The sequence below is a fragment of the Podarcis erhardii genome (assembly GCF_964252035.2).
Source record: "Podarcis erhardii genome assembly, chromosome: 7".
NCBI lineage: Eukaryota > Metazoa > Chordata > Lepidosauria > Squamata > Lacertidae > Podarcis > Podarcis erhardii.
The window spans coordinates 12,688,935-12,810,373 of record NC_138511.1 but is presented as its reverse complement, the minus strand read 5'-3'; the positions used below and the strand labels follow the sequence as shown (position 1 = coordinate 12,810,373).

Below are 121,439 nucleotides of genomic sequence, written 5' to 3'. Positions count from 1 at the left end.
CGATTTCTGTTCTCATCCTGAAGCAAAGTTCTTAACCCGAGGTACTATTTCTGGGTTAGTGAGTGGAGTCTGTAACCTAAAGCGTCTCGGGTTAAGAACTTTGCTTCAGGAGGAGAACAGAAATCGTGCTCCAGCGGCACAGCAGCAGCAGGAGGCCCCATTGGCTAAAGTGGTGCTTCAGGTTAAGATCAGACCTCCAGAACGAATTAAGTTCTTAACCTGAGGTGCCAATGTATTACAATAGTCTACTTTTGTCCCCCAATACACCAGAGCTCAGTGGTGGTTAGGCCCCTGCCATCACCTCCCACACCACAGCTGCTGCCGCCTCTACTGCATTATGGGAAGTAGCGGCCTGAACCACATGCACCTCACGTGCAGACATCAGTTTGGGGAGGTGGTGGCATCAGCAGGTTCAAGCTGCCGTGTTGTTTCAAAATGGTGTCCAAACAGAGCCCCAAACTCACTCCTTGATCTTGGTTAAAAAAAAAAAAAACCCCACACAAAATAGGGCAATGATATTCCTACGTTGCAGGGGGGTTGGACTAGATGACCCTCCGAATCCCTTCTGATCCTACAATTCTATGAGAACTGCCAAAATCCCCTCATCTACAGAGCCCTGGCTGTGAGATAGTAGAGGATGCAAAAAGGACGGTAGAAAAACAGAAGAGCTGCTCCTGCTAGCACTGAAGGCTATAATAGCTCTGCTCGCTGCTTAGACTGCTCTATTAATGCAGCTAAAGATCACCCTGAACTCCCTCTGGAAGAACTCAGTGGGTACATGAAAAGTCTAGTAACAGAATTCAAAGTATGACAGAGCCTTGGCAGTAGTTAGTTACAGATCTTTGCGCACTCTGTAATTATTTTCAGTAGCCAAATGACAAAAGGCAGCCCAGCTCTAGTCTCCGCTCTCAGCAACTAGCTTGCCATTTTGGCACATATTATGTGTTGCAATGGGCTTCAAGGTGGATTTGGCAAATGCCCGGCCTCTCCTTTCTTGACTTCATAGGGACTGGTCCAGTTAAGTTTGTACAGATACATAAACAGTTATCACAATCAACAATGCTGCTTTGAAAGCCTGCACAAAAGAACTGGGTGGGAAGTTTGTCGTTCTGCCCCTTGAGGCATTCTGGTTCTAGTGATTCCTAGTGCCTGGTGAAGGTCAATGGAAGCCTGTGTCACACAGACATGCTCTAGGCCCAGCTGATCAAATATAAAGCAGCTTTAAGGACACTTCCACCAAAAGTAAGCATTTATTAAATACAAGAAAAGCCAAAGAGACTTCTGAAAAACAAGTGGCAACTAACCTTGCAATGTTATTTCCAGGGGCAAAGCACTGTGGTGGGTTTACGGAGGAAAGCTAAGGTTTGTATCTGATATAGTTGAGAAGGGACAACAGTTCTAAGGGGAGACCTTCGCAGTAGAATCGAGGTGTGGAAAGCAGAGAATAAATTAACAAAAAAAAAAAAAAGGGGCAAACAAAACACACTTGTCAGCTTGGTAGCTCATCTCCCTTGGGCAGAAGAAGGAACTTGGGAGCCCCTACTGCACAAGAGGAATGGCATCCCTTGGCTCACTTTTCCCTTTTGTACAAAATATTTACACTTTTGCTGTAATTAAATACAAATTAAAAACTACAGTGCTTTAAACCCATCTCCAAATGAGCCAGAGATCAGGCAGCCTGCAATTCGTCATCTCAAGTAGTTTTAACTTTCCGTAGGTGAATGCAGCTTGGAGGTCACAGGGTTGCTGTTTCCAGGCAAAAGATTAAGGAGCAGACAAGTAGTAAGATTTCCCTTTTAGCCTGGATATTTCATACCTGACCAAGAGCACTTAAAACAGGTTAACAGTGTGTAATAAATAGCAAAACAGATGCCTCAACATAAGCTTAAATGCCTCAACATCCATATTCTCTGCTGTTGTTAGGACAGCTTTACATTCGGAATGAATATTCAAGTTAAAAATAAAAAGTCACAACCCAGAGTATTTAGTGAGAGACACTCTTACTGCAGAGTATATAGTCAATGTTCATACAGTGAACAAGAACCAATTTGATGGGTTCAGGAAGTCCAGGGCAGATTTCTTTGCCACTTGCTCAGTCTTAGCAGCACCCTTTAACTTGTCCCTACCTGCTCTTCCAAAATAGGAATCCACAACGCAGATGAAGGGCTTAAGATTTGGATACAAAATGTTCCCAAACAGAAACTCCATTTACGCCGGGCGGGGTGTAAACACCATGGAGGACATTTTGTTTTGTTAAATGCAACCATAAATAGTTGGAATAAATATACATCAAGTCACTTTACAGCACACATGCTTCTGGGCCGAGGGGTGGAGACTCCCAACATCCCTACGTCAGGAAGCAGCAGGAACGGCAGCAGCAACAGCTTCCTCATATTCACAGCTGGCAACAGAAAGGCCTGTGAGGTATTTGACTGAGCGAGAAGTTCCCTTAAGAGAAAGCTGGGCAATTCCAAAACAAAACAAAACCAGCCAGATTTTGGTGAAGCTCAGCCCAGCATGTCCTTCACGCGACACTTGTTTTTCATCTGAACGCATTGTGCCCACTTTGGCCAGAAAATGGGCAAGGCTCAAGAGCTGAGAGTGATACCTAAACAGGTGTGAGTTCTTCTTCTCTGATCTGACAATGGAAGTTGGAAGCCAAGATCTAACTCTAAAAACAGTCACACTCTTCCTTTCACACTCTTTCCCGAGCTCCTTCCACACACCATGCAGCCCAAATAATTACCAGTATTCACAGTTATATACAATAAATACAGCTGTTCCGTTGCTACAGGCAAGCAAAACAATTCTGACTCTTGTCTCCCGCCAGGCCCTAGCTTACAGCTTGCAAAACTGTGGGCGAGGCTTTCGCAGGCCAAAAAAACAAGATTTAGAACCAAGTACTGGCACTTAAATTCCTACATAGCACTGCATCTTGGGTTTGAAGGCAACCCGGAAATGGATCAATCCAGCAACACTACCTTCTTCAGGACCCACAACACTTCATATTAGTAAAGGGGGTGGGGAAATGTGTCTGCTTGATGGGTCTTGAGGCAGGGTGCACCTTGCAACAGGCCCATTCCACCCAGCTCTGCTCTTGTGTAGCTCCCTTTGTGTAGGAACCCAGTGGAAAGCCCAATGAAGCAAAAAAGAAAGCCACAAAACAGCAAGACAGAGCAGATCGTGCCTGTAGCTTTCCCAAAAAAGAGTAAAACATCACCGCGGAAGTCAGACGCTTTTCATCTCCCCCACTTTCTGGATGCAACATTTTAGTAATAATAATTTCCGAGTGATCATTTCTGAGTACAGAAACGTTGCAGTGTGTCCACCGGCTTTGCTAACTGTAGAAAGCCAAGAGGCAGGGCCGGTGGATTTTAGCCACTGAACCATGTCCGTGTATGTGCAAAAGAGTATTTCATACTTGTAGTGTGGTGGAACCCAGAAACTTGTTTCTACAGAGCCTCTCTTTAATGAAACGTGTGAATTGACAGGATCCTTGCCACCAAAACCTGGAGGTGTGGAATGCTGTGAAGTGGCCACCCGCATACCTGGCAGGAAGGGAAAATTTTCAGTCATTGCCCCAGTGAGGATTCTGTTATGTGTCAATGGCTTCTGTGTGGCAGCCGCTCCATTTTTGCACTCAGAAATGATTGCGGGGAGCACTCGGCGTTGAAAGCTTCATTAACTTCCCATTCAGTGATTAGCACTCTTCTAATTATGAAAGAAAGGTAAAGATCTCAAGGTTTGTGAACATCAGTCTGTGTACTAAACTTACCCTAGAAATATTTCACAAACAAGACAACCCATCCACCACAAAAGCCTACAAGTATGAAATGGAAGCCTCACTGGAAGTGCCATTGCAGAGGCAAAGGTTTGGAGGAAAGAATCAGCCTTCAACTCTCGCCTTGTCGCTGTTCGGTGTCAATTTTCAGCTGGGCAGGAGCCTCTTCCAAGGACTTCTGCAGAGACGTCCGTTGCCTAAAGATGTGCAGCAGCTCAGCCGCTGAGAGGGTCTTCACGGTAGTGGATGGCGTACCGGAGTTTATCCAGCATTATCTCCAGGGAGGAGTATTGAGGAAGTTTGATCATGAACATGCAGGTTTCAACACGAATGTAGCGCGAGTCTGGGGAACCTACAAAGAACCGCAGAAAAGAAGAGGCAGTTAAATCTGCTCCATAGGCAAGAGCTTTTTTCATTTTTGGTACCTTTAAGACATTGATTCTAAACTCTGAAACCAGAAAACAAAGAGATCTGGAGGGAAACTAGGGCAAATATATGGCAACTCCCATATATAAATGATGCTTCAACACCTGAGCTGGAGAAGCTTTGTGTATTTGCTTTTTCTCATCTTCCCTCCCTCTGCCCCTTTCTTCTCTTGCATTGTGTGTCTTGCCTTTCTGTCAATTTATATACCACTTTCCTGATGAAACATCAAGGAAGTTTACAAACACGGCAAAGCAAATCAATGCCCCCAAAAGTCAAGAAGAGTTTCACTCCCATTTGGTTCCGTTGCTTTGAAAGTCAAAGTGATGTCAGAAACATAATCTGATCTCATCGCAACATTTCGGGATGTTCGCTTGTCTGTCAACTTAGTCCTCAGCTTGGTGAGATTCGGTAAAAATACTCATTTCCCCAAAGGTGCAGACAAAGCTCTTTCAGAGCCCAGTGGCCCATTCACCTGCAGTGCCATCGGGAGGTGCAATTTTCATGGGGTACGGAGGGACATGCGCAGTGTCTGGTCCGCCATCTTTGCAGGGACAGGTGAAGGGGATACGCTCCTGGTTGCAGGCAAATTTGATGAACTTGCAGAGCTCCTCCTGTGTGAACATCTCTAGCGCCCCCCAGAAAAACTCAATGTGCTGGTCGGTCTCCATCAGTCCCACTTGGTACATGGTATGTGCCTGCCCACCGAAAGAGACAAAGGGGGAGAGGGAGAACAGTTACGACCCAAGGGGGAGAAGTTCCTGAGGACCCCAAACCTTATGGCTCTTTCCGCCCCCCCCCCCAAGCTTTCGGGATGGTTCTGGCTCACTTTCCCCCGCTGCTACTGGAATCATAGCACTGTATTGTTGGACTTGAGTCATGTTTTAAACTGGATCCGATATCTAATAAATAAAGGCTCCATGCTACCGGATTCTTCCAACCCTCTGGATGCAGCTACATGGTTTGCATAACCTTTGGCTGGGGAAGGTTCCACTCTGCAGCCTGGGAAGCAGCAACACACCTTGAGGAACTCCAGGTTGATGTAGGGGAGGCCGCAGGTCCTCAGCTCCATCTCCAGGGGAGTCAACATGGTCAGAAGCTGCAAAGGGATAATGGAGCCCAGGCCAGCCCTCACGGCCGTCGCACACTCTGGATTGTGCAGCTCGCGTAACCTCAGGTTCCGGATGGCTGTTGCATAGACGTCCTTGTTCTCCCACCTGAGGGGAAAGAGGCAGACAGTCAGGTCTCCGGGGTGAAACTCTCGCCACACTCCCATGATGCAGCCTCCCCCCCTACTGCCCACACGTGAATCCTTTTGTCCCAAAGACCCCTGCTACTCACACAACCGGGATGTGCCTGCCTCTGGTGCACAGCTCCACTTCTTCCCCCGTCATTGTCAGGTATGTGAACTTGCAGCTTGGTTTGTTGGGGCAGTCGGGACTCTCCATCGCAAGGTGCTGGGAAGCAATTTCAGCACACAGGGCCTCCAGCTCCGACTCGTCGTTCAGCTAGGACAACACCAATAATAATGATAATTTTTTATTTATACCCCGCCCTTCGCGGTTCAGAAAACCAGGTTCAGGGTGGCTAACAACAAATTTAAAACACTTAATTGTAAAAGCAGCATAAAATACAGTATAAAAACATGAATAACAATAACATTCAAGTTCAGAAATCAATTTGGGGGAAATCCATCTAATAAGCATTAGATAGTCACCAGGGCTAGCTGGCTGAATTGGTCCTACTTGGGCCAGTGAGGCGGCCAGGGGAGAATTTGCTGTGGGGTCTCAGAGTGGGTAATCTTCATAAAAGGGGAGGGGGAGGGAAGGGAAGGGAAATAAAAGATCAGGCTGAATTCAAATTAAAGGCCAGGTGGAATAGCTCTGTCTTACAGGCCCGACGGAAGGAGGTTACATCCTGGAGGGCCCTAGTCTCATGGGAAAGAGCATTCCACCAGGTTGGAGCCATCACTGAAAAGGCCCTGGCCCTGATGGAGGATAGTCTGACTTCCTTAGGGCCCGGAACCTCTAAACTATGGTTATTCATGGAGCTTAAGGTCCTCTGCGGGGCATACCAGGAGAGGCGGTCCCGTAGATACGAGGGCCCTAAGCCACAAAGGGCTTTAAAGGTCAAGACCAGCACCTTGAACATGACCCTATACTCCACCGGGAGCCAGTGCAACTGGTAAAACATTGGGTGAATATGCTCCCATGGCAGGGACCCCGTGAGGAGCCTCACTGCAGCATTCTGCACCCGCTGGAGTTTGTGGGACAGTTTCAAGGGCAGCCCCACGTAGAGCAAATTACAGTACCAGAGAGGAACGTGACAGGATCTGGCTTGGCTCAGCCTTCCCAGGCAAAGCCTCAATGCCCTGGCCTACGTGATCTGCAGAGTGCAGCTGGAGTGCCGATGGACGGGGCTCCCAATTCACATAAACGGGAGGAGCAGGTTCATGTTACACAGGAGTATATGCAGAAGGACAACAGCCACCAGGCACTGTGGGAGGACAGCTGGCCTTGGCTCACTGAAGGAAGGCTTGCAGAAATGAGAAAATTGCTAGGGCCTTGTGAAGACTGGAAAAGGTGCTGAGAAGAAGGGCAAGAGGATTTCTGGAGCAGGCAGGAGAATCAGGCAGCTACTAGCTAGGGGAGGCCAAGGCCCCGATGAGTGGCACCTCCAGAGTACTGGAGCCAGAAGGGACAGACAACAGGGTCCACCCATTTTTCCTAAACCTGTTCTGGGCCTTTCCAGAAACACAGAGGTAGCCAGTAAGAGTTATACAGATCTCTTCCTGCCCCACTTGCCTTGGGCCCGTGAGGATGGGCAGGCATTAAGGACACCTGGGACACCTCACATTCAGGAGCACTCATTCTCTTTCAGACACACTAGCTCCAATACTTTGGCCACCTCATGAGAAGAGAAGACTCCCTGGAAAAGACCCTGATGTTGGGAAAGATGGAGGGCACAAGGAGAAGGGGACGACAGAGGACGAGATGGTTGGACAGTGTTCTCGAAGCTACCAGCATGAGTTTGACCAAACTGCGGGAGGCAGTGGAAGACAGGAGTGCCTGGCATGCTCTGGTCCATGAAGGGGTCACGAAGAGTCGGACAAGACTAAACGACTAAACAACAGACATAACTTTGGCATGTATCTATCTGTGATGTCATTGAGAAGGTGCGCCTCAATTGCTGAGTCAGAACTATGACACATGTTGTAAGAAATAACTGCTCCTTTAAGACACAGCACTCTGCCTAAGTTGTGAGCTAAGAGACAGGTGCTTTTTGGAAATGCTGCGAAATGGAGCAGCAATCTTGATTTTGGCATTTCTGAGAGAGACATAACAAATAGCTGGTTAAAACCGAGCGGAACTTTTGACAGTACAGTTCCCTGGAAGCCTCTCTCACCCAAGTCCCACCAACATTGCAGGAGTTCTTGCCAAAGTTCCATTCTTTACAGAGAGGCTTTTGCAGACATTCCTGGTGGATTCTGCTTTGACGGTTGGGAGTTCTTTGCTGTCTACTGGTCAAGCATATTGCGCATATATTTGGAAATGTATTATTTATACAACTTTCTGCCCATATAAAGCACTCCAAGCATTGTAAAACAATAAAATATTAAATTGCAAATTAAAAACTCTAAAGACAAACAGACAAATGGGGCATGTCTATCATTTGGGTGCATGCACTTTCTGATCTGAGCACTTAGAGGTCATGAGATTCACACTGTAAATCTATGGATTATTTAAAAGGGTGGTTAACACAAGAGGGGCTGTACATGCACAGAGACTTTTGGTGGGGGAAACTGTCAGATAGTAGATTTATTGCTCAGATAAGTCCTGGCATCCAGCCCACTTCGGCTACGCAGCTCTGCTGCACTTCAAAGGCCACATTCCAAAGGCTCTGAGCAAAAACGCAGAGTTTACGCAGCAGCAAGAGAAAGCTGCAAAAGCTTCTTCAGAGCTTTCTTCAGTGTGCCCAAACAAAGTCCACTCAGGATATTAGCAGCTAGAAGCAGTTTATTTACAGCAGACTATCCATTATCTATCACAGCGAACAGCATCGTGAAAACACGTCCTCTCTCCTCAAAAGCGAAAGTAGAGAAAAAGAACAAAGACTGGAGACTCTCGGACAGGACATGACGCAGGGTCTCCCTCCTCCCAACAGTGGGCAGTGCGTACACTCTGAGCTGTTTAACCCTGTAAGCTCAGGTTCTCCTCACAGAAACCCGTAATAAAAGAATGTTGAAAATTTCTAGCCTCACTTTTTGGTGCACTGTAAAGCACAACATCTCCACGCTGCTTGGCTCTCCTGATTCTCAACCTGCAATCTGACCCACACTCAGCCCCACTGAATTTCCCCAGGATGCCACCAAAGTAGACAGAGTGATGAAAGGAGACCCACAATCAGTGCAAGATATATCTTGGCCGAAACAATCAGGACTCCCTTTTATAGTCTGTCATCCAGCAGCTTCTACAGGTGACTGGAAATCAGGGGAAGAGGAGGAAGCATCACTTACATTTTCAAATTTCTTGATGTAGTTGTAGGTCAGTATGTCAGCCTCCTGGAGGTCAACATCTGGGTCTAGTGATTCTCCAACTAAAGTCTTCCAGAAGGAGGGCAAGAGATCCAGGGGCAAGGGGACGTCTGCCCGGATGGCAATGCCCAGCAGTTGCCCGAAGAAATGCAGCAGCTGCTCCTCCCCATAGCTAATGGGGCTGGGTGTCAGGATGTATTTGCCCTGATGGTGGAGAACAGCATTAGCCAGGAAGGCAGAATCTGCCCAAGAATAGTATTTATTCATTAAAGATGTACAGTGGTATCTCGGCTGTCAAACGTAAGACCGTTGGACTTTTGAAATGTTCAACAACCGAGACTCAATGGATGGTCTGTGGAATCAACTGAAAAAATGGAGAAAGACGCCTTGGAAGTCGTTCAACTTCTGAGGTGTGTCTGAAAACAGAAGCAATTACTTCCTTGTTTTTGGCGTTTGAAAGCCGAAACGTTTGGCTTCCGGGACGCTCAAAAACCGAGGTTCCACTGTATTCCTCTTTTCCACTAAAAAAGGAAGGGTTTCAATTATGTCCTATCCAGGGCCGGCCCAAGACATTTTGGCATCGGAGGCAAACCACAAAATGGAGGCTTCCACCACCAGGGAAGAAGGGGTGAGCAAAGAGCCACACTGGAAACCAACCTTATCCAACAGTTGAAATAGGAATCCAAGGCTATCGTGGGGCAGGGGATGGGCAGGGGCCCACTCTGAACCATGCTGAGCAGGTGCAGAGCCCAGGAGATGCCATTTCCTCCCTAGACATGGAAGGAGACCAACAGTGCCTCCTATTCACTGCGAGGCCGCTGCAGAGGCGGGGCATGGAGGGGGTGGACCGTCCACAGAGATGGAAGATCCAGCCTCCAAGAAGTGTGCTGCAGCCATTGATGCCACTGCAGCGGCACTAGAAGCGATGTATTCCTTGGAGTCCGGATCTGCTGCCCCTGTGATCCTGCTGCATGAGGTGGTCGCCTCACCTTGCCTCATGAGTGGGCCAGCCCTGGCCGTATCACAACAAAACATATGGCGCCTCCCTGTGGCCAGCAGCAGCGGCAGCAAGAGCGCTAATCAGCTATAGCTTCACAAGGGTGGTGGTAGGCAGCTTCCCCTTCTTCTGCACTGGCTTAGCATACCTTGTTCTTATTGACTGCTGAGCTGGGGCAGAGCAAGAGGAGGGAGAGCAGTGAACTCTGGAGCTCCTTGCAGACCTGCCACAAGAAGTGACGGAAGGAACCACCTGGAAGGAAGGAAGATGAAACTTTGAGAGCTGCGCAGCCACAGCCAGTCATGGTGCTTGGGGTAACAGCCCCCCCAAAAAGGAGTCCTCTTAAGCAGCCAACTCAACTTGTGCTGCTGGAGCCAACAGCCATTTGTTAGAGAGAGAGAAAAAACCCTGTACAAAATTTAAAAAACAGGGTTCAAAGCCATCACCTTACAAGATAACGTTCATTCTCAAGAGATTACACAACAAATTAGATGTTGCAACAAAAAACAAACTGATGCAGAGATAACACAAAGCAAATGTCCTGAATGCAAATCAGTTTTCCAAAGGCTGCCAAATGAAGGCAAAATCCATAGGTTTAGCTGCACGCCCAGCAACTCTTAATTTATGAGTCAGTTTCTTAGAAATTAAACAAACTAATTTATTGAACCAAGTGTTTAAAGAAAAAAACCCTCCTTCCAGCCCTGTGATATGATTGAATGGGCAACTACTATGGTTTACATGTTAGGTCTGTATTTGACCCATCAAAAAGTGATAGAAGACACAGTTTGGGGTATAAAGGCACTGGTGCCAACTAATATTTTAGAAATTTCTTTCATTGCCTCTTCCCAAAATGTGTGCACATTTGCAAGGCCTGCGCCAACAGGTCTTCTTTTGCTATATCCCCTCCAATGCACAGGGGTGCCTATTCTAGTTATATGTGTAAGGTGGACTGGGGTCAAGAACAATCAATAGATTCTTTTTAAGGTGTCTTCCCAGATATTTGTGGGGACGGATCTAAAAGGGGGAGTAAGGCACCATTTTCCTGAGTGGGCTGTATTTGAGGCAGGAGATATACCCTGATACCTTCTTGCTGAAAAAGATCTGGATGAATTTTCATATTAAATACTCCCCACTAGCTTACTTAAGTGCTGGTGGCTTGTTACTTCTGAAAATAGTTGCTGCAAGTAAAATTTCTGGCAGCCCATGATGAAAAGTAGAAGCTGCTTACTGGTGCCATGGACCTCCTCGCCTGTGAAGCGAATGTTGAAGGCATAAGTTGGGTCTCCCCCGCTGGCCAGTTTCACACAGAGTTGTGAGGATGGCACACACGCCAGCTGCCGGGCGGCTTGGCAGAAGTAGGAGTTCTCTGAAGAACGAATCTCTCCTGTGCAAAAGCAGGGAGAGGAAAAGAAATGAGCTTGGTGTGGGCAGGAATTTGAATTCCATCAGCTCCAAAGGCATGTTTCCTTCCTCTTCCTCCTTTGCTTATTACTACAGATATAAGCAAAGAAGGACTACCATACCTCCAACAATTTCAAGCGGGTCCAGGGTGATCTCGGGGGCTGCATGATCCGCCGTCCTTTGCACAGTGGCATTTAGCACTCTGTTCATGACAGCCACTTTTGTATCATAAAAGATGAATCCTAAAGGAATAGACACAACAGTTCTTTGTTTGTTAACCTTGGCTGGGTGGGGTGGGGTGGGGTGGGGGAGAGAAGCAGACACTGACCAAGATGGCAGTTTAGGTCCTTAGCTTCTGTTCCAGCAGAGTAATGAAACAAAACCACCTTAACCAAAAGAAAACAGAACAAAAACAAGCAGTACTCATTTAAATGTTAAAGAAAGGAGCCCTGGATATGTATTTTGAAGAATAGATAGGCTCTGACTGATTCTCGTTAAGATTTCACAGCAACCTAACAAGGGCACCGAAAACAGAGAAAACAGTCAAAAGCTTCTAAGATCACATCTCAAAAGGAAAATTAAACATGAGTCCTCTGAAGCACCAAAACCCTGTGATGAAAAAGTGGCAGAACTGACAGGAAAAATGGGAGTAACTAAAGCAGTTTCTGAAAAGTTTGATATGTGAATGACTTCTTCACATCGGTCTTTGTAGTGGTGGGAACGACATGATTTTAGTTTCCTGCGTTAGCAATAGGATTATTATTATAACCCTCCAAGGATCACCCGGCCACCTAGTCCATGAGAAGCCCTGACCTTTGGCCTCTTGGAGAAGCGCTGCAATGCTGTTGGTGTACATTTCCGTTTGCCGGAGCTCCACTAGCGGTAGGAAGAAGGTCTCCAAAGTGGTGTTGAGGGACTGGAGTAGAGCAAAGCGCAGGCGGAGGCTTTCAATTGGGACGTCTGCAATTGAACAGAGATGTCAGGAACTGAGAGGAAGGGGATGAGACAAAGGATAAAGGCATTCCCAGCCGGGCCATGAGCTCCTCAGCACACCTGCCCCCAAAACTGGTCCAGGCACCCAGTATCTGGGAGGAAGAAGGTCCCACAGCTCAGAACTTCACACATACTCAGCAGGCAGGAAACGCGCGGGTCAGCAGTGTCAGCAGGGTCCAAGTACACTTCATGTGGGTGGAGCCGAGCCGGTGTAATTGCCAGATGGCGGCAGAGCCGGTTAATGTACTGAACCAGGGCGACGTCCATTTCCAAGGACCACTTGCGGGATGCTTTCTGGGCATGTCTGGCATCGATGCAGGCACACCTGGAGGAACAGGGGCAGACTGAACCCTGCACAGTCGTTGGGCACGTGCATCATAACAAATGTTTTCAACCAGCCACTTGCCAAAATTCACCTCTTGATGGGGCAGGTGTGAGTTGAGTGGCATTCAGCTCCTCTTTTGGAAAAGAAACTTTTTTTGGGGGGGGGTGACGTTAACATATATGAGAGAGTGCTGGAGGTGAAATAGTTAAACAGGTTGCCCAGTCAGGACCCAGGGGGGTGGAGTCAGTGGGACTATAAAACCAGCTCTGGGAGGAGTAAAGGAAGGAGTTGGTGGAGGAGTTTGTTGGGAGGTTGGGTGGTTGGTTGGAGTGGGAGTGAGTTGGGATAGAGTCTGTGGGTAGGTTGAGTTAAAGGTAAAGGTAAAGGGACCCCTGATCATTAGGTCCAGTCGTGGCCAACTCTGGGGTTGCGGCACTCATCTCGCTTTATTGGACGAGGGAGCCGGCGTACAGCTTCTGGGTCATGTGGCCAGCATGACTAAGCCGCTTCTGGCGAACCAGAGCAGCGCATGTAGCAAAATAAGCTGAGTCAGGAACAGTTAGGGGCTAGGAAGACAAGTAAATATCTGAGAGATGGTTTAGTGAGTGAGAGCAGGTAGTGGAAGTTATAGGTCTGGATAGGAACCCCATGAATGTAATTGACCAATACCGTTTATGAAACCATACGCTCGTTAAACTACAATAAATAAATTGAAGTTTATGTTTCAATTTAACCCTGACTGGACTCAGTATTGTCCCAGGTAGGGCCTGGGTGATGGCAGCGAGAAATAAAGTGGTGGCACAGGGATCAATAGACGGTGAAACGTCCAGGGACCCTGTGTGATCGCCACAGGGGGAGTGTGGAGAAGAAAGCCAATTTTTACCTTTCAAAATGAAGGTCATAACCACATGACAAAATGGCTCGCCACACGCTACGGATGTCCTGTTTTGCCCGGTCAATGACAAATCTGTGAAATCCATCTAGTGTCAGGTACTTCTCTTCAGGAACTGAAATGGGCGTGAAAGGGAAAGAAAGTATTCAGTGGGGGGGGGAGAGATGCAGACTCCCCACTGCTCTAACATGTCATTTCCCCCACTCAGTATCTAGTTATTCAAGTTAAAACACCTCTCCTTCTATTCTAGCTTGTAACAAAAGCTCTCAAATGGCATTCATGTGAGATTTTTAAAATATGCAATGAAATAATTTCAAGGCAGTAAAGCATAAGGGCCACACCAAAGCTGAAGGAATAAATCTAGTCCAGATGTTGAAAATAAAGATAACAGAACATGCTATGCTGCAAAGGCTCTCCAGGCAACTGCAAGTGACATGGCTTATTAGACAATTTTATACAGAGAGGCCCACTCAAACTGGTGGTGAGAATACGCAAAGCAAGACCTTTTCTGACCATCTTAGGGCGTTGAGGCAACCCTGTGCAGTAGACAATAGAAGGTGTGACTTTTCAAGATTCTTGGACCCAGGTCACACCACAGCAACAGCCTCTCTTAGCTATTTTTGTATTTAAAAAACAAACAAACTCCTAAAAAGACGTCCAAAGGGAAGGTTTATACTGGCAGCCTTTCTCAACCTGTGGGTCCCCAGATGTTGTTGAACTACAACTCCCACCACCCCTAGCTAGCAAGGCCAGAGCTCAGGGATGATGGGAGTTGTAGTCCAACAACATCTGGGGACCCACAGATTGAAAACCACTGGGTTAAAGGGACCTTGCCTATGATCAAACTAACACTTGATTCCTGCGTACATTTTACTCCTCCTTTTCCTTTAATTTGCAATCATTACCGTTTTGTGATAATGTATTTAAAAATATGTAAATAAAAAACAAACAAACGTTTATGGGTTGTGAAATAAGACCAGGCACAACCTGCTTAAAACCCTGCTCCTAAGGTGCTCAGCAGTGGAGCATTCTGGCCCCTCTATGACAGGGCCAGCAAACAGAACCAACTCATGGCTCAGCCACCAGTTCCTTGGCTTGGCCTTGAGCAAACCACTTGCTCTCACCCTGGAAAATGGGGAATGGCTATTTTGTTGTTGTAAAGCCATCCGAGATAAGGACTGGGACGTTACATGCTTCCTAAGTCCTAAGTACACCCACTTGTTGCAAATATACAGTGGTGCTGCAGGAACTCTCTACTGAATGAACGTGTATGAACCCAGATGAGCTTATAGCACCCAGAATGTAAGCCAGTGCTGGCTGACATTTCCATCTTTTGCACAAAGGGGCACTTTAGATGCTGCAGATGTGTTGCCTGGAAAGTATTTTTCACTTATCTCGCCTAGAGAAGCAACTGGGCAGAGTGTTTCTGCAGAGGCCTAAAAGAGAAAACGGGCAGCTACCCTCCTGTTTCTTTGTGGGAGACTTGTCAGGGTCCTTTTCCTCAGGCTTGCTTTTCTCTGGGGATTTGGGCTTCACAGTCGGCTTCTTCTCACTCAAAGCAGTCCTGCTAATGTGAGGAAAACCTTCATGTCAGATAGTATGTTTGCACTGTACTTCTGCAAAGCAGTTGTATATAGAAGACAGAGATAATTCAAAGCATTTTGTAAGTCCCAGAAAATACCCAGAATGATGAATTATTGTTGTTGTTGTTAAAGTACAGTGGTACCTGAATGCCCCCACTGCTGTACGTTTCGGTTCTTGAACGCCAAAAACCTGAAGTAAATGCTTCCGTTTTTGAACGTTTTTCAGAACCCGAACGTGTGATGCAGCTTCCGCTGAGTGCAAGAAGCTCTCGCAACCAATGGGAAGCCGCACCTCGGTTTTCAAACGTTTCGGAAGGGATTCCATTCGAAAACCGAGGTACCAACTTATTACTCGCCGGTCTCTAGCAGGTCCCAGGGAGGGTTATGACAATTTAAGATTCAGGATTAAAAACAGTGAAAACCATCACAGGGATAGGGTGGGTCCTGAAAACACACACCTCAGGGGTCAAAGGCCAGGATAAAGACGTGAACCTTCAGCATTCACCAAATTGTAAACAAAAGCCCTCAAAGCAGTTTACAAAAACCCTACTAGAAAAATTAACCAATAAACTGAAACTGACACAAGGACAAACAGAAGAAGACGCCTTTACCCCGGTACAGCTCCCCTTTATCACATACACAGCACAACAAGACAATGACAATAATCCACCAACAGCATACAAATGAATATAGCTTACCTGATCCAAAACACCCACCCACCCACCCCACTCACACACGAAAACAATGATCACCACAGCCAATCACGAACAAACAACCATCCCCTAGGCCAACCCCAACCTCTCTCACCACCAAAGGAACACAAGTGAACAGCAGAGAACCTGCACAAGCAACGCTGACACCAAACCCTACATACAGTGGTGCCCCGCAAGACGGAAAACCCGCTAGACGAAAGGGTTTTCCGTTTTGGAGGCACTTTGCAAAACGAATTTCCCTATGGGCTTGCTTCGCAAGACGAAAATGTCTTGCGAGTTCCTGCGGGTTTCCCCCCCTTTCCCCCCCTTTTCCTAAGCCACTAAGCCACTTATCAGCTGATCCGCTAAAAGCCGCTAAACCGCTAATAGTGCTAATCCGCTGTCAATGGGCTTGCTTCGCAAGACGAAAAAACCGCTATACGAAGAGCCTCACGGAACGGATTAATTTCGTCTTGCGAGGCACCACTGTACATTAAGCAAAATAGAAACATTGCCACCCGACCCCACCCCCCTTCCCCCTCCCCCCCTTTTCTTCCTACTGTCTCAACAAATGAAACTGATTTGTAAAAATGTTACATGGAATAAATATGAGAGACATTACACATACCTCTGTAAATCAAGAAAATCTTTAATAAAACAAAGCAGTTTACAAAAAGAGATGAACCGGATGCCCACTGCAAGGAGTGCCGGACCAAATCCAGAAAGAGGCTTTGACTCAGTGGATGGCTTTCACACCATGCATGACTGTTAGTCCGTCCCCCCCATGCCTGCTCCCCTTTAAGCCACTTCCTGCATTTCCAGTTGGGGACTGAAGTGCCAAACCAAGAGGCGCTTCAAAGGGCAGCCGTGTGAAAAGCGTTGGGAGCGGAGCCGGAGTGGTTAAAGGATCTCACCTGACACTGTTGAGCACTGCCTTCTCCTTGGCGGGGGGTTTTGTGACGGGCCGCTTGGTGCTCACAACTTTCACCGGGTGCTGCTCTTTGCCAGCCTTGTTATACTTGCTCTTGTCAAACTTTGGCTTGGGAGCCCCGTATTTTCTCAGGATCTTCAAAGCACAGAAAGAAAGAAAGAACGAACGAACGGTGAGGGCTGCAACTTATAAGGCAAGGCTGAATACATTTGCCAAAAAGAAGCCCCCACAAGTGGGCTCCTGAGAGCAGGAGGAAAAGGGTTCACACAAGGAAACACAAAAGAAATATTTCCCCCAGTCGCAGAGCTTCTCTTTTGGGCATGACTGCCACTATCTTTAGCACAGAGTAGAGCAATGAAACATTTAATGCCAACCTGGGTGAGCTGATCCTCAAGAACTTTCTTTGGGGGGCGGACATTGGTGAAGAAGGTGTGCAGCAGGTTTCCTGGTGTCTGGGCGTTAATCTGCTCTTTGCTGAGGTAAATCTCTGCCACTTTGGTCGGTTTTGCAGGTGTCAAGCTCAGCATTTGCTCAGAATGGAGGCAGCTTTTAAATATTTCCGTGAGGACTTCACGGGCCCCTGGCACAAGTTTGTCACCTGAGGGAAGTCAAAATATTAAGAACAGCCATGGGACAAAGCCAGTACAAGACCAAACCCATGGAAACTTGTGGAAAGACCCACTGCATTAAGGACTCAAGTTACTCTTGTGTCAGTTTTTCACATTTTTGTGCAGAGGCCAGGCTGTCTATTATAATTTTCTCAACAAAATGCTTTTGTATTGCATTATGGTTCATGTTTATTTGTTGATACACAAGTTTGTAACGTGCTGCAATAAATATTGTTCTTAACAAAATAAAACAAAAGCCAGTACAAAACAGCTTTCTTCTTGTTTATCCAACACTTAAACCCATCTTTTTAGAACTAGGCCTGAAGACTATGGGTGTTCAATTTGTTAATCGCTGCCAGAAAACGTGTGCTTCTTGTGAAAGGCTGTGGCACTGGACTTCAACTCCCATCAGTCTTGGCCTGCGTAGGCAAAGGTTAGGGAAGAGGAGGACTTGTAGCCTAACATCGGGCCGCAGCTTAACGGTCTTAACAGTTGAACTCTGGCAGTGCCGTGAATGTGGCTCACCTCACAATGGCAACAAAACCTCTTGGCATCTTCTCTTGCACAAACCCCAATGAAATGAAATGAAGGTCTGTTTCTCAAACACTCATAAGACACTCTTAGCATGAGTACAAAGTGCTCTCAAAACATAATTGATCACACACCTTTGATGGTCTTGTCATTGAAATAGTCTTCCAGTGCAGGACTCCCTTGTGTATCAAACAAACTCTGATTCACAGTTGAGACAGTTAAAATCTCCTCCGTCGACATTTCCATGAGCTCATCCTCTCCATCCAGACTCGACAAGCCAATCAAATCGCTGCTGTTAAATAAGCTGGCTCGGATCTTTTCTATCTTGGCCCGGGATCGTATCTATTTTCAACAAACACACACATCTAGGTAAATTTATGAAGATAAATTAGTTCTTTTCAATCAATGGCTAATGCTTCTTTTGATCTTATGACTCTGAATTCTTGACCTGCTGTACATTCTCCCCTACCCTTTCCCACTCACTTCTGATATAATCAATCTGTTCTGCCTCCTCCAAATCCCAAATTCTGCAAACAAAACAAAACAAAACAAAAACACCAAAACAAGATGAAGAACCTATTATATATTTTAGGTCTCACCCAACTGCAAATTGTTTTAATCTAATTTAATGTTGTATTTTTACAGTGCTGTAATCTGCACTTTGACTATATGGTAAAGTGCTGGTAAGAAATTTGTTAATAATAAATAAGAATAAGAATAGTATCCAAATGAAATTAAACTGCTGCATCACCACAGTCCATTTTAAGATGGCTGGGTACCAATATAGTAATATCTTTTGCATTGAAATACAGTGGTACCTATGGTTACGTACTTAATTTGTTCCAGAGGTCCTTTCTTAACTTGAAACTGTTCTTAACCTGAAGCACCACTTTAGCTAATGGGGCCTCCTGCTGCCACCGCGCCACCGGAGCACGATTTCTGTTCTCATTCTGAAGCAAAGTTCTTAACCCAAGGTACTATTTCTGGGTTAGCAGAGTCTGTAACCTGAAGCGTACGTAACCTGAAGCGTATGTAACCCGAGGTACCACTGTATACCTCTTCTTATAAGCCAGGAGAGCTACCATTATTACTTTTTAGCCAGGCCTAGGATCCACTGAGATGAACCAAAGTCTGGCCATGGCCCATCCTCACATCATGTTAGGTGGCTGCATGAAAACACAGCAAAGAGTTCTGTGGCACCTTATAGGCTAATTCATAGCCTGAGCTGCTTTCGTAAGGCAGAAGCTTAGTTCAACAGATACACTCATGAACTGCAGGCTCTTCCATCCTCAACTTTTCCATAGTACAACAAATTAATCTTTACGGAATCATAGAGTCTCTTTGCTGACATACATGCAAAGCCTCCAAATGCTATGCAGCTTGTTGTGACTCAAGAGAAATGGATATATGTCTTCTTTCCCTCCCTGCTGCATGGAACAATCTTGACAAATGCAGAGCGCAGGAAGCAGGTTCGTCATAGGAAGCAAACAGATTTACCAACAATCTTTTAATTCAAGCTGCCTCAAGCACATACTTGTCAGCTCTCCACACTAAGAGGTGACTTGCACTCCACACTAAGAGGTACCAAAGTTAAAACTAATTGTACAATCTGGGCCAATAGCGTCAGCTTGTCCTATCCAGATCAACCTGCTGTGGTGCAATTATGCTATCCCTTGTCTGTCATGTTAAGATTACCCAGGCCCCCCATCATGTATAAGCAGAGGAGACACATCCTTCTTGCCAAGATCGATCTTGCAGTGACAGAAGAAGAAGAAGAGGAGTTTGGATTTGATATCCCGCTTTATCACTACCCGAAGGAGTCTCAAAGCGGCTAACATTCTCCTTTCCCTTCCTCCCCCACAACAAACACTCTGTGAGGTGTGTGGGGCTGAGAGACTTCAAAGAAGTGTGACTGGCTCAAGGTCACCCACCAGCTGCATGTGGAGGAGCAGAGACGCGAACCCGGTTCACCAGATTACGAGTCTGCCGCTCTTAACCACTACACCACACTGGCACCACACAGGAAAACCTGGTGATAACACCAATATATATGGTATTCAGCTGGCTGTTTCCTCACTCTCATGCAGACCACCTTAAAAAAAGTGGGAATCCTTGCCCTAGGTGACTCATAAGAGGGTGGTGGAAGCTGATAAAGAGGAACAGGGCAGGTCCCCCAGAGCTAGTAAGGCTTCCCTAAAGTGTTGGCTCCCCCACCGCTACACCTTCTTCTGTGGAAAACAATTACCTCCACAACTGCAAAGCCCTTGATGGGCCTCGAGGGGACCGGCTGGCTGTCCAGAGATGTAACAGTGTACATAGACCCGACATCTGACACCGATGCTGTTTCCACATTGTCGAGCTGCTCCCCGAGACTCCCCAGGCTGCCCAGACTCCCAGTGCTGCAGAGTGAAAGGTCTAAACTCTCCTGGCTGGAAACCACATGTGGCTCCAGCAACCCAGGTGGAATGACCATCTCCAGGCCAGCTTGAAACTGGTCTACCGAGATATCGCTAATGGTCCGCGAGATCCCCTGGGAGCTACAAAGAGAGGCCTGGCTGGTGGAAGCAGAGGCACTGATGCTCATGGCAGGCGTGACGCTGCTGGAGCTGCTGATGTCCAAGCTGTCCACGCTGCTGGAGACCACAGGCTTGTCCATCTCGGTCTTACATTCCCCTCCCTCCGCTTTGTCCTTGGTTTTCTTAGGCTCCTCCTCCTGGACTGGAATGTAGATCTCATCTTTGAAGACACCGCCGTGGGCGTTGCAGGCCTTGCGGATGGCGCTCCGCACAGTGCCTTCCTCCAAGTGGGTGGGGATCCCCGAAATCACCAGCAAGCGGCTGTGAGAAGTTGTCCCAACCAAGGCCTGGCAAGCATCGGCCACGGCATCATTGGTCACGCCCAGCCCCTGGGGATCCTTCTTTGTTAGATGCCTGAGGATTATCAGCAAGGTGAGCGCCCGATGGAACCACAACATGTCCTCTGGCTTGCTCCCACCGATGCTCAACAGAGCGGTGTCCGTTTCGGCAGCTCGGGATGACGTCCGCTTCCCTGAAGACGTTGTCTTCTCTCGCTTCATTTTAACCTTTTTCCTCTTTGACAGGAGGCTTGGGCTCTGCGGGGTCTGCCCAGGAGACGATGAAGAGGAGGAGGAAGAATCGCTTAGATTTGGGCCGCTGGTCGAGGACATCACATTGGCTGTGATGCTCATGTTGATCGGCAAGGTTACTTCTGCTACGGCTAGGCAGACCTCCATCAGAGCATGAAAATAAGTGGAAAATCTCCCCTGGTCAGCTCCTCCAACACCAGACCCGCCACAAGCATTTCCAGATGCCCAGTTTTGGGTTTCTTCATCGTACAGCCTGTGCAGTTCTGACTGGAGAGCCATCAGCATGGCCAGGCAAGGGTTGAGTTGAAGCGCAATGGAGGAGGACAACCCTGCTGGGTTCTTCTTCTGCTCTAGCCCATGAATTTTGCGAAGCAATTCGGCTAGGAGATGAAAGAGCAGTTCTTTCACACAGGCTGCCATGTTGATTGTCCACAGGAAATTCCCTAGAAATGTGCAAACAGAATGGGGGGGCGGTCAGGTTTTTTATTTATTGACTTATTTCATAAAATTTATACACAGCTTGATTGTAAAAGAAGAAAACTCAAGGGGGGTTACGGCATTTGCAGCAGAATGTACTCCTATTTATAAGTAAGTTTAGAGATTAGCAGCCTAAAATGGAATATGCTCTTTTGCTCCAGCTTATGCGGAAGCTGTGAAGACAGCACCCCATCCTTGGCTAGCCATGTCAAGAGTGCTCGCCTCCAACCTGCATGCGTAGAAAAACCAAAAATCTTATTGTTACCAAGGAAAAGCAGGAGCAGAGACTCTAGGCCTCCCCAGAGCTCAAAAGATGCCATGTTAGCAGTGGCGTAGCGTGGGGGGCGCGGGGGGGGGGGGCCGGCCGCACCGGGCGCAACATCTGGGGGTTAGGGTTAGGGGGCGCAAATCCACGGGTTAGGGGGCACAAATCCACGGGTTAGGGGGCGCAAATCCACGGGTTAGGGGGCGCAAATTACTTGCCTTGCCCCGGGTGCTGACAACCCACGCTACGCCACTGCATGTCAGAACACATACTGGTGTTGTGCCTCCCCAGAACCATGGATTTCTGTTGCATAGTGTAGGTTTCTGGGTGGCAGGAATTGGGTCTCTTTAACAGGGCACTGAAATTGACCAAAGCCTATTCACCAGAACTGGAATCCTACATCCTACGAGCCGCTAATTCTCCTTTTTCTCCTTATTCACCATTCTTCATTATCATTACAAAAAAGCAGGCAAGGGGATGGGAGAAGAGAGAAAGAGGGAGGGAGGGAGGGAGGGAGGGGGGAAGGAAGGAAGGAAGGAAGGAAGGAAGGAAGGAAGGAAGGAAATCCACCAGCAACGGACCTATCAGATCTCTGTTGCATCCAGCTGGGGCTTTTAACTCTGGGCAGCCCAGCAGGGAGGTGGCAACAGGGTGGCTCATTGGAAGAGCTGTCTTAATGTTTTTTTAAGCTCATGGCATTGGGGCCGTTTTGTCACTGTAGTTTCCAAAACATTATTATATTTCCCCACCCATGGTTGTTTGTGTACAACAAGGAGCTCCATTCTCACCAAGGATTTCCACCACTTGCAAGAGAACTGAGGCAGGGATTGTGTCCAGCTCCTCTTCAGATTTCCCGTCGCCATTCTCGAGTTTCCAGGTCAGCAGCTGCTCTGCAAATGCCATCGCCAGGGGAAATTCCAGGGGAAGGGAGTGCAGGATGAGCACAGCTCCGGGAGGCGGTGACACTCCTTGAATGAGACCCACAGATATAAGAGTAGCCGCTGAAGTTCGCTTTCAGCAATGGTGTTATATGCATTATTAAAAAGGAGACTTGTGGTAAAGAAAAATCAGCCCCCACCCCTTTAGCTTCCCCAAGGAAAAATCCTCGAGCAATGTGTACCTCCACAATTCTCAAAGGCAAGGTTTAAAGAGGGGGGTTTAAAAAATCAATTATAACATGATGAGAATAGCTCTTGGGTAAATTAAGATCTATTCTCATCAAGGGACGCGGGTGGCACTGTGGGTTAAACCACAGAGCCTAGGACTTGTCGATCAGAAGGTTGGCGGTTCGAATCCCCGCGATGGGGTGAGCTCCCGTTGTTTGGTCCCAGCTCCTGCCAACCTAGCAATTCGAAAGCATGTCAAAGCGCAAGTAGATAAATAGCAGTGGGAAGGTAAACGGCGTTTCCGTGCGCTACTTTGGTTCGCCAGAAGCGGCTTAGTCCTGCTGGCCACATGACCTGGAAGCTGTCTGCAGACAAACGCCGGCTCCCTCGGCCAATAAAGCGAGATGAGCGCCGCAACCCCAGAGTCGGTCGTGACTGGACCTAATGGTCAGGGGTCCCTTTACCTTTACTTTTACCTAAATTAAGATCTCTCAAGCTAGTATCTCAGATCCTGAACAATAGTGCTCCAGCCTCTATTCATGACATGCAGTTATGATCTACTGCTGCAGTTATCAATCCCTATTCCAAAGATGTTTTTGTGTGTGCATTTTAAATCTTACCAAGTTTGATGTGGACCTTGTCTGTGGATATGATGACGGAAGGATACTGATTGGTTGTGGGGGGTGGTGTCAAGCCTGTGTTGGTTGGAGAAGCATCTCGAGGGTAACACACAGCCTCAATGAGGTTCAACTGGCCACTCCTCTTCACTTTGTGACCAAGGCCATAAACAAGAATCCGAGCCCAGGGAGCCTTATAAAGCGAGGAGCTACAAAACAATTGTGACATTATACAAGTTAACTATCATTATCATGACATACGCTTCTCCCTTTCTGTAACCATGGTGTGGCTTGGGGGAGGGAAAATCAGTATTTTGGAATCTTTGGTGGGCAGGTAGATTTTTAAAGCCGGTTTCCCTCCACCCTCATTCTCTTTGCTCGCAGCGACTTACTCTTTGCGGAATCCAGACTGACTTTCCTTACAGGACACTACTATAAAGGCTGCACCAGGGAAGTTCACGTCCATGTTGACTTTGGATTCAGAAATGGGAAACTCTTCAGATGGGAACTGTTCGGGAGCATTCTGAAAAGCAGAGTTTTTAAAACAGTTATAAACCAGAGGTTGGAGACACAGCCATCCATTCTACCATTTCTAAATTAAATTGATGCTGAGCTAGGCTAGCTAGCTTGATCTGGAGAGCCCCTACATCTCAAAAACTTATGGAGTCAGAAGATGCCACCTTCTTAAACTACAAAGGAGCTGAAAAGGAAGTCCCTTCCTTATAGTTCACCAACAAGGGGACCAAGCAAGAGCCAGAAAGCACAATCCTGCCAGGACTCCAGCATCACCCGACCTTTTGTCAAAGGGAAGGGGCTGGCTTTCTTTTGAACAGGGGCTGGATGAAGGTGTTTTCCTCTCCAGCAGCTCTTTTCTCCTCTGGACAAGGAAGGAAAGCCCTTCTAGTCCAGCACCTTGTTCTCACAGTGGCCAAACAGTACTGCTCTCCTCATTTGTGATGTCCAGCAGCTGGTATTCAGACACACTATGCCTCCAGCACTGGAGGGAGAGCATAGCTAGCAGTCATTTGTGCTCTGACCTACTTCAGAGCCTCCTCTGATCTACTATAAATACAACATATAATTTATTTCAAGGTGGCAAATGGGCATGTTAATCAAAGAAAGAAAAGCCTGAATAGATTTGAGAGTGCTTTTTATGAAACTATAATTCAGACGTACCTTGGAAGTCGATCAGAATCTGTTCCGGAAGTCCATCCAACTTCCAAAACATTCAGAAACCAAAGCGCGGCTTCTGATTGGCTGCAGGAAGCTCCTGCAGCCAATCAAAAGCTGCAGAAGCCACACTGGACGTTCAGCTTCCAAAAATCGTTCGGAAACCGAAACACTCACTTTCAGGTTTCGATTGTTCGGGAGTCTATTTGTTTGGGAGCCAAGGCGTTCGAGATCCAAGGTATGACTGTAAATAAAAATGTGATATGGCGGGGTGGGAACTTACCTGCAAGAAGGAACAGATCTGTTTTGTCAGATCGAGCAGACTCTCCTCTCCCTGATGGAGGGTCCGAGCAATAGCAACTGTGAGCCACTCCTGGACTGTTTGGGAACTGCCTTGGTAGAAGAGGTCTGTGGCTGAGCAGTTCTGGGAATGTATGCAGTGCTGGAGGGACTGGGCCAGCAGGATAGAGCTGGAGCTGATCGTTCCATCTGTCAAGTGAAAAGGGAGACATGGCTCAACTCACTCATCTTTGGATATCCATCTTCTCTTCATCATATTAAAAGAACAAACTGATCTCAACAGCTACAAAGACTGAATTGATTAAACAAATGTGCACACTATCTCATTTATGGATATGGTTAAAACTACTGTATTATTTGCTTTTAAAAGTCCCATTTTACCAGGAAGAGGTGGTGCAAGAAGCTGATTGGATAGCAGCTGGAGGTGTTCTAGAGTGATGTCCCGAATGGCAGGGATGTGAAACAGGTGAGTAAACATGTGAGGAGATTTAGGGGCAAAAATATTTAGAAGAGCCATGCGGCAGTACAGCCTAGCGAGTGCAGCTTCACATCGTAAAAGTTCTCTGTAAAAAGAGAGATAAAGAAAACACATATTTCAAGGGTCTTTAAAAAATACACCTCTGTATACACACAATATTTTGTCACTGAACCTTCTGAACCAAAGTAAGATTTTTTTCCAGTTTAGTTGGGTCCTATTTGTAAAATTGCAGTGCTTAAGTTCCTATAGTAGCTTTGCAAGGGAAGAATGGGGGAAAACAGTACTTGGCCACCCCCGTGGGGTTCATTGGGCCCCTGACACCCAGCAGTCCCATCAAGTCTAGTGGTCACCAGCTGTTGCTGCCCCTCTCTGTGTCTGATCAGCTGTATTAGGGCATTAGCAATCCCTTAGGATTGAAAAATGTGTGTACTTTCCCCCTCTTCCCTTGAACTCTATTCTAAATATGTGTGGTACTGCTTATATTCTTTCACTAGATGGCACTGCAACACAGCTTGCTTTGGCATGCACCAAGAGACAGCAAACAGCTCTACAGCAGCATCTAGGGACAAAGTACAGCATTCATTCCTGAGAAATAGTTGTTCCTTTACTATCTGTGGCAGTGAAGGGCAAACCTCTCCAGCTGAATAGGACAGGTTACAGGAAGACTTGTGAGTAAAACTACCAATTAACCCTGAATTAATAAAAGAATGAACAGAAATTGACAACTGTTAAGTGGCGAAATTAAAAAAGAATCACATAGATTCTATAAAAATTGAAAATAACCATTATCAGAACGTTAGTTGAACTTTGGTGGAGAAGGCCCTTCATAAACACTGTCAGGTTTCCTTTTAGATGTCAGAAAATATTTTATTACACAAAGCTACACTTCTTGGACCGCAGCAGAGAGATCCTGGATGTAGCTGCAAGGATAACGGTCTCAGGCGCACGCTCCCTCCCCAATGCTTTAATCTTAATTTACCTGTGAATCTGAATGTTTGTATTGTCCAGAGAGACCAGGCCATTTGTTGCAGTCCTCCTATAGCCAGCAGGTGGTCGTTCAAGCATATCAATAGGGTACCAGTATCTGACCAAGACACCTTCGCTCCTTAGATAAGTCTCTACCTGGACCAGCTCATTCACCTGGAATGACAAAAGGTTTTTCACCTGACAACTCTGCACCTTTGTGATGGGCTACAGTAGCCCAAACACCAGAGCCACCCCACCCAAGCTTAAACATAGCTTCCACTTGCCGAATCAACGTCCAGAACAACTCCGTGGAGCCCAAATGTCTTCAACATCCCACGGATAGCAAACTTAGGCAGGGCTGTTCCTACGGCATTGGTGGCCACGTTGTTACTATCTGGGCAGCGGGTGACGACGGTGAGACCTGAAACCAAGAGAAAGGTGGTCTTAACTTTGTGATCTTTGGTAAGTTGAAGCTAGGCCTTCTCAAGAAGGAGGTCCCCTTGCTAAAGCTAGCAGCTGCTCCTAAGTCCAGCCTATATAGACCATCCCAAGCTAGAAATGTGTGAGGAGTAGATAAGGACTTGTACATCCCCCAATCTGTGGCCTGTTGTTTACGGTTATCATAAAGCAAGTCAGCTCTGGCTGCCATGTCTTCTTGTCATATTGTGTTTGTAAGGCATCAAGGCCTACAGGAAAGCAACACGGGATCACGGTGATAAGAAGCAGGGCCTCTGACTTAGCTCCAACTATGATGGCAGCTAAATTCCTTCTGCTTCATTAGCCTATAGGAACAGAGTGTGGGTGTTCACACATCCACGCCCAACATTTCATGGCTGCAGCCTCAAAATGGTGGTTGTGCTGATGCGGGTGGGTGAATGAGTAACTGCAGCACACCCATCCCAAGGAGACCATTGCCTGCTTCTCAGCGGAGGTGGCTCACTCATTCTGTTTGGAGCCATCCAAGGCGAGGCCCTGAATCCACCCTTAATCTAACCCAGGGAGAAGTGAGGTCAAAGACCAACCCCTTCCCAAAACGTACCTTTCCGAACTTTATCAATGGTGAACTTATTGGCTTCGTCTTTGATATCCTCAATTGTGGGAAGGTACAGGTCTCGAGGGATGCCCCCGTTTTCCTCATAGAGGAATTCCACTGTTTGCCGGGCTATATCAACCATTCCTGAAACAAAGACAATCCTTCAATTATGCAAGCCTATGGAACAGCTTGAAGGCTAGCAGTTTGGATCACTGGGAGCGAGACCTCTCAGGCAATGGCTGAATGAGCAGGTCAGAATCTCTAGCAAACGTGGAAAACCTTTTATGAGTATCTAGCTCTATATTGAAGCAGAGGAATAAGCACAAGAGCAAAGGTTTGCCAGTGTGGGTATTAACAAAGGGGCCTGGAAATTGGTGCTAAATTCAGAAGAGAAATGCTTCTGGTGGACTTACCCAGCTGCAAAGCTCCTTTAATTTGATCCAAGCCAGACTTCCTCTCTGCTTCATTGCGGAACCGCCTTCTAATTGTAGGGAATACTTTGGTCTCCCAGGCTTTCACTAGCAAGGCATAGTGATCCTCCTGCGAAGGGAAGCCAAGCACGCCCATGTCAGATCGAGTGAGAGACATCAGTCCATCCAGCCACGGAATATTTATCCCGACAAGCAGCAGCTCTCAAGAGGTCTAAAGAAGACTGAGAGCTTCTAAATGCAAAACATCTTCATTAAGCCAGAGGTATGCCTCCCACCTCAACGCACACACATAAAAATCCAAGAAAATGCACATTATGCAAACTGCAGTGTTGAAAAACAAGAGTATCTACAGTACAGTGGTGCCTCGCAAGACGAAATTAATCTGTTCCGTGAGGCTCTTCGTATAGCGGTTTTTTCGTCTTGCGAAGCAAGCCCATTGACAGCTTAGCGGATTAGCGCTATTAGCGGTTTTTAGCGATCAGCTGTTAAGCGGCTTATCAGCGGATCAGCTGATAAGCGGCTTAGCAGCTTAGGAAAAGGGGGGGGAGGGGAAAAAACCTGCAGGAACTCGCAAGACATTTTCATCTTGCGAAGCAAGCCCATAGGGAAATTCTTTCTGCGAAGCGCCTCCAAAACGGAAAACCCTTTCGTCTAGCGGGTTTTCCGTCTTGCGAGGCGTTCGACTTGTGGGGCACCACTGTATATCCAAGTTTTGATCTGATCCCTCCTTGTGTGAATCATGGCATTTAGATAAGGGCAGGGGTCTATAGATTTGCAGAAAAATACAGAATTCTGTTATGGGGTGAGTGCAGGAAGCATCTATAAGAAGGCAAGCGAAGAAAGAAAGGCGATGCTAATTGAAGCTGAGGAGTTGAGGGAATCCACTTAGTGAGGATTCAGCTGGCAGCTACACTGATGATAATCTGTAAATGTGGGAACTGGTGGGCAGACAGACAAAGTACCAGGTGGAGACTGCCCTGACAAACTCTTCCTTCATAAAGCTACTACGTTTGTTCATGTTATTTTCAATCTATCATTTGGGTAGAATCTGGAACCTGCTTAGCATAGAACCGTGTGATGCTGTCAAGGAGATGCACATATGAGATCCAGTACGGGTTGCATGGATATGGACAACCAGCTTGAGAGGTCTACAAAAGAGGCAATGTAGAAGCTCTGTGATGCCAGAACACCCAGAAGCAAGCATTTGAAGTGAGTTGAAATTTGTTATTGTTAATGTTGAAAGTCTGAAACAAAAAGCAACTGAGCATGTAAGAACCCCAGCATGGAGGTGCCTCATTCTGCTTACCCTTGGGATGTCATCATCGTCTTCGTCATCGCTTTCATCATCTGCAATGGGAGGAGGGTGAGGCTCAGGGCCCGATGTGATGAAGTTTTCATAGCTGAGTTCCATCTTATAATGGCAAGAAGTGTCACTGTCATATTCTGTAATCAAGCAAGAAGTTGGGGGCGGGGAGAGAGAGAGAGAGAGAGAGAGAGAGAGAGAGAGAGAGAGAGTTGTGCTAACCAACTAATTTAATGAATGCAACATGACCCTTAGTTTGGAGGAAAGCTTCCCGATAGTGCTTTCGTCACAACAATGGGAGGCTGCAAATGGGTACATACATATGAAGCTGCCCTACATGGAATCAGGCTAATTGGCCTATCTGCCCCAGTGTTGCTGACTCTGGCTGACAGCATCTCTCCAGGGTCTTGGGGAAGGAAAAGACTTCCCAGTCTTGCTAAGGCATCTCCTTTGGAAAATAGGATGATGGACAAAATGGGCCTTTGGTCTGATCCAACTAGTCTCTTTTCTTACCTAGGGTTGCCATATTTCAAAAAGTAAAAACACCCCAAAAGTTGTTGAGCTTTTTTTTAAGAAAACACCTCCCAAAATGTGACTTTTCGATGACAAAGCACCACATTTTGGAAATTTCCCCCCAGTCGTCATTACTGCCTTTGAAATCCAGACCTATGGCAGCCCTATTTTACCAGAAATCTGAGACATTCTGCATGCATAGTGTGTGCTCTGTCACTGAACTACAGCTTCTCCCTACTGGCTAAGGGGGAAATATCATTTTGATTGACATTTTGACTAACAAGAAAAAGTTTCTGATTCCTTTCCAAATTCAAGAAGGTATTCAAGAAGTAATAGTAATAATAATACAGTGGTACCTCGGGTTAAGTACTTAATTCAATCCGGAAGTCCGTTCTTAACCTGAAACTGTTCTTAACCTGAGGTACCACTCTAGCTAATGGGGCCTCCTGCTGCCACCGCCGCACGATTTCTGTTCTCATCCTGAAGCAAAGTTCTTAACCCGAGGTACTATTTCTGGGTTAGCAGAGTCTGTAACCTGAAGCGTATGTAACCCAAGGTACCACTGTACTAGAGTTGAATGCACTTAAATGTCAGTTGCTGTCAGAGCTCCAGTCACCCTCCACTGGCACGCCTAGTCTGTTTTGCTACTAGAGGGGAGCTGCTCTCCTTACGTTGCTGAGCTGTGGCCACAGCGGCAATCCGGCAAGGCGGCCCATGAGTCCCTGGGTCGGAGGCGGTGCTGGTGCCTGCATCGTTATCGCTATCGGAAGCCATGGCGAAAGGCAATGCTTCAAAGTTGGCACTTATCTCTTCTGCGAGGTCGATGCAGAGGTCGGCGGCGTTTCGGTGAGCTTGGCCTTCTGCGTAGGCAAACTGACGAGACCCAAAATTGGCTCGGACTTTGGTGTTCTGCAAGGGGACGGAAGCAAAGCAGAAGGGGTCAACTTGTGACCTCTTTCAGTCTTACGCTCTTTGCTGTACTCTGGCAACAGAGGGTTGTGTTTGGTTACTAAATACTTCTGAGAACTACGGTTTCTGTTGCACAATAACCCAAGAAGCATTTTTTAAAAATGATATTACTAATAATGCAGTTGTTGTCCAAAGAGGAAATTAGTATTAGAAAAAGGAAACATGAAAAGATACTCCACTGTGCTATTAATAATATTGAATATTGAACTCTATATCTAATTATTTGGGTTATTTTCAGCTAGCTTCTCAATTCTGCTGGACCCCTAAATCAGGATACAATTAAATAATTTTAATAATGCATATAAAGTAACAAGAAGAGATTCAGATGAAGCCAAGAGAGGGCATTAAAGCTAGCTACTAAAGCAGTAGTCTGTCTAAGAAAGGAAGATCTGAACAGCCAGGTTAAAAGGGGCAAGCTCCTGAATCTGTTGCTGGGAATCCAACGCCAAGCCTTATGGAAACTTATTTATAGATCTCTCTAACCACAAAAAGAATTTTTCTCTACAGAACAAACACATCCGTGCCAGGATAGGGGTAGCCAATGTGGTGCCATTCAGACGTTATCTGACTCCAACTCCCATCAACCCCAGCAAACATGAGTAATTGTCAGAGAGTATGGGGAATTGGATTATTTTTCATTATTGCTTTTGTTATTGTATTATTATTATTATTATTATTATTTATTATTATTATATTTTTTCAAAACAGAACTAAAAACAACTTTCAAAAGTGAACATCAAAAACAAGGTGAAAACAACCTAAAATACAACAAGATGTATAAAAACATTTCATTTCTTCCCTTAGATGTGTGTGGGCTGGTTATGATTACATAATAGAGAAACAGAGAGAGGTACTCTGCACAAGAACAGGGGTTTTTGCCATAATTTTTGCTCCACATGTTCAAATGCCTGAATTTAAGAATAGGATCTGGGGCCAAGCTCTGGTGAACTCTAGGTGGGAGATACAGAGGGTGTTTAACCTGCCTTCTTCTGGATATGGACGACAGGCCACATTCCCCCAGACACATCCTCCAGATATGGCCCCAACCGCAGTCCACAGTACGTAAAATACACCCGGCCTTTGGCTGGCTGCCCTGGAGGAGGAGGCGTGCCTTCTGCCCTTTCCCAGCCAATGCCTGCAACATCACCTAGGGGAAAAGAAAAGGGTTAAAAGGAAAAAGGTTGTATCTATCCCTCTGCCACTCCTGATGTGGCTCTCATAAGATGCTTGCAGGTTAAGCATAGCCGACATACCAGGAGAGAGGGTCACATCCAGTCTCACACTTTTCCACTGCAGCAAACTGGAACCGTTGTAATGAACAGCCCTTCCATTGCTGAAACCATGTGAAGAAAGGGGTGAAGCATTAGCTGGAGAAACAATTCACTTAATATTTCACTTGAGCTCTAGGAGTATTAAGTCCCTAAAAGTAAACTTCAACAAGCCCATGCTCAATTGTTACCATAAAGGTAAAGGGACCCCTGACCATTAGGTGCAGTCGTGACCGACTCTAGGGTTGTAGTGCTCATCTCGCTTTATTGGCCAAGGGAGCCAGCGTACAGCTTCCGGGTCATGTGGCCAGCATAACGAAGCTGCTTCTGGCGAACCAGAGCAGTGCACGGAAACACTGTTTACCTTCCCGCCGGAGCAGTACCTATTTATCTACTTGTACTTTGACATGCTTTTGAACTGCTAGGTTGGCAGGAGCAGGGACCGAGCAACGGGAGCTCACCCCGTCGCGGGGATTCGAACCGTGACCTTCTGATCAGCAAGCCCTAGGCTCTGTGGTTTAACCCACAGAGCCACCCACGTCCCAATTGTTACCATACTGAGATAGCAAAAAACAATCAGACCTTTTGCGGAGCACCAAAGGGAATACAAATGTAAATGGATGTAAATGGGCTTAAGCTCAATACCTGGGGCAGATTACGGAAGGAAATTACACAGAACACCAACACCCACCTCACTGGTCTCATTCTGGGACCCTCATAACAGAAATAAAGGTTGCCTGATCATGACTTCCTTAAGATTTCCTACACCAGATACTGATACAGCTTCACAGTAGATTTGTTTGCAACCTACTTGTGGAAGAGGCAGGTGCCCACGGGGTTGGTCCACGCTCCGTCACGCTTTTCTGCTTCCGTGGCAAAGCCAAACGAAACAATCGGCCCTGTGTCATCATCTGTATCTCCGTAGGACACTATCTCAATCTCCCAATAGAAGGATGGTGCCTGGAGAAAGGAACAAAGCACACACACGACCATCCACGGATTAACCCAGAATAAAAGGCACTTCCCAGCACCTTCTGAACCAGTATTTGTGCATGCTTGAACACAGGTGAAGAGGCAACTATACTCATCACGAATTCTCACCTGTACTGGAACTGGTGATGTGGCGTAAATGAAGGTGCCACGAGGCAGCCCTCCACCGGCACTGGGATCCGCAAGGAAAGTCACGGCTGTAAGATGTGAGGAGAACATACAGGCTCGCACAGGTGGGAAGACCCTAGAAGGATTCCAGGTGACTTCCTTGGGCTGAACCAAGAAGAGAAGGGCCTGCATTTAATTATACATAACTGCAATGTGTAAACTGGTTTTTTTGCCTGCAAACTCCAAAGCACACTTAGCAGGAGACATTCATGAACAGATATACAACTGGACATTTTATGCTGTAATACTAGCTCATCATCTGCCTTCTTCAGGCACCAAAACAGTTCAAGGAGGAGGCAGGCTAAGCCTCTGCTTATATATTTACCTGCCTTCGGTCTGCCTGGAGAGGTGGCGGTGGGGGGCGAGCGCTGTCACGATACAGCATCCTTAACCTTTCACACTGCACTTCTACCACAAGGAGCCGCTCCCCTAGAAGATCACAAACAAACAATGTGCCAGTCAGACCTTAAGATGAGAATGGGGCCATTCACTTCACGGAGTCCTCCTAAACCATATTTTTAACCTCTGAGTGTGAACTCAAAGACCTCCAAGGCAGAATTAGCAAAAGACTTGCTAACTAGCGAAGTCAGATTGTGACATGTTGTTTCAGCTGTTTATTCATACAGTGGTACCTCGGTTTAAGAACAGCCCTGTTTACAAACTATTCGGTTTACAAGCTCCGCAAAACCGGAAGTAGTGTCTCGGTTTGTGAACTTTACCTTGATCAAAGTACAGAAGTCAAACAGTGGAAGGGCACCGGCGGCAGGAGGCCTCATCAAGGAAAGTGTGCCTCAGTTTAAGAACGGTTTCGGTTTAAGAACCGACTTCCAGAACTGATTAAGTTCGTAAACTGAGATACCACTGTATTAGTTTAATCCTGCCCTTCCTTCAAGGAGCTCAGGATGGCAAACGTGGGTTGTACCAAAAACTCGATTTCACCTTCACAACCTCTCAGTAAGAAACTGAGCCAAGACCATCCAGTGAGCTTCAAGGCTGATACTCTAGCAATATACAACATGGACTCCCCAGTTAGATTATACTTCTGCCCCTTTCAAAGTAGATGGTAAAGGTAAAGGGACCCCTGACCATTAGGTCCAGTCGTGGCCGACTCTGGGGTTGCAGCACTCATCTCGCTTTATTGGCCGAGGGAGCCGGCGTACAGCTTCCGGGTCATGTGGCCAGCATGACTAAGCCGCTTCTGGCGAACCAGAGCAGCACACGGAAACACTGTTTACCTTCCTGCCAGAGCAGTACCTATTTATCTACTTGCACTTTGATGTGCTTTCGAACTGCTAGGTGGGCAGGAGCAGGGACCAAGCAACAGGACCTCACCCCGTCGAGGGATTCAAACCGTCGAGCTTCTGATCAGCAAGTCCTAGGCTCTGTGGTTTAACCCACAGTGCCACCCGCGTCCCAGTCGCAGTAGATGACTGATAGCTTATTTCAGCAGTGAGCTACTGGTAGCTTATGGACTCAAACTGGCTTCCAGATGGCAGCTGGTTGGGCTATCATGCTCTTCAGGGGGGTAAAGTGAACCCTTTAAGCTCCATCTGGCTGTAGAAAGGAGAAACTGAGAAATGCTTGCTGTCTGGCATCCTTTTTTTCTCCCTTCAGAACAGACCGCACAGCTGTCAGATGTAAGTAAGTAAGTAGGAGCACTTCTAGGGTGAGGATGTAGCCACTTGCCCTGCTCCAGACTGGTCAAACCTAGTTGCCAACCTTATTTCAATCAAACTGCGGGCGCAAGCCACAGCAAAAACACACACTGTATCTTAAATATGGGCCAAGCTCATTTCTGCATTAAGTAAGACGGAGTTCCTACCAGGGCTGCATTCCTGGGCAACGAGGTTAAGGACTTCCACAGCAGCTGGACACTGCTGGATGAATTCTTCACAGAAGGAGCTATCCTCCAGCAACTGTGCCATCACCAGGCATGCTCTTGGGAGACAGGGCAGAGGAGGAGACAAAAAGGACAACAAGGATTGAAAAATCCTGCCAGAACAAGCACGAGATTACACAGATTGCATTGCTGGCAGGTCCCTTCTGTGTTGCTGGCAGAAACAAGCGTCTTGTGGAAAATAATCCCTTGCCTGCTAGTTAGGATTACTGGTTTTCGTTGTTCATTAGGTCTCACTGGGCTTTTTGTGATAAAGAAAGTGATGGGAAAAGGCAATAGAAAGCATGAGATAACAATAGTTGACGCAACGTAACAAAACCTTCCTGCAAACAAATCAAAACAAATGCTCAACACAGGCAACAACTGATTAGGCTGGGGAAAATATTCCTGACCCCCGCGTACATCAGCAGAGGGAGCATAAGCCTACCCCACCCTGATATGCCCTGCCTCCTTTTCCAGCAGCCTCCAGGTTGCCACGTTGCGAGCGTGCGCTGTTGAACGTCAATCGGACGCATGTAAATGAGTCGTTGCCTGTATCATATACCCTCCTTGCAAACTTTATGGAAACAAATCAGGATAAATGTTCAATGAACAGGTTGTCTGAAAGTGCCACAAGTCCTTTCAGTATAGCCACATATCCAGTGGATATGTTTGCTGTTTGCTGAATAAAGGGTAAAGACAGACTTAACGTAGAGCAGTGAGTGATCTGGAAGTGCACTTGCAGTGCACAGCTGAGATGCACTTTTCCTCCCTAGGCCAGAGCTCAAAAAAATCTGTTTCTACAAGTTTGAAGCGGAAGCCTTCTATCCATGATACTGACGGGCTGCCCTCTGCAATGTCGCCAAAGATTTCTCTTGAATGGAGCAGTTTTGCCCTTCTTTGCTATAATATTCGATATAAAATTTAAAATATTTTAGGCTGCTTTGTCTATCCCAAGGAACTTACAATTAATAAAGTAATGAATCAATTACTAAGTGTTCATTTTACACTTTTAATAATAAACAGGCAGAGAGAAGCCTATCATCAGATTCACCATGAGCTCTGCCTTCTCTATCTGTCTTCACCCTGTATCCACTTCACTTCTGAGGTGCCATAAGCCCTCTTTTTCCAGGACATGTCCTCTTTTTCGTGGGTAGAGGCGCCATAGCGATCCATAGTTAAAAGCAGAAGTCGGCATTTGTGTCCTCTTTTCTGCTCTTCAAAATATGGCAACCCTACAGTTCCAACCCACCTAGCAAAGCACCCAGCTGCCTCCCAGCCATAGCTCAACCACTGCCAGAACCGCCACCACTCACCTGGTTCTAATTTCAGCAAGGAGTCGGACCACTGCCATTACTGGAGTTGAGCCATCTCCTGTTGCAGGAAGTGAGGTATGAATAGAGAGACTTCCCTCCTGCGGAAGCAACATGGACTGGATTGCCTGTACTACCTTCTCAGTAATGGACAGTTTATGGAGAGGCAATGCCTGGTGGTGGTGGAGGAGGGGGCACGGTAAAAAGTTAAATTCAAGTTGTTAGTTTCTGGGAAATGAGGGAATTACCCTGGAGTTATATAGCCTCATTATTACATCATCACAAAAACACACTGCACGGTTTAAAAAGTAACAAACCAAGAAGAAAATGGCAAGATAGCCCCAAAATCTCAATGATTTACATTATATATCACTGGAACAAAACTTTCAAACTGCCTTCTTTACAGAATGCCCAAATTGTCCCATGTCAGCTTTTCAAAACAACAACAACAACCCGCTCATGAAGTGCCCCCTCTAAAAAGCTGCTCAGATTTTAAACTGCAGCTTGAATTTGACAATTCAGTCCTATAGCAACAACTCACCCAGTAGCTATATGTGACAAATAATCTCATGCAGGGAAGTAAGAGGGCTAGCAGAAAATGAATGTGTCTCTGTCCCATCTCCAGCATCCCACACAGGTTCTGTGCTGGCCACAGAGGAAGGGAATCATATCCTTTCTCCCCCAGCCCACTTGGTATGAGGCAATTACAAAACTAAGGCTAGTTTCCTATGTTCCCATGGTGACCAGAGATGAGAAGGCTTCTCTTGAAGCTACTGGTCTCTATAGCAGGGTAGTAAAATAAAACTGCAGGCCAGCAACTTTTGTTGGCTTATTTACACGGTTGAAGTATTACGCTCAGCGTTGGATTTTAAAATGACCTTACCTCTGATCTTGGAACACAGAGCCTAGATAATGGAATAGTTAAAATGTCTGATGCTTGGGAGGTCTTTCTACAGTCTATACTGGTAGGCGGAAATTTGACCGTTGCTATACCTTCCTGTTCATTAATAGATGCCACCACTCCAATGCTTCCTGCTATTCCCCTACCCAAAACCTATTGAAAAGAGAAAGAGGGAACAGTCAGGAATGAAGGTTAGATTTATCTGGGGCTATAAATAATTCACTGCTATGGATGAAGTAATAATCCTAGCACACGGCACAGAGAAACATGGCAGCCATAACAGAAAGAATGGCAGTGTTTTATATCCTCAAACAGAAGCTTTGCCACTGATTTGCAGAACAGAGGGCGGGGTGAGGAATTAAAGGGCGCACGGCCAGTTACCTGCACTTCAGAGCCAATTTTGATCGTCTCTTTGAAGCCACCAAGAGCGCAAAGAGCAGCGACTGCCTGGCGAGCGATCCTTTGAAGCTTGGCGAGTTTCCTTCCGCTGCTGCTGCCATTCTCCAGGATGCTCTCTGCATATTTTCCCAGCTGAGGGATATACATCAGAGCACGCGAAAGGACCTGAGGGAGTATGGGGGAAATACACACAAACTTTATTTTTTAATATATATATAAAATAAAAAAATGTCCAGTAGCACCTTAGAGACCAACTAAGTTTGTATAAGCTTTTGTGTATAAGTTTTTATTTTTCTATAAAGGGGCTTGGCTAGGAAAAGCAAATGGAAAACAAGGACAGGGGTAGGGGTGTGGAGAACTGGTCAATTTCAGCCTTTGACAACTTGTAGTATCCTTGATACTGGATTCATTCCAATATTTTGCCGTAGGCCCTACCTTTGCATAATTGCTTTCTTCTGACTGAATTCTAGGTGACTTTTTATGCTTACAGAAGAAGCTCGTGTTTCAGTTTGGGCAAGTGACTTCCCAACTTTCATGTTCACACCCAAGAAGCTAAGGATCCTTCCCTGACTTACTTTTTCAGCTGTGGTTGTCCATATCTGAGCTGCATTGGATTCTGGTGCCATGAGCAAGCTGTGAAGCAAAGCAATCACCTCTGCCGCCATACTGTTTGCTACATGGCCACTGATGAAGGGCCTCACAGGGTCAGTTCTGTTGAGAAAAATCAATGGTGGGCTGTGAGTTGCTAATCTGCCCCTGCCAGGCCCAGATAACTCTTTGATGAGCAACTGTGGGTAAAACCAAGTGGATGACAGTAGTGGAAAGATCTGGCTCCATGTCATCTTTGCCTGCAGCAGAACCTCAAGCAGAACCTCAAGCAGAACCCTCAAGGCCTCTCTGCCTGGCCCCACATTTTACCAGCCCTACTCCATTAGCCCCTCTGTTGCCTTTTTCTGGCAGGAAAGTGTCCTTGAACTGTGGTAATGCTTGCCTGGATAAAGGATGGAGACATGGGTGTGAATGTCAAAACATAAAGCAAATCAGAAACCTTCAACTTTTGCGTGGATAGAATATGATGCACTGTACAAAGGTAAGACCATCGAGTTTTGCCTGTGGCCCCCGACCACCACTGGGATGCAACCTCTGGAAGGTTGCCCCCAACCGATTGTGGCCCACACAGCCTGAAAGAGGTTTCCTACCTCTGGTCTAGTAAAGTAAAGGTACCCCTGACCATTAGGTCCAGTCATGACCGACTCTGGGGTTGCGGCACTCATCTCGCTTTATTGGCCGAGGGAGCCAGCGTACAGCTTCCGGGTCATGTGGCCAGCATGACTAAGCCGCTTCTGGCGAACCAGAGCAGCGCACGGAAACACCGTTTACCTTCCCGCCGGAGCGGTACCTATTTATCTACTTGCACTTTGACGTGCTTTCGAACTGCTAGGTTGGCAGGAGCAGGGACCGAGCAACGGGAGCTCACCCCGTCGCGGGGATTGGAACCGCCGACCTTCTGATCAGCAAGCCCTAGGCTCTGTGGTTTAACCCACAGTGCCACCCGCTTCCCATACCTCTGGTCTACAGGGAAGCTAACTAGGGGTCAGAGTGACCTTTGATTAGACAAACCAATTGTGTGGCCGAGATTATGGCTGTTAAGACCTTTGACTTACAAAGAAGATGACTGTGTATGAGACCTTGGTGCTTGGAAAAAAAATGAAGTGGAGTAAAGCCTTGGAAGTCGATAAAAAGGATGGGATAGGTCTCATTAGTGGATAAAGAAGTGAGAAATACCTTGTTTAGTGACTCAGCAGCTGATAAAGCCATAAGAAGAAAGCAGCAACAGCATGCACTTTTGAGAAAATGCTGAAATGGGATGTGCTTACAACCAGTTTGGAGAACTTACAAGAACATTTAAGTTTCTCCCCAGCAGAGTTTGAGCAAACAGGGAGAGTAGAAAAGTCCTATGCCCACCTTTTTGTGATCATCTCTAAGCATAGCTGTCAACTTTCAGATTTGAAAATAAGGGATCAGGAGCCTCGAAAATAAGGGATCAGCAGCCTCACCCGTCCCGGGGACAGTCTACGGAATATCTAACAATCTGGGATAGCAGTGGGAAGCAGTGGGAAATGGCACTGGAATAAGGGAATAAGGGAATTCCCGCAAAAAAAGGGAAGGTTGACAGCTATGTCTCTAAGCAACATAGATCTATGCCTGTCCCCTCTTAAGCCTAGGGTGGAAGAGTACAGTCCACTTCCACTCTACATCAGGGTATTCTGGACACCAGCAGAGATTCTGTACCTGGCAAGCTCTGAGTTCCGCTCCCTGCAAATGGAGATTTGTGCTGTTTTCTTTTTGTCCCCAGTTGACAGGCCACTAGTGCTTTCGGGACTGACCGTTTCTACCGGTGGCCCCACGCTCACAATCAATCCGGACTGTGCCCACTTGGTGGCCTTCCGCAAAGCAGCAGCTGCTTCCTCCGTGATCACTTCGCAGCAACCACTCTGAAAAAGAAAGAAGCTCTTTTGCAACTCACACAGTATTTGGAATGCACAGGCAAATGCCATTTACCCTAAGGCTAACTATCACTAGAAATCCCTCTTTTTCTAGTCCTGCAGGCTAACTACAAAAGCATCAATTGGCAAGCCACATCTTCTTGCTGGGGGAAAAATTGCAATTATTATTTTCACTCTTGCAAAGCAGATTAAGCTATTCACACAATTAATTTATTTTGCCCTTACTTTGGTCATATCTCGATCCATCTTAACCACCTTCTCCATATTGGCTCCTGTTCCAAGGCGAAATGGCCGACCTTCTGAGCTACTACAAAGGGAAGGATAAAACACAGAATAAATGTTGGCTGAGGCATCCAGATTTCTTAACTGCGTTTCACAGAGTTCAAATTACCTCAGCAATGGCTGAAGCACTTCATGAGATGACTGGTCTTCCCGCTTATGTATAAAAATGGAAAGTTTGCCATCCACAGCCTCACTCTCTTCTCCTGGATCTTTGTCTCCTTTAAGGGAACCTTTTGGGCTGGCTTTTGTCAATGAAGTATCAGGTTCAGAAGCAGTTGGAGAAAGAACTGTCTGACATCCTGCAAGCGAGGAAAACAAGCTTTAAGCAAGAGCTGTAAACACATTCTATACCTTTTCTGGTAGTATGCAAATACTAAAGAAATTTACTTCAATTCATAGTTTGCCCTATACCAAGCTACAGGAATGGGCAAGCTAATCACATAACTCCTAGCTACAATGATGAGACCATCTATTGTCCTAATCCCGAAGTATCTCAGGCTTCCAAAGGTCAGTTTGAAAAAAAATGTCTCACACTGATTCCAATGGGTGTAGGCTTGGTCTATAGATATGCATATGCAGCAAAATGGGATGGTAGAGTCCTGCTTGGACTGTAATACTTTAAACTGCAAACGGGAATATTGAGACACTAACGGGTTAACACTACCTCCCCACAATCGCCTAGGTGAGACAAAAAGATCTAAGTTTTGAGAAGTTTAGCTAGCTCCTGAAACTCCTTTCCCAGTTCTGATCTTTTGCTAAGTTAAGCCACAGAGGAATGGAAGAGGAAAAAGAAAGCCTTGCTAGTTTTTCCTGGCACATGGTTTTTACTTCAAGGAACATTAAAAAATGGCATTTCTGTCTGCAGGAAAACCATTTCATGGTAGCGTCTTAAGATCCACTGCAATGGAGAACAAACTTACAGCATGAAATGGTCCTGTCCTGTCCTAAGGATATTGCATGTGCAGACTGAGACTTAGAAATTTGAGCAATAGAGGTTCTCTGGGGAGGAAAAGCCCAGACTTGTGGTCCAGCTACTGGGAGCTTCTCTCCGAAAAGCCTTGAGGTCCCGGCTAAGCACATATACAGGAGGCTTGAGACAAGACTCCAAGCCAACCTTAAAGGCTGAGCTGGAACACAGGGGTGGAAGTGGCCTGTAGCATCTGTTTGTCTGGAAACCCTCAAAGGCTACGGGGGGGGGGGGATCAGGGCAGACAATGGAAGCACTGAGGCAATGTGCTTCTGTGACCCAGCCCTGTAACGTTTTGTGGAGGTTTCCAAGCTGTTATAAAAGGAGGATCACAAAAGTGAACGATGCTCCCTGAATTCTCATGCAGCAATGATTAGTTTCTCAAGATCTTGAACATTCCCTACCTGGTACCACGTAATCAGCCAGTTTTGCTAAGAGCAGGGAGGCAATTTTAGAAGCTGGGTCACTGGGGTCATCCTGCTCACTGTTTAGGGAGGGCACAGAGTAACTCCAGGGTGGCAATTCGACATTCCCACAGTCCTCAACACTCATGAGTGGAAGAGCAGCACGGCAGAGTTGAAGGATGATGAGGACCAGCTTTGGAGAGGGGCGCTGGTCCAAGAGCAGAGAGAGAAGTTTGGATACACAGGCTGGTTGGCTTAGGATTGCTTTGCCAATGTGGCTCCTGAAAGACGACAAACACCAACAGCTTTGAATGCGTTTTTTAAAAAAGAGATGGCAGTAACAAATTGGTGGCACGTGCCCTTCTGGCTTGCACTCTTTATAAAGACTTGAGGAATGAGGTTATCACCCCTCTTTTATTGTCCATTCTGGGTTGCCCAGTCACTGCCACAGTGTCCTTTCTCTTGGCAGATCAAGATGAGCAGGTGACAGCAAAGGTTGCAAGGTTTTTAGCTGGGGCAAATAGAATAAGATCCACTATTTGACTATTGATTCAAATCCCTAAAATGTATTTTATATTCCTGACTTTTTATTTCTATTCTTTGTATGTCGTGTTGTTGTTTTATTGTTATGGCCAATGGCTGACGCAAATAAAGATTCATATATATATAGAGAGAGAGTCTTTAAACAAAATCAGGTGAAAACAGGATGTTCTATACAACTTGGGTTCCAAGCCTGGCAAAATTGTTCTAAGTGATTTCTCAACTGGAGAGTAGAAACAGAGCTAAAAAGACTAGAAGCAATGCATCTTCAATCAGGGAACCATTGTGAACTGTAACCATTTATTTGGGATGTGTTTCAGCTATTGCTGGGATTAACAGTGGGTTTGTCTTTTTGTTTAAAATGACCCTTTGGGGGCCAAATTACAAGGCAACCTTTTCCATTTTCCATGGAAAAAGGCAGGAGGACAGCTCTCACAACAACACAGCTTTGGACAAAATAAAAGGCATTGAAATTGGCTGAGTCATTTTAAGCAACAAAACCTTCCCTTGGACTTTGCACAAAATTCAAGGGTCACAACAAGATTGCAGAGTCAACTCAAATTAATCTTCCTATTTACATTAATGACACAACATAATAAGAAGAAAATGTGCTACAGGAAACTGTGGGTGTTCTGCCACCCAAATGGCTTTTGGTCCAGTACCATGGCATATCAAACTGCTCAAATATTTATGATTCACTCAAAAATGTAAATAGTTTTTTGTTGTTGTTTTTACTCCAAAGCTCTGCCACCAACATTACTAAAATGAGTTCATTCTAGTCTAAAGTGTGATCTAGAGACCAAGAATTCGGCAGTACCTAGACAGATCATTCAGGAGACTGAGCACATCTTGCAGGGCATCATTCCCAGCTGCCTGGTTGCCACAGCACTCTGTGGCACGTGCCAGATGGTTGGTTAAGAGACTGGAGACCTGGCGAGCCAAACCTGAGTGCACAGCCTCAGTTGATCCACCTGCAAAAGGAATATAAATGGGATCATAGTTGATGAGATCCAACTAAAACACACTGAAAAGCTATTAGAAAAAAGGAGAACACCTATAATGAAAAATGTAGATTGGAGGTTGTAGAAACATTTATTGATTTATAAAAGTATTTAAATACCACCCACTCATAAAATATCAGGTGGTATACAGCAACATAAAAAAACACACCATTAAAAGCAGTATAGTCCTGAGTGGGCCTTTTAGACATTTTTGTTAGGGTTGTAAAACTTGAGTTAGAAGATGGTTGCTTTTGATTTAGATGCTCTCCTGCATAGGAAAGTCAAAAGTCCACAAGAGAATTAGAAGTATAATAGGATGTTTTGCTCAGGAAGTTGTGCACAGGAGTGTCAAAAGTTCAGAGTCTGGCAGCCAAGGAGAAAAATAAGAATCTCCGAGAGTCTATCTCCTGATTAGCTAAAAGGGGATGAGGTGGGAAGTGATAATGCTGTACACAAGCCAGTCTAGAAACTAGTCTGAAAAATTCGAGGAGTCAGAAACTTGAAAAAGTGAAGAGCTGCAAAAAGGGATCAGATGCTTTCCAGGCATGGCCAAACTTGGCCCTCCAGCTGTTTTGGGACTACAACTTCCATCATTCCTAGCTAAGAGGACCAGTGGTCAGGGATGATGGGAACTGTAGTCCCAAAACAGCTGGAGGGCTAAGTCTGGCCATGCCTGCTTTAAGAGAGCTGCAACGTTGGAAAATGAGAGTGTAGATGGACAGTGAAGCAAAAAGAAGCCAGGGGAGTTTTACACTAAGTTATTGCCACTGAACAATCAGTTCAACCAAAAGCTTCCATATCTCTTTACTGCACAAATATGTTGCCAAGCATCTTAGTTCACATAACCAGGGCCAGGCCTGCAAGCCCCTCCTACCTTCCTCTTTTTCCCATTCGACACAACGGTTGGCTAGCACTTGGAATGCAGCCCAAGCCATGGTGGCCACTTTCTGCTTCTTTGTTTGCTTCTCATTGGAGCTGGATTCGGTCTGGCTGCTTAAACTGCACAAGCGATCCATCAGCTGGACGAGGCCACTCCGCACCAGGCACTTCTCTTCACTCCTGCCCAGAAACATGAACCACGACAGTGGGGTGACAGTAACATTTTAGCCCTCTTCATATACGCCCAAGGTGAAACCACACAACAAATATACAGCGTTTGTCAATCTCATTTCCTGTTTTGCTGCTGTATATAATACTATGTTGTCTTGTGCTTAACTATTTTCATTGTTCTAATTATATTCTGAATGTTGAGTCCCATGGTGAAGCTATGGCCAAAAAGAAGAGCAAGATCTTTAACTATCTATAGGCAAATTTGGACATAAAAACTGATACGGGCTGCCTTGGCATTCTCAATACAATGTGGAGTTAATCTATCCCTTTTCACACTAGGGCTCTTTAGAGCTACTAAGGCATTGCTCTTCCACAAGCATCTAGAAACTGAATTACTGCTACAGTTCTACATAGCATTTAATGTATGCTCCCATATTCCCCATAATAATCCCAGCATGCCTATTCTCACAAGCAAGATTCGAATATGTTTATTCAGAGGTAAATTCCTTTCAGTTCAGTGGGACTTGGTGCTTTTAAAAAGTGTCAGTGTCTCCCTGTTTTGTGTGGTTTAAAGCAGTTTCTATTTCTCCCAGTCCCCCTTGATTAGTTTCTTCTTCAACCAGGTCAGAAAAGAACTAGTTTAGGGGGTAAAGAACTAAAGGGCTGGTATCTGGAAGAATCAGGAACTGCTCTAAACTGCATCAAAATGGGGAGACCTTTATGCCATATACCAGTAGTCAGACAATTGTTCCGTCCAGCTCAGTTACATCGACACTGATTGGAAACCTGGAGAACTACTTCGAAACAGGACTCTTTCCCATCCCTACCTGAATACGTTGGTGATTGAATCTGGGAACTTTTGCATGCGAAGCATGTGTTCTACCACTGAATTATATGCCCTTCCCATAATAACCAATTAAAGGGCTGATTTCAGAGAGACATTACTGAAATTGGCCCTTTAAGCATTTCCTATACAGTGGTACCTAGGATTAAGTACTTAATTCGTTCCGGAGGTCCGTTCTTAAGCTGAAACTGTTGTTAACCTGAAGCACCACTTTAGCTAATGGGGCCTCCTGCTGCCGCTGCACCGCCAGAGCCCGATTTCTGTTCTTATCCTGAAGCAAAGTTCTTAACCTGAAGCACTATTTCTGGGTTAGTGGAGTGTGTAACCTGAAGCATATGTAACCCGAGGTACCACTGTAATCATTCCCTCCTGCTCAGCAGAACTGATGAAATCAATTTGTATTTACTTATCTAACTTTTTATTAGCACAACCGCACCTGATAAAAATACTACCAGTAATTCAAAATGAGATTGGGGGGGAAACTCAGTTTGTGAAGACAAAATTCCAGCGGTGGGGGAAGGGGTGGCATAACAAAACAGCAGCAGTGCAACCAGAAAACAAACACAGAAAGGTGAGGGAGGCATCACCAACCATTTTTAAAAACGCTTCCCATGAACAATTGCAGGTTATTGGTAAAGCTTAATTTTGGACAGGTTTCCTCATGTAACAGATTACTCTGCTCACAAGCTCTCCCACGGTGGGACATGCCTACCTGGTGTATGGTATCGTGCACAGCAGGCCAATGCTGTTTGCACATGCAATGGGGTACCGAGCGCAGAGTGCCACCACAGAGGTCATGGTCTCCCCAAAGGCTTCCTGAACTTGCTCCACCATACCACCGCAGGTGAGTTCTTCAATTCTGTGGGAAGTTAAACAGTCAGGCCCTATTAAAACAGACTTTTTGAAAACATAAACTGCCCCCAAATCCCTGGAGGATGCAAGTGTGAGGTGCGATGTAAGAAAGAAGGGACTTTTTCGCCTCGAGCCAGCCATGCATTTTAGCAGCTTGCTGCAATTAATACCCACACCCTTGAAAAGAGCAAAACAAAATCCAATCTGAGAGATGGAAGAAGAAAAAAAAAGGCAGGGAGTCAGAGGCCTGTTAAATTACAGACTTATGCTGGTTTTTAAACAGCAATGGTCTTTCCTCAGGGAACCCCGCAGATTGGCAAGTTGGACTTACTGTGACATGTTGTTCTGGTCAATGCATTCAATAAGGGGGTGCCAATTATTACACAGTTGCCTAAAGAATTTGTTCAGCTTTCAAATTTGTCGGAACCTTGGCTTTAGCAATCAATTTCAAGGCGGTCTAACCAACCCCCACTCAAAGGTGTCCCTGTGATATGGTCCCATGCCACGAGCAGTGCCATTTGGGCCATCTCCAGAGTTCCTTCAATAAGTCTGTTTTTGAAGATAAGGCTGACTCCCTCACCGCCTCTGCCAACAATCCACATTCCCCTCCAGATGTGAATCTCTGAAGGGAACTTACCGGGGGCCTCCTTGAAGCACCATTGTGACTGGACCCACAAGATGCGTCACACCACCAACACGAACAGCTGCTGTCAGGAGCTCTCGCATGTGCACCAGGGCCTGTTTTCTGGTGTTTCCACGGCGCCACCGAGTCTGAGCAGCTAATAGGAAACTGCTGCTCGATACCTATGAGAAAGGGATGGGTGAATCCTGTGACGTTGCCACTGGGGACATCAGCAATGTTTCTGTTTGTGATGGCTGGCTGGCTCAGAGCGTACCATCTTCCTTGAAGCATGCAAAGTGAGGGTTACTAATAAAAAGTTGCATGTAGTGCAGGGCTTGCCAATGAAGTGCTGTGGATGCCAGTGTGCTCATCAGTGTCCCCTATGGTGCCCACAAGTCTCATTAAATATCCCTTCAAAAAGCCACAATGCACAAGTGGCCGTTTACTTTTCATGCTCAATTCCTGGCTTGCACTATGTCCCCTTAAACATGCCCACAGTTCACTGGGTGCCAAAACTAGACCCCTGCTGCTCCTTCCATTCTGAACAGGATTTAGGGTTAATAGCTATATATTGTAGTTCTACACACTTTTGAAATCAGGTCTCAGCCTCTGGCATCTCCAGCTAAGAGGATCTCAGACAGCAGATCTGAGACATTCCCAGTTAAAGGTAGACCAATGGCATTAGTATAATGCAGCTTCAGACAGATAATGACTTTCGACAATGTGAGCCTTTCTACAAGGTTTCTACAAACCCCGTCACCTGAAGTTCAGCAGGTGGTGGATGAGGAAAGGGGTCTCTTGGTCATATGTCCCATTTATGGAATAGTCTTCCCTAGAAAAGTTCATCTGGTGATAATGCTGGTATCTTTTTGGTGCCAGGCAAATACTTTTTAAATCTGTTTGGTCATCCCAGTACATTATGTAGCTGGTCAAGCATGCTTTTCATGGCTTGCTGGATTTTGAAGATTTGTTGATTCTTCGCTGGTATTGCTTTTACCTAGTGTTCTATTGTAATGTGTTTGTTGCTTTTATTCTATACAGCCCTGGGAGACATTGTTTTGTTGCAGAGCATGCACAGGTATGAGAATTAATGCTCTCTGACTGCAACAGTCTGATAGGCACACTAACTTCTGTCACTGGCATGACTTACTGCTTGATCAGGATTGGTCCCGATGAAAGCAAACAGCTGCCCCAGCAAGACACTATAGGTGGGCTTGTCTCGGCTGTCCTCAATGGTGAGAGACTGAAGAAGAGTAAAAGAGCTGCTTCTGTGGCTAGTCACATGGCGCCGCCTACAGAGAGGAAAAACAGATCTTATTAGGGAGATTCAGTCACTTCCAATTACACTGAGAGGGTAACGAAACACTGGCTGAACTTAAAGGAAGTGAGAGACAACATATACCTCTGGCTTGACCGCGTGAACTCTAGGTCATCATTTGCAATCATTTCAAGATCAGATGGTGCTGACATACTGCGGAGGAAAACAGGCTGGCGAACAGCATGGGATATCACCTTTGTTTCTGATGCTGATTTGCAAGCTGTAGTGTTAAGGGCACAGAAAGAAGCTTTGGTTTATTATTATTATTATTATTATTATTATTATTATTATTACTACTACTACTACTATTGCTGCTACTACTATTTCTATACCTCTCTTTATCCAAAGATCCCAGGGCTGTGTACACTAAGAACATAATTTATGCAGCATAATAATAAAATAATCATAATAACAGTCCCTACGCCATCCCCACATTTAAAGAGAAATGCTTTTGCCTGGCACCTAAAGAGATGTAATAATGGTGCCACCACAGAATAGTCCCGATCCTGTGCTGTTACCCTCTAAACCTCTATGGAGACATAGAGAAGAGCCTCGGATGACAAACACAGGTTTTGTGTCAGTTTATATGCAGAGAGGTAAGGTTTTATAGGTCAGCACCAGCACCGTTGAATTGGCAGCTGGGCCAGGATCGGCGTTATACGGTATACTAAAACAGTTTTATTCTGGTGAGCAACCTGGCTGTCAAATTTTGCACCAGCCCCATGTATAACAATTGCAGTAAGCCAACATAGAGGTTGCCAGAAAGTTAGGCTATCCCTGTCCAGATAGGGGCATAGCCGGGCCACCAGCTGAAGCTGATGGAAGGCACTCTGCGCCACTGAGACCACCTGGGTCTCAAGCGACAGTAATGGATCCAGGAGCACCCACAAGCTATGTACCTACTGCATACAATCTCCCCAACCCCAACCCCGCTCCAAATGAAGTGACATATGATTAGCAGAAACAAAGACAGGTTGATTAATAAAAGCTTATATCGGCTGGGACTACTGTTAATATGTTATACTTCTCTTTGTCCTTTGTAAATTCAATTTTCTTTTTATTGTGGCATGTTATATTTACATTTAGGAGATGAAGCAGAATTAAATGGAGTAAGAAAAGGGAGAACCCACAACACTTTCCTCCTGTCCCTTAAAAACATTGCTGCTGCTTTCTTCTTGCTTCCTACTTTCATTGCTGAGTTTCTACTCTTAAGCAGCTTGTAAATTGCAGGAAACACTGCACTGAGAGCATCTTTCACTTTAAGACATCAGATTCTTTTCTTTCCTTACCTGGTGTCTCTGCAGGTGTGCCAGATATACTCCTGGTAAGCCCAGACTGTGCAGCAATGGTGACATGCAAGAGCAGCTCAGCTCGGTTCATCAGGCTCTTGACCAGTGTTTTTGTTTTACCCATGGGATGCAAAGGCTTCTGAAGCAGTGAGTTCACTTCTTGGAAGAATTTCTCCCTAAAAAGCAGTGAAGTTAAATCCCACACAGGTTAGATGTCCATTAGATCTTCAGAAACACATTGGAAGAGAACATCCAATGGTATTCAAATCTGAGGTTGCATTAGGAAAAAACCTGGATATTGGGAACCTCAGACTGGAACTTACAAATGTACCAGCCCACACGTACCAATCAAATAAACCACCCAAATAAAGAGAACAGAATCTCTACTGAATTCAGCAGCCACACTAACCTGAGTGAGAGAACCATATTCTCGAGATCGCTTCCATCAAAAGAAATCTCTTTCATTGAACACAAAAGTTCCAATTCTTTCATTTTGCTCTAGAGAGAAGGGGAAAATATATTGAAAAGGGAGGCCAGATATTGCATTTTTAGGTCGTATAGTACCTCACGATATTTTATAGGGAAGCATGGTTATTATTTTTTAATGAATAAATAGAGTAGAATAGAATATATCTGATTCAGGAGATAATGTAGAGTTTTTGTTGATTACGTGGACAGGAAATGTCCACTTTCATCTGTGAAATAAAATCCACCTTTCCTCTTCAGTGGTCAGATCCAGCACAGCATTGGTGCTCTGAGTTAGTTGTACCGGATGCATTAGGAAGCAAAGAACACATAAAGATTCAGTTCCTTTCATTTCCAAACTAAGAATCAACCTGACCGATTAGCACAGCCTCCCCCAACTGGTGGCCTTCAAATAGGGATGGACAATTCAGTCAATTCCTGTTTCTCATATTTTTAGTCTTAAATTCAGTTTGCCACTTACTGCATCAGTTTACAATTTTAAAAATCGCAAAAATTCACCAGCATTTTAGTGTGAATTTCTCCTAATATACACATTTCCCAAAATATACTGTATTTTGAATGCTATTTTCACTAATATATGCATTTTAATGCATATTTTCTTTTAAATCACATATTTTTGTACACATTCTTTGGTTGGAGAACTCCATCACAAAATGTGAAGAAGTGTGAATTTTGAAAGACAGCTGCACTATGGTTCAAAATATTGTTCCAGGAAGTATGAATTAGGAAGGTTCACTTTAAAAGTGGACCAACACAATTTTCTCCTCTGCCCCTTCCTCCAGCTGTTTCGGACCACATCTCCCATCGTGGCTGGGGCCAATGGGAGCTGGTGTCCACAACATCTAAAGGGCGACAGGTTGGGGAAGGCTAGATCAGCACATATCAGGAAGAGAATCTGGTTCCAAAAGGGTAAAGACGCTTCAGGTAGCTGAAGGCAGGAAACTCCCACCAAATATTAGCTGGAAAGGAAATACATATCTGCAGACATTAGTTAGGCCCTAAATGCACAGACAATGCCTTTGCAGAGCACCTTCTCCTTACCACCAAATCGCTAATTGACTTCAACATCCCTCTACATTAGGGTTACAAGACATCCCCGGTTCCTAGGGACAGTCCCCGGATTTGCAAATCTGTCCCAGGACAAATTCCGTCCGTGGAATGTCCCCAGATTTGCAAATCTGTCTCTGGGAAACGTGGCAGCGGCAGCCTCAGCAGCCCGGAGCCAGCCTGGTAGCGCAGTTGGCTCTGGCTGGCTTCAGGAGCTGCTTGCTGCTTGTTGCCACTGCCGAGGGGGAACCGGGGACGTCCGGGGATATAGATTTCCTGCCACCTTCCCCCTTTGTTTTGACAGATCGGGGGAGACTCGCGAGTTGCGGGTGGGCGGCCGTTGCCCAGGAGGGGTGCAAGGCGTGCGGTCTCTCTGCCAGGCAAGGTGCAAAGCCTTTCTTTCGCACCCTGTGAAACATAAATGTGCAGAGTTTTTTAAAAAACTGGGCAACGGCCAGCTGCTCGCGACTCCTGAGCCTCCCCCGATCAGACAAAACAAGGGCCCCTTGGTGCTACATAGGAGACCCTAGCTCTACTGTTTCAGGCAGGAGACTTTTCCCAGCCTTTCTAAAGATACCCAGGCCTTTTGTATGCAAGGCAAATGTTCTGCCTTCACCAAACCTCCAGGTTCCCTTTCCCCTTCAGTCTAAAGAATTTGAATTATACTGAAACAATTACCCAGAACCAGACCCATTTTCTAAATTGTCTGGCAGGAGTAGAACACTGGCAACTATTTTTACAATTCCCCTCAAACTGCTCGCTTCCAGTTGCTCCATTTTATTACCCTGACATACTGAGGAAACCCTCGGATCCTTTGGAGACGCCTTTCCCTTACCTCTATGCCTGCAAAACCCAGCTGTTCCTGGAAGAAACAGCAATCAGCATTTGCAGCTTAATTTCCAGCGCAGGGTCGATCAGTCAGTCTGCTTCAAAGTGCCCATGATTTGTTCTTGGGCACTAATAAAGCCAGCACAACGTTTTATAAGAAGAGGGAAAGAGTACAGCAATTCAGAGAAAGCGTTGCCTGAGTACCTCCGTTCTTACCAGCACTGAAGGGGATCAACATATGATACTCACCTCGTTAAAATGATAATCATAAAAGAAGGGCACATTGTTCTCCAATTTCCCATGCATGGCATCTTCCACTTCACTTTGCCATTTCTGTTCTAATTCGGCGACACTCTGGGCAAAAAGAGAAAAGAAAAAGTGGGGGGATGTGAAAGTGTTGGAGCATCATTAGCCTACCCAAAGGTAAGGGGATATGTGCTCAGTGTGCTAAGAATATAAGGGTCCCCGAAATAATATGGAGTTATGTACAAATAAGTATTAAGTTTTAAGCTTTAAGGTATTTTATGGTAAGATAAGGTTAAAATAAATTAAGGCAAATTGAATGACAGAATATTCTAGTGAAATATGGAAGGATTTGCTGACTTAATTAACAGGTTAGGTTTTTTAAGATAAATTATTTAATTGAAAATTGAGTGTTATTAGGTGAAAATGCAAAGTTATAATATATTAAGATGAATTATCAAGATAAAAGAAAAAATGGAAAGGATTTGCTGAAATTACTAATTGAACTAGAATACAAAAAAGGGAGGTGTGAGGAAGTCAGGGAAACAAGTAAATGAAAGTTAAGATATGGAAAGGATGACGTGTGTTTTTTTTCTAAATTGTTTTTATATTATTTTTATTTCTTTTTGTGTGTATTTTGTATTTTTTTTTCTTATTCTCTTTTATATTTTTGTAACCTTTTTGAAACTTCAATAAATATTATTTTTTAAAAAAAGAATATAAGGGTCCCCCTGGAGATATACATCTTAATTATAAAGGGCCCGCCATCTTCTTTTTCTGCACCAGAAATTTATTTTTTTGTAGCATTTTTACCTGCAATTGTCTTTCCATGGCATTTAGTTTCTTAAACGTTTCTCCCATAATTTTACAAAGCAAGTCATATTCTTCTGCATGCTCCTCTTGATACTGGAAGTTTATGAGGGACTGGAGTGCATCAACCAGGTTCAAATGTTTGATCACACACGAAACTACCATTTCTTCCATTATGTCTGGCTGGATGACCTCTCTGTTGAAGGTAAGAATAAAAAACGAAAATGAGTTGGTAAGAAGGTTTTTTGGCAAATGGGCATGACAATTCTGTAGATTCGTTTTAAGAATACTAGTGTGTGGTGGAGGAAGGGGATGGTTCACACCTAAAACTGTCTCAAGTAGCATCTACCTACATATCAAAACCATTTATTTAAAACTCAGAAATCCAACTACTAAACTTGCTTAATATCATAGACATATTATGAAATGACAGCTATTTAAGAATTAAATAAACCCACCCTTCAGTTTACTTAAAATGAGATTATTTTAAACATATGCATTTGTTGAAGCTACAAGTGCACATGTCCCAAAATGAACAAGAAAAAAAAAGTTCTAGGTAGGTAGCTGTGTTGATCTGCCATAGTCGAAACAAAATAAAAGAATTCCTTCCAGTAGCACCTTAGAGACCTACTAAATTTGTTATTAGTATAACCTTTTGTGTGCATGGGTATCTGAAGTAGTGTGTCTGCACACAAAAGCTCATACCAATAACAAACTTAGTAGGTCTCTAAGGTGCTACTGGAAGAAGAAAAAAAGGAAGAAAAGCTGTTACACACCTGATGCTGGGTCTGAACTGAGGCCGAGCTCGACCAGATATTTCCCTGAGTTTGATCATGATTCCAGGAGGGAGCCTGATCCTTGGCAAGTCAAAGTAGTGACCAACAGGAGGCACAAGAATATCGGAGGGATAAGTGAACTCTCGGTCTTCATCAATGGTGAGAGGCAGTGGGGAGGGGCTTGGGGTGAGGGCTGGAGAAATGACGCCATTGGCTTCCACTTGCCACTGGCACCTGGAAAAGGAAAGAGAGGGAGGAAGTCTTCTGTTCCTTTCAGGCCTCAAAACAAGATCTATCATTTCCAAAGTAAAGCAGATTAGAAGACAGTGTACCTGAAGTGTGCATTCCTAGCAGAGAAACATACTTATTCCTCAAAACAACTCTAAAGACCTTAAAACAGCTTCACCATGAAGCTGTCTGACAAACACCAACTGGGCCTTCAGTTTAAGAGTTTTTCTGGCATTTCTTATGAGGGCCCTCTCGCACACTGTGGAATCTCTTTGTTGTTACTCCCATTTTGTTTGCAATTCAGCTATTCATCCGATTGATGAATTTAGGAAAAACAACCATCTTCCACAAATTTCAACAACCTTGCTGTAACTCAGAGCCAATCTGGATGTGATTTGGGAGGTCTCTCACCCAATTTCCCAATGCCTTTTTCTTTGGTTGCACTGAAAGGGTGCGTGTATGTTAACCCTTTCCTGCTGGACTGGTCCTGACACAATCAGCCACACACCGAAACTGCCATTAGGTGTGATTTCACTTGGGTAAAAGGTGCAGGGGAGAAATGTTAACTTTCCAACTCTACAATTGTATGATTTTATTCTTCTTCACCCAAAATCCCCCTCCCCAGCAGCTGCTTTTCAACAGAGAAGAAGACATGGGAGATTCCTAAGCATGAGAGGACCATTTCATATGGGCTTTGGTCCTAAGCTACCTGCACACAAGGGAAAAAGGCTTAGAAGGCTTCTGGCATCTGACAAGGAATTAACATCCTGTCTCCTTGCATTCAGCCATATATTATTTACCTCTGTAAAAGTTTAGATCTCAGAAGATCTTGGCACGTTTCCTCCTCTTTGGTTATTTCTGGTCCATTGTACAGAATCCTCAGCATAGAGCAAGCCAGCACAGACAAGCCTAAAGCAAGGTCTACCAAGAATGGCAACCCCCCCGACACATCTTCCGATGACTCCTTCAGCACAGAAAGGCAAAAATGCACACACAACAATTAACGCTATTGGTTTTTATATACTTATAAGTGTTAAAGTTGAGTGACATATGAATGTGTTGTCAAGGTAATTGGGGCCCACAATATGTTAGGCAGTACCGTTACACACCTGTCCTCCTTCCTCTCGCCTCAAATCCAGCATATTTAGACTTATTGTAGCAAATTCCCATTAATGTCCCATATGCAAACCTAACACAAGCCTACCTGAAGGAGCATCTCCACCCCCATCGTTCTGCCCAGACACTGAGATCCAGCGCCGAGGGCCTTCTGGCGGTTCCCTCGCTGCGAGAAGCCAAGTTACAGGGAACCAGGCAGAGGGCCTTCTCGGTAGTGGCACCCACCCTGTGGAATGCCCTCCCACCAGATGTCAAAGAGAAAAACTACCAGACTTTTAGAAGACATCTGAAGGCAGCCTTGTTTAGGGAAGCTTTTAATGTTTAACAATTGTATTTTAATATTTTGTTGGAAGCCGCCCAGAGTGGCTGGGGAAACCCAGATGGGTGGAGTATAAATAACAAATTATTATTAATATTATTATACCTGTGCTCGAACTGTACAAGCAAAGCCCCACATTGCTTTGTCTGGGGTGTTGTGTTCTCGGCCACTCCGCATTTCAAAGGAGAAGGTAACGGTGTCCCCTTCCACCTTATGTTTTGAAAGGGCAAAGGAGAAACAGTTAAACAAGCAGCTAAAGATAGGGTGCAATCCCTCTTTCATGCATTGCTGTCTTCACAGACTTTCCATGGGGGTCTCAGGAGTATGATGGGGTAGCAAGGCGTTACAACAACTGAAATGGCTCTAAAAATCACAGAAAGTCACATTGGACAGACTCCGGTTCAAATCCCCACTCAGTCATGGAGCTCACTGGTAACATTTGGCTAGTCTTCCCACCCAGCACTGCAAACGGAGCCTATCTAACAGGATTGTGAAAATATAATTGGGAGGGAGGGTAGGGAAAAGAAGAATTGATGCTATTCAGAAAGGTAGGGGGCAAATGCAGAACATTAAATAAATGGATGTGTGTTTTAAGAGACTTTGCCGAAGCACTTGGACATTCTTGGGCAAGAATTGGCTTTGGATATAAAAGCCAACCACCCTTCTTCTGGTTGACCAGACATGAGATGGAAAACCCAAATAATACTCGCATACATAATCTGATTTCAGAGGTTGCATCTGGCAGAGGTCCTTGACCATGGAACCGTGACAAATGTGGAAAACACAAGGACTGGAGGTGACAAGGAAGTAACCACGATTGTTCCAGGTCCATGAATCCATATCTCTTATAAGGGATTACCCTTAAGCCTAACTACAATGGCACTATTATTTCATAATTTTGTTTTTAAAAATGACCACTAGCTTTTTTAAAACAACAACAACAACAACAACAACAACAACAACAATAGCACAGAGCCAATAGCCAGCCTTTCTCTGTACATTTCAAGTTATAACTGTATCAGAAGATCAGATCAGCAACAATTATAGTCCTGGAGCTGTTCCTTTGCTTTTCCCTTCTCCTCCTACCCCTCCTCATTAAACATTACAAAATAAATACTAAACTCAGCTGCTACAGTCCTCCTTGCATGGTTTTTTTATGGGTCTACAACAAAACACAAACCATTTTTCTATAAAGTAGTTCCCAAACAACAACTCAGCCAGATGGGCAGGGTATAAATAATAAATTATTATTATAATCAAATTTGGTTGAAATCTTGTTGCTGTTATTTTTAAAAAGAGAAATCTTTACTCTGTACCTTTACTAAGTCTTTGGGCCAACCAGTTCCTAAGACACTCCGGCTCCCATATCCTAGGGTGTTGCCCCCATATTCAGCAACCTTCCGGCTATTTGTGTTGGGGCCTGCGTAGATCACCAACTTCAAGAACATGAAATAAACTGTTAGGTGGGATAAAGACAAATGCAACGTGCAGACTTACGGCAGTTTGAATATTTAAAGTTAATTCCAAATTGTTGTGGAGGAGACAAGCAGGTGGCTTCCTGGTTTTACACACAAATCACTGAAGCGATAATACAAATGGCTTTTTAGACGTAAATAGCAGGTGCAGGGCCTCTGATCTGGATCAGGAGCCTGGCAGGAAAGGCCACTTTCCTTTTTGAACCCCACTCCCCATTATCCTGATCAGAATCAGAGCTCCTGGCCTGCTGTCTGTATGCAAGAGAAAGAGCTGATCCTTGGCAATTGAAGTTTTCCTTCCAATGCAAACATCAGGTGCAGGCACTTCGGTCCCAATCAGGGTCACAGCAAGAGACAACCTGCCATACCCAGTACAGATTTTGATCCAGATCACAGCCCACTCCATCTTATCTTTGCAGGTGTTTACAGGTTTTTTAATGACATGTATGGTGCCACATCTAGTTTGGCCCTCAACTAGCGGTCAACATTCAGCAATGAATAAATTAATTGCGAGGGATCTCCTCTTCACACATACACCCAGCTTCTGTGATCCACACAGAGGCTGGGATCAAAACCTTCCCCGTTTTTTTCTTCCTGGCAAAAAACGGTGCTATAGATATGTCTGATAGGCATGATCTGCACTTTCTGGAAACAACTGAAGCCATTTTCTTCCTTAAAAAAAAAAGCTTTTCCAGCTGGATAAATAGGTCTCGGCCATGGGTGTCCATTTTGTATTGTTTTAAAATTCATTTGTTTTCTGTGCTGCTTTCAACTGTTGTTGTTTTTTTAAGCTGCTTTTATTATATTTTGGACATATGTGGAAGCCAATTAATAAATAACAATAATCATATTGTCCATGATAAAGATAGGGACAGAAGCTTCTTCTGTGCAAACTCTACTGAAAAAAATGGAAATTGCACCACAGTACTGACTTGTTGTGTTCCACTGGGAAGATCTTTCCAGCATTCTACTAACCTTATCATAATCATACTGTGAAGAGCAGCGGCTATCAAACCTCAGGTACAAACAACGGGCTCCTGGAATATGCACCGTCTCCTTAAATTTGTAATTGTCTCTGACAGGATGGACTGTCTCTACTGTCTTCCCAGCAGCCCAAGGAGCTGGAATCTTTAAGCCCGTAAGGAAACCTGGCTCTTCTTTTTCTTCTAGCATTCTAGCGTTTAAGAAAAGAGTGAAAAGGGACAAGCTTTAGCAGAGAAAACATAGAGTTTGTACAACAAACCTATCACAACAGCAAACACATGGTATGTGAAGAAGGGCCTTGTGCTGAAGACAATTGTGACAACTGAAGGCAGTTTGAAAGAGGAATCGCTGCTCATGTGGGTTACATTCATCTGACTTTCAGCTCTGCTCAAGAGGCTTGGTTGGCAGGTTTTTTGACATACTGAATTCCCATCTAGTGGAGGTATGGACCCAAGAAAGACCTCAAAGCCTGTGGGTACAAATAAAATGCCACTTCCAGTGATGAGGAAGGCAGTTCGAACAATGCACCCTTAAGATCAGGCATTGCTGAAATCTACTTCCAAGCTGATATTTACCATGCAGAGGAACCACACACGTTTCATACAAGCACATACAAGTTTTTCCTCAGAACAAAGAGCACATTTGAGGGTGCTTACCATTGGAAAAATAGGGAAAGTGGGGAGAGTTAACCCCCTTACCCCAGTGCTGCAGTGTAATAGGGACCCCCATGGCTGCTGTTCAGTTTTACAAAACCACACAAGATTCAGTAACAGATCTCACAACATCCCATCTACTTGTGACATAAGTTGTTAAAAGCAGGATCAGGTAATATACACTGTGCTCATTATGAATTAAAACATAAAGCTCTTGAAACCATCTCAACCTTTTCTAATTTTGCTGCTGTTCCTCTAGAACCCCCTTTTTTTTAAATAAAGTTTTTTATTTATACAACAAGAAAAAAGAAAAAAAACAACCTCCCGTCTATTCCATATTTCAAATTCATATTACTTTTTGCCAATACACACTTTTATCATAATTAAACTTATTCTCAATAAATCTAATTTCTTATATCTACCTTGCAACTATTACTGAAGTTCCTCGAATGCTGCAACAGAATTTAAACTACTATATTTATTTTTCAGATAATCTCTGAAAACCTCCCATTTTGAAACAAATTCCTGTTTTGATTTATTCTTTATTTTTTCTGATATACCATCTAATTCGGCATATTCTGTCAGCTTTTAGAACCCTTAAGGTGGCAGGGAAAGGGAGGAGAAATAAAAGCTATAACTTGCTCTCCAGAAACACCTTCAGTTGGATCTATAACTTTCAGCTCTTTATGAGAAATTCCCCCCCCCCATGAGCCTACAAAGCAATTTTACAGAGCAATGCAACGCAGACCCTGTGGGGTTCCTTGCCTCTGAATCATTCTTCCATAATGATTTATGTCCAGAAGCAACATTGCCAGCAAGCATATGAGAGAGTGCCTTCAACATATTAAAGTAGTGAAGGATGAGGGTCAAAGGGCAGTTGGATGATGTTACATTGATTACCTCTCATCAGGGAATAGCTTGCTCCTCTGCTCTGATGCCCCTCCAGGAGAACTGCCCGCTTCAGAGAAAACAGGAGACTGGGTTTTCAGCAGCAAGGCTGTCTGTAGCAAAATGAATGTGGTTTGCTTGTGATTAGTAAAGTAGTATATAATGCTATCTCTCAAATAGGGAAGGGGGGAAACTGGAGAGGCAGGGAGGGAAGTGAGAAAGAGAGAGACTGTCTTTGCAAGGGGTTGGACTAAAGACTCCCTGAGTCCCTTGCAACTCTACAATTCTATGACTTGCTATTGCTACTGATGCCCTGTCAATCCTCTCTATTGCCCTCATAGATAGCACAGCTCCCCTGGTCCAGATTATTGCCTGGAAGGAGAATGAGGATGTTTCCTCGATAGGCATTTAGCATGACATCAACACGATTCCTTCACTCACTTTTTACAGGGCACCCACACAACTCTTATCACCTAAACATTGTCATCCTGTAGTTGCCCTGTGGTTCTTCCATCTTTTCTTAGACCACAAAAACTCCAACTTTTAGGAAGAACAAAGCAACAGTGCAGTCTCACAGCTCAACATACATTCATTATAAGACTTGTGGGGAATGTTGTTTTATGACCCTTTTTAATAGCTATTTTTGTACTTATTTAAATGTTTTTCCATCTATATTGTTTTAATGAAAGATGCAAAGCACTACAACACTCCACAGCTAAAGCATTATTTTAGTATAGTGTTATTATACTACTACACCATAGCATCATTATAAATTATATTATAGCTTACAGTGTTATAATGCTTTAGCTATGTTTCGTTTAAAAATAGTCAGAAAAGTGATAACTAAAATATTTATTTCAAAAGGAAATAAATAGGGGGTCAGAAAACAAGCAGTGGTTATAACATACCACAAGGGGTTTAGTGAAGGTGTGGTATGGACAGAACACAGTGGAATGTACACACAGAAAATGCACAACACACTCAACAGGGTGGAAAGTCAGCTGCAATTTCACTTATATCTTACAACGGAAAAGCAATAATTGGGTCATGCTAGGAACCACCCATCTAGATGCAGCCTGAAGTTCTGCTTATTGGCAGATTTTGAACTGTGCTCCATATAGCAACGTATTATGGCTATGTGTAAGTCTTTGTAACGAGGCAATTCAGTATCCTCAATGCATTGTGGGAGCTCAAATTTTACAGGGATGAACATTAAGAAAATAATGTGATACTGTTTGCCATAAAAGGATGAATGCAACCCCCTATGGCAAACCCAGTGGGACAATAAGCATTATAAAAAGTTTGTTACAAGGTAGAATGTAACAATATCGCTATTCCGCACAAGGGTTTCAGTAGCAAAGATCATTCCAAGGGAAGGAAAAGAAACATAAAACCATTTGGAAGGGTGGAGGAGGGGGAAACCACCAGCAGAGGAAAAGGAGGCCATACCTGACTTGTGTAGAGGACCAGCTGCACCAGCTGAGGCATCAGAGCATCGGCCATGGTCAATGTTTGGAGATTGGGGTGCATCAGAGAGGTCAGCAAAACCGGAAGCAAATGGCCCAGCATTGTGGCTTTGGTCACCTGCTCCAGGCCTTTTAACCTGCAATGAGAGGCCCTCTGGATTTAGAGCATCTTGCTGCCATGCTCACTTACCAGTCCTGCTTCGGCACACCCAACTGGCTTACTGTGAATGTCCCGCCCCAGGTTGTCTTAACCCAGGCACTGGCAAACTCAGCCCTCCAACTGTTTTGGGACTACAACTCCCATCATCCCTGGCCACTGGTCCTGATAGCTGGGGATGATGGAAGTTGTAGCCCCAAAAACATCTGGAGGGCCGAGTTTGCCTATGCCTGCCTTAACCTCCCAAATACATCCTATCTCCTCCATCTTCAACAGTGCAATAAGCTCTCTTAGGTGCTGTTTCCCAGATCCCTGACACCTCCCCAACTTTCCATCATCTCTTCTGGACCTCCTGAAGCTTGCCCTTGTTGCTGCTGTTGTCAAACATCTCCTTCTCACACAGCTCATATTTAGACCTCTCCCACCCTCTGAAGGATGAACCCTTGCTCACAATGCCCCTGGTTCAGACTTTTCTTATGCCCTGCACATTTTAGTTTGAGACTCAGACCCTGCCTTAACTTGCATCCTGCCAACCAAATAGCCTCCAGTACACACAAAAACTGCATGACAGTTCCCCAAATCTCCTGATTTTGGCAACAATAAAGAGAGAGACAGCAAAATGGTGCAAGTTCTGGTGAATGCCCTTTGCCAAGGAAGCAAACAGAAACCTGCAGAACTGAAAGGAAGCACATTCTAGTGCCATCTATTAGGCAGAGTATCAAGGGCCATTGGACACCTCCCTCTCTCATCCAGGAAAAGGGAATAGCAGCATGGCCACTTCTCTCATCCAGAGAAAGGACAGCTGCAGATGGCTTGCTTCCCTCCCTCCCTCCCCCAGAAAGATCACTCTGCACCAACTGTCAGCGTCCTGGGACTACAGACCAGAATGGAAGCACATATCGATCCCATCCTTCATCCAGACAGCTGAGGGATATCAGGTTGTGTGTCTTTTTATTTTATGCGTTGCAGTCTGTTGCAAACTGCCTTGAGGACCTTTCAAAATCAAGGTGGGGCGTGAATCTCCAAAGCAAATGAAGTACATAAACTTACCGCTGCTCCCTGTCTGGAATATCGCTGTTTATCAGAGCAGTGGTGACTTGCTGCAGCATTTCTAGAACTTCATCGCATCCCGTAAGGATCTGAGTAGCCAGAGCCAAGATACTAGCTTTAAGCTCCTAGGGACAAAAACGTTAAGAAGAAACTTGTGTTTACGTGACCAAGAGAACAGCTGATCTTAAAAACAAACAAGCAAGCAAACAGAACAAAAAAATAAGCATGGGCTTCCGAAGTTTATGCAATGATCATGACAATGAAGCCAGCACCAACAGATCTCTCCAGGACTGAGACTGGAGACAGACAATAGTTTCCTTCAAACAATGGAAGGTGGTCAGAGAGGCCCCACTGCCTGTGGCAGATATGTTCATTTGGTCCCCATCTCCCTCCAGAGGTCTTTTGCTGTGCTTTAGAATCCCCACTCATCCACCTTGATCAGAGATGTAACTGGGACACAAGAAATGGGTGGACACACCATGAAAACAGAAGCTGCTATGGCTCCACTTTTGACTCTGCATGGAAACAATCTCTCTTTTCCTGTGTCAGCTGGAAGTTTAAAATGTTAAACTCCAAAGTACTAGGAAACATTTAATTAATTAGAATTCAAGATGCACTATGCAGGAAATGAAGGACATATTTTGACCAGGAGGGTTCCCTGTCAATAAGGCCTGATAAAAACAATATGGAAGCCCTATGGGGTCATTTCTGAAGTAGGGAAGGTTCCTTCTCAGACACACAACATGTCTTCCAATGTCTACGTATGAAGGTGAGCACAAGGGCCACAATTTCTAGTGAGGAATCAAGTTTGATTAACTGATTTTTTTGAAGTGCCAAAGTCATTCGGCAGCAGACTGTGGAAAAAAATGTTAACTTTTTTCTTTAAGTACTAAAAAAATACAAGTAGTAGGCACCCATAACAGAAGGATTATATTTGTATCTCTCTCTCTGTCTCTGTCTCACACTCTCACACACAGGGGTGGTGGAATTCCTCTTCTAAGATGCTGTTTACTTCCAAAACCAAATAAAATAATACCCCCCTCAGAATGATCGCTCTTCCTCCTATGCAAAATGACACAGATTTAAGCCATTAAACCTTTTACAACAACTAGATAGGTTTTTTTTCTTTTTGCAGCAACCTTAGTGGGCAAAGGAGCGCGCGCGCGCGCGCGCACACACACACACACACACATTTCCCCTTCTTCTGTCCTCACCATCCTGTCCAATTGGCAAATCTTCTGCAGATCTGATGATGCTATTTATACTGCAGGGGGGAAAAGGTTGTTTGATATTTTCCTATGGCTGACTGAAACAGTCATTTCCCTGTCTAGATTCTTTTTTTAAGTGGGCGGGGGGGAGGAGGAATAAAACATGCATGTTGCATTTGGGAAACTCCAGCTAGTTAACTGCAGACAAGGGACTCTAGTGGGCTAGGCCCCGACTGCATACAGTACTTATCAGAATGGTTTATCCAGCCCTGTCTGCTGGCCAGACAAGGAACGAAACAGACAGTCTTAGAAGGGAAGAGAGGATGATACGAACTGCAGAGAAGAACTGGAAAAAATAAAAACGTGTTTGTAGGATGAAAGATGGCATGGACACAGTCAGCATTTACTTCATACAAGTACACAAGTACGCCAAAGGATAGCAAAAAGGAGACTGACAGAATTGAAAATAAAGGGGCAAAACTAAACATGGGCCTCCTGTGAGGGCCCTGTAGAAAGAAGTAGAAGATGCTCTTATCTACCAGCCCAAGGGCTCAGCCTTGAGTAGTGGGCTGGGGCTGCCTTTCCTTCACTGCTCCTCCCTTAAGCAGCTGAGATAATAAATGCAAAGCCAACTGGAAAAGTAGCACAGGCCCTGCATAAAAGCATATTTTGCCCCATTTATTCAGATAAGCAAGTAATATTCCCTAGAGAGTGGCGGTGAAGTTGATGGGGCGATTATGTTTTCAGAAATTCTACAGCACTGCTTTGCTGAACACAGATCCCCCTGAGTGGTACAGCTAGCAACATGTTTAAATTTCAAAGTACTTGAAAGTGTAGGGATAGCTTTCCCTTATCAGGAATACTCAGTGGTTCAGTTAAAGCAATAGATCTAGGACAGTCACCAGTCCTGTGCAACATGTTTGCAAAGAGGTCCATCTAGAATGGCATTGAGGCAGCAACCACTTAGGATCAAAGTTTTTAGAGGTTATCACACTGACTTAGAGTAAGTCAAAAGGCGAAAGAGTTGCTGATGGGGGCATCCATACCACAGACATAAACAGGTTTGAAACCTACTTAAGGGCCAAACCATATGCTAGGGTAAACATACTTCTAGGGAAAGGGTGCTTAAATTGACCTCCCTCACATTTTTACTTTTGTTTTGAGAAAAAGGGTCTCAATTTGGATCACACTATCTACAAGTGCTCAGAGTCCTGTGCAGGTTTCCTGTCAAAAATCCCCCCAGCTTCTTTGCTCCTCAGGGGTCAGCAGGACACCAGTATGGAGTGGGAGCAAATTCCAGACCCGAACCCCACAGCTGCTGTTTCTTCAAACTTAAATGAGGCTTGCTTAAGGGCATTTTTTAAAAAGAGTATTTTATCAGAATGTGTGGCCCTAGGCAGCACAGCTTCTTTCAGGAAACCCTGAGCATTTCTGAAGCTGCAGAGAATTCTCCATTTAGAGGTTCTTAGCTCCCTCACCAAACTGTAACCACCAAGGTCTGAGGTGTGAGAAAAGTCATGACCTTTAGTGAGATAAACCTGTTTAGGTCTGTGTAGAACCGTCCAAGACAAAGGCTCCCTCTGGGGTTCCATGGAGGGGGTAGGGCAGCTCCAGGAATAAAAAGCGATGAAAATGCAAAGCTACCCTCCATGCCAGGGATGGGAAACTTGCAGCCCTCTAGATCAGCCCTAGCCAGCATTGCAATGATCAGGAACCATGGAAGTTCAGTAATTTCTTGGAGGCCACAGGTTCCTGAGGCCTGCTCTATGCTAACACCCAGAGAACCCTTTTAGATTTCATATGGTTAAGAAATAGAGATTTCTAGAAGTTTTAAAGGCCCCTAGATGGATATATTCTAAAATGAATGGGAATAAAGAATAATTTTATAGATTAAAAAAAAATTATCTGTAGCAAGGCCTGGAATACAGAACTATCTGCCACAGTTCTTTCTCTAAAACAAGGAGACTCTCGCATAAGAAAAGCCTGCTAGATAAGTCCAATGGCCCATCTAGTTCCAGCATCCTGTTCTCACAGTGGCCAAATAGTTGCCTGTGGGAAACCAGCAAGCAGGATTTGAGCACAAAAGCACCCTCCTACTGTTTCTAGCAGCTGGTATTCAGAATGCCTCCAAGTATGGAGTCAGAGCACAGCCATCGTGGCTAGCAGCTAGTGATGGCCTTATGTACCGTATTTTTCACTCTATAGGACGCACCTTGTTTTAGAGGGGGAGAACAAGAAAAAAAAATCTCCCCCTCTCTGCTCAGTGCCCCTTCAGCGAAGCGGCAGGAGAAATGGAGCCCCTTCCATTTCTCCTCCTGCTTGGCCGAAGGGGCGCTGCGCAGCTCTCCCTCTCTGCTGAAGCCAGGAGAGTCTTGCTCTCCTGGCTTCAGCAAAAGGAACCTGAAGCCTTTGGAGCGCAGCGCAAGTTCCCACTCCCTCTGCGCTTCGGAGTCTTCACGTTGCTATCGCTGAAGCCAAGGAGCCTGCATTCGCTCCATAGGACGCACACACATTTCCCCTTAATTTTTGGAGGGGAAAAGGTGTGTCCTATAGAGCGAAAAATACGGTACCTCCATTCATTTGTCTAATCCTCTTTTAAAGCCATCCAAGTTGGTGGCCATGACTGTATCCTATGGAAGAAAGTTCCACAGCCAATGATTTACTGGTAATGATAGTGCTTCAGTGCAGGGTAATTTGATGGTTCAAAATAGAGGCCCTCGTGAGGAACAGCCACCTGTGGACTGAACTTCCAGATGGTGGAGAGCGGCGGCGGTGGCAGCAGCAGCACACAATGATCTCTGTTGGTACTCCTGAATGCCACTCTGGTGGAGGTCAACAGGGGAGCCTAGCCATGCATTGCAAAGCAAAAGAGTTCCTGAATTAGGGCACACATAGCTTCAACAGCACCTTCCCTCCTGAAGAGGTCACCGTTGAGAATTCTAGCTGAAGCTGTCACAAAATTACACTGAGACAACAAGAAGGGACAAGACAGCACAGAGAGGGTATACCCATCAGCTGAACTGCAGAGATACAAGGGCCGGAAGAGAGCATGGGTTGTTGAAATCAGAACTGGAATTTAATATTGGTGTTTACCTGTACCTTCAATGTCTCTCCCTGCAAGGAGCTGTCACTGTCATCGTTTTCGTCAGGCTTAATCAAAATTGTATTACTCAGAAGATGGTTCTGTACGGCCATCAGATACCGCAGGCAAGAAGAGGCAGCCTTTAATATAAATGAGCACCATTTGCATTATCATCTCAACACTTCAACTAGAAAATCAGCACAGAAAAAGGTTGTGTGCTATTTTTGAAACACAGAGGAAGAAAACGAACAGGGAAATGTCAAATCATTCTCCTGCTAAACTGTCACAGCTCTGCAGTGCGTTACAAGCATGTAACAAAAGAGTCACTAACTCCAAGCTAAAATTTGAGAGATGTGTCACAAATTGCTGGATTTTGCTTAGCTGACACATAGGCAAGTAACAGATAGTCAAATTAATTCTTAAAACAAAGCTGAATTCACAGGGATCAATGGATACATTCTAGAAAGGTCAACAGAGTGGGAATGGGATCTCAACATATTTATTGCAGTACACAATGTAACTGTAAGTTTCAAACAATGCTGCATAGTTTATGCTTTGATTCCATGGGGGCACAGAAAACCTAAATTGAATTCAGCTTCCTGAAAACCCCATGCTTCCATTTTTTTACTTAAAGTTGCTAGCCCTTATTGGCTTTTCAGATATGCTTCAAAGTGTGAGGAAATGTCTGCTGAAATCTCAGGAGTGGAGGCAACTAGAAAGTAACAGAGCAGGAGAGCTCCAATGCTCTGCCTAACTCCTTACCCCTCCTCCACAACTGGCAAAACCACAATGATGCAAAATAGAAGCAGTTATGCAAATCTGCATACCTAGAGAGAACACAGAATTCTGCTATTCTTGGTGCAGACTTTGGATGGCTTGGGCCCAGCATTTCAATTAGCACAGTACACTGGTCTAAATCTGGCCCCACCTACTACTTCCCAAAGCCAGTACCCATTTGTTTAGCATTTCCTGCAATTCTTCCAAAATAGTCATAACCCAAATATTCAGGCTGCTTCTTCCTAACCCTCTGCCTTTCCTGTAAAGCAGGTCAGGATTGCTATGTTCATTATGCAGCCAGTATGCTATAGTGACAAAACTGTGCCAGAAAACAATGGAAATAACTAGGTTCAGTTTCCCATTTAGGTGCAAAACTCACTGGATAAGCTTGGGTCATTTACTCACACTCACCTACCTCTCATGACTGTTACAAAGATAAATGAGCGGGAAGGCTGCAGCTCTGAGCAAATGAGGCAGGATAAAAATGTAGCAAGATAAACACTATTACAATGAGGGCTGAGGCTAAAACAGAGTGGCTTGGTTTGATTCTGATCCATTCATTTGTTTTTATTTATACCCCAGTTTTCTACAATTAGAACCAAAAGCAGCTTGAAAGTTATTAAAATACAATCTAAAATAAAAAAAATCACATTAAAAGCAATCAAAACTGGTTTGTTCATTGAGTTTTACCACTAATGCCAAGACTTAAAAACCGGACTTCCGGTCATGCCATTCACTTTTAACTACCATGCTAACATTAGCTCTTAATTAGGATTATTTTTTTGTGGTTGGCGTTCAATGTAAGTGGCAGGGAGACAGAGCAGGGCAACATGTGGATGTAAAGCATTATCAGACACCTGGCCAAACACTCACAGCAGACAGCATGGAAAGGTTCATGCCGGTTTAGCCAGGTGCTCAATTTCATGGCAGGAGAAAGTATAAGACTGCTCTTCCTAGGTGAGGCTGGGGGGGAACTGGAAGAGCAGCACCAGCAGCTGCTGCCTGTTAGTACAATCTGAATCACAAGTTCCGAACTCTCCTTGGTACATAAGTCCTTATTTCTCTTGTCTAGGAGAGTGTCAATACATCGGCATGCAGGTGGCATCCAGAAAACAATCAGTGAGGTGTGCAGGCTCATCTGTAACATTTGACAATCCGAATGCTCCCCTTTAAACCTTGCAGAGACTGCTGCACTGCCCCTATCCTGACTGTACTCATAAAACAAGAGGCCCTTTTGAAAAAAAGAGCAAGCTAGGAGGTGTTACTCACAGGCACAGTTGAGAGGAGCCTTTGAAATTCATCTCTGGATACAGTTTGGCACTTGGTGATTAAGATACATGATTCTCGGACAACGATCTTGAGAATGTAGTGCAAAAGTTCATCGTTTAGTCTTTAAAAATGTAGGAAATATATGGTAAAATGGTGAGGGTTCAGTACTGGAAACAAAAACACTCATGTGCAAGCATATTAAGTATTTTGGTAATGGTGAACTAGTAGCTACCATAAAAGACACAACCATGTTTTTATTTACTTAACTTACATCTGTCTACAGCTACAGGACAGTTCCACGCATCTAAGAGCAGGACCCTATGCCTTACAACAAACTCCTTAAAAGGGGGGGTTTCAAAAGTTTTTGATACTGCTGGGGTCATGGCGGCATGTCCCATTGCAACAGGTGAGGCAAAACAGGAAGTGATGCCACCTTGCTCTGCCACGCCACCCACCTCTGCCAGCACCACCTCCGTGCCACTGCCTCTGCTGTCAGAGAAGTGGCGCCATCATCAAAGCTAGTTTTAGGCAAGAGATCTCATAAGATGTCTCAGCACCAATGCCAGTGGCAGAGGCACAGGTGAGTCTGCTTTGGCGGCTTCTGCCACCCGAGGCAGCTGCTTCACCCCACTTCATGGGTGGGCTGGCCCTAGCTGTGGTATGGGGGTCTGTTGCTTCCAAGCTCAAAACTCCACTGGTGCACTCTAGCACTCAGAAGTGCCTGAAGCATCTTTTTAGATCACAGAAACGGGAGCACAAATTTATGAGAAGCTTTCTGATGCAGGCAAACACGTACCTAGCAAATGCCTGAGCAGAGGAAACTCCCTGTGGATTGGGCCTTCTGACAGTTTGCACTGCCCACAGAGATCCAAAGGGGATCTCGTTGCAAATAATTGCTGTGCACAAGAGAGTTGTGTGTGGTGGTGGTTGGGGAAATATAAAACAGAACATTTTATGTCATCATTTAATTGCTGAGGACTGCAAATTCATACTTTCAAACTTCTGTTTGGTTATTCCAAATGCGCTCTTCCTAAAACTACAACAAATGGTTTCCTTTATCTGTCTTGCAATGCTATCATCTAATGTTTCTTTGTTTAATATACTACCCATAGTTTTTCAGTCACATGTTTTTATGCTATGTCCATGGAGAGTAAGTATAGCAAGTAAAGATCTAGGGCTTGAGTATCTCTTTTGATCTGGAGTACTTTCAGAATAACTTGCCCTGAACGACACAGACCTGAAATATCTGAAAGACTGCTTCCTTTCCTACATACCCTCTTGGCAGAGGGGGCCATCTTAGTGACCCAGGATAGGGCATTTTGTGGAACTCGTTCCCCACAGAGGCGTGTCTAGCACCTTCATTATACATCTTCCAGAGAAGGCTGAAGATGCAACTCTTTACCACGGATTTGACACTTGAGGTGTATATTTTTAGGATTGTTTAAATCTGTTTCTAATATTGTATTGTAATGCTGTAAACCATCCCAAGACCTCAGGGTGAAGGATAAGCAGTAAATAAACAAATAATAAATAATAAAAACATATATTATGATCCGAGATTCTGAGATTCTGTCCTTGTAGCACTGGCTCTCTGGAGGATGTACCATATTATTTATCTTACTGCCAAATCTTCTCTGGGATTTGAACTCAATTTTTAGACACTCTTCTTGAGGGGAAAATCAACTGGCCTGAAGCTACAAAAAAAACACACCCCGATTTCTTCTAGGCTTCTGTTGTTGTGATTGTTTCTTGAAATCTTTACTAATTGTTCCTTTTCTGTTGCTTAGTAAGACACAGTGAACTAGACACAGATTTGTGCCATCTCCATTCCTTTTTAAAGGGGCCACTTGCCCTAACCAAGCTGTGATGAAACTCTTGGTAGCTGTACGACAGAAGCAGCAACTCTGAGAGAAGTCTTCATTGGATAGGATCCAGAGCTTTCAGCATGTGCACTAGGCAAATTACATCCCTTGCATGCAGGAAGACCCATGTCACTTACCTGTAATGCTCATCATCTTCGCTGCCAAATCTGTTGTTCTGAAGCTGCTCAGCCAGGTTAGTCATGATCACATTCCGAAGCTGGGCAAGCCCACTGTTTCTGTCTCCTACAAAGGAATAATTCATGCGGGAAACTGGCTATATATAGATGTTGGCCTCAGCTGTAAATTCATGCTAGATGAAACTATTTCTTATTAAATGTGCAGCAGACTATGCTTTCTGGACCATATACTTTTAGCCAGTAGATGCTTCTAGATGTGGATGATTTAGCAGCTACCAAGCATTGCTGCTCTGCTGTAAACTGGAAGGCAGCCCTGTTTAAGGAAGCTTTTAACATTTGATGTTTTATCGTGTCTTTAATATTCTGTTGGGAGCTGCCCAGAGTGGCTGGGGAAACCCAGCCAATGGGCAGGGTATAAATAAGAAATAAATTAATAATAATAGTAATAATAATGGTAAAATACTCCCTTCTCGCCTCATTGTACTCCTAATCATGGATTTGGAAAGGGAAGGGTTACATTGACAGATCGGATTTCCATGGAATGAAATGGCTAGCATAATCTATACAGGTCACAACCAGCCAGAATAGCAGCACAATGGGCCACCTACATCTGGGGCATCTGGAGGGGGGAAAGAGCTGGATTTTTGGCACTCTGAAATACAGTAGAAGCTGAACAGGAAAGGCATGATAGGGAGATATTTGTTGACAACATCAGGAAAACATGGCTACTCTAGAGCAAAAGATCAGTGTGGAAGCTGCCTACAATGAATTTTCATTACAGTCTTAGCGAAAACACTTACCTTCTGTTAAAACCAACTTCAGCAAGTTATTAATTTCCACTTCTCCAGGATACAGGTTATTTAGACCAGAGCTTAAAAAAGAGAAAAGAAAAGGTAACATTTAGTATCTGCAAAGACAGACAGCAACAACAGAGTATTGGGGTACTTTAAAATCAAACAGATTAATTGGTGCGAGACTGGTTACATTATGCTCAGATTAAAGAAGTTTTTAAAAATGACAAAAAGTTAGGGTTCCAGGTGGAGAAATCGAAGTTAGAAACAGAATTGTTAGAACCAAAGACCAAGGTACTATCTAGAATGTATAACTTGCTGCTAAAATGGAATACACAAGACGAAATGGTTAAATCGGCTATGATAAAATGGGCACAGGACATTGGGCATAACATTATGTTTGAGGACTGGGAAAGGTTGTGGACCACTGGGCTGAACTTCACCGCATGTAATGCTCTGAAGGAAAATGTAATGAAAATGATATATAGATGGTACATGACCCCAGTTAAACTTGCCAAAATATACCATTCGTCTGATAATAAATGTTGGAAATGTAGAGAAAATGAAGGAACATTCTTTCACCTCTGGTGGACATGCCCTAAGGTGAAGGCCTTCTGGGAAATGATATATAATGAGCTGAAAAAGGTATTTAAGTATACCTTCACAAAGAAACTAGAGGCCTTCCTTCTGGGTATTGTCGGCCAGAAGGTGTTAAAGAAGGATCGAACATTTTTTATGTATGCAACAACGGCAGCAAGGATTCTTATCGCAAAAAACTGGAAAACTCAAGATCTACCCACACTGGAAGAGTGGCAGATGCAGCTGATGGACTATATGCAACTGGCCGAGATGACCGGCAGAATCCGTGATCTGGGAGAAGAGAAGATGGAGGAAGACTGGGAGAAATTTAAGATGTATCTACAAAAACATTGTAATTTGGTTGAATGTTAAGAAGGATGCTAGATTATAAAAAATTGGCCACCACTAAACTAGATTTAAATTTGATGATAAGTGAGACTAAAGAAAATATAAAATTTTTTTGGAAGAAGTGCTAGATTATATTTGAATGAGTTGACATGAGATTGTAAACAAGTTGATAATTTGTTTGGAAAAAATTTTTAACGATGTAAATGGGAGCGGGAGACGTGAGGGAGTCCAAAGAAGTGTTGAAATTGTTGTAAAAGAAGTAAGATTGTTTATTATGTGTGCATTTATATTTAAAAACCTTAATAAATATTTATAAAAAATAAAAAATAAAATCAAACAGATTAATTATAGCATAAACAATGTCTTTGCCTGCCTGCCTGCCTGCCTGCCTGCCTGCAGACTATTGAGACTACCTTTCTGAAATTTTTTAGCATTTGCTTCCTGAGTATAAAAGAAAAGTCGGGAATGTTGGGTTTTTTGAATGATGTTTATGGTTAAGCAAGAAGGCCATCAACAGACAGTTTGGGGAAGTGGCTGGACTAAGACCTAGGAGACCAGGGTTCAAATTTCCACTCAACCATGAAGCTCACTCAGACTAAGCTACCTCACAGGGTTGTTGCGAGGATAAACAAGGAAGAAAACTATGTATACTACCTGGAGCTCCTTGGAGGAAAAGTGGGGCGTAAATGTAATAATAATATATACAAAGAAAACCACTATGTTCAAAAGGGGCCTCTTTGGATATCAAAAGGAAGCCTTTTCCACCCTGTTATGTAACCAGATTCAAACTAAGAATTGTTTTATGGGAAATACGGTTCAAGCAAGCAACTGCTTCTACAGTTAAAGGAATGAAAACGCTCATGCCTTTTCTTTTCTTCTTTATTTAATTGTCAGTTATTGCTGCTGCTTGTGCCACAGGGAGCAAGGAAAGCATACTACAGAAGCAATTGTATTTTAGTTTAAGTCTTACCTGTGTCATTTCTTGAAATGTTTGCTAGCAACTTACACAATGTACAATCTCTATTGCATTCAGTACCCAGTGAAGTAAATTAAGAATACTCTTATTTCATAGAAGAGGATCTGAGGCTAAGTAACTGCAACTCATCCAAGGCTATGCAGTCAGCCTGTGGCTCAGGAGGAATTTGAACTCAAGTTTGCCAGATCAAAGTCCAGCACTCAGCTGGGTGGCTATTAATTTAATTCTACACTCTGAAAATTTAATTCTACACTTCACCAGTGTAGAATTAAACCAAGTTTCTTCAACAACATTATCTGGTCATACAGTGCAGCAACCAGTTAATAATTCTCTAACATCAATCAACATGGCTGAAAAAAAACAGGCTTTGGATCCAAAATACGCTGTTATTATTCCAGAAATGAGAACAGTGCACCTCATAAATATAGATATGCAAACTACTCTAGCAGATTTTGTTCTCAAGTTTTGGAGTGTGTCCCATATACAGGAAAATGTGACATCCAAGATCAGGCACGGGCAAACTCGGCCACCCAGATGTTTTGGGACTACAACTCCCATCATCCCTAGCTAACAGGACCAGTGGTCAGGGATGATGGGAATTGTAGTCCCAAAACATCTGGAGGGCCGAGTTTGCCTATGCCTGCCCAAGATGAATGCCCTTTGCCCTTTAGGTGTACATTATCTGGTTATCTTAATGCAGGACTGTGAAGCTCCCCATGATTTGGTGGCTGATAGAAGAGCGGGAACCATCTTCAACCTTGTAACTACAACTAGACAAAAGAACTATGCCCAACCAGCAGCAGCAGCAGCAGCTCTCAAACAGAACTTCAAAGTCAGCCTAAAGTAGATGGTAGAAATGCTTGCTTTCTTCTATATAGCTGATACCAGCTATCTAGGACTTTCTGACCATTTTAACTGATGGCCTCCTAAGAGTGCAATGCCCAAAGCTAGGAAATAGGCTGGCCAGCTGGTTAATTTAAAAGTTATGCATTTAGACGACAGGTTTATATTCTCCAATACTGTGTGCTGCAAGCGTCCTGTATAAGACAGAACCCAATGACAAAGCTTGGATGTTGTCTGGCAAATATCCACCCCACCCACAACCTCCTCTCATTTTAAGATTTTTAACCTCAGCTAGCAAGAAGCAATGGGGTGCAGGTGGTGCCTAAGGCTTGCTGATCAGAAGGTCAGCGGTTCGAATCCCTGTGACGGGGTGAGCTCCCGTTGCTTGGTCCCAGCTCCTTGCCCACCTAGCAGTTCGAAAGCACGTCAAAGTGCAAGTAGATAAATAGGTACCACTCCGGCAGGAAGGTAAACGGCGTTTCTGTGCGCTGCTCTGGTTCACCAGAAGCAGCTTAGTCACGCTGGCCACATGACCCAGAAGCTGTACGCCGGCTCCCTCGGCCAATAAAGCAAGATGAGGGCCACAACCCCAGAGTCGTCCGCAACTGGACCTAATGGTCAGGGGTCCCTTTACCTTTAGCAAGAAGCAGGCTGGAAAGTGACAGTAGCAGTTCCTTCCCAAAAAAAACACCCTGTGACCAGGAATAGACAGGGAGGAAGCCTAGCATATACTGGTGACCAAACTAGCTGCCTTCCTTTGGGCTAGGTTCAGCCAAGCCCTAGTGTAAAGCACAGAAAATTCACACTTTAATATGAGGAAGCTTAGAATGGCTACTTTGTGGTGTTTACCAAGTCAGGCCTTGGAAGTATTATCCTCACAAGGACTACAGCATTTGTAAGATTTGATTGATTGTAGTGAGCTAAGAGGACATACCTGATTGCCAGGCAGACCTCCTTCTGAATCTCAGGGCTGATCTGGTCCACTGGCGCCATCAGTAACTGCCAAAGCAAGAGGCCGGATCGTCTTACGATATCACGATTCTTCTCGGTTTGAGGGCTGAAGAAAAATTTAAAAACCACCTGCAAGGACAAACATGGGACTGTATGTACAAATGCTCGTGTTGAATTGTCAGATATGAGTAAGTGAGTACCATAAAAAGAGTATATGGAATCTGATGGTTTACTTATTTATATTAATATAATTTATTGCAGTCTGCCATGCCCACAGGGTCCCCACTCTCACTGAAAGGAGATTTAAAAGAAGCACTGAGTTGGAGCCAACAGATTAGTTTGCAGTGTGTGGTTGGGAGCAGAGCGCATGTGTGATGCCTATAACAATTGCTTCAGTTTGCAGGTGTGACCATACACCCGAAAAAGGTGGACAACCCCTCTCACCAGCTTCATTCCAGTGACCAAAGGTGAGGAACAAAAAGCAAAAGTCCCTCAAGAAAAAACAGAATAAAATGTGAACATTTCCTCTGCCCTCTACTGACTTAACCACACAAGTTAGCTGAAACAGGTGGGTCTGATAACACTTACAACAATTGCTGGAGAATACCATCAAGAACACCTCTCTTGGATAAAGCTTCCATGACTGAGAAAGAACTCACCAATGCTCCAATTGAGTTCCAGCACTTCTTACTCAGCCCACAGGAAGCATGAGAAAATCCTTACATATCCCACCACTCCCAGGTTAAGGGAACCCCACTAAGTGTACTTTGCCTGAGTATCCCACACCCCCAATCCAAAAGCAAACAATTACATTAGGATAGCACAATTACACTAGGATAGCACGCACCTGGAAGACAACCAAGATGCAGCGTATAATGCAGGTGTCCCCATTGACCATAGCTTTCTCCATAATGTCGCAAATGCTGCTAAGATGATGGCCCTCGATTGGGTGTTGCTTGCCCAGAAAGTTTGTGATTGGAAGGTTGTTACTCGCTGCCAGCAGGTTGAGTTGATGGATACACATAGCACCAACATGGTGCAGTAATTGATTGATAACCTCATTTGTGGTTATGGCATCTCCTAAAGCAGTAAGAAACATTTGATAAATCGGCAGTGTGCATTTCAAGGTATCGTCAAGGTTTATTCATTCTGTGCCTTTCAACTATGCCTGGTCTAAAACATAAGGTTCCCCACCCCCAAATATTCAAATAAATGTGTGGAATTCAAACAGAGAATTCCCAGGTTTGATCCTCAGTGTTTCCAGGTTATAAGTAGAATGGTGAAGTTTGGTGCTTGCAATCTCGGGGAGGCACTCTCAGTTGGAATAAGCAACTCTAGGTAGACATCTAGGTGGGCCAATGGTCTGACAGTAAGGCGTCTTCATATATTTATATGGATGGAAGGGAAGCAAGAGAAGGGCATGGAGATTGAGTGTAGCTGCCCACAAGTTTCAAATAACTGGGAATAGCAACCATACATGCAGTGCTGAAGCAAGGGTATTTTGCACAGCTTGGCTGCCTCCAACGTGGATTTATTGGTTTGGCCTTTGCAAGCCACCACCTCTCAAACCCAGTTTTTACAAATGGAAGACAATTAACAAACTACTTCATGAGACTTTCGACAGGGTAAACATGTTGAAGTTTGCCCCACGCTACAATTTGTGCTATATAGCTGACGATGTGGTATCAATACCTGATTATTTCACTGCTAATGTTTGCATTCAGAGAAGCACCATTTTGTGGCTTTCTCCTGTAGCTGTAATAGTCAATTGCCTTCCTTCAGCGGAATTCCACAGAAATTCAAAGGAAAGATCCCAACGTCTTGTAGTTTGTAACTTCAAAAGCAGGAGAACTTCAAACACCCTGATTATTATTTTGGTTCTGATCAAAGGAAGTTCTGTTCTATATATACCCTCACCAACCTTGTATGAAAGAGCTGTTCTGCCCTGCTGGTTTCTCAGTCAGGTGCAGCATGGCTCAAAGGCAATGCCCACTGATCCAGGCTGTCCATCTCACATTTCACTAACAATGACTTTGTACAGAGTGCTGACTGCTGATTTCCCCCTCACCTTTTGGTTCCACAATTATATGGCTGACTCCTAGCCTCTGGCAAACGTAATGGAAGGCTTGGTTCCCTGGATTGCACCACTGATCAATATAGTCGTTCGAGCATGTCCAGATCATGTTATTCATAGCATCATAGCACGCTCCTGAACAAAAACAATCAATAGCTCTTTTTATCAAAAGTGGCTTATAATGCAAAACAGGTCCAGACAGATGCCTTTATGGTTGGTAACAATTCCTCTGTCTCTTAACATACGCATACACCTCCTCCCTCCTCTGCACCCCTTCTCACCAACAGCATCATTTGGTCCTAAAGGACTTTTCTTTGTTTTTATTCCTCAGAAGTAAAGACTGTTCCTAAGTATTCCATAACAGCTCAGCAGCTAAGCCAACGGCTAGGGAGGTCTTCTTACAACGAATCTTACATCTAATAAGAGATGTTTCCAAGATAGCAGCTTATTTGCAACTCAGATTTTTACACATTTTCTAGTTTACCTGATTTTGGGGGGAAACTGATAAAAGCACTCCCCACCCTCCCTAGATTTGCTTGCTTTAATGGACTGCCTCTCTTGCCTTCATTCAACCATAGAAAGCACTCCAGTGTTCACCACTCCAAGGCTGGTGTTTACTTTGCAAATAGATTTATAGATATTGCTATCGATGGTACAAAATAAAGCAAGAAACGACTGTCTGATCTCCCCTCTGCCATGATCCACAAATGCTAACTTAAAAAACCCACCACCATTACACTGCCAATGGCACCTTAGGTCAGCCAAGGTTTAGAGCAAATATACAGTTTCAAGCAATTCTCCTATACATATATATTGTTAATTGCCTCTTATTATAAACTTTATTAGCCTTCTCTTACTTTGGCAGGTTATTTCTGTTACTTTAAAAAAGAAAAAAGAGGTGTGCCTGAACAGATTAGCTGTTTATAGCAAGCCAGATTCTGCTCAGAGAAACCTGTAATCAAGGGCATCAAACACCATTGTTGCCATACCAAGTTGTATCTAAAACTGCATATTAATTCCTTACCAAGACCAGGAACAAGAGCACCGCGTCCAAGTGAGCTCCCAGCAGCATCAATGAGATCCGCTCGACTTGTAAACTGTCCATCTGAGATACTGTACACCAAACTCGAAGCCAGAACTTTAAACAGAGAGCCTACAATCAATCCCTTGAAAGCTCACATATTTATTTGAACTGTGCGTTATGCACAGGAGCTTAATTGTTAAACACAGACAGTTATTTAATTTCTACAGTGAGAGAATCGAGATACCGAGGCTTGTACTTAACTGGAAGCCTTTTGCCCTGGAAACTCTACCTGCTTTTCCTAAACTTCAGCTGAAGCCCCACAGGTCGCTGACAACCCCAAGCCTCCCTCCATATGTTGCAGGTCAGACCTACGGGCCAAAAGAAGCCCTTGCTGGCTCTCTATCCACCCTTGGGACTCTCCCCAGGCCAAGCCCTCTGCCCAGACTAGCTCTGCAACCTCCTTGAATGCCTTTGCCTGGCTGGAATGTCTCCTTGAGCTGTGATAATCCCTCCTGTTTGCCTGAACAGAGAGTAGTGTATGCATAGAAACCCCTGGGTTTTTGTATTGCTGGAATGTAGCCTACTATACAACAGTAAGAGTCACATCCACCGTACTACCAACCTTTGCCTCTGACTACACCCACTACTGATATGCAGCTTCTGGAAGGTGCCCCTTGGGCTGAAAAATGTGGGTACTATATAAGCATGTTGTCCAGTAACAGTAGCACCACCATTGCAGGGGGTTGGACTAGATGGCCCTTGTGGTCCCTTCTAACATTACAATTCTATGATTCTATGCTCTCAACAGGGGCAGGGCAGTCATGTGTATTTTAGTCATGTGACTGTCACATTCACATGCAAAGCAAGGGTGGTGGAGTGTCTAGTCTTACATGAAAAGGAGATGAGAGGAATGAAACCCAGCCCTCTTTCCCTCTGCTGTGCTCACTGCCCCAAGCAATTACAGCTCCCCGACAATCAGTATCAGAGTGGGGCTAAAAGAAAAGCGACTGCAAGAAAAGGAACTCTGCTGCATCAAAGCTGCATCAAAGCATACCCTCATCCCCATTTTATATGTCAACTGGGCAGATATTTTCATCAAATTTGAACACTAAGCCCTATGCTGGAAATAGGTTTCAGGGCTATACCCAGCTAGCTCAAATCAATGACTGAGAAATAAATTTGGAAGAAGTGCCTTATTTAAGGTGGATAGATGGAGCAAAATAATGATTTACAATAAATAAATATAATGGCACTGGATACATTAAGAGAATTATCTAGGGACCAAGCGGAAAGGCAGCGCAAGATGCATGGCAAATCAGTTGCTGGGTTTTAAAAAAATCAAACCAACTCAGAGGGAGCAAGAAGGCAGGCTGGAGAGGACTTACTTTTCAAGGATGACAAGCCACTTGTTCCACCAAAGAGCGACCGTGTGGCAGAGCTGCCAGAGCCACCCGGGGGTGGGACTAACATCACCAAATAAGTCCCACATGTGTATATTGGAGTCTTTCGTAGCATTTTTAGAGGCAGACCACAACTAGTGTTAGCAGCTGAAAAGATCAGATGAACATCATGAGAAGCAAAAAAAAAATGCTGTTGCCCATGAAAAAGGCAGAAAAGGGGGGGGGACTAAATTCTGGGATGAAAGCTGGATGGATGGACAAGCGAGATTCAAACCCCAAAGAGAAGCCTACAGTTACTTGTGTTACAATGTAGGATCTTGAGAAGAGACACCATCTACCAAGATAATGCCTTCATCTGAAACAAGAGGACCCCACACCTCCAGCAGAGACTGTGCAGGAGATGCTCCTGGTGTGCTCTGACACATAGGGCATGAGAAGCAAAATTATCCTTAATACTGGACTCTGCTTATCGAAGCAAATCAAGGTGCAAAATCATAAAAACAAACCCCCTCCTCACCTGCTTGGTCCTCTTTCAGCGTATTGGAGATGGTGGAGCCAGTCAGGGCAGCCAAGGTTGCTGAGGGAGAGGCTCTGTACCTTGAAAGCCTGCTCAGAAGCATCTCATTGATGCTTTTTGCTGAATCCCCCTCTTTCCTCATGAGTATTATCCGCTCTTGGAGGGGATTGGCCACACAGGCGCCATTTTCCACCTAGTCCAATGAGCCAAGACAACACAGAGCATTACCTGTCTGGGGGGGGGGGAATGCACCCCAAACTCTAGTCCCTGAGCACAGGCTCAAATGGGGGAGGGATGAACCTTAATTATGAGACGCAGACTGCCCATCCTGAGCAGCATCAGCGTTGATCACAATGCAATGAGAAAGATATTGGCTTCGGGCATTTTATAATTATGAAACAAAGGGATGAACACATGAGAAATAAAATATCAAATGGTACACAGGACACACATTCAGCAGCAAGTAAATGCAAATGGAGAAGTGGAAGACAGAGATGGAGTAGACATAGCTACAAGGCGTAGAAGGGAAAATATTTTGCAAATTGAAAGTACTCTGTAAACAACAAGCAGTAACTAGCTTTAAGCATTAAAGGCATTCGCATCCTGCTCCTTAGCCAAAAAAGCAGCTTACAATATGGTCCCTTATCCTCAAAACCTAAGACAACAAAAATGGAAAAGGGACCAGGAGGGAAGAGGGGGAAAGGAAGCTCAGGCACTAACTTAAGTTACAGAGAAAAGCCCAATTCCTATCGCCACTCCACCCCCCCCCCCAAAAAAAAAACAACAACACACACTTTGTAACAGCACTCACTGTGAGCTCAAAAACATCCATGAAGACAGAGTGTCCCTTTGGTGTTTTTTCGTTCAAGCTTGCAGGAGACCAAATCCAATAGAAGTAGGTGCCATCGGAAGAAAGATGCACAGTGGTCATAGTGCTGCCAATTGGAAAGTGATCTGCTGGCATTGGGAGAAGCTGACATACCTGTAGCATCATATAAAAGCAAAGGAAATACGAAGGTGAGAGAGAGGACGGGAGGAGAAGGGATAAAAATTATGTTGTACTAACTCTCATGAACACTGACATGATAAACTGGCCTAGTTTATGTGTAATGCTAAGGTGCTTTACTCCTTCCTGGTCAATTTGTTGCAGTGCTGTCCTGAACCAAGCCATAGGTTGGCTTAATATGTCATCCAAACTTTGGCTCATGGTTTAGCTCTCATAGACAAACCATGAGCTATTAACTATACAATCTCATGGTTACCATCTTGCGATTAATCCAGAGAGGATTAAACCTCTCTGTGATTAAACCATGGGCTTGAGCCCAGATAATATGCCAAGCCATTACCACTGAGCAATTCTGCAAAAGACTCGCTCACTTGTCTCACTTTATAATTAACACCAATTTTTATGCTTTGTAGGACTGTTCAACATGCCTACCTATACAGTCGTACCCCCTTGTTTTGCGGCTGGGATCAGTTCCAGCGCCCCAGCCGCTAGCCAAAAAGGACACAGGGCAAAGTGCCACAGCTGCGCGCAGAGTGGTTTGCCCTTCTGCGCATGCATGAAGCACGATTTTGCACTTCTGCACATGTGCAAGCGGCAAACTTGGAAGTAACCTGTTCCGGTACTTCCGGGTTTGCCACGGACGTTCACCGGAATGGACGCTAGACAAGACGGATGTTCGCGGAGGTATTACTATAAAGGAAAGTACTGGAAACCAAACTTGCTTTGTCCAGATACCTTGCCATTTAAAAAAAAAAAAAATTCACTCAATAACCAAATAAGCACTCCCATCAATTCCCACATCCTCACAATGTTCGATTTTACTTGACTTCCTTGAACTTGGGAGGGCCAATATGTGAAGCACCTACTTTGCAAACAGAAAATCCCAGGTTCAGCTCCCAGCATCTCCAGGAACAACTGGGAAAGACTTGATAATTTAAATAAGCAAGAAAAAGATTTTATTTACATCAGTCTCCCTTTGATACTTCATATGTTTACTAAGAAAATGGTGCAAATCTGACAGCTAAATCATGTTGTTTTACAACTAAATAGATTCTTTACACTATTGCTTCATTTTTACAACCAAGTCTCACATCACACTATATAGGTACTGTAGTTTTCGCTCCATAGGGCGCACCTAGTTTTTAGGGGGGGAAATAAAGGGGGAAACATTTATCCCCCCCCCCCAGCCCCAAAGAGCAAAGAAGCCAAGACAGCCAGCGGGATGAATCCCGCTGGCTGTCTTGGCTTCCTCTTTAGCCACGCACAACCTCCCCAGCTGGGAGAGGCTGCGTGCGGCTTCGTTTTTAGCTGCGGGCCTGGGGTGGGGGAAGCCCGAGCTTCCCCTGACCCCAGCCCCCAGAACAGGTCCGGGAGCGGAGGCAAGGTTGCGCAGCCTTGCCGCTGCTCCCGGAGCTTGCGGGCTGGGGGAGCGCTCCGAAGGTTTGCGGATAGCTGCCTGAAGTCCAGGGAAAGCCTGCATTCGCTCCATAGGACGCACACACATTTCCCCTTCATTTTTGGAGGGGGGAAAGTGCGTCCTATAGAGCGAAAAATGCGGTACATTTTGCATGATTTCCATTTTAACTGGAAAAGGAGTATCTTTAACATATATGAGGTATCTAACATATTCTTATACGACCAACAGCAATTACAGTTTGCAAGTACAATAGTACAATCCTATTTAATCAACCAGAACATAAGAAGAGCCCTGCTGCATCAGGCCAAAGACCCAACTGCTTCATTTCTGCTTCACTGGCCCAGCCCCACCCTCACAAAAATGAAGAGCCCATGACTGATAGTTTAAAGTTGGATTGATTTTTACTGGACAAAGTGGAGAAAATTATTTCCATCAAGTGAAGATGTAATGTTTGGTAGCTGGAGTGTAAATATCAGTATTTGGGAAATGATCAGATTGGTTCTTCATTTATGCATTTGTGCAAAATGAGGTACAGTGGTACCTTGGGTTAAGTACTTAACTTGTTCCGGAGGTCCGTACTTAACCTGAAACTGTTCTTAACCTGAAGCGCCACTTTAGCTAATGGGGCCTCCCGCTGCCACCGCGCCGCCAGAGCCCGATTTCTGTTCTTATCCTGAAGCAAAGTTCTTAACCTGAAACACTATTTCTAGGTTAGTGGAGTGTGTAACCTGAAGCGTATGTAACCTGAAGCGTATGTAACCCAAGGTACCACTGTATATAAATAGACTGACTATGAACATAACTAATATGATTTTAAATGCTTTATATGTTTTCAAATTAGACTTGCAGATGACAGCCAGAGAGATGTGTGGCTACAAGTTCTAAATACAGAATCTAAACACAGAACTAACATGACAGAAAAAGCAGCAACAACAGAGGACACCCAACCTCCAGCAATCATTTATCCCCTCATCCTAGACTGAGGTAAAAAAAGGTAAAGGTAAAGGTAAAGGACCCCTGGACGGTTAAGTTCAGTCAAAGGCGACTATGGGGTGCTGTGCTCATCTTGCTTTTCAGGCCAAGGGAGCCGGCGTTTGTCCACAGACAGCTTTTCTGCTCATGTGGCCAGCATGACTAAATTGCTTCTGGCGCTATGGAATGAGTGCCAGAGCGCACGGAAACACTGTTTACCTTCCCACTGCAGCAGTATCTATTTATTTACTTGCACTGGTGTGCTTTCGAACTGCTAGGTTGCCAGGAGTTGGGACAGAGCAATGGGAGCTCATCACCGTCGTGCGGATTCGAACCGCTGACCTTCCAATTGGCAAGCCCAAGAAGTGCAGTGGTTTACATCACAACGCTACCCGCGTCCCAACTCTGTTACAGGAACACCAGCCTGGAAAACCAGCTTAATTTCTCCTCTGCACCTCTGACATAACATCTTGTTTGGAGGCATTATGCAGGCAAAGCAGTTTATATACCGCATGCTAGTGACTTGTTTGCTGATACATCAAGACTTAGGATCAGGACCATGAGTCATTGATACAGCTAGCATGCAATTTTGCTGAGCCACAGATGTTCTTGATATTGGATTTCTACCCTTCAATGAGACACTGCTACCGTAATCTCTGAAATACACACGGTGGGGGGAAATTATCAGGATCCAAGTAATATTTCTTCACTTCAAGGCAAAAGTCAATAAAGCTTTTAAATCGCTAGATTAAGAAGTTCTACAGGAAAAGATAACACATACACTGGCCCATTTCTTTTTCTTTTTTTTCTTTTTGGAAACTCAAACGGTCTCCAGAGGACACTGCCAGAAAGGGGAAATAACAAGGGGGAAATGGTTTCTGGAAGTAGGCATGTCCTGCATCTTCTTTATTTATCAGTGGAATACATGATCAGCTGATTGCCGAAGAATTGATGCTTTTGAATTATGGTGCTGGAGGAGTCTCTTGAGAGTCCCATGGACTGCAAGAAGATCAAACCCCTCTATTCTGAAGGAAATCAGCCCTGAGTGCTCACTGGAAGGACTGATCGTGAAGCTGAGGCTTCAATACTTTGGCCACCTCATGAGAAGAGAAGACTCCCTGGAAAAGACCCTGATATTGGGAAAGATGGAGGGCACAAGGAGAAGGGGACGACAGAGGATGAGATGGTTAGACAGTGTTCTCGAAGCTACAAACATGAGTCTGACCAAACTGCGGGAGGCAGTGGAAGACAGGAGTGCCTGGCGTGCTCTGGTCCAGGGGGTCACGAAGAGTAGGACACGACTAAACGACTAAACAACAACAACAACAACAACAACAACAACAACAACACATGTACACTCCCACCCCAATGGCAGCCTTGCAAGTTATCAAAGCCACCCTCTAGGGCAGAGCTTTTCAAACTCTCCATGTTGGTGACACACTTTACTCATGCATCATTTCTCGACACAGTAATTCAGTTTTACTAGCAAACCGAAGGTTAAACTAACCCCTTTCCAGTGTTTGCACGACACATCTACACAATGCAGCCGACACACTAATGTGTCACGACACAAGGTTTGGAAAGCTCTGCTCTAGGGTAATGGGAAATAGCAGCAGGTCTCCAGAGTCTTGATGTGAACCTGGAACACTGTGTTATCAAGGAGAGTTTGTTTGCAAAGTGTGGCTACAGAGAAAAGTGGCTGAACGGACTATAAAATCCGATAAACATTTTCAAAAAAACACTATGCCATGGATATGAAATTAAAAGATGCAGCTCCAATTTTTACTTTACCTGCAGGGTATTCTGGTCAATAACCTGGAAAAGGGAGTGAGGTTTGTTATCAAAAGAGACGGGTCTGTGAAGAAGCTTGCCATTGCCAAAAGCAACCCAGCCTGGTTCCAACTCTTCATTACGGCAGTACACAAAGCCTCTGAAGGGAAAACAAGGGAAGTTACACTTCAATTATGATGCACCTTTATTTATTACAGTTCAGAATCCTAATAATTATTTATTTATTTATTTGTTTGTTTGTTTATTTATTTATTTATTTATTTATACCCCACCCATCTGGCTGGGTTTCCCCAGCCACTCTGGGCAGCTCCCAACAGAAGACTGCTGCAGACATGACTCTCAACACCACTTGCTGTCCTGTGTTTGGGATGACAAAAACAGTAATTGACAATATAAACAAACTGAGCATTTAATGATGCCATAGCTTACCTTAAAGTACCATGCAATCCAGATCCTAATTTGCTTATTCCTCTGCCAACTGAGTTTGTTGTATAAAGATAAAGCCCATCTGCTGCAAGGCAGCGTCCTAAGTCTGCATCTGTATAAGGAAACAGTGTTAGAAAAACATGAGAAAACTTTGTATACTTGTTTGTATAACATTATTCTTGTTTATAAAACCCAATAAAATAATAAGTACAAATCCAAAAAAGAAAAAAAGAAACTGAGATATGAAAGCTAGGAGCTAAATGACACCTTAAACCTAAGTTATGGGCACAACAATGAAATGTCTAGGCATGCTTTTTTTATAACAAGAACGCAATGCTGAAAATGAATGAACTGCAGCTAAAATATTATGTTCATTTTTCACATGGTCTAGTCCTTCCCCTGCCCCCCCCATCCTCTTCTCCAATCTTCAGGGAATAGATGGAAGTGGGGAGGCAGAAAAAGGTCCTCCTTTCCTTCCACTCCACAGTTATAATCTGAAATCTTAGGCGCACCACTGCACCCAGAGCTCAGAAACTGCTTGCGCAAATGAAATTCCCTGTCGCAAAATGTGCCTAGAACAATAGGTGTTTCGAACACTGGAAACAAACCTTTAGAAGACAACCTTTGCCAAAGTCATAATATTTTGAGGGTGGCGAGGGGAGATGCAGCTTCCCAAACTATTGGGACAACACAGACACTAATGGCTAGAAGAAGACCCCTTGATGTGTTGTACTTCACTCAGATTACCTACAACCTCTGGGCTGAGTATCAGTTTCAGTACCAATATGTAAAGATGCCCTAGACCATGAAAGAGGACAAAAAAACCACATACACACACTTCATTCATACATCAAAGGGTTTTGAAAATTACACTGCAAGGGCCAATATTCAAAGGTCCTGTTGTCACACACACACACTCATCATCCTACTAACTGTGAGCTCATCCTCAGAGAACTGATCCTTGAGCAGCCAAGATGGCATCATCCACACACAACAGGAGGTATTAGCAGAAGTAGCAAAAAGCAAAACAAAACCCACACCCAACCTGAGGGGACCCCTCTCTCAAAACAGCTAAGGACTGAACACACTGAATGGCCACAGAAAGCTGGTTGACTGTCTGAGGGGATACACACAGAAAAGAAGGGGATGGGATGGGAAATGGAATGGTGTACCCTTGCCAACAAAGGTCCGTATAGTTACAGCCATGGTTTTCCCAGTAGTTGTGCATGGAAGTGAGAGCTGGACCATCAAGAAGGCTGATCACCGAAGAATTGATGCTTTAGAATTATGGTGCTGGAGGAGTCTCTTGAGAGTCCCATGGACTGCAAGAAGATCAAATGCATCCATTCTTAAGGAAATTAGCCCTGAGTGCTCACTGGAAGGACTGATCGTGAAGCTGAGGCTCCAATACTTTGGCCACCTCATGAGAAGAGAAGACTCCCTGGAAAAGACCCTGATGTTGGGAAAGATGGAGGGCACAAGGAGAAGGGGACGACAGAGGACGAGATGGTTGGACAGGGTTTTCGAAGCTACAAACATGAGTCTGACCAAACTGCGGGAGGCAGTGGAAGACAGAAGTACTTGGCGTGCTCTGGTCTATGGGGTCACGAAGAGTCGGACACGGCTAAATGACTAAACAACAACAACAACCCTTGAAGAAGGCATGGCTGGTTAGCTGGAACCCTGAATAGGAGTGCTACAATATTTGTCTCCTACTTGTTAGATGATTTTTCATATTACAGACTGGGAAACAACTTTACCATATCTAGCAGTAAAATCATACCTTTGTACAAACAACATTTTAACATGTGTGTATACTGCAGTGGACTCCCCTGGTGCACAAGGGCTTTCCATGTAAGCTACACTGGGAGCCTTTTTGGCTGAACAACAGGGTGCAAATGCAATCAATCAATCAATCAATCAATCAATCAACTAAATAAATAAATAAATACCTTCTGACTGTCTGCACAGCACCAGCTGTCACCTGGACAAGATTTCTATCTACCCTTACAACTTTGGACTGTGGTTATTTAAAAGGCAACGCAATCCAAATGCAGAAATGTTCTTGTTCTTTAAATTCACAAATCTCACCTTTATTTTCTGAGCCTGAGCCCGGGTTGGCATCAGGTGCTGGCAACATATCTTCAAACCCCCAGGACACCATGTGTTTGCCCCCAAGCAAACAAGAGGGTGATCCAGGCCCCCCTTCCAAAAGCAACAACCTTTAGAGAATGAATACAAAGTAAAGTTTAGAAATGGGGGAAATGCTTCTATGAAATGGAAATAATTAGCTAAAGACAGACATACAGTGCACATTAAAATATACTGTATTTTTCCATCTATAAGATGCCCCCATGTATAAGGCGCCCTCTATTTTGGGGGACTCAGATTTAAGAAAGGGGGGATAGCCCCATGTATAAGACATACCCTAATTTTTTACATTATTTTTTAGGAAAAAACTTAGTCTTATACATGAAAAAATATGGTACTTAAATGGTGGATGGCCTATGTATGAACAGTAAGGACTATTAGTGTAGTTCCGGTTTGTAAATAGCTCTGGGTAAGGGTGGGGAATGGCCTTTTCTAATTACTCACTCTAAGTTTAAAAAAATATCCCAACATTGATGCATGAGTATGTTTTTAAGATGAGTCTTTGATCTATAGCAATGTGATCGCCCCCCCAGAAGCCTTCTTCCTACCTGTGTAACACATCAGCTACAGGCAGGGATCCCAACTCTGTTTGCTTCTGTAAAAGGTGTACTGTGTGAACAAACGTTTTCAATGATCCCCTGAGGAAAGAGTTAAAATACAAAGCAGCAGTCACTCTTGGAAACTGCAGGATACCAACAGATGCTCTTAAAAAGTCAAGCAAACTCTTACTGGTTCAAAGCCTCAAGATGTCTTCCTGAAATACAACTTAGAACACACCTCCTCTAAGTGTGTTTCGACATTTACCACATTTCATGGAACACCAATGACATGGGGTAGATAGCCATAGTACGGTATATACCAGAGATCCTTTTTACATAAACCTTCATTATCTAAAGCTTCAGGATATCTTACCGGTTTCACAGAAGAGCCTGGAGGTTTTCACCTGGCTTTGAGATTCTATTATAATTTGGGATGGAAGGATGATAACAATGGACACACTTAACAATAGGCTAACGCCTCTATCCTCTTCAGTTTTCTTCTCCTAGGTTGCCTCTTTACCATGCAAAAGCACTGCTTGAACCGACAAGGTAGGATGTGAGTGGAACTGTTAAAGTAATACCATGGTTGGTATGGAAGGATCCATCAAAACAACAGTTCTATACCCCATGCAGCCACCAGTACGGTGATCACATCAGCAAATTGGCCTACAGCAGCTATTCCACCACTGATAAAAATTTGGTGTGCAACTAATGCAAAGCAGCATGGTATGAACTGTGCAAATTCTTGTGTGCAACAACACAAGAGTTGATGTGAACTTGACCGGCAGATTTGCACATGTACAGACACCAGGATACTACAGAGCCAATACTCCTTTTGTTCCCACTCGTCACAAGATAACAACCAGTAGTGAAGGCAAAACACTGGTAGACAAGACATAGGGGAAGGAATCTACACTGGCTACCTTATAGGGCAGCACCTGTAAGGCTGAGGGCAGTCAGAAGTCAGAAATTCAAAGGAATGTCCACAGCACAGAATTTCAGTATGGAAGGCAGGTGTAGCCCTACTCGAAGGAGTTTTCTTCCAGAGCATAAACTCAGAGCAAAATCAATTCAAGGGCATGAAACTGTAGAAAATTGAATTAGAAGGAGTTGGCTTGCCTCATGTCTTGAGTTGCATTCAAGTAAGTAAATTGTGGGGGAGGGAAGCAGAAGGGCAGTCTCAGTCATTTAGACTACAACAATATTTGTATGGTTTCTGTATCCTACAGATTCAGTTACAATACAATTAAGATCTACCACATACTGTAAACATAATTAAGATAGGAAGCATAAAAGTACACAGAAATTAACACTGCCCCAAAACATTTCTGTAGGCAATAATTAGCCAAATTTGTATAAAGAGAGTCCACTTCTGCAAAAGTACAGATATCCGTTTTACAAAAAGTATCAGATGTAGAATCATATTGGGAAATGCACTGTCTCCAATATGGCAGCCAGATAAGAACATTTTGGTAATGTTTATTGCATGTAACCCTTTCCATATGAGAACACATATGAGTCATTTCTGTAGCTGAGGAATCCATCTGTGAACATTAAAATAACTATAATAATATTAATTTTAAAATAAACATTTCACCTAAATATTTTATCCATAGTATCTTTCTTTCTTTCTTTCTTTCTTTTTGGTGTGAAAGTTGATGACATAACCCTTCAAAACAGGTAATACAGTGGTGCCCCGCAAGACGAACGCCTCGCAAGACGGAAAACCCACTAGACGAAAGGGTTTTCCGTTTTGGAGGCGCTTCGCAAAACGAATTTCCCTATGGGCTTGCTTCGCAAGACGAAATGTCTTGCAAGTTCCTGCGCGTTTTCCCCCCTTTTCCCCCCTTTTCCTAAGCCGCTAAGCCGCTTATCAGCTGATCCGCTGATAAGCCGCTTATCAGCTGATCCGCTAAAAGCCGCTAAACCGCTAATAGCGCTAATCCGCTAAGCTGTTAATGGGTTTGCTTCGCAAGACGAAAAAACCGCTATACGAAGAGCCTCACGGAACGGATTAATTTCGTCTTGCGAGGCACCACTGTAATGCTGAAGACACTACAACACCTTAAACTGGTCTGTGAAACCATTCTGGTAGATGACTGGGAGAAATATCCAGCATACATCTCTGGACTGATAATTGTGCATTCTTTATCAGTATTCAAATGACACAGTGTTTTGTCCTGTCATGCAAATAGTACTAATGAGGAATCACACAATGCAGGTTACATTCCCACAGACAACCACAATGGATGAGCCACAGGCAGTGATATTCAGAACTCTTTAAAATATCACATCAGAATGAAAAATAATCCTCAAAGAAAATCTAAGTGGCAGAAAAAATAGGCCAAAAAATTCAGTTCAACTCTACTAAACTTAAAAGAGAGAAAAAATGGGGGAAAGAGGAAGTTATTCAACAATTTGACAAAATTTGTGAGAGTTCAAACCTGTACCATAAAGAAGATGTATGCACCTTCTGTGAAAATTCATATTAAAATACTGGTAGATGAGAATGAATGAACAACAGAAGAGTAGCAAAGCCCTGGAAGCTAAATATCATGCAAAGTACCATATTTGGTTGGGTTTTAGAAGTCCATTGAGAAAGACTGGCACAATACAACCATGCAAGGAGAACGTTTACAAATTATATGGAAGTTACCTTCAAAGCAGGAGACCTTAATAAGGTACATAGCACAAACTGTACAACTGTTTAGGAACTCTAGTAAAGATACATAGAATGTAGGACTCTTAGTCTGCAGGAATTAAAAAAGCTTCTCTTAAGCTAATTCATTGTTGGTACTGTAGCAGGAACCCCCCCACCCCAATCATTCTGTTTGTATAAACTACACACTCACACACTACATACGCCACATTTCTGTTATAAATTCATAGAAAATCAACCATACATCGGATTTGCACTGTTCCATATTATTTTTACTCCATATGACAAGAACTAACAAAGGGGGGTGGCTTAGTCCTGGTCAGCCATAATCCCTTCACTGTCTCAGCACATCCACAGGAGCCCTGCCCATACCAACCCTGATGATCCCAGACAGAAGACAATCAAGATCACAAAGAACTTGCATATGGGAGTGGATTCAGTATGGACTGAAACAAAGGACAATGATCAGATCTTCCCTCAGGGGGCAGGAAACTGCCAACTCCCCTCTGTCACCTGGAAAGTACTCATGGGGAGGGGGAAAGGGGGAACCAGCCAGGTGACAAGACACTCAGGTTACCACCAACTCCTCCCTCAGCCCCTCCTTTCTGTAATGTATGCCTCCCTCAGCCCCTCCTTTCTGTAATGTATGCCTCCCTCAGCCCCTCCTTTCTGTAATGTATGCCTCCCTCAGCCCCTCCTTTCTGTAATGTATGCATGATGTTCCTGGGGGTGGGCTTGATCTAGAGGAGGGGAATTTCAAAAGTTTTTATAAGACCTTGTACACTATTCTTCTGGGTCTTTCCTCTCTCCTGCACGTGAGGGGAATACCCTGTTGCAACAGTTCAATAAAGGCCAAGCCTACAGGCTGCTGTTTTGCTCCAAGTTATCCTGGTTGGTGTCTTTGTTTTGTCCAAGGGAGCCCTCGGATTTTTCCTGTAACAGTACCTCACACTGCTTAAATTATGGCAGTGTCGCCGAATTGTTGGAGTGGATGTGAGGACTGAGGCATTCTGTATGTGGCAGCTTTTCCCTACGTTGAGCATTTCTGGGATAATATATTTAATTCCAACTTATACTATAACTATAATATAATATAATATAATATAATATAATATAATATAATATAATAATAAGCAAACTGTTCCTAAGTCTCCTGTACTTGCTCCATTATCATTTTTACTGGCCCTAAATTGCTCCCCTAAGGATCTGTTGATGTTTCTCCTTGTAGCAGCCTGGATGACTATTGCAGGAAGTTGGAAAATGTACTCAGACTTTATCCTGGCGGGCATGTATAAGCCCTTTGTTTCATAGCTTTACCTGAGAAACTGAGTCATGCCATCTGGCTTGTTATGAATTGTGTAAAACCTGATGCTTTTGCCACAGCTTGGTTCCCCTTGGTCTCCCTCATCAGTGATTCTATAGGAGGGCAGTTTCCACCATCTTCTCAGATGAGCCACTGAAAAACTCATTCAACTTGAACTCTTGTGTTATCCTCCTCATCTCCCTCCTCTCCTTTTATCCCATTCTTCTTTAGGTTATCTGTCAACTGTGAAACTGACCTGTGGCCCCTCTCTCTCTCTCTCTCTCTCTCTCTCTCCTTGTTTTCTTTATGTGATTGTCTTGAGCAGGGGTCAAGCTAGCTTTTTCAGCAGGGGGCCGGTCCACTGTCCCTCAGACCTTGTGGGGGGGCAGACTATATTTTTTGGGGGGGAAATGAACCAATTCCTATGCCCCACAAATAACCCAGAGATGCATTTTAAATAAAAGCACACATTATACTCATGTAAAAACACCAGGCAAGCCCCACAAATAACTCAGAGGTGCATTTTAAATAGAAGGACACATTCTACTCATGTAAAAACACGCTGATTCCCGGACCGTCTGCGGGCCGGATTTAGAAGGCGATTGGGCTGGATCCAGCCCCTGGGCCTTAGTTTGCCTACCCATGGTCTTGAGGTTTACCTGCATTGCATTGTTTGTATTATACTCAAAAATTACTTTTTAAAATGTTTGAAGAAGCTGCATACATCCAGGTATATCAAATGATTCTGTCATGCTTTATTCAGATGACAGTGAAAATTCCAGGAAGAGTCCATGAATAAATACTGGCAATGCAGTGAGACAAACATGGGGGAGAAATTTAATTTGACAGCTGTTCTCAATTTGCCCATTAAAAGTGCTGGGATTCTCAACCATTTCTATCTAATAATTTTTGCAACTCAAATAAAAGCCAGCACAACTCACTGTAACCCTTTCTGCAAGTTTGTTTTTATTTAAACATTTTGAGTATAATACAAATTGTGTATCTATTGAGATCTTTATGGTTCACGGCTGGAAAATGATGGCATCATGTTCTCTAAATATAGCTTTATGGTTTTGTTTTCTGCTAAGTCATAAATGATCTGGAGGCACAACAAAAACAAAAACCTACTTTGCTAGTCTACTTCTGAAAAATGATTAAAAATGAGACCACAGAATTATTACATGACATTAATCCCATATATGCATATTTGGAAATCTCATGTTCCCTGAGCTAATGTTCAAACCATCAGTTTCACAAGATCCAGTGATGCTACATAAAGGAATCCCAGCAGGGGCAACAAGGTCAATCCCAATCCCAATCCAAGGTCTGAAGCCTCCTTCCCTGGCACTAAGGCAGCTAAAGAATATCCAATACAGTGGTGCGACCGCAAGACGAATGCCTCGCAAGACGGAAAACTCGCTAGACGAAAGAGTTTTCCGTTTTGGAGGTGCTTCGCAAAACGAATTTCCTATGGGCTTGCTTTGCAAGATGAAAATGTCTTGCGAGTTCCTGCGGGGTTTTTTTCCTCCCCCCCCTTTTTCTAAGCCGCTTATCCGCTAAGCCGCTAAAAGCCGCTAAGCCGCTAATAGCGCTAATCCACTAAGCCGTCAATGGGCTTGCTTCGCAAGACGAAAAAACCGCTAGACGAAGAGACTCGCGGAACGGATTCTTTTCGTCTTGCGAGGCACCACTGTACCAGGATTTTCTGGAATCAATAGATTATTAGTAAGTGCCATTTCTCAGAACTGTCCACCCATATACCTGAGCTTTCTGACACATTATCTGTAAGTCAGACTAGCATTTGCATCCAAAGAACCTACTGATGCTCAAAAGCATAATCTAAAAAGGAATAAAAGAAAGAAGAGCTGGAGCAAAGAACATGCCTATATTAATTATAAAACATTTAAGAAAACATAGTTCTACTGATCTGGTCTTCAAAATATTTAAAAACTTGCTAATTGTTTTTGCACAGTGTATACTAATGTGGGAAGCTACATTTTACTTGTAATTCTTATGCCTTTACTTATAGAGAGCTCTTCTACAACAAAACATTCACATGCCCAAGTCTTTTTTTTTTCTTTTGGTGATTGGCTACAGCCATTTTAGAAGAAACCATGGCAAGACGGGAGAGAGATATATCACAGATTACAAAAGTTCCCATAGGAAATCATTGGTTTATTATGTGAATGCTCACCTAACAAATGATTTGCTGGGAATGCATTGTGTTTGGAAAGCGGGACCTTAGTGTACTTTAATATTCACAAATGGATTCCTTGACCCACAAAACAACAGAAACCCCACTGTACAGGTTCCTTTAAATTAGTGGTTCCCAACTGAGGGTTCGTGTAACCCACCCAGCAGACCATAGCACCAGTGCTTTTTTTCTGGGGGGATGCAGACCCCTAAACATTTTGTGAATCTAAGTTTGGCCTCATTGAGGGGCAGTATTTCAATATGAGTAGGAAAATGAGAGTACCCCTAAACATTTTTTTTAGGGAAAAAAAGCACTGCATAGCACCATTCACATAACAAAAACTACCACAGAGATAACAAAATGTTCAAAAGTAGGGGGTCCATGGCTTGGCTTTTGAAAAACAGGGGGTCCGCAGTACTTAGCTAATGGGGAACCCCTGCTTTTATGATATGGGAAGGCTGTGTTAGACCAATCCTGAAGCAAACAACGTCCCACCACTGCCACCTATGCCTCAATCCATGCCAGTACAAATTCTTCCCTCTGCTGCTAGAAATTAAAAGTTGTGGCTAGGTGGAAAAGGAGGCAATTGGACAACAAGGCCAAATTCCCATCCCTGAGCACAGTCCTGAATCCCTGGGCACATCTTAATATTTCTGCCACAGTTTAACATGGGCATACAAAAGGTGAGCAATGAAATGATCTGCACGCCCAGATTTCCCACCCTACACCTCTCCTACCTTGCACAAGCCAAGGCAACAAGGGCAGCAGCAGCGTTTTCTTTTTGCTTCTGTGGAATCTGTTGGCCTGAAGTGGACGTCTCCTCCAGCCATGAGCAGAGCAAGGACTCAATGCCATTGAGACAGTCCACAGGCTCCTTAGTCAAGCTCAAGGGCTGACAGTCACGAAGGCAAGTCAAGAGCACCTCAGCAGTTATGTTACAAAGGGAAGGGTCTGTTCTGCTCTGGGACTCAATGAGAGGGAAGACCAAGAGCAGCCCCATCCGAGAAGTGAACGGTGCTTGTTCGGGTTGCTGTAACAGGCCTTGCCGCTTGAGCAAGGCAAGGGCTTCCTCATCCCCAGAGTTTTCCCGTTCATGCTGTTCTTCCAAGGCAAGCTGGCGCTGGGCATTCCAGAGTCCACGCAGAGCATTCAAGCGGTATTCTAGCAGGCGGGCATAGGCGTTGCTCTGATTTCCACAGACAGAACGCAGGCGCTCTGACAGCTCCGTTGGATTCTTGGTTTCAAATGTTAAGATCTAGGCAGGGAAAATAAGTGCATGCTGGTGAATTAATGTGGCAGGATGCCTATAGAAGAACTTTTGCACAAGTCAAGGCACTTGTTTTCAGTTCCTAACGTGTAAATAAATATGATGCAAAGGCAGAAAGTTCTAATAAAATAAAACCATATGATTCAGATGAATCAGGTCATCTAAATTCAGGACTAACTGAACAAATTGTGCACTTTAGGAGGTAACAACTGCAACACGATTTGTAATCACATTTAATAAATATTTTTAAGATGCTTAGTAAATTAAATTTACATCAAATAAATTTGAGCATGTTGGATAAGGGGGATTGCAACCCAGATCACTGTACACAGGAAGGGAAGTTTTTAGTCTTTTCTCCCTAGCTACAATCTCCATGAATTTTGCATCCTACATGTTAATTAGCACTGGGAGAAAACTCATGGACAGAACTTTCTCTCCTTGTGCACTACAAATAAAGCTATGAGATCTGAAGCTGTACATTATGCCTCACTCTTCAGCTAGCTTCCCATCAGATACAAGATGCTATGACATACCTCCCTCCTCCTGAGAACAAGCAACACCACTTCAAATAAAAATGATATGGAAGATTATAACAGAGAATCAAAGTGGGCAGTTCTTTCCTCTTTAATTAGCTAGTTTCCGTTTCTTAGAAATTAAGCCATAGCTAACTGTCTTGTTGGAACAGCACAATAATGCAAATGCTTATACCTCTGAGCAAAGACTAGCTTTGCTAAGTATCAAAACTGTATTTTAAGTCTTTCCTCCGGCTCAAATACAGAGGAAATTAAGTGAATTAACAGATGTTGAGAAATTAAACACTAAAATAAATATATATTATCAAAAATACATAAAATACTCATAAAATATGGAACAGAAACTAAACAAGTAAAAGGATTCATGATTAAGCAAGTGTAAAATATAGGGGGGAAATATTCTATAGGAAACATAAGAAACTCTATAGAAAAAAACACATATTTTTATGTCCGAACACAAAGGGTTACAAGATAATGACATGGTGGGGTATGTCAAACTACATTTTCCATCTATAATAAATATATACTACGTATATCATTTTAGTTTTCCAAAGTTTCATTAACTGGCAACAGTTTTTCAAAGTGGCATTCTACAGTTGAGTAAAACAACCAGAAGCATTACATGAAAGATGACGCAGAATTTCTCTATTTTTTTCTAATCTTCAGCTAAACACCTCATCAAGAAAACAGACAATAGGTTAATGAGACTTAATTTAGTGACAATTTTGCTTTCTCATTTGCTATACGGAGAAGAAATTTTAAGTAAAAAATAAAATCAGATAAGCTTAATACAATGCGACGCATACTGGTTTAGCAAATTATGTTGGTCACAAAAACACCTACTCTGCCAACCCAAACAAATGAAAGGAAAAATCTGTGTTTTATCTTTATCGCCATCTTTGAATTTCTTAGCATTAAGAAAATGTGATATTACTTGAAATGTTTTTTATATTAAACAGCTTGTGACCAACAGAACAATGTGCAATTTACATAGTATAAATGTGTTGTTACATAGTATAAATATGTATCATTTAAACCCCTTTATAGAACAGACGTTTGTCTTTTCATGATGTTGGAAGCCACCCAGAGTGGTTGGGGCAACTCAGTCAGATGGGCATGGTATTATTATTATTATTAATAATAATAATAATAATTTTAAAGGAGGGGGGGAGACAATAAAATGATTTAAGGTAAATTGGTAGCCATTTATTGAATACAGAGGATAAGATCACTCATAATGTTCTGAGGTATCAATATAGTACATGCAGGTCTCATTAGCCGAACACAATGCGTTTTCAGGAAATTGTATGTTACGCAAGTATTCACATAATGAGTAAACCATTTCAATTGATTCCTATTTTCCTTTTAGGTAAGCGTGGTTTATCTGAAACCACTTGGCAGGCCAACTCTCAAAATCTTGCAGCCTAATTAGACCCACAAGCTAGAGGTTCCCCACTACTTGTGTAAATTGACACTTTCTGTACCTTTTTCTTGTTCTTCTATAGAAAACAAATAACTTTTGCATAAACCACACTAATTTCCTGCTACTGATTGGCCACTGCTTATACGTCTGCTCTACCACTTATTCCCACCCTGGGAAAAGCACCTAAGCTTAATTCACTTCCTGACCTCACCAGTTTCATCACCGCGCGTTAATACCCAAGCAGTTAAAGCCAGAGCTGTGGCAGTGGGGTGGGTGGGGGGAACCCTTCTGCTGATTTCCCCTCCTGTCCTCTTTAATGTTCCTGATCCATACTCGCAAACATAATAATAGAATCACAGAATTGTAGGGTTTGAAGGATTCCCAAGGGTCATCTAGTCCAACCCCCTGCAATGAAGGAATCTCAATGAAAACATCCATGGCAGATGGCCATCCAGCTTCTGATTAAATACTGTACCTCCAAGGAAGGAAAGTCCACCACATTCCAAGGAAGACAGTTCTGCTACTGAACAGCTCTTACCAGCAGAAAGATCTTCCTGGTGTTTAGTTGGAATCTCCTTTCTTGTAACTTGGAGCCATTGGTTCAGACCAACCTTCCAGAGCAGGAGAAAACAAGCTTGCTCCATCTTTCATGCGACAGTCATCTTCAAATATCTAACGGGCTATCTTATCTCTTCTGAATTTACAATGTTCTGGTCATTAAGAGCTGCTCTTTTGGTTTTGTAGGTGAGATTACATGACATGCAATACCAAGGTTTTCCCCCAGAACAATTTAAATTGCATTTTGTGTTATTTCTAAATAATTTTCAAGGACGAACTCAACAAACAACAAATTGGATTATCTAGAAAGGATTTCAAGGATAATTAACCAAATGAAATCAGCTGGTGTACACTCTTTAGCAACTGCTGCAAGTATTGATTTAGCAGTGCCCAAAATTCACAATTGCTTTTAAAAATCCATTATGGTACTAAGCGTTACTAATTTGCAGTGTCACCTTGTCAGTTCTAGAACTAGCCAGTTTTATTGGAGGTAAACAGTAAAACTTCCCACTTCGTTCTCCCCAAGGTAGCCCTATAGCCCATTTTCAAATCTAAGAATCTTGCAATTCCTGAAAGAACTCCATTCCATTAAAAGAAAAGAATTAGAGTCACAGCCAGATTATGATGTGCAGAAAAAGTGGAGGAATGCAAATTCTGGCAGGCGTCAATCTTCGCTTTTTCCACCCAAGCCTGCCAGATTGTTATGGCAATGGAGATGAAAGCAGTGGTCAGAACTGAAAGCTGATGAAGGTAAGGATGATAATTAAGTAGCAGAGAGGAGAAATCAAAATTGTAATTACATAGGAGTATAGGGTCAGGGGAGAAAAAAACAGTATAATAGGTTGATACTGAACTCTGTACACACCAAAGGGCCTGGACTTAGCTGAATGATAAAGTGTCATCTTCTCAAGACAGAACTCTTGGAACAGAGAGTGACAGAAGCCCCTTAGCCAAAACTATCCCAAGGTCAATAAAATGCAAAGAGAGGAAGGAGCCTAGGAATTTTCTGCGTGCATGGAGACAAATGAATGAGACAAAAGCAAACTCTAGTGGAGGTAATACCATGGCAAAATAACAAGGCCCGTTTAATTTGTTGGCCAAGTAAAAGATAGGATGGTAGATTAAGAATTGTGCAACTGATTAAGTCCAAAAGGGCTTTGGACTTCTATTTCTTGAACAGCAGCCCACCATATGCTAAACTACTTCTGAAACTGAAGGAAGAGCCAAAGAAATAGGGACCTGCTGTTCAAAGAGCCTAGCTGATCTGCACAAGAGTTTAGGCATGACTGAAATAGCTCTCTGAATCTCATACATTGCTAAGCAAATGCTGGTGTTTCAAGAAAATTGCACCTCTTCAGAGTTGCCCAAACATAGCCCAAGTAACTATGTGCTGTTGAATTTGCACTATGGATCCTGTTTCCAATTCAGAATCAGAAGACTGGTTGTGTCTGCACAGAGGAGTTCTCTTGCTAATGAGTTGTTCAGATCTGATTTTTCTGTGTGCACGTAGTCATACAAGTGTTTACACACTCCCCCTTTTCCTAGTCATCCTATTCATTGCAATTCTGCTACTTGCCATCCACACCAGTGGAAGGAGCTTGACAGAATGTATCCCATGATTTCAAGTCATGGGTCCAAGAGGGTTTCTTTTTGTCCTGCCACTTTCCCCAGTTCTGATTCAGCAGTTGGTTTTCTCAGGGAAAGCAGCGGGACAACAAAAAACACTCTCAAACCTGTGACTTTGAAATCAAATGAAGGGGGAAGGGCCCCAAGTTGTGTTTTGTGTCCCTCCCCTCAATCACTCTCCTTTCTTACACTCCACTACCTTTTCCATTCTGGGCAGGTACTTAGGTATCTCTGTTCCTGTGTTGTGAGTGCAAATTTTAAAAAGATCTACAATAAGTGTCCAAGTGCAAGAACAAATGTTGTAAGCATGTTGCATAACAGGGGAAATGGGTAGTTTACTTTGCATTTATTACTACATTTGTATCTCACATTTCATCCAAAGAGCTCCTCCACCCCCATTTTATGCTCACAACAGCCCTGTGAAGTTGGTTAGGCTGAGAGACAGCAAGGTCTCTCAAGGGAGCTTCACATGGCAATGTGTGGATTTGAACCCTGGTCTCCCAGGCCCTAGTCCAACACTCAAACCACTACACCACAATGGTTGTGCTTTTGGGGGGACTGGCAGGAGGGCAAAGCACCTTAACATCCCCTTTTCCACGGCTTCCATATATATATATAAGGACCAGAAAATACTTGAAGCAGTGGCATTTCAATTAATGATTACTGGAGTGTCTGAGGCTCCATACCAACTAAAGTCCATGAGTGTGAAGAATAACCAAACAAGCAGCTGATGAGCTGACAACAATGAACATGGGATCACCTGCTTGGACTCCCAGAAACAAAATGACTAGTTTGTACTCAGATGAGGAGCAAATGGACACAAAGGTATGGTAATAAAGGTCACTCACTAAAGTGTCACAGGTGAAAAAAGAGCTTCCACACCAGCAGTGGCTGCAGATGCATAATGAGTTATTTATTGGATATTTTACAGTAAGGGGAAATCCACATTAAATGGAAAAAGTATGGCCTAGCAGTTTGATGACAATGAAGTCATATGGAGGCTGTGAAAAACTTGCATGCACAAGATACACTGATTTCACAATAAACTCATAGCTGCAAGTTTCAGCAGTAGTCCAGTTAAGAAGTCAGGTAGTCTTAAGCACACAGCAGCCTATATTGTTTACAAGGTCATGTTAAAGCAAACAAGAAGGGATTCTCATTTTACATCCCAGAAGGTGAGAAACAGGCCCAACTCTTCCAACTGTGTGCAATTACATTCCACTTACATCTCTGTGCCACCTAAATAGATCGCAATATAATCTGGTACCTGGCTAGAGATTTTACAGGATGACTGTGAATACTGCTACTCCAACAAGTAATTTAGAAAATGGATGGTACAGAAAGCCAGCTTGTGGCATTTCTGGATTCCTCTCTGAGTCTTTTCTCTTGATTCCTTCTGTTATTTGTATCCACTGTTCGTACCTTTTCTCAGGATGTGGCTGCTGTTGCATGCTGACAGCTTATAGGAGCTGAGAACAGGGTGGGGACCAAAGGTAGACAAACTACCCCACAAGAAGCATGCCAAGAAGCTGCAAGTTTCAGCAGTAGTCCAGTTAAGAAGTCAGGTAGTCTTAAGCACACAGCAGCCTATATTGTTTACAAGGTCATGTTAAAGCAAACAAGAAGGGATTCTCATTTTACATCCCAGAAGGTGAGAAACAGGCCCAACTCTTCCAACTGTGTGCAATTACATTCCACTTACATCTCTGTGCCACCTAAATAGATCGCAATATAATCTGGTACCTGGCTAGAGATTTTACAGGATGACTGTGAATACTGCTACTCCAACAAGTAATTTAGAAAATGGATGGTACAGAAAGCCAGCTTGTGGCATTTCTGGATTCCTCTCTGAGTCTTTTCTCTTGATTCCTTCTGTTATTTGTATCCACTGTTCGTACCTTTTCTCAGGATGTGGCTGCTGTTGCATGCTGACAGCTTATAGGAGCTGAGAACAGGGTGGGGACCAAAGGTAGACAAACTACCCCACAAGAAGCATGCCACATCCCCCACCAGAGGTAAACTACAGTATAGCTTAATCCAGACAAAGAGGTGTATGGGTTGTTAGGGGATGATAGATGGCTTCAACTGGCCAGCTAAACCAATATATATATACACTCCAGCTTCTTTTCTTCCCCTCAAACTTGGGAAAAGAATCAATCTTGTGCGATATTATGCTCCAATGGCCAAGGTGAATCCCACATCATCTTCTGAAACTGGCCTCCAAGCAAGGACCAAAACCATCAGATACTTTCCCACCTAAGCCCATTCCCTCCAGTCGAGAAGCAAAATTGGCAGACATTCTGCCCCAATCTACTTCCTGACATGTTTACCTGCCAAGGTGACCAAAGGTGTCTCAGTCTCAAAATTAGACCTGCTTGAAATGGGTCCAATAGGTTTCATCCAGAACCTGGCCTAAGATGCTACCACACCTTCAATAATCTTGCCAAGATTCCTTGCAACCTCTAAACACGACCTAAAGATTGTGACCCAATAGCTTCTATAAGGGATCTCAAGTCTTCCTCTTGCTGTTTCTAAATATGCTGCCACTCCAAGTTACATTTTAGTCACTTCTGCAAATTGGCCAGTCCTGCACTGGTCAGATTCAGTCATTGGTCACTTTGTAAAGGTTCATTGGTAAACTCAGTGCCTTTAGGTCTCTCCCAAACACTTACATTTCCAGAGGCGGGAGCACCATAGCTCACACTTTCAAGAAGGAATTGCAATACTTAGGAGAAGGGCTGTAGCTCAGTAATAGAGTATGCTTTGTACACAGAAGGTCCACTTTCAATCCCTGGCATCTTGAGCTAGAACCCCAGTCTAATACCCTGAAGAGCTGCTGTCAGTCAGTGTAGAGCAAAATGGACCAATGGTCTGTCACAGTATGTTTAGGGAAGTTTTTAATGTTTGATGTTTTATTGTGTTTTTAATATTCTGTTGGGAGCCACCCAGAGTGGCTGGGGAAATAAATAATAATAATAATAATAATAATAATAATAATAATAAGCAGCTTCTTATGTTCCTAAGATCCATCTACGAACACCTAGGAACATCTACAAATGACTTTCGAAGCCAGCAATGAGATGATGGTTGCTGCTGCTGAAACTGTCCAATTAGGACTTCATTTTATTTCATTTTGTTGAGGGGCTTCAAGCACAGGAGAGGCAGGGCAGCATATTAAATAAATAAATGATACTGCCTACAGTGGTAAAAGAGAGGCTTTATAGAGAGCTAATGGCTTAAATCAAACGATTTTCCAAGCCTGCCCAAATCTGATGACTTTTCAGTGTCACAGGAAAGAAAGGTATCTGGAACATAGGCAAGATGCTGAATGATAGATAACCTGCAAAAAAGTGTAGCCCAGAAGGCACTCTTTAAATACAAATCTGTTCTGCCAGATTTTATTGGGTATGCAACCTTCCAAGTTCTGCACCAGGTAAGCACTAATACTAAATGGTTTCTTTTTAAAAAAAAATATTTTATTTGGGTTTTAAACATAAATGCAAAAATAAAAACAGCATAACATATATCATAACATCTTTTCTTGACATCTATGGACTCCCTCCCGCCTCCCGCTCTCATTTGCATCATTTTCAATTCTTGCCGGCAATTTATCATCTTGTTTACACTCTTGTGTCAAATTCATTTAAATATAATCTATAAATTCTCCAATAGGTTTATAATTTTTCCTCAAATTTACTTATCATCTTAATTCCTTCTATTTTAGTGGTGCACAATTATTTATGATCTAGCATCCTTTCTTAACATTCAACCAAATTACAGTATTTTTTTAAATAAATCTTGAATTTCTTCCAATCTTCTTCGACCCTCTCCTCTCCCAGGTCTCGGATTCTGCCAGTCATCTCAGCTAGTTCCATATAGTCCATCAGTTGCATCTGCCACTCTTCCAGTGTGGGTAGTTCTTGGGTTTTCCAATTCTTAGCGATGAGTATCCTTGCTGCCATTGTTGCATACATAAAAAATGTTCTGTCCTTCTTTAACACCTTCTGGCCGACAATGCCCAGAAAGAAGGCCTCTGGTTTCTTGGTAAAGGTATACTTAAATACCTTTTTCAGCTCATTATATATCATTTCCCAGAAGGCCTTCACCTTAGGGCAGGTCCACCAGAGGTGAAAGAATGTTCCTTCATTTTCTTTACATTTCCAACATTTATTATCAGACAAATGGTATATCTTGGCAAGTTTAACTGGGGTCATGTACCATCTATATATCATCTTCATTACATTTTCCTTCAAAGCATTACATGCAGTGAAGTTCAGCCCAGTGGTCCACAACCTTTCCCAGTCCTCAAACATAATATTATACCCAATGTCCTGTGCCCACCTTATCATAGCTGATTTAACCATTTCATCTTGTGTATTCCATTTTAACAGCAAGTTATACATTCTTGAAAGCACCTTAGTTTTTGGTTCCAACAATTCTGTTTCCAATTTCGATTTCTCCACAATACTAAATGGTTTCATGCCCCCTTCTGAAAATGAAGAATAGTCCACTGGGAAAATGTGGTAGCAAAATTATTAAGGTTCATTTTCATTCCATATTTTAATTAAAGTTATGGTTAAACATCTTTCAGTTCAGGTTTGAATGATGCTCTAAATAAGCCAGAGTTTTGCACACACTGAAATTAACAAAGTAACAGGTGCTACCACTCTGCTAACACTGGGCCATAGCAAATAGATTCCCTGGTGGCAGCAACATGGCCCAATTAGTGGCTTATATTGTATGCAGCTTATAAAAATGCTTTAGGCTAAAAAGAGAAGAAAAGTTTCAATGACCCACTTTGCCATAAAAGAAAAGGGAGAGCTGAAAAGCCATCAAGGAATTTTGTGAGAATGGAGGGGGAATAATTCTTTTTCTTTACTGATACCATGAGTGCAGACTTTGCATTTTTGACAGCAACAAAATGAGGAAACTATGTATGTGTTGCAGACACCACAGAAAAAATGATCAAGAAATTCAATAACAAAATTGTAACAGTTTCCAGCTCTCAATGGTGAAAGTATCACCAAGGATTTTCTTCCTGCATGGGATACCTTTTTTCCTGAAAGAGGCTTTGTACTAATGGTTTGCAACTGACTCTGCTGCTACTACTACTGGTGTCATAATATTTTCCCAAGATTACGCATCCCATGGGCTGTTAGCCAAATTCAGCAAAAGGGGTCTGCACAAATTCTAAAGCTATTAAATATACTTCTATTAATGTCAGAGGTGGCAGGTCTCATTCAGGCATGTCAAATGGTCCTTCTCATCCTGGATCCAGTGAAATTTAAGAACCACTGTTGAATACAGATGGACTTAGCGACAAACAGTCAATGTTTTCGGTGGTCTACACATTTCAACACCCATTTCACATTTGATTTATGCACTTTGATTCTCTAGATGTTCAGCTCAATGGATAGACAGTTTTAATTTCCATCCCTGTCCTGGACGAACTGAAAGGCACTTGTTTCACTTCTTCAGTTCATTAACTGTGAAATAGGGGGACTAGAGCTCTATCTGTCTAAAAACTATGGAAACAATCTGCAGCCTTGATTGATTGATTGATTGAAAGCATTTTCTTCAGCCAAAAAGGCTCCGAGAGCAACTTACAGATCAATAAAAAAATGACAGTCCCTACTCTCAAACTTACAATTTAAAGACATGACACAAAAGAAAAGGGGGACGGATAATTAGGTACTGTGTCACTTAAACATCAAACATGCATGAAACTGAGACTTTTGTGCTGAAAGATATTAAACTGTGCTCTGTATCGTGACAAAATTGCAGAGACACTACAATGCCCAATGGCTCCAACTTTTTTGACCATGTGATTCCAATGCAGCTTAGGACATTTTAAGATATAATCTTAACATATTCCAGAGATCTCCAAAGCTGAGAGAAAGCCCCCCCCCCTCTCTCTCTCTCTCTCACACACACACACACCACCACCAAACTGTCTCAGGGTCTAGAGCAGCAACTTCTTTGGGGGACCCTGGGGTTCTATGATTATCAGTAATTTAGTATTTTATTTTCAAAGGATTTTAGCCCACATTTTTAACCACTCAAGGTAGGCTAGCATATCAACACTATGCAATATTAAGATGGTATACAGCTTTCCTGGAAAACTCCCAATACTATTAAAATTTGCCTGCAATAAGTACAGCCCTAATACTCACATGGCACTGCAGCAAGGGACAAGAGGATCGGACAGCACTATGCCTGAAGAGACGGTGCAGCCTAGAACACTTCTACAACACGCAAGGCTCCCTAGCAGAAAAGCCTAGCACAAAGCTTGCATTTCCTATTTATTGTCTTTCCTCTTGTTACAACCCTGTGTCTTTTTCAGTAAAGCATGGAAGTGTGTTGCCCCTGGAACACCAGTAGACTGGTTGGTCTTAAATGTAGATGCAGATTCTGGTTTTTGCTTCTGCATTAACCAGCATTTTCAGAAGTGCCACTTACAAAGTGCAAGGCAGCAAGTCACAAATACTGAAACCCAATGTGAAGTCACTTTGGCAGCAATTGATTATAAGCATATGCTAAGCCAAGGTATTAAAAAAAATAAAAATACAAGCAGAATAACTTAAAGCTTCTCTCATCCCAACCTGGAAAAAAACAGCAACTTACGAAGAGGTGTATTTTTAGCACAGTGCTTAGGAAGCAAGACTCACAACTCCTCCATAATGGTAATGCTCAGCAGGATTCATCAATTGGCAGCTCAAAAGATCTCTGGAGCTTGCAAGTTGACAGTTTATTGTCTAGTACAGGGTACACCCCCCCTTCCCATTTCTTCATATTTCATTCATTTTATGTGCTGAAACACTCCCAAATAGGAAATGTATTAATCCTAGAGAACCACTGTTCAAAGAAGCAGAACTGGCCTTCTCAACAATTGTTTTGTTTTACTAATTTGAATGGTGCCACCTTTTAACATTCAGCTGGAAGTTTGCAATTGGAAGCCTTTGCCTGAGAATTAATCCATCATGGATGCTTCCCAGGTGCCAGAATAATCTCTGTGGAGCTCTGGCAACATCCCAAGCCCAGCACTGAACAAGAAGGTTCATCTATGCTCATACATTTCAGTTAACCTACACTGCACAAGCTGGCAGTTGAATGGAGCACATGCTAAAAAGGACAATGCCATGAATACATGGGATGAAATTCTTTGGAGAAAAACAAAGGCTAGGATCCAAAGAGCTGAGCTGGACGTGGCCAAGAGCTTACATACACCAAAAGGGCTATTTACTTTTCCCTCTGGAATGACAGACACAAACACCATAAAATTAAAATGGCTACTTTAAACATTCCTCAAAATATCTGACCCACTCCCTCAAGTCAGAGATTATAATATATTTGCTAAGAAATTGGTCATAAACTGCTTTACACCTTTCACAATGAAAAAGTCATTTGCATCTTCAACTTTATTTCCAGTTGAACTATCACTCCCTTGTTTGCCCAAGAGCATTCCTGCATGTTTCCGTCTGCACAGGTTGCTTAGTCATTAGACACCTATGAGTTAAATCCTAATGAAATAATTGGTGGGTTGACATGCTGCCACCCAAAGAGAGAGATACAAATGAGGCCAGTTAAGAAATTATAATTTCCTCTCTGTACAGCCTTCCATTACTGACAAGGTGAATCACTGGTGAGAACTTCTGGAGAATGTTGCCACACCAGTTAGTAGCAAAAGTAATTTCTAAGGCACATGAAAGCTTCCTAGGGCTTACAGCAGCTCCAGGTAAATATGCACCACTGACTTTGATTAAATGAAATAGAACAAAGTTTAGGTCAGTTTTTAGAAATGGCCATCTTACACACTTGCAGGGTACTCATTTGGCTCCTCTGAATTAGTTTTTTACCCTTCAATGATGCTTAGCATCACCAAGTACAGAGTGGTAGCCTCTGTCACTTAGCTTTTCCCTTGCATTTAAAATCCTCAAATCCAGAGGCTTCTTGATCGCATGGGAAATGTGTCCATGTGAACAAAGGCTCCCTTGTCCATATGGGAAGCAGCTCTATGTGCATGACAACAGTTCTACAAAATAAACAGGGTAGCTCTTCCTTACTTGCATGGGGACATCATGTGTACACTGGAACTCCACCAGAGTTTTGCACAGAACTGATAAACTATCCAGTATGTGTGCAAGTATGGCAGAAGCACAAAAGGGTGAGAGTGAAGACGCAATACAGTGGTACCTTGGTTTAAGAACAGCCCTGTTTACGAACTATTCAGTTTACAAACTCTGCAAAACCGGAAGTAGTGTCCCAGTTTGCAAACTTTACCTCGGTCTAAGAACGGAAGCCGAACGGTGGAAGGGCACTGGCGGTGGGAGGCCTCATTAGAGAAAGCGTGCCTCAGTTTAAGAACTGTTTTGGTTTAAGAACAGACTTCTGGAATGGATTAAGTTCGTAAACTGAAGTACCACTGTATAGAACAAGATGATGACAGAGGCCTGCTCCTCAACAGATGGGCTGTGATTACCACTGGGGCCACCAAGCCTGTCTAAACCTGTTCCTCACAAGGAACATTGTAGTCAGTCAGGAAATGTCTATTAACAAGTTCCCAGCAGGACAAACAATATCCCCCAGATAGCATGTCAGAGAGGGGTTTGCCCACCTGACAACTCAAGTAACACCTTGATTAGCACAAACTGCCAAGCTCTGCTGTTGTTCAACTTATTTGCTCTAGCCACAGAATGTAAAATATCAGAAGGGGACCCGAGAGTACTTTGTATGTATCTTTGATATACCTAAGTTCATAATATTTATTGAATGAAGAATATACCAGGGCATAGTTATCAAGTTTGGCTACATACTTCTACGTACATTGCTGAAAAATTACTATCACTGCATAATTTTCAGGAACACACATGACAGGGGACAGGTCCACGAATGACGGGGTGCCCAAATGCAGTAGGTATTTATTTATTATGATCATTTAAATCCTACCTTTAAAAGAGAGAAGTCTTTCTAAAGTGTCTTACAAAAAAGTAAAACAATATTATTTACGGTATTTTGTTATTACAAAAACATAAGTCTTGCTTCAAAGCCCACTTAAAGGAGTTTCCCAGGAAAGCTATTCTACAGTTCTGGATCCATCACTGAAAAAGTTGTGGACTTGGTATCTGTCAATCTGATCTTCCCTAGCAGCTGTCCAGAGAACAGGTACTCCTCTTAAGAAATGTCTAAGCATACATTCAAACAAAAGTGTGAGGTACCTTCTTCCCTTTGGTGTGGGAGTTATCAGTATATGCTATGCACATTTTCTGAGATGTTTAGGTAGGAATGGGGCACCTCTGGCCCTCCAGATATTGCTAAACTATAGTTCTCATCATCCCTGGCCATTGGCTATGCTTGCTGGGGCTGAAGGGAGTTGGAGTTCAGCAACATCTGGAGGGCGAAAGGTTCCCCACAGTCATATTAAGGGGTTTAGGATAGACTAAAATTGTTTCAACAGCCTCACATAAATATACCGTATTTTTCCGTGTATAAGACTAGGTTTTTTTCCTAAAAAATAATGTCAAAAATTAGGCGGCGTCTTATACTCTGGGCCATCTCTCCCAATTTTCTTTAATCTGAGTCCCCCAAAATAGGGGCATCTTATACATGGGGGCATCTTATAGATGGGAAAATATGGTAATATGTGGTTGGGTCAAAAACAAGTATCTACTGGCCAAGAACTACTTTCTTTTCAGTAAGGCTGCAACTGAGCGGTCTTGTCACTTCTAGATTATGAACCTATAGCAAAGCATAGCTGACACTTGAGACAGTATAAAAGGACCAATTTTTATTAGCCTACCAGACCAAAGGCCTATCTAGTCCAGCATCTTGTACCCTACAGTGGGCAATCAGACACCTATGGGCAGTCAACAAGCAGGACATAAGCACAATATTCATCTCCTACTATTATTTCCCATGTTTCTGATCCTGGAGCAAACACTATTACTGTGCATTTGACCTCCCTGAGATGGCAGGGTAAAACCACATTAAATATATTGTTTACAATCCTTCTGAAGAAGCCCTGAAACTAACATATTTTAAATGAAACTCCAACACTGCTTGCTACTACGAGTGAGAGCCTCTATTCCTGACTAGTATGCTGTGAATCTGTTATTTATAAGTGTGTTATTTCTCCATACTCCTTGTTGTGGTAACATGTAATCTCTATTCCATTTTACAACACCCTGCCCTCAAAACAGTCCCATTACTCTCCTCTCTCTTTCTGAAATTCATAGCATATGAATAACACAAATGGGAGACCACCAGGGCTCTCCATATCACCACAGTAGGACAGTGAGATGCTGCTGCACCAATTTACAGTCTGCCAATGTTTGGAAGCTTTATCTTTGCAACCATATGTGCCCAAACCCTTTTCTCCCCCTCCCCCCAATATGTGAAAGCCTGAATTGGCTCCATCACCATCACTTCTAACTCTTTCTTTGCCTGAATGAATTTCTGAAGCTCCTTGTTATTCCATTTAAATACTTTTCATGACACAATTACTGAGACGGGCTGCAAAGAGCTCTAATTAACTGTGACCTCTCTAATGAGGCAACTTTCCCAAGTTCTTGCCAAAGTGTGTGTCAGTGGTGTACTGGGGCAAGCTCAATTTTTTTTTACAGAAATAATGTCTGAAATGTGTAGTAAAGAAACAAAATGAAGTGGCCAACAATACACCATAAAGTGCTGCGAGGGGCTTATTTTAAGCAAACACATTTAACGGCAAAACACTTAAGGGTTTATGCTATGTGTACAATGGAAAGCTACTGGAGTGTCTCAGGTTCTAGATAAGTTGAACCAATGGCGTAGTATAGTCAGTCAATGGAGTGTCTGTAACAGAGCTGAAAAAAGTCAACTCTCCCCAACCCCACCTAAGGCACAACCATCAGACGCTCCACCCCCATCCTTGTCAATTATCCCAAGCCTCCAGTGGCTTTGCAAACCTTAGTGCCAAAATTAGCACTATCTGGCTTAGGCTCAGGTTAGACACAATATTCCTGTTCTCTGTCTGGTGGGCTTCAATGCTACCTCTTCCATCTGGTGCCAATTTACTCCCTCCTTCCTTCCATGGCTTCCTTTAATCATGGGGTGATAGATAAATATAATAACCCTTAATGTTGTTATTCCAACAAACCCATGTCGAATTTGTAATCCATACTATACAGTACAAGAGTGAAATGTCTGTCAGCTGCAGTTTCTTTCACCTTACCAAAAGGCCTCACATATCCATTTTGATTCTGTAGCAAGCTTTACATAAATTTTCAAGCCTGGACAGCAGGAGGCTTAATCAAGCAAACCTTGGAATCATGGCACAGTCCATGATCAACTTATGAATAGGAATGCCATGGATATGCCCAGATAACAACTACCAGACATGCGATTTGACCGTTAATGTTTGCTTAACTAATGGGTTCAACTCTATCTTTGCAAATAAGCTGTACTATTACCAAAAAAATGAACTCCAGACCACAAGACTAATTAATCATTGCATTCTTAACTCCCCCAGAAACAGCAGATGTCAGTAACAAAAGCATAGCCTTGCAGAGCTAGTATAATTCACTTTAATAACACGGGGGGGGGGGATGGGCACAACAGTAAAAGAAAATATGTTTGGAAATATTAAGTCTCTTTTTCACATTAAGCTGAAGGGCATGAACAAGGAATTAACCTTGCTATCATCAGAGTACAGTAATAATTTTGTCCAGGCTGCTCGCTACTAAATCTGTTACTGCTCAGGATTCTTTTTAGCAATAAGAAGAAATTGGGCTTCTGCTGAGCCCCTAAACAACTGCAGGTGATCAAATATAAGCATTCAATGCAGCGCTTGCTGAACCATCCCCATTCGGTTCACGCCACCCGGCTTCTGACAAAGAACCTGTGTCACTGCAAGCCACACTGCTGGGGGAGAGGGCGGGGTGATGGAGGGAGGTGCATGAGAAAGAGATGCAGACCAGGGAAGAGATGCAAGCAGAAATGACTGACAGCAATTTCCCCAAACTACATATTTCAAACAACACACAATTGCTCTCTAACTACAGTTCAACTGCCCATATTTACTGGAGGAGGAGGCTGAAGTGGAAAAGAATCATAGCTACTTCCCTCGGCCTTTCAACAGTCATTATAACCTCTAGTCTAGATACTCAGTACTTAAGAACACCCCAGATATTTCACTGTGAAAATAATTATTGGTAAATAACAAAATAATAATAATTAAGAACACCATAAAATCAATTTTCAAGAGACTGCTCTCTGGGCAATGAAGACAGGGAGGTTTTGCCCTTCCTGGTTCAAAACAAGGTTCCAAAAGCCTTATCATCTTACATCCTGCACCTTCCCTGGTGCTGAATCACCTTTGCATCATCATCATCATTTCAACAAATTTGGGTGTCAGACCTGGCAGGCATGTGTATGACTTGTTGCTTCATTCTCTCCTAATTATCTATCAATCTCTCCCCTAACCTAATTATGATCCTAGTGCATCAAGGCTTTTTTTTTTTTTGGAACAGTCAGGTGCTCCTCTCTCATCCCCACCCAAAACCATTCATCACCACCCCTTATTGAGTTTGCATCCGAGATTTCACAGCTCCCCATCCTCCATCTAGGAACCACAATCCCCTACTACTTCACAGTATATCCTCCATCACCTCCACATTGCTTCTCCTAAGCTCCTTTCACCCATTCCTCACTCTTCTTGCTCCTCACATTTTACCAAAGCCTAAAGGCAATTTATCCAGTCTGCTCACTAACCAACATTCCTGTGCCCTCAGCATAGCTATACCCTCCTCATTTTGGCTCTTCATCTTATCCCCATTCCCCTTTTGGCCTTCTCTTCAATCTTACCCTATCTTTTACTAACTGGCACCCCACCTTCAATTATTGCTCTTTGTGATCCCTCACCCTTTCTTTTATTCCCCTTCCCCATATTCCTTCCAACTTAATGCCCACTGTCACATATTTCTTCTGTCCTCTTTCATTCTTTCAAATCTCTCCATTTCAGTAACCCACCATTTTTTATCCTCCATACCAGAGTTTTCACATCCTACCTTATTCCAAAGCCTTGATTTGGGGGTACACCCAATTCCGACACTTCTCCTAAATGTTAACATTTCTTCCCAACACCACAAATTCTGGAGACACTCCCCCCCCCCCCCGAATTGATACCCTGTCTTTTCTAACCTCTTGATTTAGGGTACTGCATACACATATGAACATCTCATCTTTCACTCTTCCGCCATCCCTATCCTTTGGGGTTGTAAAAGATGTCAAAACTCTGAAAGATCTTAATAAATTGTTGATTAAAAACATCACCATCACCGTCATCACTGAGAGGAGGAAAGAAATACAAGGGAGAATAGATTCCTCTTTATCCTCTGCCTAATTATGACCCTTTGGCATCTCTCCCCTCTCTACCACCCCATTCACCTTGACACCCCCTTCCCAATGTTATTGTTAAAGCCCCTTTAAGGAGGTCAGATGTTGGTGGTGGTGATGACAACCAATGCTGATGAATGCCAGATCCACCCACCCATCCACCAATCTTATTGTTAAAACAGCCCAATTATGATTATGACAAGATGCTCCCCTAATCTTAACGCTACTTCACAGGGAATGGGATAAATCTAATGATGTAGAATAGATGATGAAGGCCAGACACATCTTATTGTGAAAAGCCCACTCTGATGAGGTGAGCAGGCCCTGAAGATGATGAAGAAGAAGAAGAAGCAGGATGGGGCCGAATTCCACCCCACCCACACAATCCATCGCTAAATTGCAGGGATGAGGATGCTGACCTGATTCCTCGCCCCATACACGCTCCATTTATAAGCCTAAACTGGGGGGGGGAGAGAGAGAGAGAGAGAAAGTGTGTGTTTACAGTTGTGGCGCTGGTGAAGAACAGATTCCCCCCCCCTCCTGCCCCACCTTATTGTTGAAGAGGAGGAGAAGGAGGAGGAGGAGGAAGGCCAGCCAGGTCCAGTCCCCGTCTCCCTCCCCCTGCGCCCTCCGCATCCCGTTTCCCTCCTCCTCACCTCCAGCTCCGCGTCTCCCGGCTCGGCCACGCCGATGATCTCGCTGGGCAGCTCGGCCAGGTCCGTGACCCGGATCAGCCCGTCGTGGAGGAAGATGGTCTCCTCCTTCACCGACAGCCACTGCGCAGAGTCTGCCGCGGCGGCCGCTGCCGCAGCAGCCGCCGAACCCGACGCGCCTGCCGGGGACCCCATCAGGAGGCGGCGGTGGCGGCGGGTGAAGCCGAGGCGGCGGCGGCGTTGACAGCACCTGCCTCAGCGTAGGGGAGGGGAAGGGATGCTGTTGCTGAGGGAGGGAGGGAGGCGGATCCCTTCAGCCCCCCGCCATGGCGGGGAGGAGCCGAGCCAAGGAGAAAGAGGGAGAGGAGGAGAAAGGGGAAAGCGGGGGGGAGAAGGGATTTTTTTTGGGGGGGGTGATGAGGGTCGAGGGGGGGGGCCCAGTCAGTCAGGCGGTGCCTCTCTCCCCTCTCCCCTTCTCCTCTCCCTCACACACACAGGTGACAGCGCGACGCCATGTTGGAGGCGGAGGGCTGCTGAGGCGGAGGGACCAGCATGCACCGCGCGCGCCGAACCGTGATAGAAAGAGAGCGAGGGGAGCGGAGCGGGAGGCCGCGGCCAGCGGGCGGGAGTGACTGACAGGTGCGCGCGCTCCGAAAGGGAGCGGGGGGAAAGAGCGGCGGCGGCGGCGACGACGACGTCGACGACCGGGCTGCTCACTGGCCGCCAGGGAATAAGGAGCCCGCCCCCTTTCGAGCCGGTTGGCTCCGCCCACCTCTCTCCCCTCAGGCGCCTCCTGCCTGCTCTCCCTGCGGCGGCTTCGCTTCTTTTCTTTTTTAATTTCCCTCAGAAAATTAAAAAAATTCGGCTTGGCCCAAGGGGGAGAGTTCTTTGTCTCTCTCCCTCTCCACCGAGCCGTCGTCCTCGCTGTTTGTACCTATTCCGTGTGTACATGGCGTGTGGCAGAGCTTCATAAGCAAAGAGCAGAGGGTCCCTGCCCTCGAGGAGCTTCCAAATATGTCTCTGTCACCTCACAGGGTACATGCCCCGCAGCGCAAATAATAAAACTTTTGTCCTTTCGTCACTTAGCTGTCATCACCGACATTATTATTTCTTTTACAATACTATTATATCCTTCCAGGGTTCCTAGAGAGTCTCATAACCCACAAAACGGCTCTCCTCAGCCAAACGGGTTGTAAATAAGTTGCGTATTTCAAAGTTCCGGTCACCCCGTTTGTGTAAATAGGCATACTTTTTACATGTTCATTTAGTATTTGTATTGTTCGTTAAATGTGTATACCGTCCTTCACACGTAGATCTCAGGGCGGTTCAAAACACAAGATAAAAACACCAGATACGTAATAAAAACAAAAGCAAAACAAAAAACAAACAAACCAATAAATCCTGTCCCCCTTTTTATATGCCAACTTTAAAAATTCTTGTCAGCCTGGGTGGCTGGTTAGTTTGTGGTGCTGATAATGCCAAGGTTGCAGGTTTGAGCCTCATATGTTTTATATATGCTGTAAACCCTAGAAACCCAGCCAGGTGGGTGGGGTATAAATAATAAAATTATTATCACTATTAGTATTATCATAAACTTTTATTATTTATCTCTTGTCTGGTTTTGGAAAGGCTTTGTCAGTCCATGGGAGTCATAATAAAACACCTGGAAAAGGCAGGATTTTGCTCTAAGTTGATGTCATCGTTCTTAGAATGGCTTCTGATCATTTATTTTCCCATTTGTGATGGTTTCCCTATCATGTTCTATACTCAATTCCTTTCTTATTTCTAGCTCAGCATCACTAAACGAAACTTTCTAGATGTTTCAAACAGTGCCAAATGACTAAGCCTGCCTTACACAACATGACTGGTTTTCATACAGGCTTATTCCCAGATAAGTCTGGTTAGGTTTCAAGTCTTCCACCTTCCAGAGGAAGGATGGTAGTCCTAAATTAACTAGATTCCTCCTTGCACTTCAAAGCCATCCTTTCCTCCTCTGCCTTTGGTTTCTAGGTCTTCCTCTCACACTTCAATATCTTCTTGCTGAACAGGCAGCCCTGTTCAGGGAAGTTTTTAATGTGTTACATTTTAATGTACCGGTATTTTTAATCTTTGTTGGAAGCCGCCCAGAGTGGCTGGGGAAATACAGCCATATGGGCAGGGTACAAATAATAAATTATTATTATTATTATTATTATTATTATTATTATTATTATTATTATTGCACTGGCAATTTCCAGGACCCTTCATCTCATGCTATTGCAATTGAGGGGGCATACATACTATGTAAGTATGTCGGGACTCTTTCCAATACACAGCAGAACCGATCCTGCGATAGAATCAGGTGCCTTAGATGGTTTTCTCATCCTGCTTCGCTTAAATTGCTTTACAAATCTTCAAAGTGCCATCTGATAACAGGCTTATTGCTCTGCAAGACTCTCTCCCAGAGGCAGAGGGAATGCAGTCTTTCCAAGGCAATTGTCTGAAGCCAGAAATATACAGGAAAATAAAAAATAGCCAGTGTCATATTACAACGTATTTTTATACACAGTATATATTATGAGAGAAACTTGAGTGAAGTTATTTGAGATAAATGCAAGACAAGCAGTACCTGAGTGATGAAAAGTGGGGTGCAAGAGGGAAATATAATAGTTATTGGCATTTTATTAATGAGAATGTGCAAATTAGTGCTCAAGTTGGAAAGGTGAGATGCATTTTGGCAGAGCCCAATCTTTGAAATTGTGTAAGTTAATCACTCAGCATTCCTTCCTTTGTCCCTGATGCCCAGTGGGTTAAACCAGCCTTTGCCAATCTGCTGCCCTCCAGGTGTTTTGGGCTCAGAACTCCCATCAGCCCCAGCGATGCAAAAGGAATTTGCATAGAAACATGCTGAACTGAGCAAGATTTCACCCCCATTCATCAGCTGATAAGTGGAGGGTTAAATCCTACTGCTATGGCTGCATGCTGCTGTTGCCTGCTAGGAACAGGAGTGCTCAACCAATGCCTGATTTAACCCTCCCCCCCCTCCTCATCAGATGACACAACGAGTGATGTCAGTTGATGGGCAGGTTGCCATGATTTGGGGAAAATGACCTTGTGGGCCAACCTGGACCCTCTGTCCAGCTAAGATTGGCAGGCAGATCCCACCCCTTTTCTATTTTAATCTCACAGAAGGCTGTGGGCTACCCAAAATGCCTCAAAGCACATTTCCCCAGCTATTATTGCAGATGCGGCTTTCAGGGGAAGGGAGGTATTGCATTAAATTGTTAAGTTTTATACAAATCAGCAACAATAAGATTTATTATACAACCGTAGACCTTTTTATATAAATCCTATCAACTCCTTTCTCTTTCTCAGTAAGTGATGTAGTCTGCAAGGCACAAACAAAAAAATAAAGACCAGAAAAGGTTACCTTACAGTAGTGCTATTAGTTTACTGGCCAAACCGGGACCAGATTATTCAGTAGGGTTGCCAGACCTCTAGGGGTGACATGAAGAATCCAAGTTTTCCTTGATCCCTCCAGGTGGCAGAGAGAGGGCTTGCATTGCCAGGTGGGTGAGAGTGCATTAAACAATTTTTCTTAGACGACTGCATGCAGCTTGCAAGTTTCAGTCTGGCAGGAGTCAACTGCAAATTATTGCATATGCTCTCAGTCTGGGTGGGGGTCTGTACTTCTCTGCAGTGGCATAGCGTGGGTTGTCAGCACCCGGGGCAAGGCAAGTAATTTGCGCCCAACCCATGGATTTGCGCCCCCTAACCCGTGGATTTGCGCCCCCTAACCCTAACCCCCAGATGTTGCGCCCGGTGCGGCCGGCCCCCCCTGCACCCCCCACGCTACGCCACTGCTTCTCTGCCCCCCCCCAATTAACCTCTGTCTCCAGGGCTCAGTAATGGGAGGGAGCACAGAAGAAGAATCACCAGGGATGGCCACAATTATATCACTAGGGAGCACCTATACGTCTCTGGTTTGGGACCTGAAATCTCAGTGTCTCGAATGCTCCTGACCTGGTAACCTTAGTTAGCAACAACCTATGTCATGACTCATCTATAGCGCATAGCATGGTTCTCAGCCAAGATGCTCCACACTGATTCATTCCCATGCACTTCCTGTGTGTTGACAGGAGTGTCAAGCCATTTCCTCTGTTATTATTATTTAGCTGAGTTCCTAACTGGTGTCGTTTGTATGGCATGAAGAGTTGCAGGATGGGTTTTGGCTTCTGGGAACAGGTTTTCAATGACTGCTTATGTGCTAGTAGTCTATTACTCCAAGTTGAGTGGCAATTTCACATCCTTTATAGGACTCTATACACTGTTGCAGCAACCAAGCCCAATCTCTGAATGGCCAGGGACTCCATGGGCCTCAGCACCGGCCTGGGCTTCAGTTACCTGGGAATGAAGGGCAATGGAAACTCTGGTGTCTTTGGCTCCAGCACGGAGCAGACATCTCTTCGTCTCCAGCTTCCAGCACCAGCTTCTAAGCATCATCACACAAAACTCTTAATACACAGCCCCTTCTTGGCCAATTGTGGAAGCCATATCCAGCCAGCTGAGGTGGGCCCACCAATGTCTCTATGGCAACAGAGCAGCCTTTAAAGATGTGAATGGCAGGTACTTAGCTGAGCAGCTAAGGCAAAGGAACAAAAGAACCAGCCTGGCTGGTTCAGCAAGCTTCCTCCTATAGATTCAGACCCACTGGCATGGATGTATTTGAGAAATTGATGGTTATTGCTGGCTTCTAGACACGGTAGCAATGCTATCCATTCATGGTCAGAGGCAGCAATGCTTCTGAGTATCAGTTGCTGAAAACCACAGAAGGGGAAAGTGTCCTTGTGCTTGGGTCCTGCTTGCTGGTTTCCCATAATAGGCATCTGTTCATCCACTCTGAGAAGAGAATGCTGGACTAAATGGGCCATTAGCCTGATCCATCAGGCTCTTCTACTGCTCTCAATTCTTACTCTTATCAAATATGATTGTTCTACAGTATTCGAATCTTTATTCATGCTTAGATATTTTGAGTTTTCCTGCCCTTGCCCCCACGGTATTCAAAGAGTATAAAGCAACACAGGCAGCCTATGAGGTTCAACTTATTTGCCCTTGAAATTCTCAAATTAAAGGTGTTATGTATCTAATAATGACTAACAAGGCCCTCATTCAAATAATCCTGCTAATGTTCGTTCCTATATAGTTGGATGATAGCGTAACTTTCTGGACTCATCAAACATGGCAACATCAGCTCATTACATCATTTTATTTATGACTTAAGGGTTGTATTCAGGCGCCGGCCCTTGCCCTGTATCTCCTGTTGTAAAGATGCAAGATACTCACCTCGCAACCACTGGGTGATTGAGTGTGACTCACAGTGGCCATCACCCAGTGTGCACATATAAAGATGTGATAGGCAGATCCAATCCTTTCCTGCCCAGCAATACACTCTTGAACCAAAACTGTGCTTAGTGGGCTCACAGCTGAAGTATGTCCACTTTTACTTGCAGCCGATCAAATAGAAATTTTAAGAAGTGCTCCATAGCACATCTTCTCCGTGTTGACTACCAAAACCAATTACACTAACTCAAAATATAATTTAGCTGCTTTTTCTGTGCTCTCTGACCCAAAGCTTCCCTCCCACCGCTTCCTCAGGCAATCCAGCCTTCCTCCTCCATCCCTTTGCCCTCTCGATTGCTGTTTTAAGTGAGTTGTTTTGCCAAAGGCCGATCCGATGCTAATGAAGTACACCAGGGAGTTTTTGCATCTATTTTTGGAAGCAGATACCTTTCTAACATTTTCTATTAGCTGTCCCAAGGCTGGAGAGGAGGGTGGTAGTGGTGGGTAGGATCATAGCCATTCTGTGCTCGGCGAAAAGCAATGAGTCAGCTAAACTGGGCAGCAGCCAAAACTCAAAAAAAGCAGATGACTTGAAATGATTGTCCATGTAGAGCCATCTATGTATGCACACAATTTCTGGCAATGTTTACCTTGATTTTGCCAATCATCGCAATTGGAGGATGTCTTCACAATTTTACAGATTAAACCACACTGCTAAAAAGTGAAGCGTTTCTGAATGGTGGAAAGCCCATCTCTTGCAGAGCATAAAGTCAAAGGATAGTTATTTTTGGATGCTGTCGGACCCCTGTTGCATCAGCTCCCAGGGATAGTGGGAGTTGTACTTCAAGTGGAAGGCTACAGAGTCCCACCCTCATATTGGGAACCAAAACTGTGCCTAAAACCATAAATGCCACGGTCCCTACCAAAGAATGTGCAGTATCAGGGAGAACTCAAGTTTTCTCCCCTCAAAAGTATCAGGCAGGGGGAAAACTACAATGCAAAACACAGCAGGGGCAATTGAAGAAACCTCTGCTGCAGCTGTTGTTCAACTCCAGATCCCATTCACCCTATTGGCCATGTGGGTTGGGGCTGATGTTCCCTTTCCAGAGAAAGATATTCTTAAAAGGACTCTCAGCTTTGGCCATACTGCAGAGATGTGGTGATGGTGATGCTGCTACTGGTGTGTTGGGGGCGCTCCTCATGGTTCCCAGTGCTGGGATCTAGAGATGCAGGTCCAGTGGGGCAGGTAGTAGTGGAGGTTGGGGGCAGTTAGGGTAGATAGATCTCAGCTGTACAGAAAAACCAGCTGGTGGGAAAGAGGAAACTCAGGTTCCTGCTTTTAGACTGGCAAGGGGGAGATTTTTAAGACCCCCAATTCTAATGTCTCACATCCAAACCACACATATATTGGTAAGGAAAGGGGATCTTGGATCTGTGACTTTCTGCCTCTTCCCTCCATCCTCTCCAGGATGGGCAATGAGAGAGGTAGTCTGGACTGCAACTGAGTGGGAGAGATGGGACATGGTGGCAATTGTTTCAGGGCTGCTTTTATACCTGACCTCAGATCTTCCTCAGGTGGGATTTCAAGAGTCAGATTCTCTCACAAACCCTGATCCTGGGTTCTTCTGCATTTCTGTGCTGTGCATCTTTCTTTGCCAGTGACACACCCTGTGTTTGTGTATTAAAATTGTTTAATAAATAAATCTATTAGTTACGTAGTTATATATACATAAATATATCATGTATATTAAATAATATCAACTATACTGCAAACACTTTATAATTAACGATATGGAAATTTAATTCCGTGTGTGGCCTGTGGGTTCTGTGTCAAATTATTCTTGCTGCCCGCTTGGTATGAGTTGTTGGGCTGCCCTCTTTTAATAAATTACTTCTTGAAGGCGCACCGGCAACGAAACACTACACACACCAGCTCCCTCTACTGACAAATTGTGGCCAGCCACACTTTGGCATTTAAATCTTGTTCTACGGTGGAGAGCTGGACTGCTGGAACACGGTGAAAGCATGAAGGCAGAGTTGATGTGAAGAGAAAAGAAAAGGCAATGGACAGTATTCAGTGGTAGCCACACCCTGAGTAGGCCCACTAAAATGGGTCTACCCTTAGTATGACTAACACTGTGTACCACTAAAGGCCCTCATTTTAATAGCTCGCAGGTACAGCCCCTCCCTCTGCACAATTCAGACCCCTGGTGTACTGAAGTGCAGAGATTTCCACTTCAGCTGTGAAGTCTTATCTGCTACAAAGACACTGCTGGCCTTGTAAACTAAGCAGGATCGCATGGAATCAGTCTTTCCCCTTTGAGATTTTTTTCAACAATTAAACGGGTGGCGCTGTGGTTTAAACCACTGAGCCTCTCGGGCTTGCCAATCAGGAGGTCAGCAGTTCAAAACCCACAACGGGGTGAGCTCCTGTTGCTCAGTCCCAGCTCCTGCCAACCTAGCAGTTCGAAAGCACCCCCAAAAAGTGCAAGTAGATAAATAGGTACCACTCCGGTGGGAAGGTAAATGGTGTTTCCGTGTGTTGCTCTGGTTTCGCCAGAAGTGGCTTAGTCATGCCAGCTGCATGACCCAGAAAAACTGTCTGAGGACAAACGCCAGCTCCATCGGCCAGTCAAGCGAGATGAGCGCCGCAACCCCAGAGTCGTTCACAGCTGGACTTAACTGTCAGGGGTCCTTTACCTTTATGCAGCATATAAATCTTATTGAACAAATAAATAACAAAGGAAGGTTCTTCAACCAGCCGTTATCTCACTCTTTACAGATACCCGCAATATGCTACATCATGTTTAGGTATTAAGACAAAAGAAAAACCCAGAATTAAATGCAATGTATA

General features: G+C 44.0%; 1 protein-coding gene across 1 annotated transcript; it reads right to left on the bottom strand.

Annotated features, from left to right (window-relative positions):
- Nucleotides 1-1,231: 1,231 nt before the first annotated feature.
- On the bottom strand, nt 1,232-113,791 carry HECTD4 (HECT domain E3 ubiquitin protein ligase 4). Its single transcript, XM_081871458.1, has 76 exons — nt 113,270-113,791; nt 94,576-95,093; nt 87,692-87,781; nt 87,084-87,214; nt 84,996-85,104; nt 84,567-84,705; nt 80,192-80,362; nt 79,381-79,573; nt 78,849-79,010; nt 77,464-77,577; nt 76,434-76,574; nt 75,213-75,445; nt 74,349-74,494; nt 70,678-70,748; nt 69,878-69,983; nt 67,879-67,999; nt 65,844-65,972; nt 61,543-61,667; nt 60,319-60,472; nt 58,882-58,982; nt 57,320-57,518; nt 56,186-56,305; nt 54,975-55,079; nt 54,235-54,398; nt 53,207-53,440; nt 52,434-52,626; nt 51,627-51,731; nt 49,426-49,514; nt 49,017-49,192; nt 47,812-47,947; nt 47,560-47,701; nt 46,425-46,591; nt 45,648-45,794; nt 43,916-44,100; nt 42,858-43,011; nt 41,501-41,781; nt 40,239-40,428; nt 40,073-40,154; nt 39,633-39,835; nt 37,916-38,051; nt 37,323-37,505; nt 36,924-37,094; nt 36,044-36,213; nt 34,674-34,789; nt 33,177-33,280; nt 32,795-32,956; nt 32,505-32,653; nt 31,679-31,758; nt 31,409-31,572; nt 30,128-30,365; nt 28,947-29,083; nt 27,623-27,749; nt 27,216-27,353; nt 26,461-26,597; nt 26,190-26,350; nt 25,114-25,295; nt 24,716-24,921; nt 23,655-23,785; nt 23,266-23,471; nt 22,328-22,507; nt 19,937-21,240; nt 17,826-18,033; nt 16,927-17,150; nt 16,536-16,687; nt 14,807-14,913; nt 13,338-13,461; nt 12,264-12,454; nt 11,950-12,096; nt 11,259-11,378; nt 10,964-11,119; nt 9,884-9,987; nt 8,721-8,942; nt 5,546-5,712; nt 5,226-5,421; nt 4,680-4,902; nt 1,232-4,133 (listed from the first exon to the last, which is right to left on the bottom strand). Exons 1-76 carry the CDS (start codon nt 113,459-113,461, stop codon nt 3,997-3,999), a joined length of 13,278 nt encoding a protein of 4,425 aa, XP_081727584.1. The 5' UTR covers nt 113,462-113,791; the 3' UTR covers nt 1,232-3,996.
- Between the last annotated feature and the right edge of the window lie 7,648 nt (nt 113,792-121,439).

Bases quoted from the DNA above. Each gene is read 5' to 3' on its own strand.
- HECTD4 (XM_081871458.1), bottom strand. From the start codon at position 113,461: ATGGGGTCCCCGGCAGGCGCGTCGGGTTCGGCGGCTGCTGCGGCAGCG. The intron at 58,983-60,318 runs GTATGGCCTCCT...ATTTTGCTACAG, and splicing joins TGGTCCTCTACACAAGTCAG to ACAGCCTTGCTGCTGAAAAC. The intron at 21,241-22,327 runs GTGAGAATGGAG...GCACATTTCTAG, and splicing joins GCAAGTGGTGGAAATCCTTG to GGAATTTCCTGTGGACAATC.